Below are 144,179 nucleotides of genomic sequence, written 5' to 3'. Positions count from 1 at the left end.
TTCAATGGGCTTCACCAAAAAAGATTTTTCTGAATACCAAATCGGCTATCTTGATCCTGCTTTCCATTAAACACACTTGATTCAGCCTTTTGCCCACATCCCTACACCCAAACTAACATTAAAAGATAATATTCAGAAAAAAGTAAAATCTTGACTCTTATATAATATGAAATGAATACGTGGTAAAGAATACATTTTATTCATATGAGATGTTAGACAACAAGGCAATGTTTCAACCGAGGCAATTTAAAGACCTAATTTACTGTACTAAGGGATTCATGAATCAGGCAGATTCAATCCAGCAACCAAAAGGGTGTTCCCGAGGGGTTAGTCCTTAAGGGCCATATGTAAGCTTCCTGCCACATGAGAACAAAAGACCAGGAAAACTTGCTAGATACCAGGAATCAGACCATATAAGGAATGGAAACTGTCCTGAAGACACCTGATCACACACCTGCATTCCATCCTCATCCATCCTCATTCCATCCATATTCCAAGCCCATGGACTCAGCCCCCAGACCCACTGAGGACAACAGCTTCCCGCTAGTGACTGCAAATAAGGATGAAATTCCAGCTCCTTCATCGATCCAATGTCCCCCTGCCTCGAGATTCTGTGCAAAGGATATCCCGTCCCCCACCCCCTTTCCTTAAATGAATTTAATGCTTTATCCACTGTCTGAGATGGCTATTCAGCCTTCCCATGTACCACCATGTTAACCTTTCACAAGAGTTGTCCAAAATGTAAGGTTTTTATAGGAAGAAGAATGGGACAAAATAAAATATTTCCAGACCAAGACATATTTTGGGAAGAAGGGAATGTCAAGACCTTTTATCGTGCAGATTGCATCATCTTTCTATGGTGAGGTACCAGAATGGTTGATTAAAATTATATTTTGGGGATAGAAATAGCAATTAGCCTCAGGTATTAAATCTAGCTTTAGTATCATGGGCTTTAGCACCAGTGACACCATTTGGGCCTGTGGTTTTCTCTTAAACAGAGAGAACCAAGGATATATTATAACCGGTTCAGAGAAAGGCCAAAGCACACATTTCTAAGGAATAATGGAATGTTGCAATAGAGAATTCTAATATCATAATTTTGTGACCAAACATATGGAACCTTCTTCCATCTGGTCTCTGACCCTGCTCTAGTGATTAAACCATTTTGCAGTTTAAACTCTTACCCAGTCTACCTGAAGAACTGCATTCTTTGCATTGTCCATTTCCCTACAAAACTTGTTTTACTAGTTTATTTTGCAGACTCCAAGGGAAACTGAGGTATTGGCCCCTGCCTGCCTCCCTCTTCCCTCCTAACCATGTCTTATGACTTCAACTGTTGGCCACATCCAGTTGATGCCAAAATTTCTGTTCGGGCCTGAATTCCAACCTCTCAAAATCAAAAAATGGGTTTGTGGACAAATATGGTTGGCAGATGTAAAGTTTAGAGAGAGAAGCCAGTCCTGGAAAAGGTGCAGCCGGGGTTTCAAAAGCAGGCCAGTGTCCAGAGCTCCCATTCCATATTGCAGTTGGATGTAGTTCAGCATCCAAGCTAATTAAAGTCCATTCGTCTGTGTGTGCAGTCCCACATGGCCATAAGCCACATGGGCATAGGGGAGCACATCCCCCACCACAGAAACCAGGCACCCAGTGCATCAGAGAGAGGGAGAGCGAGAGAAAACAGCCTGCTTTTTTTGTGTAGGGATAGCTACATGCCTTGCTAGCTCCTGATTGGTCCTTTCAAAGAATTCTGCCTTAGTAACATCCTTGGGATTGGTTATACATCTCTCTGCCTTGTGATTAGTTCTCTCTGCAAGCTGCCTGTCTTAGTAACATCCCTACATTTTATTTTATTTTTTAAATCTTTATTGTTGAAAGTATTACATATGTCCTCTTTTCCCCCCATTGGCCCTCCTCCAGCCCACCTCTGCCCCAGGCCTTCATTTTAAAGCTCAAGGCTCCAGCACGTGCCCTTCTTTCCCCGCCCAGCTGGGTCTAGTTCTAGGTCATTCTGTCTGTCTCTGTGGTTTTTCTTGGAACAGGGCGCAGTCAGCAAGTTGTATTCTGCCTGCATCTGCAATGCTCCAGTTCACAGCCCCCATAATCCTGTCCCTCTCTACCTAGCCCTCTTCTATATCCTCACAGTGACTCTACCTGCTGACCAGGCATCAAACAAAACTACCCATTGTTCTCATCTCACAACCCCAGTTCCTGACCATTGAGTCAGCAGAACTCTCAAAATCCAGTTACTTCTACCAATGAATAATGAATAATGCAAGTTTATGGTCTTGTTTTCCCAGCAACTCCATCTCACAACTCTTGCCTTTACCAGTGGTTCTCAACCTTCTGGCCTTTTAAATACAGTTCCTCATGTTGTGGCCCAACCATAAAATTATTTTCATTGCTACTTCATAACTGTAATGTTGCTACTGTTATGAATCATAATGTAAATATCTGATATTCAGGATGGTCTTAGGCGACCCCTGTGAAAGGGTCGTTCGACCGCCAAAGGGGTTGCGACCCACAGGTTGAAAACCACTGCTTTAAACCCTTTCCATATCCTTCCTACCCTACAGTTAGTCTTTGGTTCATGCAAAAAGGCTTCTCATTCTCCAATTTGCAAATCATATTACAATAAAACTCTCAGGAGAGTCCTGTGGAACTTTCATTACAAAATGAATTGCAATGGAGACAAAACTGTGGTTTTTTCCATAACCCATTACGTCACTACCAAACTAGACAGAAAATGTCAATTAAATGCTACCAGGCAAGTCAGAATTTACTTATTAGTTACCTACATTTACAAAGAGTTGCAACATAGCTCAAACACAATGAACTGGACTAAAATCTGATAACCCAGAAGGTCAGGAAATCCAGTTGTCTACTGAAACACATTTTTTTTCTACACTAATCTTTTCACGGTTATTTAATGACTTCTACACTGAAAAATTTAATGTTATTTCTCAGTAATCATCTTGCTACCACTATTAAAAGTTTTGACATAACTAATGACTCACTCCTTTTAAAAAAATTCTTTGCTGTCTCCTATGCTGATTCCTTTTTATTATTTTAATAAACTCTTCTCTATACTCATTGCCTAGGTAATTTCATCTAGTTCCAAGGGTATAAATAGCAACTACCTCCTTAAAATTCCTAATATTACATCTTCAGTCCATCTCCTCCTGTGTACTCCTGACATACATTTAAAAAATTCACATCTGTCAATTTGCCATTTTATAACTTTGTTGTTCAAAACTGAATTTTGATTTCTTTCAATCTATCCCTTTTTACACACACACACACACACACACACACACACACACACACACACACCTTCTTGCAGTTCTATTATTCAACCCAAGTCTGTAGAGCAGTGATTTTCAACCTTTTCATCTCATGGCACACACAAACTAATTACTGAAATTCTGCAGGACACCAAAGAATACATTATATATTTTTTTGCTGATCTGACAAAAAATATAGGTATAATTTTGATTCATTCACACTGGATGGCTATTGTTGAGTTGGCTGTTGTCACTTTTTTATTTGACAATCTAAAGGAAAAGAGGTCAGTGCCCCTGACTAAATAGTCAGGTATTGCACGTTTCACAAATTCCACACACTAGTTCAAAATTGCTGCTATAGAGTCATCCAGAATATCTCCCATTGTCCCCTAGGTCCATTCCTCACCCTCCTATACTTTGATTAATGACAATGAAAGCTGACCTGTTCCATAAGACGAAAACTAAATCGAGGTTCTCCCTGTCCTTTGTCTTGCACTTGGTTCCAGTTAATGGGGAGCCTTTGCTGAAGATTGGAGGGAGGGAGAAGAGTGAAGTCAAAGTATTGATCCCCTTATCTATGTCCTTATGGGGTAGCTTTGAGCTGGATACTTTCCTTAAGGCTGGTCTTAATTCCACTGAACATGGGTTTTTGTTTTGATATACTAAACTTTCAGCTTCCAGATTTGAATACCTACATTTTCTCTTCATTCTTCGGGGCATTGTACTGTTCTGTGGGGTTCCTTATACCTTGCCCATGTCTTTCTAAATAATTCTTTTATTAAAAACTAGAGGCCCAGTGCACAAAAATTTGTGCACTCGGGGGGGGAGGGGGGTCCCTCAGCCCCGCTGTGCCCTCTAGCAGTCTGGGACCCTTCGGGGGATGACCACCTGCTGGCTTAGGCCCGCTCCCCAGGGGATTGGGCCTAAGCTGGCAGTCAGACATCCCTCTGGAAGCCCAGGAGCCCTCAGAGGATGTCCACTTGCCAGTGGGGAGCAGGCCTAAGCTGCAGTCGGACATCCTTAGTGCTGCCAAGGAGGTGGGAGAGGCTCCCACCACCACCGCTGTACTGGCAACCATCAGCCTGGCTTGTGGCTGAGCAGAGCTCCCCCCGTGGGAGCGCACTGACCACCAGCGGGCAGCTCCTGCATTGAGCATCTGCCCCCTGGTGGTCAGTGTGTGTCATAGTGTCCAGTCATTCCCAGTTGTTCTGCTGTTAGGGTCAATTTGCATATTACCCTTTTATTATATAGGAATGCCTGGCCAGCCTGGGTGAGGGGCTGATGGCTATTTGCAGGCTGGCCACAGCCTCTTCAGGGTAGGGGTCCCCCCTGGGGTGACTGGCCTGCCTGGGTGAGGGGCTGATGGCTGTTTGCAGGCTGGCCACAGCCCCTTCAGTATAGGGGTCCCCACTGGGGTGCCTGGCCAGCCTGGGTGAGAGGCTGAGGGCCATTTTCAGGATGGCTAAGCCCCCCCCGCGGGGAGCCTCACCCCATGAGGGTGTGGCCAGCCTGGGTGAGGGGCTGATGGCTGTTTGCAGGCTGGCCACGGCCCCCAGCCACCCAAGCTCCCAGTGGAGGCTGGCTGGAAGCAGATATCTGGGATTTATTTATCTTCTATAATTGAAACTTTGTTGCCATAAGCAGAGGCCACAGCTGGCTCAGGGAAGGCGGGAAGCTTGGCTTCCTCCGTCACCCAGGCAACCAAGCCACCTGCTTGCTCCAGCTCCGTGGCTGCTGGCCGCCATCTTGGTTGGGTTAATTTGCATATAGTCACTCTGATTGGCTGGTGGGCATGGCTTGGGGCATAGCGAATGTATGGTCAATTAGCATCTTTGTCTTTTATTAGTGTAGATACCTCTAATTATCTTAATTTAATGTGCCACATCTTTTCTGATGGGACAATGACTGATACAAGCTATCTGTTTCACATCCAGCAAATTCTTTTCTTCTATTTTCAAAATATATCAAGTGTTTAACCACTTCTCACTGGAAGTTCCCTGGTCTACCACCATTATTTCTCTTCTGGTTTTGCCCTAGAATTTGAAAAATTAGAAAAGTGTGCTAGAGAAAATGTATAATTATCTGTTGAAACACAATAGTTATTTTTTCCTACACTGATTTTGTCAAAGATTTTGGCTATTTTTTCTGATATGCTTCTGCTGTGTCTGGAAAAGTGCCTGGACAATAGTCACAATTAAACAGTAATGAAGTGAAATGAAAGAACAAATAAGGGAATTAATAAATGATACGGAAATTATGTTTTGAAACCCAGAGTGATAAAAAATCCTAATCCTACTTGAGTCTCAACCATTTTTCAACAGAAAGCAAAGGTATCCCCTAAATATAATTTCAAATATAGTCAATTATTTGTAAGCTGTGGATTGGCCTCAATGCCATTTTAAAAGTGAAACACAAACAAAATATGAGTTGTGCAATGATTTGCTAGGAAGCCAATAATGACAAAAAAAAAAAACAAAAAAAAAACTCAGCTGAATAAACAAGATGGATAGAAAAAGAAACCTCAAAAACACCATAATGGGTTCAGGCAATGTTTTCTTTAAGTGAAAGAGCATAATTATGCTATTGATATTATAATTAGTGTTGGTTTTTAATTAACAAAATTTTCTTGAATAAAATTGTGATTGTCAAGTGAATTTCTAAATTCTACAAATTTATATTGTACAGGCAATAAAACATAGGGATGCCTCATCATCATTTCACCAAACTGGATTACTTTATATGTACAATTTTCTACTTAGACTCCCCCTATTTTTTATTGTATTAGATTCTCTTAAAACTCAACTCTTAAATGAAGCAATCTCAGCTTCAGCCTACACATCTTTGATAACATTTAAGCACTCTTTTAGGTTCAATTCTACATTGATTTTTTTCTCATGATAGTAGCAGAGTGTAACCTGGCATTTTTCTGGAGATTCCCAGCATCAGTATCAGCTTAGAGAATCAAATTCAAATTTCCATATCCACCTAATTTAACAAAAAAAATAAAAATAAGATCTACCTAAACCAAATGGAAATAGGAGAAATGGTGAGTATCCCTTCCCAGTAGCTCCTGAAAAATCCTAAGATTAACTCTGACTGGACACCTTCTGAAAATCAATAGCTTTTCCTCTACCCTAATATAATAAATTTGAAACTAAAGTGTAAAGGACATATCTGTCTATAATAGAGATAAAACAATACAATTCTGAGAAAAAAATATAGCAAGATTAGTACAAGACATAAAAGCTAAGTTATGAAACCCAACTGAAGTGTATAAAGTGATTCTGGAATGTTATGAATCTCTAAGAATAGCCGAAAATTTGTGAACATTGAATAAGAACAATTAAGAAGGCTAAGTAGGAGACTTCCAAATAGATAACAAAAAAGTCACTGTAGTCAAAAGTGTATGATATTGGCACAGAACTAGATAAATCATTAGTTACATATGGTTGAGCACCCACAGAAAGATCATTACATGGGGGTGGAGGGGTAATCTAACTTAGTGAAAAAAAGTGGTTAGTTTAATAAAGTGTTGATATGATTGATTACCCATCCGGAAGCAAACAGAATTGGATCTCTATCATTTTTTTATAAGAAAAACTAGAGGCCCAGTGCATGAATTTGTGCATGGGTTGGTCCAGTTGGCTGGCCCTGATCAGGGCCAACCGGGCCAGGCCAGGCCATCTCGGGGGAGGGGCCTAAGGTGGTTGGCCGACCAACTGGTCCCGCCCCTGGTCGTACTCCAGGTCGAACTCTCAGTCGAACTAACTCCTAGTAGAGGGGACAATTTGCATATTACCCTTTGATTAGGTAGGATATTGGAAGAAAATGTAAGGGGCTATTAATAGAAATCCAGGGTGGGACTTTCCTAAGTATGACAGGAATTTCAAAAACCATAAAGGAAAAAACTATATTTGGCAGCTTAAAAATTACATATATTTGCATGGCAAAAGATACTATAAACAAAATGAAGTTATAAATTCAACTGTGTCTATAAATTAAGTGTAGAAAAGGTTCTATTTTTCTTAGAGACTAGTTATTAAAGGATCAGTGTATATAAAATCCACTTTTGGAGTTCATAACAGTTGAAAGAGGAATTTCAAACTTTCTCAATCAAAAATTGGAAGAATTTTACTATTAAAACTTAAGATTTTTTATTGCCAGTAATACCTTGCTAATATTACTCCAATTCTTTATTTTTAAATAAATAAATAAAGAAAGAAAGAAAGAAAGAACAGATAGTATTAGTTGAAAAATACATAGAGTGAAATAGAGCAAATGAAACAAAAAAGCAATGGAAAATAATAAGATTTCAAAGTGTTCTCCCCAGGATTTTCTTTTCTCCTCAGAAAGACAAAAGTTTGGAAGGGTCAAGAGACTTACACTTTTGACCAAGAAGGAATTCTAGAAATGTGATAATAGAGAGAACATCCTGTTTTTTAATCTCAGCTGTTGTAATGAAAAATTGAATTCTGAAAATTAAAAAAAATAACAGACACACACCACACAAGACAGATATAAATAACCACTTCTAGATCACCCCTAAACTATGAACAAAACATAGACATTGTAATAACTGGGATATATTTTGAAGGCAAAAATTGTTTTTATTAATTCTATAGCGTATCTTCCCAAGGAAATTAGAAAAAGATTATCTTGGCAAAAAGTGCTTTCTCAGGAGGCCATGGTAACTGTGAGGTAAGATCATTTGTAGCATTTGAGGGGCGGGAGCAGAGGGTTGGGAGATCATCCACTTTTGAAGGACTTCGGTGGACGAATACACTCGGTCTTGTCCTAGATTCATTTCATTAAGAGAGAATGAGCTAAGTAACATTGCCAAAACCAAGTTCACTTAAGGTAATAGGCCAGGGATGTTTCTGACCATCTGTCTCTTTAATGAGGGCATGTTTGCCATCACAGCGGCTAAAACAAAAATGCAGAAAATAACACAGAAAATACCAGCTGTTGAAAAGGATGTGAAAAAACAAGAGAACCCTTTTACGTTGCTTGTGAAACGATCAGTTGGTACAGCCATGCTGAAAAACCAGTTGGAAGGTCTAAAGTTAAACATGTGAATGTTTCATGACCCAGCAATTCCAATCTGACATTTACATGGCGAACAGAAAGATGGACATACATTCACCAAAAAATGGGCACTGGAATGTTCATAGCAGCCCAATGAGAATGGGTGAAATATAATTATGCACAATGTGGATTGATCTTGCAGATAGAATGTGGATAAATCTTACAAGCACAACCTGTTACAAAAGAAGTCAAGCACAAAAGTGCACATACTGTTTCATTCCCTTATTTAAAATTCAAAACAGGCAGACCAAACTATGGCATCGGAGGTCAGGAAAACAGTCATCTCTGGGGCACAGAGATTGGAGACTGAAAGTGGTCATGAAAAGATGGGCGGAGGGTGGGTTATGGGATGTTGATGGTGTTCAGTTTGTAAAAATTCGTCATTTTAAACTTCTGTTTTGTGCACTTTTCTGTATGTATATTTTAATAAAAAGTTCCCTGACAAACTTTTGTTTGTATGATAGAACAGAAAGCAGTGGGAAGGAGAAGTGAGCAAGTTAACTTTCTTTAAATGGAGTGAAGATTTATACAATTTTTTAACTAAAAAGCAAACAGCAGCTTTTCATATCTAAAGTAATTGGGCTCATATTTATCTTGCCCAATAGCCTGGGAAAAACACCACCTTTGATTCTTATTTCAAAACCAAAAGCCATTATTGCTCTTGTTCCAAAGAAGAGTTTTCATGTACTTGACTTCCTTTCCCAATTTGCTGCAATAAGTAGAGTAAAAATATTAACTAAAAAGAGATCATCTTGTAAAAGCACTTCACCGCCCAAAGCAACTTAAACTTTGGAAAAGCCTTTATACACAATACTGTTCCATTGCCCACAGAAGCCCGATGAAGTGGATTGCCAATAAATATTTTCAGTGGGAATGAGTCATCTGAGCACATGTTGAATGACTTCACATTCCAGACACTGAAGAAGCTAAGCAGGCACTGCTGAAACCTTCTATCCTCCGAGGGTGTCAAATTCTCTTCCCAAGGTGCTGAATTTCTAAACTGCTCTGCTCTCACCTCCTCTGAGATGGCAAAACCCCTTGGGAATTCTAGACCACTGAAAGTCAAAAGGTCAGGCATAACAGTAAGAGACCTGAAACCCAGTGAAGCCCACTGAGTATGGAATGCTAGAAAATAGTACAAAACAGGCCAAGCAGGCTCAGAAGAGTCAGAGAATAAAAACTCCTTAGCAGAGCAACCAGCTGTGCAAAGAGGTATTGGCAGAACTACACAAATATATACTTGCTCCAAAAAAAGCATTCAACCTGTTAAAGACGTTTCACAAACAGAGAAAATTGCATATTATGTACACACACACACACACACACACACACACACACACATCATTATTTGCCTCTACCTTTAAAGAGCTTCTAAAGTTAGAAGTCATATTTTAGTCATTTTTTTATGTTTGGCATCTAAAGTCCTGGCTTATAGTAGGCACCTTAAAACATTCATTAAAAATGGAATTAAGTATTATGGAGGTGTGTAGAGCTTCTTAACCAATCAATGAATAGTGCCAGACTTTTAACATTTTATACAGTTTTTTTCTCTTTCCTTGTTCTCAGTTGTCAGCTTTTGTTTTAATTTCAATAACTCAGAACTCACATACCTCATGTTTTAACTCAGTTTGTCTAGTTGAAGATTCACTTCTCTCTAGACCAAACCCCTGAATTTTATGATTCTTGCCATCCTTAAACTTTTCTTCATCTTTTATATGAGTTCACAGAAGAAGAAGGAATTTATAAGCTCAAATGAATGCAATGCTATAGTTAGAGCATAAACCTAAACTGAAATTTTTAAAAAATAATTTTTGGTCAGCATTCTATTTACATGTAACATACTTTTCATGTCAGCATATATATATATATATATATATATATATATATATATATATATATATATATATATATATATAAATTCTTTATTGTTAAAAGCATTACATATAGTATTACATATGTCTCCTTTTTCCCCCATTGACCTCTCCCCAGCCACCCCCAACCCCCCAGCACATGCCCTCACCCTCCCACCCCCCCCGCCCAGTGTCTGTGTCCATTGGTTATGCTTATATGCATGAATGCAAGTCCTTTGGTTGATCTCTTACCCTTCCCTCCCCCCCACACCTGCCTTCCCTGTGAAGTTTGACTGTTCCATTCTTCTCTGTCTCTGGATCTATTTTTGTTCATCAGTCTATGTTGTTCATTACATTCCACAAATGAGTAAGATCATGTGATATTTATCTTTCTCTGACTGGCTTATTTCACTTAGCATAATGCTCTCCAAGTCCATCCATGTTGTTTCAAATCATAAGAGTTCTTTCTTTTTACATCAGCGTAGTATTCCATCATGTAGAAGTACCACAGTTTTTTAATCCATTCATCTGCTGATGGGCACTTAGGCTGTTTCCAGATCTTAGCTATGTAAATTGTACTTCTATGAACATAGGGATGCATATATCCTTTCTGATTGGTGTTTCTGGTTTCTTGGGATATATTCCTAGAAGTGGGATCACCGGGTCAAATGGCAGTTCCATTTTTAAGTTTTTGAGGAAACGCCATACTGTTCTCCACAGTGGCTGCACGAGTCTGCATTCCCACCAGCAGTGCACAAGTGTTCCTTTTCTCCACATCCTCCGCAGCACTTGTTTGTTAATTTGTTGATGATAGCCATTCTGTCAGGTGTGAGATGGTACCTCATTGTCATTTTGATTTGCATTTCTCGGATGATTAGTGACTTTGGGCATGTTTTCATATGTCTCTTGGCTTTCTGTATGTCTACTTTTGAAAAGTATCTATTTGAACATAATCAATGAAAGCATACATGCATGATTCACAGAATAGCGAATTTTGTGTTTGTTATTCCCATGTATGTGTTTATTCTGTGACTATACATATGTATGTATATACATATATACTGGTATACACATATATATGTATATGCATATATCCACAGCAGTACTTTTCATTTATTAAAAATATTTATATAAATAATGTCTTCAGCACATGCACTCCTATGAGGCACTCTTTTTTTGCTGAACGTGATTTGGAGTTTTAGCCATGTAAATTCATGTTATACTAGTGTATTTGTTTATACTAGTGTAGAACATTCCATTATATGACTACAACATAATTACATTTATCTAGTATGTTGTTTATGAACATTCAGTTGTCTCCAATTTTTTAGTATCCCAAAAATAACACCACAAAAGCTATAGTGGACAATGTGTGCTTTCTTATGAATGTGCATCTTCAAGTTTAATAAAAATTTCCAAATGGTTTATTAAAAATTTCCAAATTTTATATTGGTTTTACCACTTACACTGCAAACAAGAGTGCATATTCTCATTTCTCCAAATACTCACCAGCGTTTGTATTGTCAGACTTTTAAAATGTTACCAGTTTCCTATGTGTGAAATGGTATTTTAGTTTGATTTAATACGTACGTTATTACTAAGGTGGGTAACATTTCATGTTTGTTGGCTCTTCATGTTTCTGCCTGTTCATAAACTTTGCCTGTTTTGAAGAGGGGAACTGCTGATTATCTTTTTCATATTGATTTGAATAAATTCTTTTTAATTCTGGATACTACTTTGTTTTCTGTTACAGGTTTTGCCAATATTCTTTCCTACTCCATGGCTTGTTTTTACTTTTGTTTATTGAGCCTTTTATTGAGCAGAAATTTTAAATTTCAATGCAGTAAAATGGATTAAGATTTTTCTTGTGAATTGTTATGTTCTGTATTTTGCTTAAAAATCTTTTCTTACTGTTCTAAACATTTTCTTCTAAACATTTCAATGTTTAGTTTTTCTCATTTAGGTATTTAATATATCTGAAATTGATTTCCTGAAGGGAACATATTTCAATTACTTCTTATAAAGGCAGCTGATTTCATAGATCCATCCTGCTGATTGATATATATCGCCTTTAGATTTCTGGTGCGGGCGGGGGGTGGGGAGGGGGGCAGACAAAGAGGCAAACTTCTAAACTCTTCATCCTTACTTCAACTAGGAGAACAATTTTACATGTTCAGATGCCATACAAATTTCCTTTGAATTAAGGAATATACTCTGAAGCCACTGCCATCATGGAAACTATACAAGCTCTGAATTGAGTTCGATAGAGATTTTCATCCTAGATTAAATTCTTTTCAGCAGAGTGATCTTGGCTATATTATTTATCTTTCTGAGCCTCCTTTTCTGTAAAAAGATATTCATCCCTAGTCCATGGTTTGTGTCAAAATTAATTATTTCAAAATGCGTACTACATTGCCTGACACACAGAAGATATTCAAAGACTTTATGGCTTTTGTCTTTGGCAGTGAAACAGCAGTACCTTGAGAGAACTGCAACAAATCAAGATGAATGCTTGTTTCTCTAATTTTAGCATAACACAGGGAAGATAAAGAAGGATAAATAGCCCAGATTTTGGAAAACAACAATGAATATCTGTTATATTATAAAATCAGGCTTTTCCCCCATTAGGTCCTAAGATTAGCCCTGAATGAAGTTAAAGTTTTTACTTTTGTCATCCTTGGTAAAGTTGAATCCTACGGTAGGAAGTGAAGATCCAGGAGTTATATCTGGGGCAAGGGTCAGAAGCTAAACCACATCTCTCTAGGACTGTGAGAAGGTTTCTTTGTTTTACTAGCCTCAGAGTTTGCAAACGTTGGAGTGAACAGTTCTAGTGGGGACTGGAACAGTGCTGTGGGTACAGGATGGAGGAACCGCACCTGTTCACAGGGAGTGGATGAGGTCCTGGGACAGTGTGGGCCAGGCAGGAAATGACAGGACATGATTTTCTGGTGTGTGTGTGTGTGTGTGTGTGTGTGTGTGTGTGTGTGTGTGTGTTCCTTTTCAATGTGCCTAAACCTTCAAGCAAGCCTTCTTCAAAATTACTACTCTCAGTTACACAATTGAAAAATAGGTAAATCCCTGAAACCCATCCTTGGGTGTAAACATTACAGGGTGAAAGCAGGGATCCCTTCTCTCCATCAGAGTGGCCAGAAGTGACAGCTGCCATTGGACAACAAATGTTCCTGGTGAGCCAATGACAAGGTCAGCTGCTGTGTGTGTTGGCAAGATGAAGAGGTCAAACTGGGAGAAGCAGTGACTTTTTGGGACACAATTGAGATGTTGCCCTTGGAAAGTTTGCTAAGTGCCTAGGGCCCACTCGAGCAGTGGTCCTGGGGAGAGAGTTAGGGGGCCAATTTCCAGCTGGAATCTGGTGCCATAAAAATGTTATTTAAGAAAAAAAAAAAGAATGAAGGGTTGATTTGAGACCTGGAGTTACAACTTAAAGAAGTATGAGAAGATGGGACAGATTTTCAGCCTGAGATGTAGGTAACAAGGTAAACGTCAAAATATAAGCAGAGATGCCACACATACTATCCATACTAGAAAATCTCAGTCACTTGCTTTTGCAAAGATTTTCCTGCCCTCCCACTAGATCCATTCGTTTAATCATGAGTTCATTTCCACATTTACTGGCCAAACATTTTTGGATTTTCTGCTATGTGCCTGACACAGTACTGGGGACTGGAGATACTGGGGAAGCCGAACAGACTTGGCCCTGCATATGTGGAGCTCACAGGGAGTAGGGACGTTCACATTAACATAATGAGTGAAACCAGGCACTGGGGCAGGGATGGAGGGTGTGGCCAAGAGTCCAACAAGGAGGACAGCCCTGGTAGTAAATTTAGAAATAAATGTCACAATAAAACCTGAGAAAGATAAAATTGTGTTTAGCAAAGGCATTTGGAAACATCAGCAGCTCAGAAATACTTTTATTAAGATCCGTTAATATGAGCGTGTTGGAACTCGATCATCTCACTTAGCTGGAAAATTCATTCATGTAACATGTTTCTGTCCATAAGGTTAGCAGATAAAGGCAACAGTGTTGTGTACATGTGTGGAGTTTTACTGTTGGTGGGGCCTGATCGTCATACTGAATTCAAGTAAATGGTAAACTGTCCTTTGTAAACAACATGATAAAGGGTGGAAGGAGACCTGTCAACTTCTATGATTTTTATTTATTTAGGTTTTCTCAGTGTTAAAAATATGTCATAGAGAATCAGTTGCCTGCATCCTGCATTTCATTCATATCTAAAGAGAAAGCCAATGGTGCATTCCCTCGCAGAGAATTTGTTTCTATAGCTTGTTAAGCCATGAAACAGCTCTTGTTCAGCTATTTCTAATTCACAGTATACACAGATTTTTTGTTTGTTTAAACTATGAATCTTAGATTTTCTGGGAAAGTGCGTGTGAATCCAAAAAATCATATTGTGTATCCACCCCTGTGGGGGCCTGGAATATCTGTAGATTTTATAGTCTAATTAATAATTATGTAGATAGTAAAATCCCCAAAGACCTCTTCTGCCTCTCAGAAATGGTTATGATTTCTTATTCTCTCATGTGGATTGATAGCACCCCTGCATCATAGGTTTAGCAGGAAAGAAGCTAGAGAATTGCAATGTGGGAACATATAAATGCTTTTATAAATTTTGGTGCATTTTTTCTTTTTTGAAGAGCCCCTCATTTGCATCATTCATCCAGTAATGTCTCTAGGCTGGTCTTGTCTGTCGGATGTAACCAAGAGCCCCAGGGAACTGTAGCTTGTACAAGGAGGACACTGAGCAATAAGTAGCCATATATACTTGTGTGTAGCAAGCTATCTAATTCCTATAACTCTGTTCAGTTTTTGGACTTCATATACAATGACTTTAAGGACTTAATTCATCTTGCTTTATCACTGGTGCACATATCCACATATTATCAACAGCTCTATAGTCACAATGCATTTTTGTGTCATTTCCAGCTGATAATTTAAAGTGTTTATGTTAATAGAAATTATTTTTTAAAATATATTTCTTTATTGATTTTAGAGAGGAAGAAAGAGGGAGAGACAGAAACATCAATGATGAGAGAGAATCATTGATCGGCTTCCTCCTGCACGACCCCCACTGGGGATCGAGCCCGCAACCCAGGCACGTGCCCCCAGCTGGAATCGAACCCAGGACCACTCAGTCTGCAGGCCGACGCTCTATCCACTGAGCCAAACTGGCTAGGGCAATAGAAATTATTTTGATATAATATTTTGGTACACTGCATTACTCCTGATTATATTTCATAAATTATCACTTCAGGATAAGCAAATACATATAATTAAAAATAATTTATCTTTATATATTAAATGACAAAAAAAGTCATTCCTACTTTGCTTTTACACTTTTCCTATTTTATTCTTGTCCATGTTTCTAAAAAGACGTATAAAGCAAACTTATGAATTGTACAAAAAGCCCAATAGTACACCATTTAATTATGCCTCAGCAGCATAGTAAAAGTGAAAATTAGCATTTTACAATACAGTGTGTTAAAATAAAAGTACTCGATCATATATGCTTGCTGTTAAAAAAAGAAGTTAGAAAAATACAATTCTTTAAAGAAAATAACCAGATAAACCGAAGATTCTTGTAGTGTTCTGGTCATCCCATTATTGTTCAGTAAACAGAAGATTTGACAGTTTCTTTCAGAAAAAAAGGCAAAATAGTTTCTATTTGACACACTGTCATGAGGACAATATAAATAATTTCAAAAGCTTTCACAAAAAAAGAGACAAACAACCCAATTTGTTTATTCCCAAGGACAATGCTGAGTTTATTTATATTTGAAAAGAAAGACTAAGTCCCGACTGTAATCCTCAATGTCTCTGAACTGTTTGACTTTGCTTCTATTGCAGCAATCCGGTCAGCAGGGTCATTATCGAGAGGCGATCCCGCCCTAACGGCCTCCCATTTAAATCAGACACCAGCCGGATTTCTAAGTCCTTTAGCATGCAAATCCCCTTACAGCTTTACTCTGGTTTTCACTGCTTCTGCTCCTTATATGCCTTCGCTCGTTAACATTTTCAATTAAAGAAGCACGCACATAAGCTGGTTACTACACTGAAAGGTATTTGTAAATAATTGCTATCTTTTCTTTCATGTTATTGTGGGTTGCATTGTGCCCCTCTCCCTGCCCAGAATTCATATGTTGAAATACCAACCCTCAGTACGTCACAATGAAATTGTATTTGAATGTAAGGTCTTTAAAGAGATAAGTTCAAATGAGGCCGTAGGAGGAGGCTCTAATATAGTATGACTGGTGTCCTTATAAGATAAAGGACAGACACAAGGGGTGTTTGCACACAGAGAAAGGCCATGTGAGGACATGATGAAAAGGTGGCCATCTACAAAAGAAGAGAGGCCTCGAGAGAAAGCAACCCTGCCAACACCTCTAGGACTGTGAGAAAATAAGTTTCTGTGTTGAAGCCACTCACACCGTGGTATTTTGTTATAGCAGCTCTAGCACACTAATGCACACATGTATTTAGTAGGTAGCAAAAAACACAAAAAAATGGATAGCATTATAAAAACATCAGTTTGCTCTGATGTTAAATTCTTAATCCAGAAAACATAAGAGCTGATATAAAAATGGATTTTGAATAAATGACTTCTTATGACCTTTTCTCCACCTCTCTAAAGCTAGCTCAGCTCGTCTAGCCAGCATGGCTCAGTGGTTGAGTGTCAACCTATGAACCAGGAGGTCATGGTTCCCCGTCAGGGCAAATGCCTGGGTTGTGGGCTCGATCCCAAGTGTGGGGCATGCAGGAGGCAGCCAATCAATGATTCTCTCTCATCATTGATATTTTCCTCTCTCTCTCTCTCTCTCTCTCTCCCTTCCTTTCTGAAATCAATAAAAATATATTTTAAAAAAATAAAATTAGCTCAGCTCATCTATCCCCACCACAAAATGTTCTCTGCTCTTCCAGGCCACCTTAGCTCCCCTTTCTGGACCCCTTCAGCACCTTTTCCCTAGACCACAGGGAAAATACATACGTAACATCAGAACCTTGTTCTTATTGTGAACCTTATATTTAAAACTAATGAAAACACACCTGTCTATTTGAAGCTGGTGTAAAGGAAGGAAGACAGGTCCTCCTAACCTCCTTGTCCAATCCGCCACTCATTTTTTCCTTCCTTTCTTGTTCACAGTGGCCCCTGGGACACCATCACATGAGACATAGGTTTAAAATTCCTGAGTGACATCACACTTTATTATTATCTTAAAATAACCTTAGGAGACTTGATCTCTCATATTAGAACTGAGGCTACACCACACTTTAAAAAAGACTTCCTATATTATGATGACAGAAAAAAGAACTGAACTAATAGCATAGCATTGGGTGCAACCTTTAAATTGCTTATTAAATGAATATGAATCACATAATATTTCTGACTTGCATCAGAAAGCCGCCACCAGTCTGAGAATCTAAGATGCACTATCAGCGGAGCGGGGCTCTGCTTGGAGCTGGTACGGTTTGGGCTTCATGGCCAAGCCATACGTGGGCATCAAGTCCAGCTCGGCCCTGGGGCATTTGTCCAGCTTGAGCTGTTGCAGAACCATGGTGATGAAAAGGAATACCTCATTCCGAGCAACGTCTTCCCCCAGACACTTCCGGATTCCCATTCCAAATATCAGGACCTTGTCCACAAGACTCTTATTCAGTTCCCTGTTTTCGTTTAGAAATCTCTCAGGACTAAATACATTAGGATTATCCCAGATAGTTCTGTATAAAATAGACAAAAGTTACATTTTATAAAGGAATTGTTTTATCATTTTGCCATTCTTGCCAACTTCCCCACAATAACTTTGTTTTGCTTAAAATGTTTTATTTATGTTTGGAATAGTGTAAATATTCATACATATGTACATATAGGTACATATATATAATTATAGAGGTGTATCATTATTATGAATTTGTGTATATATACTCTTTAAATTTATTGACAAGTTTAGTTACCTTAAAGAATTAATACAATTTTTCCTAGTTTATATTAATGAACTATAGAAATGATCCCTGAAAGTATAGTCTTTCCTAGTTTATATTAAAATGACTTCTGCTTCATTAAATAGTGAATAAAATACTTGGAAATTTATTTCAATTTTTTAATGAAGAATTCTACAAAATTCTCATACGAATATTCCAAAATTTGGGTATAAATAACAAGGAATAAATATTCAATCTCCTTTGTTTTAGGTGGTACCTCTCACTCTGGTACCAATAGGTTTAGGAAAAGGCCTTCGCCCATCATCACAGAGCAGCCAGGTCACCTGCCAGCAGCTCTGACTGAGGGTTGCCCACAGTCCCCAACTGCTGTGCATCTGGTGCTCTCTTCTCCCCCACTCTTGTCTCAGGCACCATATCTGCCTTGTCTATGACAACTCCTGCTAGTACGTTTCCTAACACACCCTCAGCCATACATCAGGGACCCACTTGACTTTACCAAGAACCGGGCCTTTTTGTGTATTGATGTCATTCTCTTTCTAGCAGAACATTTTTTTTTTCTGCACCAAAGGTCATAGCCCTGAAGACCTACAAGTCGTACTCAGTCCTCCAATAAATTTTGTCTGCTCTCGTAATCTTTCAAAAATAATTCATTGCTGCAGACATTTAAACATCAGAAGACTCCACGTGAAAATTTCCATTTCCAAGTTCTGTCTTATCGAACGAGCTGACAATGCTGGGACAAGGTCCTGCTTGTCTTCAGTTTACTGAGCGGAATGAGGGATAGCAGGTGACCGCTCCTCACGGCTCCAACAAGGGCGATTCTCTCATTGTTGGTGTTTTCCACTGCTCAGTAGGTGCCTAAGTTTGTGAGCTTTGTTTAAGCTAAATAGGAATAATTTCCCCATGATATCAGTCTTGAACCACATACTCATTTAGTTCAATAAGTGCCTCAATACAAACAGAATTTCTTTATAAGCACCTGTGTTAACACAGCTTGTTTGAACATTACTCAATATTCAATATAATCACAGGTTCCTAGGCTACTAGAACACTTCAGGCACTTGGGATAGTGCTAACTGAGAACAAATGCCATTAAGTTTACATTGACTATATTTTTCTTGTAGTGGGTTTTTAAATGCTTAATTTTTATTTAGCATGATCACTGGATGTGAACAGTGGAGGTGTCAACCTTTCTGACAATAGATTTTGCAGTGGGACAGCCTATGCAGTGAATGTGCTATTAGGTCTACATGATAATCACCTCTCTCCCAGATAGCCTGGAGCATGAGACATCAGTCAGAGGAAATCTTGGGTGAAGACAAAGAAGTTGTACCAAGTGCTCTGTATACCGCCCACTGAGTGCATAAGAATGCAGTCTCTACCAGTTTACTGGAGACAGTAAGCCCCAACCACATGGAGCATCCAATTTCCATTAATCAGGATATACACACTGAATGTGGGCCCTGCTTCTGCTACTTGCTGCACATGTGACGTTAGGCAATTCATTTCACTGGATTGAGTTTCTTCAGTTGTCAAATTGGGATCATGGTAGCACCATGCAGAGGGTTATTGTTGAGGTTCAGAGGAGGTACTTAAAGGTTTTGTGCCCAACACACACAGTAGGGTCTATAGATATTAGATGCCATCATCATCATTCCCATCACTGCTAACACCACTACCATCATCTTCTTTTAAAACAGGTGAGGTATCTTCATCCCTGTTCTCCCTTTTAAAGCTAATATGGATGAGACTCTAGCTATATTTTACTTGCAAATATTTATTGAGTGGCTACTATGTGCCAGGCATTGATCTAGGTGCTGAGGTAGAGGAAAACCAAACAAAAGAAGGAAAAATCCCTGCTTGGTCTTTCTAATTCTGTTCGGGGATTTCACGCTGCATTTCAAACATCAGCTAGCCATAACCTTGCAGAGGGTGAGCCCTTGAAGTCCTTGGCCCACACCTCCTCAAAAAGCCCACTTTTGAAATTGAATTTGCCCTGAATGAATTTGTATTAAGATATCATCCTTCCTGCCTGGCTGGCATGGCTCAGTGGTTGAGTGTCAACCTATGAACCAGGAGGACATGGTTCAATTCCTAGTCAGTGCACATGCCTGGGTTGCAGGCTCGATCCCCTGTGGGTGGCATGCAGAAGGCAGCCAATCAATGATTCTGTCTCATCATTGATGTATATATATCTCTCTCCTTCCTTCCTCTCTGAAATCAATAAAAATATATTTTAAAAAACACATATCACCCTTCCTATTACCAGTGAGAATAGAAAACTGAATTTCCTTGTAATTTATTTCAAGAGAAATAGAAGTAATGAACTTTGGCTAAGAATGTGTATCTTTTTCTGATTAATAAATAGCAAACAAACAGCCAAACAAATTTAACGCCCCCCCCCCAAAAAAAATAATTTTGGTGACTTACTCATCATGATTTACTTGATACATGTTAATAAAGGTGCACGTATTCTTGGGAATGAAATAGCCATTCAAAGTAGTGTCTGCTGTGGTACTGGGAAAGCAAAATACATCCTTATCATTACAGCACATCCTGTAGTTCAAATGACCCACCCCTAAACTGCTACCCACAATTAACAGACTATATTTATTGTCTTTTTAAAAACTATAATAATATGAAATCTTTATAAATCTTCATTCTTTCATCTTCCATCTTCCACCTATTGTCAAGTTAGTAATTTATTATTTTTCTTGTATTTGTGAAACATATTGAGCATTTAACATATTTAAGGCATTGCTATGAGCTAAAATCTCAGTGGAAAATTATCTCAGTATTTCTATGACAAAGTTGCGCATATGTAGACACATCAAATTATATCAGGAGCCCTGGTTAGTGTGGCTTAGTTGGTTGGGCATTGTCCTGTGCACCAAAAGGTTGCTGGTTCAATTCTCAGTCAGGGCACATGCCTGTTTTGTGGGCTTAATCCCCCAGTAGGGGACCTGTAGGAGGCAGCTGATGAATGATACACTCTTGCATGGATGTTTCTCTCTCTCCTTCTATCTTCCTCTCTCTCTAAAAAAAAATCAATTAAAAATTATAGCAGGGAATTGAAAGGAAATTACAAAACACTTTCTGCGTGTCCAATGTGATTTGACTTTTATTAATAAATAAAGAAAAAATCCAAGGAGCAATGGAATTGGAACTAGGAAATCTGAACTCTAAACACTGCTTACAGGGAACTACTGGGCAAATCTCATATCGACTATGATTTCATTTCCTAGCTGTGAAATGGTATTATTTGTGTTGGATGATCTGTAAGTTGTCTCTAGACAAATAATCTATTTTCTAGTCCCATACTCAGTTATGAAAACTGTATACTTTTGTCCTTTATACTTCTGTAATTACGCATGGATCATGGTATATTTCCATATGCCATTAAATCATGGTATGGTTCCATATGGCACTCACTTACTGCCTAGATGGCCCCAACACTCACTCCTGCCCCAGAGGAGCAGCAGTGACATTTCAATTTGACGAGTTTCGGAGGAGTACTAAACACATTTGGCTTAGCTACTTCTGGGCTCTCTCTTCTGATGAACCAACCTGTAGAAATGTACATTTCATCTATAATCAGTGACGGCCTGAGCTTGGAGAAGCAGACGTTGCATTTCCAGGGGAGACTGCTGTTGTCCACCCTTGCCAGAGACTGAGGGGCAAAGTATGTCTAATTCAGGTGAGAAGTATGAGCAAGCCTATTTGGTCCATCTCTAGGCTGAAGGCACTACCTCCTGCTGTGCCAAGAACCATAACTACATCAGCTTCCTGAGGTGAGAGACATCCCCACTCCCTCACTATTTAAGGATGGGAAAAGAAAAAGCATTAAGAATTGCATTTTACTTTTTAATTGTGTAGAATGGTAATAGTTCAAACTACCAGAACTTTGGTTGTCCACATTCCTATTTAATAAAGCTTATCTACTTAATCTATACTGGCATGCATTTGTGCACTAAAGAGCGTGGTATATCTGTAAACAGAAACTCTGTTTAATTTATCTGTGGCAACACTGGCCTCCTGAGTCAATTGGCCAGCAAAATTCTAAGCTACTAAAAGTGAGGCCACATCAGCAGGTGGCTAAGACGGCTCAGAGAAGAAGTTAAGTGAGTGTGTATGACACTTCATGTCCAAACATATATTATGTTTGTATTATCCATTGTTTGGAACTTCGATAGCCTTCTTTCCCCTTAAACAGTACATATAAGATGAAAAATAGCGACATCATAGTTTGGTTATGAAAACATTCGCAACATATGCTGTTTTTCTATGTACGAATTTCATTAGAGAATTTAAAAATAAAAAGAATTAAGATTTAAAATAATAGCAAAATAATACTAACATAATACGTATTTTAAAGGACCTAAAGTATTCTAAGGCCTTAGGGTCCTCATTCCCCCTCAACCTGCCATTGGTTGCTGCTTCAAAGGAGAATCGTTAGCTTACCAATGTGGAATAGTAAAAGGAATAAAGGAGGCATGTCTGAACACTTCATTTATGAAAGCTTCTGTGTAGGGTAACATTTTCCTGTCCTCAAATCTGGGTGGCTTTAGGCCAATGTTTCCATCTGAAAGAAGAGGTGGTTTTTATAAAAACTTAATAATAAAAATGACAATTGTAAGAATTATACTTTTCATCTGAAAATATGTTACCAATTTCTTCTTGAATTCTGGCTTGAATTTCTGGGTAGTGTATCAAATAAAGAAAGCTCCAGTACAGGCATGTTGATACAGTTTCAAACCCTGAAAAAGGAATGAGACAAAATGCCCTGAAGAAAATCATTAGCAAAATTTGTATCTTCAATTTGCTTCATATTTGAATATTATGAATCTAGGGAAAAGAATCTAAATATAACTGAAAATCAATAAACTCACAATAAAGTAATTATTATACATTAAAAGTTTTTTTCAGAATATAGGCTTAACCTCTCATCGATTAGTATATTCACTATCAGAACAGAAAACAATAAGTGCTGGTGAGAATGTAAAAAAATGGAATTCTCATGCACTATGGAAAGTAGTATGGAGGTTACTCAAAAATTAAAAAAAATTATCATATGATCCAGGAACCCCATTTCTAGGTATACAGAGTGAGATAACTATACAAAATGGCCTACATCAAAAGGTTGAAATACTCTAAACTGTAAGTAGTAGAACACACACAAAAATCTCAATTAGACCTTATTCACCTTACATACTGACAAATACTTTCACATACCAGCTCCAAAGATGTCATTCACAGTGCTTATGATTTCATCATCATTTAAGGTGGCTGTTTTGGTAGTGGCATATTTTTTATGGCATGTATTAATCAGAGCATCAGTAATGTCTCGCATATGGTCCTGAGGAGACAATTCTTAGTATGATTATTGATCCCTACCTACATTTCATATCACAGATGAATCTCATGTACCATGTTATGTAAAATGAACTCAATTCACTTAGGAATATAAAGACTATAGTACACCATTTCAAAACTTGCAATTTTGCTTGTCAATGGTAATGCTCAATTTTAAAAGTATGTAGAATTAAAAGAAAGTTATCAAACTCAATTTTCTTCTTAAAATTTCTTTCAATAAATAAAAAAAGTCCTTATGCTGGAAGCACAGTTACAAAAATTAAAGATTAACTTACTCTAGGGAAATTGCTAGGCAATGAATACAATATGAGGTTTCCAAGCCCATTCAAGAATTTTACTGTAATCGCCATGCAAGAAGAGATGAGGCTAAAGTAGGTTAGGGAATAGGAAGAAAATTTATGACTCTATAAATTCTTTTACTTACTGTATTTTTTCTAAGATTCTGATGGGTACCTTGAAACAGATTGTTTACTGCCTTTTCTTTTTCATTGGAAGGGTCTTAATTCCTTACATCTCTTCATTTGTTCAACTATCCACCTTTTCTTTTTAATTTTTTTTTTCATGATGCCATCATCTCAGCAAATTGGCCTCCAAGAGCTAGGATACTTTCTAGTACACACCTATTTCATGAGAGAAATTTACTCTTCTCTGGACCATCAAATTTAGCCAAAAAGATTGAGTGGCCTCACAAAGGTCCACTTCTGTCACCTCAAGAAATTTTCTATCTACATGTATTTGATCTCAAAGTTCATTTCCATATATTAAAAGGACTCAAATAGGAAAAGAGGGTAACTTGGAAGCTTCCAATACAATAGTCTTTGTAATTATTCAAAACACTCTCTGAAAAAAAATATGCTGATACTTTTAAGACCTCATAATTTCAGATGTAAAATGAAAGAGACAAAATCATTAGTTCATTTCTTCAAGGAACTCACCTCCATGCTCATCATTCATCAGCCAACTATAGATTCATAATTCAAGTATGTACCTTATCCACACACTAGGGAAATTTCTAAGATCTCAAAGAATTAAAAACTCTTCTTAAGGTCTCTACATGAGAACTAAATAATGCTGCCCTATAATCTCACTGAGTGGAACTCACATTTCCTAATAGTTTTGGTAAGGGTCATTATGGCAAAATTACAGTGAAAGAGCCAGGGAAGAATACATATAACTTTCTGGGTACTCAACACATCTCATCGTTATCTTTTGCTTCTCAACAAATCCCTCGTTCTGGCATGGATTTAAATTCTTACCTTATCATACGTAGTAAGATGATCTTGTACGTGTAGTGTAATAAACTCATTCAGGGCCCGATAAAACACTCGAGGAGCATTTATAATCCGCAGTGGAAGGTAGCGGAAACATGGTATGAAATCGGCGGGATTAGCTACACTGGAAGCCTTGAGTAAGTCATCGTTAGTTTTAACTATCCTAATAAACTCCTCATCACTATGGTCATACCTCTTGCCAAAGCAAAGGGCACAGACAACATTGGCCACTGCACATGTGATGGCATTTCTGGGATCAAAGCTACCCTTCTTTGAAGTCAACTCTGCAAAGACTTTCACCAGCTCAGAAACTTCCTCGATGACCTGCTCCTCAAGCAAGCAAGAGCAGGTGGAGGATTTTGCTTCTGCTTTAGAAAAAGTTCGTAAAGCACTGGACGCTATTTTCTTATGAAGCTTCCAACTCTCTCCATAATTGACTGAAAATGAAAAACTCTTCCCTTCTGCCAGAAAAGAAAACGTATGCATGTTAGGTCTGCCTGCAAAATGCTCTCCATCCTTCAGGAGCACGTGCTTCACCATTTCCATTCCATTCACCACCACGACGGGCACCACGCCAAGTTTGATGAGAAAGACGTCTCCATATTTCTTCCTCATCTCTGTGAACGTCAGGAAAGGATGGTCTCCGAGCTGAAGAAGATTTCCTATGAGGGGGAAGGACCACGGGCCAGGAGGAGATACCTGCCTTCTCCGCTTACTCATGAGGGCTCTCACAAAAACAAAAACTATCACCAAAATGATGAGAGAAGTAGTTACCTCTTCAGGAGTGATTGCCTTGTCCAATATCATTTTCAAAAATAAATACCCTAAAATAGAAACATATAAACCTTATTTTTGCCATGTCAAGCATAGACTAAGAGTCTTTCCCCCTTTGAACGTTTAAATGAAAAATACAGACTCTGTAGTTATTTGGAAACTATTCTTAAACAATGTACTAAGAGGGCAAAATCAAATGCTTATAAAATGCATTGTACCTTTATTCCAGTTCTATTATTTTTACAATTCTAAACACCAGACCAAATCTTTTCCTGTCAGTCATTGACATGATAGACAGGAGAAGAGGACAATTCGATGTAGAAAGCACCCTAGTTTTTGGGAAAGGGATTGAGGCTATAGAAGTTGATCTCATGCTCATTATTAGCTGATGATCTTCCTCCTGTCACTTAATCGAAGTTTGTCCCAGGCTTCTTATCAAAGTATCCCACCCATGCATTCTTTCCACCTACATTTATTGACCCTACTGCACGCCCCCCTCCACCAATGTCAGGCACTAAAAATACAAAATTTCACCAACTAATGAGGAAACTAGGTAAACAGAGATAAAATTACAAAGTAGAAAATGCTATAGAGTTGAGTACAGAGTTGTCATTGTTTGAGGATCAAATTAAATAATTATTAAAAATAAGTGCTTAGTGAGTTACAGCCATTTAGTAGATATCTACTGGGTTGTCTGCCGAGCCTGTCCTTGGACTTCCTAGCCCACTTGTAAGCATGGCCTGTTGGTGCTATCCTGCTCCAGAACTTGCCCATGTAGCCACTGGTGGTTGATCCAAGAATGGGCCACTGATCCAAAATGAACCTTCTTTGGGAATATGGAATTGGAACTGTGAAAAATCATCCTCTTTTTGGCAGCTATATCTACAAAATCTAAGTCTGAAGATATGATTTGGGGACCTTTAACCCACTAGGACAGTGGTCGGCAAACTCATTAGTCAACAGAGCCAAATATCGACCGTACAACGATTGAAATTTCTTTTGAGAGTCAAATTTTTTAAACTTAAACTATATAGGTAGGTAAATTGTTATTAACTTAACTAGGGTACTCCTAAGGCTTAGGAAGAGCCACACTCAAGGGGCCAAAGAGACACATGTGGCTCACGAGCCACAGTTTGCCGACCATTACACTAGGAGGACATGAGGAACTTTGGAAGCAGATCTTAAAAATAAATGGAGTAGAAAAGAAAAGAAATAATAGACTGAGGGAGGTCTCATGACCTTGCATGCATGACTTCTTGCACCTTCATGAGCTCTTGTTCTTGGACTGAATTCTTTCCTGTTTAAACTAGCTACCATCTGTTTCTATTCATCAAAGAGGGTCCTAACAAAAGAAAAAGTTTCATACACATGAGAATATATATGTTAACCATTGCATTTTATAGTAACTATAGAAGGAATAAAAAACTTTCCCTTAAAAGCATACATAACTGAACTGTTCACCTTTCTCAAATTATTGATGGGATAAATAGGCGATATACTCGTTGGACAATGTAAATGCCCGGTTCTCACTTGATTTTCTAGACAATTTAAATGAACATGCAAGCAAACTGTTTTTACCTGTCTCACCTGATTGCTTCACTTTTCCAAGTTCACAGATAAAATGTGGTTCCATTTTTAGTAATCAGTGCCACTCCACTACACCACCTGGATTGGCCCTGATTACTAAAAAATGAACTTTGGAGTTAAAAGTGAGAGATCAACTTCTTTTATGGCAAAAAGAACCTGAATACACATTTAAACTAAAAATAAAAAGGCAACAGAAACAAACCTGAATCTATAATCAATGCAGCAGCCACAGTTTGAAAAATTTCATTTTCTCTGTGCAGAACGGGAAGAATGGGGGCTTCATTGTGTTTCTGCTTTGCAGTGTGCTGATTTTGCAAAGCCTCTTCCATTAAAAATAACTGTGACCATGTATCACACACTTGCCATGTGCCAGACCCAGAACTCAGCATTAAATCTACATTGTCTTTCGAAACTCATACTTCTGTGAGAGTTATAAAGAAGCTTAGAGAGATAAAGTCATTCCCCCCATTTATTTCCCTTGTTTTTTGAGCTGAATAATGAATCATCAATTACCTCTGGCACTTGCTTTTTTACAAAATTTAATTTCTGTTGGGCATTCATCAAAATGCCAGTTTGCACATTGAGAACTATCAGTAGCATTTCCAAAGCAGACTGCTAAATAGGTGAGAAGTGGGTGTATCTGGAAGAATTCTGGATCCTCATAAAGATGACTAGGTTTCCTGCTTCACTCCTCCCCTGTTTAGCTGTGGGACTCCTGTTAAACTACATCTTCCTTTTCCTCATTTTCCTCATCTATAAAATGACTACTTTAGACTGGAAGAACTTGAAGGCCAACTGTAGGGAACCGGGGCAGAAGCACTAGTGTGAGTACAGGGTTAATTGCGCACCGATATTATGTTGCCAGAGTTGCCAGGCAGTTTACCATTCATCAACAAATGTAAACGACTGTGATCACCCTGAGTTCTTTTTCAGCCTGGGCTCTTCTAGCTTCTTTCATTAAACTCTCTTTGGCAGCTTACCAGGCCCAGAAGCATTGCCAACTTTCCCAGCAACTTTCTTGGAAAACTCTGAAGGCACATTCTGTTCCTGTTGTTTTGGGAGTGGATTAGGGCTGAGGACAGAGAGTAAAGGGTTCCCAAAGGGTGGGCTGCTACATCATCAAAGATTCAAAAGGAACTCTAGAATCACCCAGGTAAGAAAAGCATACATAGGTTGGGGGAGTTCGTACTGATTCTTAAACTTGGACACACACATTAGACTTCCTCCCTTTCCCTCCCCCCACCGCAACCCGACCCCAAAAGCTATTAAACTATTGCAGTGGCCATATCCAACCAATTAAATTCAATCTCTAGAGGTAGATGCATTTTTTAAAAGCTCCTTAATATGACTAAGAGGCATTCTAAGCAGAGGACATTTTTTTTTGGAGGAAAAACAACCTGCTATGACATCAACAAATCCATTTAGCCAAATTACAATGACGCTGGAAGGCTCACCTGTGCCAAGAGATCTTGCAGGTCAGTGTGAGGAATCTAGTGGAAGGATCTAATGACGGAGAAAGTTTTGGGAAAAGTTGATGGTATCCTGAGAAACAGAACAGTCTGGTTGCAGCAGCAGCAGCAGCAGCAGCAGCAGCAGCAGCAGCAGCAGCAGCAGCAGCCACAGGCCTCGGGAAAGGCTGGGAGAGAACATTCTGGGAGGAGAACAGGAGGAGAGGACCTTGGACCCATGTGGGGAGGAGTTTGGAACTGGATTAGGGCATTTGAGAGCTGGAGGGAGGGATAGAGCGGCCTCTGTAGCCAAAACTGGATCCAGGAAGCTGTAGGATTCTAGTCTGAGTGGGAGAGGGACACAATGGAGCAAGAGGTTCTGAAAAAGAGGATGAGATAGAAATTGATCTTGGAAAAAAGCAAGATCAATTGGGAAAGGGAGAATGGAAAAGCTGTCATTTTTAAATTGCTGGTGAGCAGCAGAGGTAAGGGCAAAAAATAGGCAGTAAAGAAGCAATGAGCAGGAAGGAAAAGACAGTGGTACAGAGGCATTGCTTTGCTTTGAGTTTCAGGAAACCAGGAAAATGCACTGCACTCTAGGCAAGGAATGGGAGGAGGAGAGAGCTGGACTTAAAAATCTAGGAAACTTAGGTTCCCTTTCTCAGGTGGATTTGGTAGATTTATCAGGAGTCTTCACCATCCGGATTTGTATTTACACAACTAGCACAGTCAACTTCTGAGTTTGATATTCATAACTTTGATTTAAGAATATAGTCTTACCTACCTCACAGCATTTTTTTTCATCTAAAGGCTAGTTTTTCTACCTGTTACTAGGAAAATGATCTGTGTCATGTCAAGATGTCTGCAACTGATTATATAACAAACACTTTTTTAAGCTTTGGAATCTTTGGTACATAAATATTTGAGGTTTCAAGGTCATCTTTTAATGGGAATATCCAAGAATGATCATTGTTAGTCAGAATGTGCTCACATAGGGAAGAAAGCAAGCCCCAAAGTGCAAGCTAAACCTAATGTATTTCCTCAATGATAAACCTTCAGGCCCTGAGCTATAGTGTCATATGCATAAAATATCTTGATTTCTAAATATTTAAACTCTAAAAATTCAGTGAGACTTGGGTTGCTCTATAGCAGCGGTTCTCAACCTGTGGGTCGTGACCCCTTTGGCGGTCAAACGACCCTTTCACAGGGGTCGCCTAAGACCATCCTGCATATCAGATATTTACATTACGATTCATAACAGTAGCAACATTACAGTTATGAAGTGGCAACGAAAATAATTTTATGGTTGGGTCACAACATGAGGAACTGTATTGAAAGGGCCAGAAGGTTGAGAACCACTGCTCTAAAGAGTCTTGAAACAATCAATGCATACCACATTAACAGAATGAAGAGATCAAAACCACACGATTATCTCAACTGACATAAGAAAGATTTGACAAAATCCAACACTTAAGATAAAAACACTCAAAAAACTAAGAATAGACAAGAACTACATCAACATAATGAAATCCATATGTGAAAAATCCATAACTAATATCACACTCAGTGATGGAAGACAAAACTTTTCCTCTAAGATCAGACACAGGACAATGATGCCCATTTGCATTCAACATAGCACTTTAAGTTCTAGCCAGAGCAACTAGACAAGAAAAAGAAATAAAGGGCACCCAAATTACAAAGGAAGAAAGTCATAGACAATATAATCTTATATTTAGAAAACTTAAACAATTGTTTCAAAAAAATTAGATCTAATCAATATATTCAGCAAAGGTGCAGAATACAAAATCAGTACACAAAAATTAGTTGGTTTCTATACATTAAAAATGAACAATCTGTAAAAGAAATTAAGAAAACAATTTAATCAAAACAATATCATCAAAAAGAGTACAATATTTAGGAATAAAATTAACCAAGAAAGTAAAAGGCTTATACACCGAAAACTAGAAAAAATTGCTGAAAGAAATTAAATAAAACACAAGTAAATGGAAAGACATTTATATTTTGATTCATGTTTATGAAACAAAATTTCTATGGCTTTTTTTGCAGAAAAAGAAAAAAAATCATCTAAAAATTCTTATGGAATTTCAAGGGGCTCTAAATAATCAGAACAATCTTGAAGAAAAACAAAGCTGTAGGGCTCACACTTTCTGATTTCAAAACTTACTACAAAACTATAGGAATCAAAGGTACGACACATAGACCAATAGAATAGAATAGATGGTCAAATGATCAAATGTTATTGGCGGTAAAAAATCATTTGACCATATATGTGACCATCAAAATTAAAATCTTTTGTACAACAAAGGTCACTGTCAACAGATAGTGATAAGGCAACCACAAAATGGGAGAAAATATTTGCACATCGTGTATCTGACAAGGGATAATGTCCAGAAGAGATAAAAAAAATTCCTATAACTGACCAGCAATAACCTAAGAAAAAAACACAGGCAAAGAACTTCAATAGGTATTTTCAAAACTATACAAGCAGCCAAAAACACATGAAAAATGCTTAGTATCACTAATATGTACATGCAGTGAAATATTACTTAATTTTAAAAAGGAAAGAAGTTATGACATGTATAGCAACATGAATAAATTTTGAGGACATTATGCTAAGTGAAATAAGCCAGTCACAGAAGGAAAATATTGTATAATTCCATTTATATTAAGTACCAAGAGTAGTCAAAGTCATAGAGACAAAAAGAATAGTAGTTTTTAGGGGTTTGGGAGGGAAAGAATGGAAAGTTACTGTTTAGTGCTTAATATCACTAAACTGTGTACTTAAAAATGATTAAAATTATTAAAATGATTAAAATTGTATATATATACACAATTTGTCACAACAAAAAAGGTATGACCAAAATTCTCAGGTGAAAAACTATAATTCTCAACATATTAGGCTTCTTTTTTCTGTTAGTAGTACCCAACTTATTTAGCATGCATTTCTCATTCTCCTGCCATGGTATATAAATTTTAAAAATGAACATGTGGTCAAAATTCTCTTTCAAACATTGCCTTGTGTTGATTTTTAAAAATGTTTTTAGTTTAATTCTTTATTCATGTATCACTTCTAACCACTTCAGAGATAAGTGAGCTGGGATTATCTTTTTACCCTTTATTTTAATATTGCAGTGTTTGAATACTTGAACTTTTCTTAAATAAATATAAAAGCCACTCTTTCTTTATAAAAAATAATTTCAAAGAGTACTTGACCCCCAGGAGTAATAGCGATGACTGTATTACTAGGTCTGGATTTGACTTGAGATTACAGTGAATCCACTTAGAGGACTGGAAACAAACTCAAGCATGTATCTAGTTCATCTGTTCTACGAAGGACCCATCCATTCCAGGAAGATGGCTCTTTGTTATTTTATTCACTTTTCTAAGACACTCAGTAGAGCCTATTCTATTTCTCAATAATACTATTCCTGGTTCCAACTGCCCATGCTTAACAACATGCTCTTTATAAAATTCATCCCCTCTTATGTTTCCTTCTTCGGAAATAATACAGTCTGTTCCTACAATGCATGCTTCTGTAAAAGAAATGTACTCATATCTGTTAGGGGACTTGTGTTATTTTAAGGAGGAAGTCGGGTTTATTCAGTCTGTGATTTCCCCTAGTATATGAATGTTTTGAAGTCAGCAGGAGCAAACTTTCTCTCAAAGAGCATCATTATCGATAGATGAAGAACTAGGTGGGGGTGGGGGAGGCTTACATTCTGAGATATTCTTCTTCGGCGGCTGGTTTAGTGGCTATGCTTCCGTACATTTAGCTATCTGGTGAAACTGAAAATGTCGATGGAAAATATCCAAAAATGTTTACTGTTGTGGTTTAAAAACTAAAAAGTGGTTGATTAAGAATTCTGTACCCCAGATCATTTTTTTTAATGAAACTGGTCTTTTTAAATATAAAGACCCTCCTTAAAGATCTCCCTGAGAAAAAATCCTGAGCTGAGAGTGAAAGGCAGCAAAGTGTGGATTGCCAATGGCGATGTAAGGTGTGGAGATTTTATTAGGGTTTTAATGATTTTTATTAGTGCTCTGGTTGAAAATAAGAATGCCTTTGAGTGGCCTGCTGCTAACCCTATTTTTCCAATAAGCCCTATTGCAGTCCCTTTGGCAGAAATCTAGGTATTTTTGGAAAAGATATATTTTGTTGTTGTAGAAACATCTAGTTCCTAACATTTTTTAGCATTATTTGCAGCTTCATACAAATGATCTCATGTAATCCTGAATATAAGTTGTTGTTGTTGTTTTCAGTTCAGTATAATTATGCCCATTTTTTAGAATATTTCACTGTGGTTCAGTGGTGTTTTTTGCAAGAATAAAATGGTGACATTTATCACCTTGGCTTTATTATTCTCTCTGTTTTTACAAGTAAGTTGCAGACATGATTGATGCCCCTTTATCTCTGGATATTTTGGAGTGTGTTTCTTAAAAACAAAGACAGTTTCTTACATAAATACAGTACAAGTAAAGCCAGGAAATCAACCATGATACAATAATATTGTCTTATTCAAATTACCCAATAATAGCAGAAGAAAAACACATTGCATGTAGTTGTCATGTTTTTATAAGCTCCCTCAGTCTAGAATTGTTACACAGCTTTCTTTTGTCTTTTGTGCTTTTAACACATTAGAAGAATACAGGCTTAAAGCAAAAGAGAGAGAGAGAGAGAGAGAGAGAGAGAGAGAGAGAGAGAGAGAGAGAGAGAGAAGAAAGAAAGAAAGAAAGAAAGAAAGAAAGAAAGAAAGAAAGAAAGAAAGAAAGAAAGAAAGAAAGAAGAAAGAATAAAGAAAGAAAGAAGAAAGAAGAAAGAAAGAAAGAAAGAAAGAAAGAAAGAAAGAAAGAAAGAAAGAAAGAAAGAAAGAAAAGAAAAAGAAAAATAGTAGTACAGACTGATTCTTTCTTCCGATGTCATTATAAGCATAAATTCATCTGACTTTTCCTCATGATTATGTTCAGATTATGCATTTCTTCCAGAAAGTTCCAATGATAGTTTGTTTCTCTAAGTACACAGCTTATTAATATTGGGGCCAGCATTTAAACCTGAGCAAAGACTCAAAGCCTACGTTCTCAACCTCCATTCATAACATCATGAATAATTATGGAATTTCTCATACAATAGCTTTAACAGAAGTCCATGACTTTCATAATTATCACTGAAGATTTACTCTAGCCTCTGCTCCATAACATGTAAGAGCAGGGAAATTAAATGGTATCATAATATAGGCCTATTTATAGGAAGCACATGTTCATTTTCTATTATGTGGGAAATGCGATCCAAACATCTGGATTAATAGAAAACTTTATCAAAGTCTATTTTGTGTGTCTTGGACTATCAGTTTTATGCTTCTTTACCTTACTTACTTTTTGGTGCCTGTCTTGTTTTCTTGCCCTAAAATTTTGTTACATAATATGAAAGTGTCAGTTTGAGTCTCCAGTATTTCAATTTACATTGGTATATTTCTAAATAACATAATTTAAACACTATAATCAAACTCCATTGCATCCGAGAAATTCAATTCCTAAAAATTTAGTACAAAGATGGTGATTTCTATGTGATATGCTTCTCTTCTAATTATTTCAAAATTCAACTAATTATCAAAATAGATTGAAAAAATAGTTGCATGAATCAACATTAATAAATAAACCTCCATATTTTCAAGACACTACAAATCTTGGGTTAATTTTTCTAAGGTCGCTATTATAATGTAAATTGAAACTTAAATTAATGATTAAATAATACTGTGATTTATCACTGATTTTTTTTTTTTTTTTGGTCATTGGTATCTTAAAATAAGCTTTACAAATTGAAACCTAAATTTATCCTGGATATCCTTTATTTAAGAATTTCAGTTTTCATACACTTTCACAATCACACTGATAAAAGTAAAAAATCCCTGAAATGAGCATGCAAAAGAATAAATACATAGTAAAATTATTTAAATCTACTAACTTAATAGTGTAGAATTGTACCATATCTCAGATATCACCATTTACTTTCAACACTGAAGTCCTGGAAAATCTGTGGCTCGTTGAGAAGAATTAAGGACTACTTGATTTAGCATTTTCAAAGATGTGGATTTAGCTTATTAGTAGGTCACAATCCGTGAAACTTGTGCTTAAATGTGTGTGAAGACATCTAAGTGTGTGTCTCTTTTGTGGACTGTGTAGAAATGGAAAATAATTTATTTAACTATGGCACAGTCAAATAAAGCTTAAAATCCACTGATTTAATCAGTATTCAATTTCAACTTATCCTATTTTCTACTAATGTGATGTATTTTGTTCTTCATTAATTTTCTTTTCTCCTGCCCATGCTAGATGTTTCTAGGGCCTTTTTCACAATCTCTACCAGTAATGTACGCAGATAAACTCTTTACCTAGGAATAGTACCTCCCCTTTACCCTCAGCTTTCTCATAAAAATTAAAGCATTTACAGCAACATGCCAGGGTGTCCTTTATTTCAGCTATTAGCATTTTTCTTCCTTCCGTTGGTAACTATTTTAAGTCTTTTCCCACCTGATGAAATTTGCCTGAACAATATGTCAATTTGTCTAATTTGTTCATCATTATGTACTGAGTGCCTAATCCATAATATAGCTCTGTAAGTATTTGTTAAATAAGTAAACATATATTACAAACCTACTAAGAAGAGTGACTCTGTCTTTCACTAGAGGCCCAGTGCATGAAATTCGTGCATGGGTAGGGCCCTAGCGGCTGCTGGCCAGGGCCTCCCTTCCCCTTACTGCTGGCCGGGGGGGCCTCCCTTTGCACCTGCCTTGGCCTGGCACCGCCCGCTCACCTGCTCCACCATCCCACCGTGGTCCCGCTCGTCGGGGCCCATCGGGGCGGGCAGCGCCTCCACTGCTGCCCGCTGCCAGCACCACGTTGCCACCGATCGTCATGCTCTGCGCTGCCCTCTGGTGGTCATCGCACATCTAACTCCTGGTTGGTCGAACTCCCGCTCATAGGGACAATTTGCATATTAGCCTTTTATTATATAGGATTATAAAATGGACCTCCTGTAACATCTCTCAAGAAAATTGTTTAACACATTGTATGCGGGAAACATATTTATACATTTTACGTATTTATACATTCTACCAGTGTAGTAGAGTGCGGGACACGTATTAATATGTTTTTTATAGACCAGCGGTAGAATGCGGGTAACATATAAATACGTATACTAAAGTTATCGTAATTTTACTGAACGTTGCCATTTGCGCAAAAAATTAGCAAAAATGGCCCGCGCCACCTGTTAGCGCGCGATAAAAACTACCCACAAACAATGTGTTAATCTGATTCTCAAATGGCTAAACCATCCTCCCCTGAGACTGTACAACAAGCATGTCAAACTCAAAGGTTAGCAGGGGCCAAAATAAACAAGGTTTAAGTTCATGTGGCCGCAAAAAACAAAGGTTTCAATTTTCATAGAAATGTAAGTTTATTTCAATAGAGACATGCTGAATACCAAGGGCTGAAATAAATGACTAATCGTTAACATAAAATAATACACTTAAATAAAAATTAATATTTTTTCTTAAACATTAACTTACCAGACACTGAATAACTGCACAAATTAATAAGCGTAATGCAATAAAAAAAACAACTATTTTTCTTGTTCTCCAAAAGCAAAATATTTCCTGTTGCACACACCAAACAAGTCAGTACAAGACTAATGATGTGTCCATTGGCTGCTAAAATATTCGTTGCTAGTATTAGCGGAGAGAAATGGTGCGCCTGCGCGTAAGGTGCGTAAGGGAAATGGATGCAACATGATTATAGTAATCAGTCATTAACGAACATTGCAGTTCATTATTAATAATTATGTATGACAGGATATTGTAAAAATTAAGTTACAAATTTTTAATTAAAAATTTTCTTACATACCGTTACATTGGCTGGGCTACAAAAATATTCATTGTGGCCCACGTGCGGATCCTCAGGCCCTAAGTTTGACATGCTTGCTGTACAATTAAGGGAGATAGAGGAATTTCTTCTTGAATGAGATTACAATAGGGCTGATACAAATTAAATTCAGCCAGCAAAATGTTTTGGTCGGCTTCACATATTTTAATCAATGTCCTATATTTTTTGGCATTAGAAATTCTCACAGAAAACCTCACTTGTCTTGAAAGATCAATAGATTTAGCAACACCAGAACCATAGTTGGCGGGACCTGGGGTGACTGATTCACTTGGACATGTAAATCTTTTCTTTTTGTTTGTCTCCCTTACCAGATTGTGAGTTCCCCAGAATACTCATATCATAGTGTTTTTGTTTGTTTGTTGGTCAGGACTCAATAGATACATGTGAGAAGAGTACATAAATTATAAATGGGCCGTCCTAACTGGTTTGGCTCAGTGGCTTGAGCGTCCGCCTGCTGAGTAAAGGGTCCCAGGTTTGATTCTGGTCAAGGACATGTACCTTGGTTGCGGACACATCCCCAGTAGGGGGTGTTCAGGAGGCAGCTGATCAATGTTTCTCTCTCATCGATGTTTCTAACTCTCTATTCTTCTCCCTTCCTCTCTCTAAAAATCAATAAAATATATATATTTTTAAAAAGAATAACATAATGTAAAAAAAATTATAAACGGGCCACATCTCTTAAGGTTATTTGTGATGATGGTTTAAGTAACTATAAGGGTCGGTCCTTTGTTCTCTTCCCCACTGTAGCTAGAGTTTGTCCCACAGGAATCTTATCTAAGCTCATGTGTCAGCTATCATCTCCACAATAAAGCTAAACTTGCAAGCCTGGCCTGTCTCCTGGATTTTAATCAGAAATATCTAACTGTCCCTCAACAACTCAGTCTGTGTCAAGAGCTTGCTCTGTTATCTAGCCAAAACATACTTTTCAACTGACTACCCCGTATTTTTAATGCTACCATTATCCTTCCATGCATATAACCTTGAAGCCTCAGCAATTTTAGATACCTCTTTCTCCCTCGCCAGCCACATCCAGTGAGTTATTAAGTCTAGTTTATTCATTCTTCAAAATATTAAATGTCTCCATTTTTTCTTCTCCTGCTTCTATTCAAGGTCAAGTTTTATCATCGGTATAAACACTTTAATTGCTCTCCTTGCCTCAAGCCTTTCAATATAAACTTATTTATAATGTCAACAAATACCTACCAAGTGCTCACCGGTCTTAGAAGTTAGGGAGTACAGCAGTGAACAAAAGTGACAAAGTCCCTACTCGCATGAAATTTGCATCCAGGGAAGGAGACAGCAAATAAACACACACATGCACACACAGTCCTATACTGTCAGAGAATAATCAATTACATGAAAAAAGAGTAAAAGAATATGAAATGGTGAATTAGGTGAATATTTTAATGTAATTTTTTAGTATTTATATTTACATACAATTAAAGAAAACTCATTGCTTATAGTTTCCCAAATTAAACTTCCGGAAACATTTCACATTATGGCTTTTCTCTATTCAAACACATTACATAATTATTCATCTACAAAACAAGTGGAGTATGGTCCAAAGTAGTTAGCCCAGAGTTGCTTAATCTGACCCCAAGTGTTCTTTCTTGCCTTTAGTTTATAAACACAAAACTCCAGAACTATGGTTAACTTTCTGGCCTCATGCTTTTCTACTTTATTGGCCTAATAGGTTCTACATCTCTCTGAAGCACCCGACCTTTCAGATCCCAGCACAAAAACCCTTCTCCTTTCTCCCTGCTCTAGAATCTACCACCTTGTAATTGTTTCCTTGTGGTCATTTTTTATCTTCCTAGGTGGAGGGCACACTTCTGAAAGACAACTGTTCTATATTACTTTGCACTCTTTTTAGTACCTTACCAAGTGGTTGGCATAGAAACATACTTGGGAAATAAGGGTTGATCAACCAATTTCCTGGGTTGATTACAGTCAGCCTCTGGGGCTTTATCTGGGCACATGCCAACATCACTGGTTCTGTTATCTTGGTGACATTAAGCCTATACCTGAGACAGAATCATTACTTGAGTGGTCCATTTGAATATGTCCTTCATTTCCCCTTGAAAGCAGTATGCCATTGTAATCCAAATAGATCTTCATATCATTTTGAGTTTAGGATGAAATGCTTTTTGTTTTATCGGGTTAGGTTTCCACACTTGACACAAGGGGGAGCAGCAGCTCTTTTCAAGGAACCAGATTGACCACATTTTCACTCTTACAGTTGCCACCCCAATATTTTGCTCTCCCCCATATTTGTTCCCATAAAGTTTTATTTTTTGTTTTGTTCTTTTGCATGTATTTTTACAACTAAGGGAAGATTCCTTCTACACCTTAAAAAAGAAAATTTTATTTTAGTTTCCTTCATTCTATTCCTTCAGTCACTATAGTTTAATTTCTACACAGATTTCTAATGCCCTATTTTTATTTATGTTTTAAATATATTTTTATTGATTTCAGAGAGGAAGGGAGAGGGAGAGAGAGATAAAAAACAACAATGATGAGAGAGAATCATTGATTGACTTCTTCTGCATACCCCACCCTGAGGATGGAGACCACAACCCAGGCATGTGCCCTGACAGGGAATTGAACCATGACCTACTGGTTCATAGGTCAACACTCAACCATTAAACCACGCTGGCAGGGTCCTAACTCCTTTTTAAAGAAGTGGATAGCTAATGTGGCCCCAGACTCTTGGAAAATGCTTTTTGTTGGAAATAACAATTTAAGGGCAAGCCAGAAAATATCTTTCAATTGATATCTGACATGGACAGCAGGTACCATACATTTTTGTCCATCAGGTTATCTAGAGTATTGAGTGAAGATAGATATTTAATAGCTGCCAAATATGAAAAGTTTTTAACTAAGACTGACTCTGTTCCAATCCTGTACACATATAGAAGTGTATGTACGTATGTATACATATAAAATAGAGCTAGCAGGAATATTGGAAATCATCTGGACCAAAATCTTTCAGTTTACAGATAAGGGCATCAAATCCCAGAGAGGTCAAATGATAAGATTGCTTCAAGGGCTCATCAGGTCCAACTCTATTTCCATGAAGTTCTGTCATCTCTCTTGTGGTCATAATGTAATACCTGTAGCTAAAATAGTTTCTTTTTCACAAGTCTGACATTATTATGCTAAAGATCATTAAAACAATATTGCTTTAGGTTCTGAATACTATGAAACACCTTATGTCCACACATAGTACTGTTACCTTGCAGTTGTTAAAATTATTCAAATAGATTTATCTGTGCTGAATTGGAGGCTCAGATTAAGCAAGGAAAGAAAGTTACATAACAGTCATAACAACAACAACAACAACAACAACAACAATACATAATATAATTTATATAAAGAAAACCACATGTGTAAATTCATGGGTAAAGTTCTGTAAGTGTATATAGTTGAAATTGTTAACCATGATATTATGAAAAGAGAGGGGAAAAAGAGCAGGTAAAATGTTTTCCAACAAGGAAAATACTTTATTCTGCAATTTTTCTATAATATTTGAGTTTTTGCAACAAACGTGCATAATTTTTGAATTGATGAACACTTAAAAGGCAAAACTTTAAATTATAAAAGGGAACATGGCATTAACGATGAGAAAAAATATTATCTTTATGAAAGGTCTTTGAACTTAATTATAAAAAAAGAAACAAAGACATCCATTATTTTCCCACTGAAAATATAGTCTGTTAGTGATTAACCAGCATAATAATAAGAGCTCAAAATTCAGTCCTAATGCTAGTTCTGTATTAAATTATGGCTGACAAACAATGGACTTATTTGATACGAATTATTAAAAAATTTTCATGAGCTACTTCCTACATCAATCAACTACTCACCACAGTGAGTGTCTTGAAGAGATAAAGACATCTAGGATTTAATGCTGCTCAAAGTTCAGGCTCAAGAGATTTTTACCCTCCACTAATACTTGGCCCATGAAAATGGCCAAACTCTGGGAAGCTACTTCTAAGCAGCCTTCTATCAACTTCTTACTAGTGTCTCTTTATGTTCACTAATCCCTTGTCAGCTTTGCTTATTAAAATGTAATTATATTAGTGAATTTCATTTATTTAAATTCAGCTTCCTAGTTCCTTCTTCCCTAAAATTAGAACATAAAGCTTGGGGTGGTGCAAACACAATACAATATACAGATGATGTATTATAGAATTGCACCCCTGAAACCTATAATTTTTTTAAAAATATGTTTTTATTGATTTCAAAGAGAGGAAGGGAGAGAGAAATAGAAACATCATTGAGAGACAATCATCAGTTGGCTGCCTCCTGCATGCCCCCCACTGGTACAGAGCCCAAAACCCAGGCATGTCCCCAAACTGGAAATCAAACTGTGACTTCATGGTTCATGGGTCGTCACTCAACCACGGGGCCAGACTGGCCAGGTGAAACCTATCAATTTTATTAACCATTACATTCAATTTAAAAAAAAATTAAAGAACATAAATAAATTTTTAACTCTTTACAGGTTTTTTGTCCTTTATATGATTTTGATATTTTTCTTAAAGAGGAATATTTATTCAAACCCTTCCTGAACTCCTCACATTGCCATAAAGGAACTTTCTGACTTAGAACAATGTTAGAAAAACACTCCAAGTCCCTCTCTGCTTGGCCATATCTCTCTTGGATAAAGGAGTAGCTAGTCTCATTGGTGAACTTTGTGAGAATCTGGTGTTCCTCAGTGTCAGGTTTCCCTACTGGATGAGATGACTGATGCTGAATTCCTTGTCCATGAATGGCCCTGCCCCTTGTCTATTGTTCTTTTCCTCTTGGCATGGTTTGCCCCAAATGGAACATGCTTTCCTCCTCCAGCTCTCTTGTGTCCGTATGGTAGCGACCCGTCCGGGGTGACTGCCATTCTCTAGCTTCCTCCACCTTAGATTGGGGGGATCAAATCCCAGTGAGATGAAGCCCTACAGTGTACGCAAATCCCGTATTTTCAGAATAATCTTGACTCTGGACTTGGATCCTCATTTATCTCCTTGGGTTATGTATAAATCATAGGGAGGCTGTGCATGTAATTAGCATTCTTCTTTGCGCTCCAGCATTGTACATCTAAATTGTCTAATGTGTATCTTCTCTTGGGCATCTCAAAGTGAACTTAAAATTGACATGCCCTTGCCCTGACCAGTTTGGCTCAGTGGATAGAGCGTCGGCCTGCGGACTGAAAGGTCCCAGGTTCTATTCCGGTCAAGGGCATGTACTTTGGTTGCAGGCACATCCCCAGTAGGGAGTGTGCAGGAGGCAGCTGGTCGATGTTTCTCTCTCATCTCATCGATGTTTCGAACTCTCTATCCCTCTCCCTTCCTCTCTGTAAAAAAATCAATAAAATATATTTTTTTAAAAAATTGACACACCCAAACTTAACTCATATTCTTGGGTAAAAATCATCAAAACACTAGTCCTGCCTGGCCGGCCGGCATGACTCAGTGGTTGAGTGTCCACCTATGAACCAGGAGGTCATGGTTTGATTCCTGGTCAGGGCACATGTGTGGCTTGTGGGATCAATGCCCCCAGTGTGGGGCATGCTGGAAGCAGCCATTCAGTGATTCTCTCTCATCATTGATGTTTCTATCTCTCTCTCCCTCTCCCTTCCTCTCTGAAATCAATAAAAATATTTTTAAAAAACAAAAACAAACACTAGTCCTCTTTTGAGCACCCTCTGCCTCAGCAAATGACATGACCTTCTCTCTTATTTCATGTATCCAGCCCATTACACTTCTCTCCATCTTCACCACCACCACCCTCGTCTGCTATTGTCTCATAGTTCTACCCGCATGTTCTTGAGACTCTGTTCAATGCGCTCACCATGTTCTAATCACAAGGCATGTTTTCCATGCCACCGATGGCATTCTATTCTCTTTCAACAAAGACAAAACTCCTAGCATTGCCTGTCAAAGTGCTCAGCCAACTTTTTTCTTCTAAGAGGATAGATAATAAATATTTAGGCTCTGTGGGCCATACAGGCTCTGTTGCAGCTTTTCAACACTGTTGTTGTAATGAAAAAGCAGCCATAGACAACGTGTAAACAAATATGCGGCTGTTTTCCAATAAAACTTCATACTGATTATACTGATAATATTCTTTCCCACGATAGGGCATTCACACTATCTTTCTCCATGCCTGGCTATTTACCTGGTTAGCTCTTAATCTGTCTTCAGATCTTGGCTCGAAGCCACTTACTCAAGGAAGTCCTCTGTGGCCTTCCACCTTAGCATAGTCTCTCATAGCCTTACACAGCCTTCCTCCAGAGCACCAGTAACTGTGACAATACTTATCTTGCAATGATTTGAGTAAAACTGGTTTCCTCCACCTCTTAACCACTAAACTGTAGTAGGGCAAGAGCAGTATCTTTCTTTGTTTATAGTGCCCAGCATATAGCTGGCACTCAGTATATTGTTGTTGACTAACTGAATAAGTGAATGAGTGCCTAGGTGAATTATTCCCCTCCCGCCACGCCCCCCTGCTCTCTCCCCCCCTCCCCCCGCACCCACTTCCAACATCACATTGTGACCTGTGTCTGTTTTTTCAAGTTCTCTCTTCATAAATTGTTTCTAGTGCTGTTTCTCTCTGCCTTTTCCCATATCAATCTGCCTTTTCTGTGCATTTGGAAGAATTCCTATCGCTGCTAGCTTACCTCTCTGTCCTTTGCACATGTCTGTCTTTTCTGGTAAGTGTTTTTCTAGCTTTCCTTTGGCTCCCAAATGCTCATGTCACAGATTGGTCAAATCTCTCCAGCTAAAAAGCCTCCTGGAACACACCAATGCTTTCATTGACATGTTGCGTTGAGGGAGACCCTGCATTCTGGGAAACGAGTAGAAGGGTGTGAAAAAGGACTTACAAGATTTGAACATATGGTTGGCAATCTGAAAGGGTTCCAAGAAGCAGGGCTTTTGCTCTGGATTGGTTGCTACTGTCAGGAAGTGAGGCTAATTCATTGATTGGGCACGTGAATAATTATTTTCTAGGAGGTGGCGAAGAATGGGGTACAGCTAAACTTGTAATTGGTAAAAAGGCAGTGGTTACTCCTATGAGCCAGATTAAGGTGATATTTGCGTGTGTGTTTAATTGCTTGGACAACAGTCTTGTTTATCTGTTAAGACATAATTACAGAATATTATTCTTTTGCCTTGATCCAAAAAAGTCGCAGGACCTTGTCTGGCTTTGTCATTGTTTGAAATTGTTTATATTTGGTAGGAGGAGACAGAGGATACAGTGGCCCAGCTGAGAGTGGCAGGCCAGTTCCTAGCAGCACCAAGCCAGTTCTTGGCTTTCAGAAGCTGCTGTTCCTTTTCTCAGAGAGTTTTCCCAGAGAAGGGGTGCACATGAAGGGTGTCCACACACACAAAGGCTCTCTGTGCCCAGTTCTGTGTCTGGTAGTCTGTGTCCAGGCAGGCCAACCTTGGCCAGCATGTAATAGAATTTCAAGAGTGAATACTTGTATTTATCTTTTTTTTTTTCATTTTGTCCTAGTTGAAAAGTCACATTAACTTATGAAGTCAGATAAATAAAATTCCTCACTTATTGAAAAATGCATGGCATTCTTTGGCCTGTGCTCACCATTATAATCACAGATAAGAATTGGAAAGCACAACAGCCTTCAATAATGTCCCTCAAATACACCCTCTAAAAAAACATCTCTTGGGGAATTTTGCCAAAATTCTCTATATGTTATCAACTGAGAAGACAAACAACTAAATGTTGGAGAAGAGCCAATCCACCAGCGTTGATTATTGGCTGTAGCCATTGCCCCTGAGTATGACATGTGAAATGGATTTATGAGAAGAAGCCAATTGTAATGTACAGCCTGGGGGCTTTGATAAGGAAGTGTCTGTATCCTGTAGGCAGAGTTTGAGGTTTCAGGTTAATTCAAGACCGTTTGGTGATACAGCGTTGCCTTTATGGAGCATAAAGACCCGACTCACCCCAATTGCTTTGGGATCAGTGAAGCACAAGTTATGGAGGTTTTGGAAGTCTCTGTTCTGTACCTATTTCTGGAAGAAGAGTTTTTATTCGGAGGCTATGCAAAGGCAGCGATTGGTCACTAGGCCAAAGCTGACCAGAGTGAAATGCTAAACCATTGATTGGACATACAGCTTCTTGGTTGGGGCAAATGGTGTTGAACTTGAAATAATTTGGTAAATTTCAAGTATCACACATATATAATTAATATGTATTAATAGCATTATTATTTATAATTTGATCATATAAAGTAACCTACAGGTATGTAAGTATAGAATTTGTGTAATTATCTGCAAGAGAGAATATTGGAAATGTCATATTGAGGGGGAAATGCTCAGAAATAAAGAAATAAAAGAATTTAAAATGAGACCTAAGAAATATCCCACATTCTGAGCCTTCACACCACTTTTAATTATTTTACCGAGCAGGTTGCTTATCCCACTCCCCAAAATATTTACTACTTTTCTTTAGTTCTGTCACTTTCTTTTTCTTCACAAACATACTGACCTTGAATTTGGCAAAGGACATTAGAATCAGTGGGGAGGACTACTTGAGTCACCTACAACAAGCAAATCTGCAGCTAGTAACATTTGACCTCACTTGGTGAGGACCCCTTGTATGTGTGGTTAATGCTTCTACTGTGCCGTAGATTCTCTACTTCTCTATCTTCCTGGGGGATCTTTTTTTTAAACTCCCTCCCTATCTCTCTCTCTCTCTCTCTCTCTCTCTCTCTCTCTCTCTCTCTCTCTCTCACACACACACACACACACACACACACATCTTCAACATTCTCCTGTCTCTATTAGCTCTTTTATTTCAGCATACAACCTAATCAAGCCTTTCCTATGAAAAAGAAATGCTTTCCAAGATCTCAATTTCTTACTAGCTATTCTCTATTTAGGCAATGAGAAGTAGGGGTATCTTGTTTCCCCAACAAATTGATTTCTTGAAAGAGTCACCTAAGCTCACTGTCTCTCCCACCTAAATGCTCATTTACTCATCAGCCCCCTGGAATTTTCCATCTCTTCCCATTCTACCAGTCCAAGTCTGATATACAAATTGCATAGCCAATTTCTCCAAAACACCAGTGTGGCTTAACAGAATGATAATTTTTATCTCTCTTGGTTTCTATTTGTCAGAAAGCTGGTCAGGGCACAATGGGGACAGCTTGTCTCTGCTCCACAATGTCTGGAACACTCAAAGCCTGGGGACTGAAGTCACCTGCAGGTGTGTTCATGCACATTTCCAGAGGGTGATGATGGCTGACACTGAGATTTGGCGGGGTCTCTCAACTGAAACACTCTATGTGGCTTCTCCATATCACCCGGGCTTCTTCCCTACATGGGGACTGTATTCCAAAGGGAACCATCCTGAGAGAGCGCCAACTGGAAGTTTTTATGACCTGGACTTGGAAGTCCCAAAGCATCACTTCTGTCATATTCCATTGGTTGGGCAGTCACAGGGCCCCTCTCAGACTCACCTGTATCACTCTGCTTCCTGTTGACTGTATAAAGTGTCTCCCTCAAAGAAATAGTATTGACAAAAGCTTATTATTTTTTAAAAAATCACAATATTTCCTTAAACATCAAATGTCTCTTAAGAAACAGTTCGGATAGTAAAATATAAATTAATTAAACACCCTAATATTGGGTTTCCTTTTTGAAAATATGTACAAGACCAGAAAAATGAAGACCTGAATTTAATAATTCTTTTGAAGGAGCATGGCAGATTTGTATACTCCATTCCATTCTAGCCCAGCCTGCCACTCTGAAGAACATTGCTGCTTATACTCCATCAGAGAATTAGCTTGATTAGACTCAAACTGGGAACTCTGTCTTGCCTGTGTTGGGCAGCAGGTAGGCTCTCACTTCAGTTACCTTTTGGTTCATTCCATATAAGCATAGTTCAGAAATCAGCCAAAGACTCGGGCAGAGTTTATACACAGAATTGGGTGATTTCTTCTCTGGCTGTTTTTGTCATTTCCTTCTCACTCTCCAGCCACTCTGGCTGTCTCCCATTGTCCCTCTAGGAAACAGATGGATGTTTCATTCTCACATCGATGTTTTTCTCTCTCTCTCTCACTATCCCTTCCTCTCTCTCTCTCTCTCTAAAAAAAAAAAATCATTTAAAAAAAAGCATATACTTAGGTGAGGATTAAAAAAAACCCAAATTAGTTTCTTTTCCAAATAATTAAAAATATATAGTATTTTATATACATTGTATACACTGTATATAAAAATATTGCTTAGAAGTATATGGTAATCATAGAGTATGAAAGAAAGGGGATATAAAAAAAACTGCCATAAGGAACAAGGAAGGACATTTTATTGTGATAAAAACATTTAGTAAGAGTTAAAAAGGGGAAGGAAATTAACCATTGAATGCTAAGAATGCAGAGGATGTTTTCCCTCTTCTTAAGTGTTTCTTGTGTTTTCATATTTTCCAAAATCACTTAGTATTACTTTTAAATCATTTAAAAGTGTTATAAAATTCTACCAAAAAATAAGGGAAATAATTATTGGAGAGCAGTAACAATTTAAAACAGTAAACATATGACCTGAAAACCATAATAATCCTTATGATTTTAAGATGAGTAGTTAGTTTAGCATTAAATAGCAGTAGTCAGTTCAGCAACTCAATAAAATAAATAATAAGCCCATAGTTCCTCCATTGAAATGTTTCTATAAAATTCAAAAACATTCCAAATTATATCTCGAATTCTTACTAGCTATTTTTTAGGTGACGGTATCTCCAGTGATAGTATTATTTCTATAATTTGCCATAACAATAACAACAGTAACAGGCTATCAAACCTATGTAGTTAATGAAGTCACCCACATTTATTATAACTAACCCAAATAACATATCAACATAAGAAGTTACAGATATTTGAATAAGAAAGAATAATTAAAATGAGAGGGAACTGCTTTCTCAAACCCTAAAACCCCAAAGTATTTTCCACTTTAACTAAACTTAACTAAAAATGTTTGTTAGGTAGCAGAGATTCCCTCCAGGGTCTAAATCCAACCACAGTTTTCCAGGCCAACAATTATCACGTTCTGCATCTTCACTCAAGAACAGCTAGAAAAGGTGCATGCATTTTGGAGAAAAAAATAAATCAGTGCGTAGATGTGAGTTTCATTACCCATGCTTGACTTCTCATTCTTGCCAGTCTTATGTCAGAGAAGAGGATGTTCTTCCGGGTCATTTTTCTCAATCAGGAAATCAAGGGTTAAATTTCTTGAGCTCATAGTGGGGGGAAACGCCAGCTAACAATTTTGAATCATTTCCTTAAAATCCCAGAGCTTCCAGTTGGCCAGACTCATTACACAGAAAATAGCAAGTCCTTATCTTCAACAAAACTCCATTCCAAAGCAGTAGTTTGGGGGGAAAGCAAGCAAACAAACAAACAAAATGACAGGTGGCACTGATGTTGGGCAAACAAGAAAGAGATCATCTGAGTTTAAATGGTACATTTCCAGGAGCAAGAACACAGGCAAGCTGTCTCATCCTCTTCCTGCTCTTCTGTCTGATACCACGTTGTGGATGAGACTCCTGCTTCCCAGTCAGTAGACTCCAGCCACGGGCTTCTGTCCTCTGAGTAAGGGTATGGGCTCCTAGCCTCTGCATATCGAGGCAATTCTCTCATTTCATAGTGACCTTCATAGGAGGAAACAGGGTACATGTTAGCTCTGTGACTGTATCTGATCTGGGCACCAGTGAGTTGAGGTATAAGGGTTTGCATTGTGAAGGAAAGACAAAACAGCTCGAAGACAATTTTATCCTTACTGGAGACTTTTTTGGGCTCCCTGCAATGTCCTCCTGAAATAGCTGGTGCTGACTCACTTCCTTGTGGGGGCACATTTATTGTAGCCAAAATTTTATGCCACTTGATTGAGAGATCTTAGATTAGCAACGTTGCTTGGCAACACACCACCACCTCTCCCCAAGACTTTTTCACTTTGACTTACCTACATTTAAAATTTAAACTTTCAGAAAGAGCACAGATGGTTTTAAGATTTAACATTTAATATTTGCAAAGAAAAAAACACCCACTCAATTCCAATTTATTCTTCTAGCACAAAACATTCTAAGTTTTTTTTGTGCTAAGCAGTTCCATTTATATCTATGTAAAATATCCTTGCCATTTCATTCTGTCTCCATCCCAGCTGTTCTCAACACTACCCACACTAAAAAAATCTCTCCCTAGATCAGTGGTTCTCAACCTTCCTAATGCCGTGACTTTTTAATACAGTTCCTCATGTTGTGGTGACCCCCAACCATAAAATTATTTTTGTTGCTACTTCATAACTGTAATGTTGCTACTGTTATGAATCGTAATGTAAATATCTGATATGCAGGATGGTCTTAGGTGACCCCTGTGAAAAGGGTCGTTCGACCGCCAAAGGGGTCGCAACCCACAGGTTGAGAACCACTGCCCTAGATGCATTTTTGAATGTGCAGTAATCCAAGTAAGCCTCAGCCTAACACCATAACCCCACTGACCAAAGAGAGAGAGAGAGGAAGAAAGAAAACCACAGGGAGGGAGGGACGAAGGGAAGGAGGAAAGAGCAGGAAGGGTGTTGCATCTGACCTACCATTCAAGAAATTGCTTTACTCTATGTGACAAACCCTATTTTCAGGGACTTATATACAGACACAGTATCATTAAGATTCAAACACAAGTAATGGGAACACTTCTCCAAAGTACAGCGTATCAACACATTCTTGTAAAGAATTTAGAAGAAAGATAATTATCACAGTACTAAATACAAGTTATTTAAAACATCCAAAACGAGGAAACGATTTCTAATGTATTACTGCATGTGATAGAGATACACTGATATCCCATGTGGACAATTGATGTTGTGAAGTATTTAAAGACGAGTAAAGATGCTAACAGTATATTATATTGCTAAGTGTAAAAGTAGGTTTTAAAAATTGCATGTAGAGCATGGTCCCCTTTTTTACAAATATAAAGGTGTGTGTGTGTGTGTGTGTGTGTGTGTAATAAAGGTGATAGGGGTACCAACATTTTTCTTTAAATGGTCAGATTATGGGTGATTTTTATTTTATTCTTTTTCTAAAATTTTTTCATGTAATTAATACATATTAGTTTTATTATAAAGAAAATAAGCCAATTCAAGTTGCTTTTATACATGTTGTTCTGTAGACTAAATTGATTATCAGTTTCATACTGTGCTGATTACTAGCCTACTGCAGATTCATCTCCAAACCCATCCTCCTATACTTGATTTGAGGTGCTGAGGTTGCAAATACTCTGTTGTTGTTTTTTTCCAGCTGGATTACCATTAGATTCTACCAATAGGGGCACTACAAGAGACTGACAGGCAAAAACAGGGGCAAGGATCATGCTCTTTCTATATGTTTGGTTCTGTGGGTGTCATCATCCCAGCCATGGCTGTCATGCTGAGGGCAACCACAATTTGTTTCACTCGCTAGCTGCTTTCAGCACTCCCTTTGTAGTACCAGCATGAAGCAGGCAGTGTCCTCTCCCAGCTACTACCCCCATTTACAGAGTTGCCCTTCAAATGGCCAAGTTTGAGTGGGGACCAGAGCAAGGGAAGGCTCTGCAGCAAGTCCAGGCTGCAGGGCAAGGTGTTCCTCCACTTGCAGACCCACAGCTGCAGGGCCTAAGAGCCTCAGTGTCTCTGACAGCGCATGGTGTCTCCACAGGCTCCAATAGGAAGGTCACAGCGCAGACCTCCGGGGTGTGGGAGCAAACCTATGTTCTCCGTGGGGAAATTAATGTCAGTTGTCCACACGGCACTTGAGTAGTTTCTAAACTGTGAGAGCACAGGCAGGAGCACACTGACTGGATTCTCAGAGCATGCATTAATACTTTCATGTGCAAAAATAAAAGTCCATAAAAACTATAGCAACCATGAAAAGGTAGGTTTCTGAGGATTCAGCTCCTTCAGAAACAAAAATTCAGATAAGATCACTAAAGAAATCCGGTCACCTGAGGACAAATGGCCCACTTCAGACTGGATATCCTGTATATGAGATGTATTAGGGGGTGACTCTATTACAATGTAGACTTCATGTTTATCTCCAGGTAAAACTAACAAAATTTGAGGAGTAATTAACATCACCCAGAGATGGATACCATGACTTCCTGGAGATGGACACACTATTGGGACTCTGTGTCTCCCTTTTTCCAGAGAGAGGGGAGAGCAAAGAACTATTACAGATGTGCATCATCTTCTAGACAAGAGCACACCTTTGCTTTATGGGAATTCAAAAATATATACAGATGTGTATAGATGCAGAGGAGTCAAAGGGTAGACTATACGAGTTTATTAAGTTCAAAAATATATACAAAACCTGGCCAGGTAACTCAGTTGGTTAGAGCACCTTTTTGATATGCCAAGGTTGGGGTTCAATCCACAGTCAGGGCACTACAAGAATCAACAAATGAATGCATAAATAAGTAGAACAACAAATTGATGTGGGTTTTTTTCTTTCTCAAATTAATAATAATAAAAAGGAGGAGGAGGACGTGGAGGAGGAGGAGGAGGAGGAGGAGGAGGAGGAGGAGGAGGAGGAGGAGGAGGAGGAGGAGGAGGAGAAGGTAGTCTAAATATAATCAACCCAATCACTTAAAACAATTCAGTTGTGTTTCTGTTTGGCATCTAAATCTTTAAAATAAATAGTACAGTGGGGCCTTGACTCACGAGTGTCCTGACTAACGAGTTTTTCGAGATACGAGCCGTCTCTCGGCCGATTTTTTGCTTTGAGTTGCGAGCTAAAATTCGGGTTACAAGCCAGCTCAGATACCCCACCGCTAGTTGGCACAGCAAACGTCACAGTGAATGCCACAACATCAGCCCAGCATCACGTGTCTCACTCGTTCACTTTTTGATTTGACATACGAGTAATTTGAGTTACGAGCTCCGTCACGGAACGAATTAAACTCGTAAGTCAAGGCCCCACTGTATTTTCAAGATAAACAGTCTTTGTGTGTGATGTCCGCAATAGGAAAATCCGTAGAGAGACCGAAAATAGAGTAGTGATTACAAGGGACTAGGGGAGAGGGAATAGGAAGTGACCGCTAATGAATACAGGTTTTTCTTTTTGGAGTGATGAAAGTCTTCTAATATTAGATAGTGATGATAGTGGCACAACTCTGATTCTACCGAAAACCACTGAATCACACACTTTAAAAGGATGGATTTTAAGGTTTGCAAATTTCCTCTCAAATAATCTATTTCAAAAATTGTAATTAAAACCAAATAATGAAACAAGGATATGAATATCTTCATTAATTTCTGCTACAGGAAAATGGTTATTTTATCTTTGTCAATCAACCTAAAATAAATCCAGAGAACGACTTTATGTATTTTGTGACTAAATCACTATTCTGTGTGTGCGTGTGTGTGTGTGTGTGTGTGTGCATTTCCCTAAAAAGGCTCTCTCACTTAAATGGAGCACTTTAATTTTTCATGTATTGCTATCTGTTGATCTTTGAGACTTTAAAAAGTATTTGTGATTATGGAATAAAATAAGAGAGAGGGAGTTTGAATTGCCAATACTATGAGCATGATGCCCAACTTATGTATATGAATTTAACAATGAGAACTTGTTACTTTCTAACTCTCATAGAGCTGAAAATATGTGATCAATTAAATATTCATTGCCAGTGATTAGCCATTAGAGAATCTACCTTTTCATATATTTTATACTTTTATGACTAGTTTCAATATGTAAAAATTAAGAGGTGTGTAGTCTGTTTTTAAAAAATTAATTTCTACCATTCTAAAACTATAGTGCCAAAACAAACAGCGTGATATGTGTGGGGTATTAATTCTATTCATCTTTTTATTCATTAAATATCTTTAATTAAGAGCCTATGATGCACCAAGCATTGTGTGAGGTACTGGAAATTCCAGGATGAACATTTTCCTAGATCTTTGATTCAGTTGGAGTACTGGCCACTTAAACAAAGAACTGTGATAAAATGTGATAAAATGGCCACATTAAGAGGACATAAAAAGGCATAAAAACCTTTCAGCTCATTTATAATTTCCCATTTTCATTACCCATTAATATAATAAAGTACAATGATATATTTAAATGCTTTGATATGTTTGTATGCCTTTATTCACCAAATAAAATGTATTTTAAGCCTGTTTTTTATCTTAATAAAAGGTAGCTTATAAAATGGCAAGATTACAATGAATTGCCCGCTAATTTATAAATATCAGTGTTTTAAAATGGAAAAATAAAGTATAAAATCTATGTATACTTAATATGATCAAAGAATCAGATATATTTAATAATATACTCATCATAAATGTCAAGTTACATTATTGTCCTATTGAAAAATCTTTTTAAAAATGTTCTGTGGATTTTTTTCCCTTTTTCCTCACTCTTCTTTCTTTCTTTCTTTGGGGTCAGAATTATATTGTTAGAGCAAATAAGGTTTTAATTTTTTAAAAAATATAGTATCAACAATAACAAAAAGGGGAAGAAAGAAAGTCAGAAACACAACATTAGGAAAATGCATATTTAACCGAATCTGGGAGATCAAGCCAGACAGCACTTGGTAAATACTCTTTGGAGACAGTAAGGCTCAAAGGTTGTGTTTGCTGTTGTGCTTGAAGTTTGCTTTGCATGGGATCTAAGACACCAGATGACCAGTAATCTCACTTGCCCTTTCTTTTTCTACTCTCTGTGGGCTCTGTATACAGCTCCTTTCCCCTGCAACCCTGTCTGCCCCTGCCCATCGCCCAGCTCACTTGTTCTTCTAAAGATGTCTGGGATGGTTAGGATTCAGCAGGTCACACCTTAGCCTGTCAGGACCTGGCGCCTCTAATGCCCAGCATTCGTTCATCGCTTCATTTCCCCTCTAAAGGGTCTAGTGACAAGTCTGCCCTGTTAGACACATGTCTCCATGAGCCCAAGGCAGCCATCAGTTTCCCATTTGGTTACCTGTCATAGCTCCTTAAGGTCTAGGAGTCTGACACTCATGGTTCTCAACCTCAGCAAGGGCCTCGACAAGGAGGGTGAGGTGTAAGATAGACAACATCACTCCAGGGCTTTTAGATTTAATCTGCACAAGGTCAGCATTTACAGAGGTCTGGTCAGGCACAGATTCATGACAAATATCTTAACGATTTGTTTAGTTTAATTTTAACTCACTAATCATTTCTTAAAGCTTTGCAAACTGAGGGAAACTGTACGTGCTACTTAAGTTTTAAAAATTTAACTTATCACACACACACATTATTAGTTTTGATCTTCACAGCAACCTTGCAAAATCAATGAGTAAATATTTCTTTCATTCCATTGCATTCCCTTCATTTATTTAACTTTTTTTTGGATCTACCCTGTAACTAGCACTGCTCTTTTAGTGGCTGCAGAAACTAATAAAATATTGTCCTTATTCTCCGTGGGCTACCTAGGTTATGGGAGAGGCATAAAATTAGGCAGATACTGCATAGAGTAAATGCAATGACAGAGATAAACAAAGGTGAGTATATCCAATAAGGTGAGCTCAGAGGGTATATGCAAGGGCTGGATGTTCAAAGGAGGGGATGCCTGAGTTGAAGCACAAAGAAGCAAGAATCTGTCAGGAAAACAAAAACACTGACATATTTGCCTTTTTTATATTTTCATAAAATACTATGAGGTTCTCAGATTACTGTCCCTCCTCCGACATTTCATTCCAGATTTAATAGAAACAAGGCAAAGTCAATTAGCAAGTAATGGGCAGAAATAGGACAAAGCAAACTCATTCTGTCTGACTCATAATTAGTGCTGTTTTCATGAAGCAACATTATTTCCTTAGAAGGAGCTAATTTTGTTTCCAAGAAAATATTGATAATGGAGAGCTGAATTATAGATGAGACATATTTGATCTAATGATTAGCTGAAGAACAAAAATACGTTTACGAATTTTGTCTGAAATACTCCAATTTCCTAATTCCTCCCAAATAAGCAGACAAAAATTCCCATTTATATATAAACTAGGCTTATTATGTGGTAAATATTTTGTGACTTATGTGAAGCACAGGCTACCATTCAAACTTTGCTAAATAATACTAGAGTTCAATTTACAGTTAAATTCCATATTGAAGAAGTTGGGTATGTTTTTTATTTTATTTTTCAGGAATCATCAGAGAACTTAAAAACATACTCCTACACAAAGAGAATGTTTGAAAATCATTTTATTGAATAACTAGAGGAGGTGAAATGGGTAAAAGTACAGGAGTTCACTTCTCTTGTAAGCTTTCCTGGAAAAACAACTGAGGAACATTAAAAAAGATCACTTAGAAAAATTTCACAATGGAAAACCACAAGACTAGCAAGGCCAGCTCTGCCAAGACTTGCTGTGTGACTCTGAATACTTCACTTTACAAAGGTGAGCCCTTCTGTTTTCTTTTGTATGATGGAGATAATGGTCACTATTGTATTCCAATTTACAAGGTTTCAGTGGATTAATTAAATGATATATGGGAAATAATTTTGAAACAAAAACACTATGCATAAGGTACTAAAGACAAGAATGCTTATATTTATTCTAACAAATTAAATACAGGGTGGGGCAAAAGTAGGTTTAGAGTTGTTCAAATGGAAAATAATGCAATAATTAATAAATAAGAATAAACTCTGTCTCATATACTCACAACTATAAACCTATTTTTGTTGTTGTTGTTAATCCTCACCCACGGATATTTTTTGAACAACACTGGCCAGGGCTATAGATTCACCGTGTATTTGTTGTGTATTAATAAAGAAGAATGTTGTATTAGCAGATATTCAAGGGAAAATCATCTTAGTAAAAGCCTGAATCTTCTGATGAGTAGATTGTGACAATTCCTGTTATGCTATTTACAATTTATTTTAAATACATCAGCATAGATAGTGTGCTATGTGGGTAGATAAGTTAACTATAATCTACATGCAAGAATGGATTATTAGCATTATTTTAATTAGGGTAAATAGATGGCATTTGAAAGACCCTAATCGGTATTGTATGACTTCCAATAACAATGACTTCTTTTTTTTTTATTGCTTAAAGTATTACAAAGGGTATTACATATGTGTCCATTTTATCCCCCTGCCCTAGACAGTCCCCTAGCCTCCCCTATTCCCCAGTGTCTTATGTCCATTGGTTATGCTTATATGCATGCATACAAGTCCTTTGGTTGATCTCTTACCCCCCTCCCTCCTGCCCCCCAGCCTTCCCCGGCCTTCCCGCTGCAGTTTGACAATCTGTTTGAGGCAGCTCTGCCTCTGTATCTATTATTGTTCAAAAGTTTATAATGGTCTCTATTGTCCATGAATGAGTGAGATCATGTGGTATTTTTCCTTTATTGACTGGCTTATTTCACTTAGCATAATGCTCTCCAGTTCCATCCATGACATTGCAAATAGTAAGAGTTCCTTCCTTTTTAGAGCAGCATAGTATTCCATCGTGTAGATGTACCACAGTTTTCTAATCCATTCATCTACTGATGGGCACTTAGGCTGTTTCCAGATCTTAGCTATGGTGAATTGTGCTGCTATGAACATAGGGGTGCATATATCCTTTCTGATTGGTGTTTCTGGTTTCTTGGGATATATTCCTAGAAGTGGGATCACAGGGTCAAATGGGAGTTCCATTTTCAGTTTTTTAAGGAAACTCCATACTGTCTTCCATAGTGGCTGCACCAGTCTGCATTCCCACCAGCAGTGCACAAGTGTTCCTTTTTCTCCACGTCCTCTCCAGCACTTGTCATTTGTTGATTTGTTGATGATAGCCAGTCTGACAGGTGTGAGATGGTACCTCATTGCTGTTTTGATTTGCATCTCTCGGATGATTAGTGACTTTGAGCATGTTTTCATATGTCTCTTGGCTTTCTGAATGTCCTCTTTTGAAAGGTGTCTATTTAGGTCCTTTGCCCATTTTTTGATTGGATTGTTTATCTTCCTTTTGTTAAGTTGTATGAGTTCCCTATAAATTTTGGAGATTAGGCCCTTATCAGATATGACATTGGCAAATATGTTTTCCCACACAGTGGGTTTTCTCGTTATTTTGTTGATGGTTTCTTTTGCTGTGCAGAAGCTTTTTATTTTGATGTAGTCCCATTTGTTCATTTTTTCTTTCGTTTCAAGTGCCCTAGGAGCTGTATCAGTGAAGAAATTGCTTCGGCATATGTCTGAGATTTTGTTGCCTTTGGATTCTTCTAGAATTTTTATGGTTTCCTGTCGTACATTTAAGTCCTTTCTCCATTTTGAGTTTATTTTTGTGTATGGTGTAAGTTGGTGGTCTAGTTTCATTTTCTTGCATATATCTGTCCAATTTTCCCAACACCATTTATTGAAGAGACTATCTTGGCTCCATTGTATGTTCTTGCCTCCTTTGTCAAATATTAAATGAGCATATTGGTTCGGGCCGATTTCTGGGCTCTCTATTCTATTCCATTGATCTATATGCCTATTCTTGTGCCAGTACCAGGCAGTTTTGAGAACAGTGGCTTTGTAATACAACTTGATATCTGGTATTGAGATCCCACCTACTTTGTTCTTTTTCAGGATTGCTGCAGCTATTCGGGGTCTTTTTTTATTCCAGATGAATTTCTGGAGAGTTCGTTCTAGATCTCTGAAGTATGCCGTTGGTATTTTAATGGGAAGTGCGTTGAATTTATAGATTGCTTTGGGTAGTATGGACATTTTAATGATGTTGATTCTACCAATCCATGAACACAGTATGTTCTTCCATCTGTTTATGTCTTCCTCTATATCTTTTTTCAACATCCTGTAGTTTTCTGAGTAGAGGTCTTTTACCTCTTTAGTTAAGTTTATTCCTAGGTAGCTTAATTTTTTTGGTGCAATGGTAAAATTGATGCAGAAAAAACAATGACTTCTAATATTGCCATCTCCATCTGTGATAGAACAGAAGAAATGTTTGACATACATTTTCCCATTGTAAAGATGATATGAGAACCTGGTGAGCCTGCCCTGCCCCCACCCATGTCCTTCAAAGGAGTGCCCTAGTCCTAGGACTCCTGTTCTTGCCCATAGCCCCTGGGCAACATAGAGGACTCACCTAATTTCAACAGAATCCTCAGAACTGTTGTCACAGGGGCCTCCAGAAGGATAGAGAGCTAGAATTTAACCAGACTTAAGGAACAGGTTGTCTGAATGTTTTTGTACCTTCTTGGTAATCAATCTGTTTATGCTGGCCTGTATCTGCGGCTGGCTTTTGATGTCACATACCTCTTGGTGTGTTGGAGAAGAGACCTAGAGCTCACTGCTACTTCTGTGGGCAAAGGAGAGAGGAAGGCAGGGATTAGAAACCAACCAAAAAGAGCCTAATAATCATGAAGGGGCAAATTGAACTAAGACACTACACCAAAACTCTCTTTTTTAGTATTGTTTGGGATATCAATCCAAATTTTTCTTAAAAATGTAGCAAACATCTACTATAAACTGCAGACTTTTTGAGGAAATCATTGCTTGATGAGCCACAGTATGAGTTCCCAATCAAAAGACTTCAAAGACTTTATTTCTTGAAAACATTGCTTCCTTTGAGGAACTAATGTGATTCCATCTTTTTTAATAATGCGAGTCATGCAGCCCACCTTATCTCCCTTTTCACTTTGGTTTGCAGAAAACTCTAAGCATAATATTTGATTAAATGTACCCTGGTCTGACCCATACAGCCTTCATTTTAGTTTTCTTTTTCTTTTCTTTTAAATATATTTTTATTGATTTCAGAGAAGAAGGGAGAGGGAGAGAGAGATAGAAATATCAATGATGAGAGAGAACCATTGATCGGCTGCCTCCTGCATGCCCCCTACTGGGGATCAAGCCCGCAAGCTGTGCATGTGCCCTTGACCAGAATGAACCCGGGACCTTTCAGTCCACAGGCCTATGCTTTATCCACTAAGCTTAGGGCTAGTTTTCTTCCTTTACAGTGGGGCCTTGACTTACGAGTATCCCGACTAATGAGTTTTTCGAGATATGAGCCGTCTCTCGGTCGATTTTTTGCTTTGAGTTGCGAGTTAAAATTCGGGTTACGAGCCAGCTTCAGATACCCGACCGCTAGGTGGCGCAATGAACGTCACAGTGAATGCCACAACACCAGCACCACGTGTCTCACTCGTTCCTTTTTTGATTTGACATACGAGTAATTTGAGTTACGAGCTCCGTCATGGAACTAATTAAACTTGTAAGTCAAGGCCCCACTGTATATGGTTTTGACTTTTAAATTTTAATCAGATTGCTCTGTATTTTAATTTTGTATTGATATTTAGAGAAAGGAAGGGAGAGGGAGAGAGAAACATTGATGTGAGAGAGACACATCCACTGGCTGCCCCCCCTCCAGAACCTCCCATCCCCTCCACTCACCCCGACTGGGACTCAAACCCGCCCCTTCTAGTGTATGAGATGACTTTCCAATCGAGTTATAGCAGCCAGGTTGCTCTATATTTTATTTTATTTATTTATTTATTTATTTTGCTATCTTAAATCCTTTATATAACAAAGATTAGCATTACAAACTCATACTAATGAATCATTTTATCACACTATGATTTCAAACAATGTGACTGCTAGAGGAGAATCTGCAACACTAAAAAAGATCACCTTTATCTACAGACTATTTTCTTTTTTAAAATTATTTATTGTTGAAAGTATCACATATTTCTCCTTTTCCCCCCATTTACCTCTATCAGCCTGCTCCCACCTCCCAGCACAGGCCCTCACCCCCTGTTGTCTGTGTCCATTGGTTATGCTTGCATACAAGTCTTTTGGTTGATCTCTTAACACCTTCTTCCCATCCTTTCCTGTCTTCCCTCTGAGGTTTGAAGATCAGTCTCTCTGAAGCCTATTTTCATAGTAAACAACTGAGAATGCAGAGAAATTAGTGAACATTAGGAACAACACTTTTGAAAAAGTAAAACATTTAGTATAAAAGTAACATTTTAATGAGATGTAAATTATGGAAAAATAGAAAGTTTGCACCTTTTCAATAAGGAATTTCATTAATAAACATCTATAATAAATGGTTTTCTCAAACAATATAATTAATATTAAAGTTCTCATTATATGTTTTTCAAAGTGGCTCTAATAATATGTTGTAACACTAAACTTTCAAAAATATGCCAAGCAAGTTTTTAAATCGATGAATGTTTAAATCAACAAAGTAATTTTCTATTTCCACCATTTCCACCCTTCCTATCCCCAAACTAATGATAAACACAGAATCAGGCACAAGAAAGAACTTAATGCCATTTTGAAATGTGGTCTCTTATCCTTTAGGTGCTGCAATCCTTCCTTGCAGACAGTGAGGAGCATGCTTTCAAATTGGTTAAAGCCATTGACTGGTCACTGCTAACTTCTAACATCTGTAGTGAGCGGCCCAATTTGTTCCTTTAACATCTATTTCCTTGTCCCCAACATCGTTGAGGTTTAAAATTAGGATTAATGTTTAAATCTTCATGTTGTAGTACTTATCATCTCTCTCATGAGTCTAATTTGAGTTAATTAGAATCTGTAGTTAGTTCTGAATCTTTGTTATAGGAGAACAATTACAAAGAGGGGCGCAGATGCAATTATGTTGTTTTATTGTCTGGAGGAGACAGAAAGTCAGTGGGGCTCCCCTTACTAAGTTAATATCAACCTGACTTCAAAATGTCCCGATGATACAAGTAGCAACGGCAGTCATCGCGCGTTCCAAATTCCACCCCTCTTTCCTTTGCCCTACCCTCTACAACCCAATTAATTCAAAGGTGATGGAAGAAGAGAAACGTGCTACATGTCAAAATGACAATGTCCATTACATGACTTACAGACTGAGTAGTGTGTGTGATAGTTCTGGGAGAATTCATGATGTTACTTTTAAAATAAATTCCCTTTTTGTCATGTTTTATTAAAGTTGCCCTCAAATCAATGTAGATAGAATGCGTGCCTGAGTAATTTCATTTGATGACCACAATGATTTGATAAACATGAGAAGAAATAAATATAAAATGTATGGATCCATTACCTCCAATTCCTTCATAACCTGGAAGCTGTGGCGTGGTTTGGTATTCCAAAAGGAAACTTTGTTTTTGAGTATAGGTAGTGATGCCAACTTTTGTTATGAAGGTAAAACGTTGCATTCTTCAAATCTTTGTGGTTTATTATGCTAAGTGAAATAAGTCAGTCAGAGAAAGACAAAGAGCATATGATTTCACTTATATGTGGAATCTAAAGAACAAAGTAAACAAACAAAATCAAAACAGACTCATAGACACAGGACAAACTGACTGGTTGCCAGAGGGGAGAGGGTGGGAGAACTGGGTGAAAAAGGTAAGGGTTTAAGAAGTACAAATTGGTAGTTACAAAATAGTTACAGGGATATAAAGTACAAAATAGGAAATATAGTCAATAATATTGTAATAACTAAGTATGGTGCCAGGTGGGTCCTTGAAATATTGGGGGGACACCTTGTAAAGTATACGATTATATAAACACTATGCTATACAACTGAAACTAATATAAAATAGTATTGAATGTAAACTGTAATTGAAAAATAAAATTTTAAGTGATTTTTTTTATCTATGTGATGTAGACCTGGCCTTAATTTCAATGAACAAATATGCTATCTATAAAATCATCTAAAGAGAGGCATCGTCTTTCTTATAATTAAATATACATACCACTTACTGTATTCAGGGGAACTTTAAGCCAATTCAATGGTTAAAATTAGTAACAGTTAAGAATATAATCAATCGAGTGATTCATTACTGTTTAACAAATAGAATTTTTTTAAAAAACAACAACATCAATACAAACAATACTCAATATGTAAAAAGATCTTAGAACTCACTCCTTAGGAAAATTCTAGTTGAAAATCACTAGGAGCCATTAAAACATGAATAAATGTAAAACAAATGAAAAACAGATTTTAAGGTACCAAGATCAGGTGGTAAGAAACAAAATAAATGTCAGCTACTTAAGAAATCTACATTGAATAAGAAATGACTAATACTCTTCCAAAAGGGATATTAAGGAATTACCTTAAAGATATTCTCCTTAGAGCCCTCTAGCTTTATAAAAGCATTAGCTAAGTTGTTTTTTTCCTATGTTTAAATAAAATATATAGCATGAAAACAGTGTTTATCAGTAACTAAGAATTGATTTTAATTGACTGCAATGTAAAGTTGTTTCGCAAAGGTGTTCTAATTTACAGGAATATTTTCAAGGGAGAACTCTTTTTCATAGGTTTACTGAAATAAGTTGTATAGGACTAACAATTATAATAAATAAATTAAATTTTGGTGGGAGTAAACTACATTGCCATTAAGGTTTGGCTCTTTTGAAACATATAAATTGAATAATAAAACATGATTGAATATTTTTTTATTCTGGTTGAATTTTAGAAATCAAAAATTGGTTGAATTATTTTTTCACATTACAATCTGTTCTTAGCCTATAAGTGTTCTATATAATTTTAGTTGCAGTGTTTATGTCTGTGAGGCTGCCTCCCAAGTTACCAGGCTATAATTTTGCAAGGGGAAAAATGTGGTAATTCTGTGTTCTATACCAATCCAATGAGGAAATTCAATTTCATTCTTTTTGGGGCTGTAAAAGGAGGACAATGCCTGCTTTACTTATCTCCTAGCATTACTATGAAAATACTGATAGAATATATGTGAAAGTTGGGAGAATAATAAAACCTTTGGCAAGTGTCAGATGATAGCAGTATTCTTCCTGCCCATCACTTAGGAAGATCAATTCACTCTACCTATATAATTTGAGCAGGAAACAATTTTCTGAGAATGCACTTTATAATATTGCAATATTTTATTTTGATACAAACATACAGAGCTAGCCTGCTCATGCTGTCTTTGTGCCACTTAGAAAGGAGCCGCATTCTCCAGACAAATGCAGGCCATTCCCAGGGCCAAGGCTAGGTGAGTGGAGTACACACTGAGTCTTTTATTTAGGAGCCCTTGTGTTGTCAGCAAGCTTTATAACTGTACACTGTGAGCCAGCAATATCCTTTAATTTTAAAACTCAGATTTTCATTAAAAAATTTAACCTAATATGGCCTGTGAACACTTCCTAACATTGGAAATGGCCTTACAAGTAACAGGAAACTTACACCTTCTGTGGTTAGATTGGTGGTGGTTATACAAAATAGATTTGCTCAAAATATACATGTAGTAATAATTGACCATAGGCTCCATAAACTGCAAAAATTAAGTTTTAATTGCTATTTACTATGTAGATCAGTGCTGTTCCATTGAAAACCTAATGTGAGCTATGTATGTAATTTTAATTTTTTCTAATAGTCATATTAAAGCTATTACAGCAGGTGAACTTTTAAAATTCCAGAAATGTAATTTATTAAACCAGTATATCCAAAACATTATTAATTCAACATGCAAACAACATAAAAATCATTACTTTTCTATTTTTTCTTTATTTTTTATACTGTCTTTGAAATCCAGTGTGTATCCTACACTTCAAACAAATCTCAATTCAGAGATTTTAATTTTCATCAGAAATACTTCATCTGTATTTGATTTCATAAAATTTATCATTGAGAAAGTTGTTCCCAGTATGTTTAACATCTTTTAAGACTAAAATTTAAAAACCAATTCTTCAGTCACGCTGGCCATATTTTAAGTGCTTGGTGGCCACATGTAATCAGTGGCTAGTGTGTTGGGCAGCATGGTTATATTTAATAGCTACTATAAAATTTGTAAGTATTTATTATACATCAAATATGCTTTTGGATATTTTAAAGGTATGGCACCTGAATATTTAACCAACTTTAGAAAATAATATTCAAATAAAGAAGTAAATTATTAATCAAATTTTTAAAAGGTAATATTTTTACAAAATACAAAGGTCTATAAAAAAGATTTTATAGAGTACTGCATGTCTACTTTGTTAGAATGTTCATTTCCTCTACTTGTTTATTAACTTTGTTGATTGTAATTTTTTCATAAAATGATTTTTATATCTGCAATAGGCACATTTATACATTTTTGTTTAAAAATGAAAAACTCAAATTTAATTGCCTCTACTAAAAATAAAAAGTATCTTCATCTATGTTTCTTCTAACTTGATTAGAAGGTGTATATTTTTACTTTCAAGGAAGGAAGGGGAAAACTCAGTTCATTTCATTGTGAATAAGAGTGTCCTTTCAATATAGAGGAAGGATTTGGAGAAAACCAGCTTTATATTATTTTTTTAAAGTTGCAACTTGGAATATAAAATTATGAACAAAATTCTAAATATTCACATTCAACGATGTATTTTCCTAGTCCCTGGAATGATCCAAGAATTGCAAAGGTCTATAAAGCATTACAAAAAAACCAGCACAATTTTTACTGCAAGTTTATTGCACTATTATTTTATGTTCCTCAGAACTCTTCTGAAGAACGTGCATTTTTTGGAGATAAGCTTTATTATCTTGATGTGGCGGGGTGGGATGGAACAAACTTGTTCTAGGTTCACAAATTGTTCTCCCTCCCATTGAAAATTACAGAGTGCTCATGTAATTTTCTTCAGAGAAAGCAGATGCCTTGTTACATTCCTGCTCCTGAGGTCCTTTGAATAGAGAAGCATTGTAATATTTATTTCAGCAGTGTAATTCATGCCTCTATAAATATGCGGAACTATCTAGTAACTCCGTGAAGAGGCAATGAATTGCAGCAACAAAGGAGTGTTCTATTCAGAGAATGATGTGCCAATAAGAAAAGCATGCAGCCTCCTCTCTTTAAAAGAAAATAGCTTTTACAAGACAAATCCCATGACAGGAAGTTCATTAATGCACCTGACAACGTTTTACTGGCATTTTATTGCATGTAATTCTGCTTGTTATAAGTCGTACATCAGTTAGGGTATATAAAAACCTTCTGCTTCACATATTTTTATTTTAATGGCAATAGTTATAATGGGATTTGGGTTTCAGAATATAAAAAGGAAGCTCCATCCTTATTTTCTTCCCAAGTTTATGAGCTAACTAAATCTTTTGCGTTTAGGTGTTCCTACCAGAAAATGTTTTTCATCGATGTATGATTCCACAGTTAACCATATAAATGTGAGTATTCATTCAGATGTATCACAAAGAACATGTCTATTCATGTTTAAATTTAAAAATATTCTAAAGCATAATAATTCTTCATAACTCTTTATTTAAAAAATATATCCAACCTTGTTTTTTTCTGAACATGAAGCTATTGAGAGTTTTCACTATGTATGTGAGGAAACGTCTTCATATTCGTACCAACAGGATAACTGCAGATCAGCTTTGCCTCTTTACAACTGTGTGTAATATTGGAATTTGTAGCCCCCGAATACAGTGCAGGGAAGGGCAAAGATGGGCAGCTAGAGAATATATTGGACATTTCTGGTACATTCTTCACCTTTCTGTAGATTCTGGGTTTTTTTGCCTGCCAATCCTAGGCTCATCTCTTTGTTGATGGAATAATGAAAGTAAGAATATAGGAGCTGGATCCAAAGATGCGCGTCTTCCTCCTCCCTTTCCTGCTTCCCTTCCTGTGAAGGCACACGACTCCCACAGTGTCATCTAAAGGCCATAATACACTCTGCCATGATGCATTCCACTGTGACCCCTCTGCTTCCCTCCTCAGTAAAGAGAAGCAGATTGGGAGGTGTGTGCATTGTATGGGTTCTCCAAGCCTGTCCCATACCAGAAGCATTAATACCTGGGAACTTGGTAGGAAATGCAAATTTTGGGGGCCTGTCCTGACCTATTAAATTAGAAACTCTAGGATTTGGGAGCAGCAATTTGTGCCTAATAAATCCTGCAGGTGATCCTGTAGTGAAAGGCAACACAGAATTGCTCAAAGTCATATAGTCAGAGGTAGAACCAGCCTTAAAAGCATGTGCCCACCTAACTCCCAGCTCAGACCCACTTGCCCAAGACTCGACATATCTGTGCACATCAGCTTCCACTTGCATCTGTATTTAAGTCTATTTGAATAATTATTGAAACAGAACTTCTCCAAGACTTACTGAAATTGAAAACATAATTAGCACGGATTTTCATATTTTAATAAAAAATAAATTATAATGAGTACTGAATATTTTTATTAACTGTTTTTGTTTTAAAATAATTTTCTACTTTTTAATTACAGTTGGAATACAATATTATATTAGTTTCAGGTATACAACATATTGATTAGACATTTATATAACTTACAAAGTGATCACCCTGTTTATTAACTATTATTAGACGTGGAGATCATATTGGAAATAATGACTTTCTGATTAGACTCAATTGTTTCTGTTTCTAACAACATGCTCTTACAAATGGGAAAACCTGAATCTCTAAAAGTACAGTTAACCTTCGATCAACACAGGTTTGAACTGCAGGTCCACTTAATGCACGGATTTTTTCCCAATAAATATGCACTGTATGCATCATTCCGTACCATTTTTTAAAAGGGACTTGAGGATCTTTAGATTTTTGTATTTGTGGGTGTCCTGGAACCAATCTCTCATGGACACTGAGGGAGGGATATTGAACATTTTAGGAAAGGAAAATGTTACATGAGAATTTCTTAACCCCCATGTTGCTCAAGGGTCAACTGTACTCAACAAATCTTTGTTAAGTCTGCTTAGTGCTTCTATTTGAGAAGTAAAAAGTCTCTTGTAGAACAATGTTGATGTACGAAACCACTTGACGTACTAATACCTTTCTTCTCTTCATCTTGGTATCAGAAGATGTATTTAGAGCACCAGTAAAATGGTAATGAGCTCTCTTGACATATTTAAGGCATGCTAATGTTCTAATACTGTTTTGTTTTATGAACCTATAAGCTTGTAAACATATAAATGAACTATGGGAACCACCATAATTATTTTACTATTTTCACCAAGATTTACTCTGAGTCCCTCTACTCATAAATAGCTTCTTTCCCAATTCACTTGTGCTAATATCTATGTATTTACATTTTATATATTTTAAAATGTTAATATTGTGGCTCATTGTATCCTTCAACATATTTAGAGATCTAACAAACTGCATAATTTGGGCAAAATAGGAATTATCATCCCTCTCAAAGTTAATATTTCACAAATTATCACAGTACAATAGTTTGGCATGAGTATAAAGTTTTCAAAGGGGGTTGGCGTTGAAACCATTTGATTATAACATACAGTTTTAAGTACGCCGTATGCTAATGTATTTCTAAAATCACAGACTGTGGAAAGAAGACAAGTTATTAAGGGTGATTATGCTGACCAGTCTTGATTTCCCTGTACCTCTGGTATCCCACTGTTTCTAGGGAAATCTTGGGTTAAGTACAATGACATGATCTCCACTCGGGGACCAGCTCTGCCATACATAATCCAGGTAAAACACATTTGTATGAGGCAGCCAAGTATATGGCTTAGTACACCGATAATGGGATTCCTTTTGGTCTGTAAATTGATCAGCACAGCCAGAGGGATTATGTAAATTATCAAGGATATGAAATGTAATGCAGAGGGTGTAACTCTAGCCCAGGCTGCAAAGCAAGAGACAGCATGTACCTGGCAGCACACTGGACTGAAGCGAGGTGTCTAAAAATGGAAGCAGATACTTTTTATAGACATGTTCTAAGGGGACCTATGCTACATAGTTATGTTAAACAATCTCCTTACACTCCCAATGCTACTGTGGGAGATTCTAAATCATTCTGGAATTTGCTGTCCACAGCTCTCTTAGAACAGACTTTAGGCTTCTGAATTTAGTGTGCTCTGTCTTCATAACATTAAAAAACAAACAAACCTGTTATGTACCTAGTACATAAATGGATTTTTTTGTATCACCCCTGAAGGTCATGATAAATGTTTATTCATGTAATTAATAATTCTTTATTGAATACATCTACTTTAGGCCATGTGCTATACTAGTTTCTGGCAATATAAGGCTAGCAAGACACAGTCCCATTATAACTGAGTGGATGTGACAAATTCATGGACACCCTAATGTGGTTGGAAGACATTAAGTGCTGTGAGAGCCCAAATAGTCTTAAGGAGTCTGGGGAAGTTTCTTAGAATAAAGTTATAGTAAGACTAAGACCTGAGATAGTAATTAACTGAGTGAAGAGAAAGGGGAAAGACAAGAAAGGGAGAGAGAGAGAGAGAGAGAGAGAGAGAGAGAGAGAGAGGAAGGAAGGAAGGAAGGAAGGAAGGAAGGAAGGAAGGAAGGAAGGAAGGAAGGAAGGAAGGAAGGAAGGGAGGGAGGAAGGAAGGAAGGGAGGAAGGGAGGAAGGAAAGGAGGGAGAACTTTATAGTTAGAGCATTTTAATATTCTAATTTTTAAAAGCAAGAGAGCAAGTTATGTTCAGGGAAATAAAGTAATATGATGAAGCTCAATGTTTGGGACAGGGAAGTGGTAGGTGAGGCTGGGAAGTAAACACAGTCTACACCATGGAGCACGTCTAACACCCCATGCTGAGGACCTTGAAGTTCAGAATCCAGCAGGCAAAGGAGAGCCATCGGCCAGGTTTTAGCAGTGCAGCGACGCCAGATTTGTGCTTCGGAAAGGTTTGCCTGGCTCTTTGGAGAAAGGACTAGAAGGCCCAACACTGACAAAACACTTCAGAATGACCAACCTTGAGATAGCCCTGTCTGTCTGTATTTATTTCTAGTTCCTTTCTAGTGAAGAAATATTTTGAGTGTTCATTCATTCAACTGTGATGGGGATTTTTTCATCAAATAATTACCATAGAAACACAACTTAGAGAACTCTCTCATAATTATATGGCAGCAAATTACTAAAGTCTTAAGGTCTAATCCCTGCCTTCAAAACAAACCAATGTCTTCAAAGTTGAGAACATTTACCTAATCACCATTTCTCTAGTATGTTGCAATCTTTGAGTGACGTATTCCAGTATTTTATTGCCATTATAAATTATTCCACGTCAGCGTGCCTGGAACATCGTAGATGCTCAATAAGTATCTGATAACTTGTTAATTGAAATAATCTCCTCTTGCATCATGTATGGGTATAGAAAAACAATAGAATTCTTTTTCTAACAATTTTTTGTACATTACTTATCTTTAACTTTGTCTTAAGGCTAAAATAGCTTTGCTTTGGAAACTCAGTCATATCAATACTACGCTATCTCCAAGTATTCAATAGGAGTTGGGATGGGGGAGCACAGTGGAGGATTCCAGAGAGAAAGTCTTTTAAAGAATAACTTTTATCTTCACTATGAACTTTAGCATCAAACTAAGTTAACCCCAATCATTATATAATGGCAGAGCACTTTGGACAGGGTCAATCCCAATGGAGGAGAAAGCACTTCAACATTGAGTGACCAGTCCTTGTTCTCACCTTGCTCCTGGAGGGGCTGCATATGGGACCCTCGGCTCCCAAGTCAGGGCTCTCGTCACTCAATCCAGCATCTCAATTTTATGTTAAGTTTTTCCAAAATTGAGTGATTAATAGGTATTGAGCCACTGAATCAAAAACAGTCAGTGGCAAGAAATATCTTTAAATGTTGATCACCTGTCAGACATTAATCCCTATGAGGGATATTTTAGTTTATGAGCCTGCGTTTTGCTTCTCACTGCCAGCAAATAGCTAACATTTCACAAATGCATGTGAATTCTATGCATGATTTATATTTCCTAGTAGGTACATATATTCAAATTAACCCTTTTAAAAAAAGTTTTGAGGATAATTATTTGTGTTTGTTTGTTTTGCTGCTTAAAGCTTTATTGCTTCATTTGGTTCAATGCATGGGAGAGGGCTTCAGGGTGCTTAAAGGAATGGCTAGTAGTTCAGGTAAAAGCCAGACCCAGGGGGATACATAGGGGCCCCTCAAAGGCCTCTGGGCTCCACAGGCTCCTAGTCCGCTTGAGGGGGAGCCTTTCAAGAGATACCCGCCCCGCCCAGCCTGGGGGCGCCAGCCTGCAGAGGTGAGTCAGGTGTCGCCCATCCTCTTGATGAGTTTCCCCTCCTCACCCCGGAAGTGGCTCTCCAGGAAGCCACAGAGCTGAGGGTCTGCGCGGATAGAACCAGGGCCTGCGGCTCCAAAAGGGCCTGGTTCAGTTCCTCTCCAAGGCCAGGGCGGCTTCCATGGCCCTGAGTTCTGCCCACTCACCTTGGGGAGGCTTCAGCAGGTCCTGGGAGAGAATGCGGCCACCGCGCTTTCTGCACCTTTAAGAGAAGCTCAGCGCCCTCGCGCTTCTTCTCCACCAACTCGCCCTCCAGAGCCGCCTCTTCACGGGGAAATAGAAGCCCAGAGAGAGGTAGGTGTCAGGCCCGCAGGTGCAGGATGGCCAGGCGGTTGACTGCAGCCTCCACCTGGGTGGAATAATTGTCGAATTTGGGAGCTTATGGTTGTTCGGCAATAAGGAGTTAAGGTAGAAAACACACTGGTGTGTTGGCTGGTCTTGGAGTTGGTTCTGAAGGTGGTGACTGGATGAGACGCAGGAGAGTGGTCGGAGGCTGGAAGAAGGGATGGCCCGGGCTCTGTTTAGTCCAAACACTGTTGAAGTAAGAGACAGATCCGGGACCGCCAAGGGCACTCGATAATTCTTAAATAATCATTGACTAGCTTTCACAGACCGGTAACTCTTATGATATATTAACTCAAGTTGCTTAGTCAGTCATTTCCTGACCCAGAAAAGACATCTAAATTAGGGATGAATTATATATTCTCTCAAAGCTTTTTTCCTTCAGTAGGTTGACTTGGTTCAGAACAGGCTCAGAGAATATAATTTATGGTTCACAGACTCCAAAATCATAGGGAAAAAGATTTCCCAATGGATCTTAGAATATCATACAGGAGCCTGAGGCAAAGATATACCATTAAGTAGAAGGCTATATCCTCCACTACATCGCTAAGAAGTGCATCAGCGTAAAGAACTGCAAAGGGCTTGTGATTCTGAACTTGGGAGAGAATTATAATGAGAATTCGCTTCATGAATGCTTTTGTGGTTAGACGCTGGACCCAATGGGTCATGTTCCAACCATGACCATGAAAGTCAGATTTGGAAAGATACCCAGAAAGAGCACCCTGCTGATGACAGCCCTGTCATTCCTCCCCAAAAACGTGTTCTTTGTCTGTCATGCTGCTTCTCTTTCAAGATTCTACTATTAGGATGTCTATCCCTGTGACAATTATTTCTCAGGGATAATTACTTTTGGCAACTTTCCTTTTAAGAAAATACTTGAAAGGAATAATATGTAATTATTCCTTGAAATATAATCATACAAAGTATGATTATAATGTATGATGTGATATGTTTAATATCATATTTAATGTAGTATGTATCTTACACATAAGCATAATTGAAAATTTTTTTCAAATAACATTGACCCTTACTATATATATTTATGTATTATATTCTAATATATTATATTCTACTGCATTTTAATGTTTAAAATGCTGGCCTCAACACACTAAATTGATAGCATTATGTTTTAGTTTGACAGTTAATCTGATTATTTGATGTATCATTTGAAAAATATTATTTTAAGCCATAGTAAAAATATTTTTTTTCAAAAAGTCATGTTAAAATAATTTATAAGCCTGATTAATGATTTTTGTGCTTTATAAGTACCAGAAAGCTGTAGAACAGTTTTAAGAAAAGAAACAGAGTAATCCTTTGGTATTTTATTTTGTACTCAATTAACATTTTAATTAAGGGCAAAAACAATAATTACACACATGCCATTTTAATTAATTTCTCACCTATGAATAGCTAGATGGAAATTATTCTTAAATCTGATTTTAAAAAATTTTCCGTACAAAAACTTCAAATTATCCATGATTAGAAATTTTCCCCACCTTCTCTTCTAGCTTTATTAAAATATTATTGACTACTATAGTGTGTAAGTTTAACATGAATAAAAGACTCTCCATTATTCATGAACATCTCCCTAAATGTATTTTAGCTATCAGCAAGTAATGCTGGCAACAGCTGAAACAGGTTTACAAAATACTAAGGGACATAAGATAAAGATCTGAGCCGTAACATAGAACAGAAGTAGGGTTATTCAAAGCACACTTTCCCCCAAGCTCCAGCACACACAATAACTCTCTCTGTGAGTAGCAAGCTTCGGTGGGAGATCAAAGAACTAACACTTGAGACCATATCAAGAAATCTAGTCATTAAGGAGCCAAAAATGTAGATCAGAATCTTCTTTCAGATCAGTTTAGGATAGGGAGCAGAAGAAAATGGGCAAAATATCTTCCCAATGAAGTAAAGAAGAAAAAGTAAAAGAAAAGAAAGTAGTAATCAAAGTGAACCCTTAAAATATGGCCACTCAAATTTTGTACCTATTCTGGATACATGTAGACCGTCTCGTCTCCCAACAGAATGCTGATTATTTGTCCCACATTCCTGAAAATTATAAAACTGCTATCGAAAATTTAAAGTGTTAACTGAGAAACAACGAAGGCCTGAAAACTGCTCATTAATCCTCATAATTATCACTGCAGGGGGACTTGGTTCAATGGCAAACTATTCTTGGGTTCCCACTTGGCCCAAGTAATGGTATTCAGTATTTTTATAGAGTTTGTAATACCTAATGAATTTATTTTTACTACTCCTTTACCTTGCAAAATAATATAGTAAAACAAAATGAACTCTAAGGCACTTTCCAGCCTTAACACCTTACACATTCAAACCTTTTGAAAGGATACACTTACTTGGTTAATTTATATATTTATATGAAAAAATATATATATAAAAGAAAGATTTTGTCAGTAGAGAACACAGTAAAACTGTGGCATTTCTGACAGATGGGACTACAAGGTAGGTCTTGCGGAGCTCTGAATGCTACCACCATCTTGATGAATAATTTCATATGTTACATAAAAGCCCCAAGTGGCATTTGACTCCATGTAAATTTGTTGACAAAAAAACATGCCTTTCATCTGGGGCAAATGCAGCTTTCCCTTGATTTAATCTACTTTGTTAGGGTTTGTCTTTTAATTTTTTTGCACGGTGAGTCAGCATTATCTGGTGCTGGTCAGGAATATAAACTAATTTTCTCACTTGCTGTTATATAACAAGCATGGCATTCTCATAACCTTGCACCTCACTGTAACCCCAAAGGTCCTTATATATATGGCCTTTTGCAATAGGGCATACACCTGTGTTTACAGCTGAGGTTGTGTTTATATCTGGTTACTGTGGTGGTACCCACAAGAGCATTTTTGTGGTAGGTGTTGCTGCTTGCACCAAAACTCTAATTCAGGCTTGAATTATAGACATCAGAACCTAGTCAACATAAGCGCTTTCTATGTGAATACATTGTTTTGTAAGTGAATAGTATCTCCTAGAATTCTCTGACTCTGTGCCCTGTTCTGTAAGGGTATAGTGGCTTCTAGAATTCTCTGACTCTGCCTTTTCCTCAGTGGAAATAATCTGACTTGGGTAAGGACTTGCGGGGGGGCGGGGGGGCGGGCAGGGGGTAGTTTGAAAAAGAGGACACACAGTAAAAAGTTTCTGGATATACTTAGTCATAATACTTTAAGTTTTGATAACATGGTCATTTTCTGTTTTCTAATAATCATTTTGTGTATATTTACAAGATGGAAACATTATGAAAGAGATTAGAATTTTATTTCAAACATATTCTTTTATGAGCATATAATGCCCTAGTTTATCTAAAATGTATCAGTCCTAAACCAGCCTTTCACCAGTAAGTAGCTAGAAATATAGAGTATTGGCTGAGAGCCAGGGGATCTACGTCCCTGAAGGAAATACTTTTAATACACTGCATTATTCAGGCCTATAATCTCTTGAATTGTTATATAACATTTCACTCCACTATTTGAAAATGCTTCCAAACCACACAATGTCTTCAACTTTCAAACCACAGAATGTCTTCAGCATTGCAAATAAGTTACTGTGCCAACATATTTCTGCCACCCTGTCGAGCCACATTATTAGATGAGTTCCCTTAATGCACATTATTTTTAAGGCTCTGGATTCACTTGGTTGGGAACATTATACTTTTAATAACCGTTTAACACAAAAACCCGGGATCTTATTTCATACCTGCATTCAGGTGATCAACATGAGTTTGGTCATTTGCTGTGAGCTACAGGGCAAGGTGTAGTGCAGAAAGTAAAGACAATTAAGAAATGGTTTCAATCCTCAAGCTGCACAAAGTCTAGGATAGGAAACAGACACATAATGACAAGTATGAAACAAGCTGATTAAGAGTAGAAGCAAGACCAGTGCTACGTGCTATAGCAATAGAGGGGTTAGCAACGGACTGGTGGGTCCTAGAAAGACTTGAAAAGGTGAAATTGAAACTGAGAATCGAAGGCAACGTTTAAGCTGTTCAGAGAAAAGGGATTAAGACTTTCATGGCAGAGAATACAACAGTATAATAAAAACTTAAAAGAGTAAAGTATGTAAGACTATCAATGATGATTTCTATGGCAATGATGTTTTCCAACCTGAACTATACTGGGAAGTGGTTGGAGATGACAGGGAAGGGAGGATGAGTCCTTAGCCTGCTAGACGTATTGTCAAACTAGAGGGTTGAACTTCATTCCATGAGGAAATAGAAGTCATTGAAGGCTTTTTTTCTTTTTACTTTTTAGCAGGAAACTACATACATGATTATAAGTTTACTTTTAAAAGATCATTCTAATTGCCATATTAAGTGAAATGCTGTTTTCTGTTGGCTACACCACTCTTTGTTTTGAATACTGCCCCTTCCTTGTAATTCTGGAGAGCCTAGCAAACAAGGATCTCTACCTCCCCACCATGCGGTAGGGCCCTGGTCGAAGAATAGACCCTGCCAGGGAGAGAGCTTACCAAGGGCATTGTGGGTGGGTGACATGTGTGCTAGGAGAGAAGAGCATCATGCTTTTGTTTTTCCTCTGGGATTTCTGGCTAAAAGCCTCACATACATACACCTGTGACCTTGGCCATCTTTGTCACTATGTGGATAGAACCTGTCCCAAGAAGGGCAATGGTGTTAAAGGCAGAGCTGAGAGATGGTGAGAGACATAATCCTGCTGGCATTATTTAAATCCATATATCTAGCTATGTTTGAAGCCAACTCTCTTCTTCGGTTCTTTGATTCAGTAAAATCATTTTGTTTGTTTTATTAGCATAGTTTGAATTGAGTTTCTGTGTTTGTAGTTGAAATGTTCCCACAAATATAGGGAGTAAAAGCCATTATAGTGGAAGTAGAGAGATACACTAAGGGAAATTGCAATTATCTAGATGAGTGATAATAAGGGCCTGAGCTAAGTACAACTAAGGAAGAGAGGATATATCCAAATGTATGAATCCTGAATGAACAAGTGACTTACTAGACATGTGAGAGAGGAAGTGGAGAAAGAGAATTAAGAGTGAAAAATGTTATCTATAAAACAATGCCCTAGCTGGTTTGGCTCACTGGATAGAGCGTCGGCCTGGGGACTGAGGAGTCCCGGGTTTGATTCCGGTCAAGGGCATGTAACATGGTTGTGGTCACATCCCGAGTAGGGGGTGTGCAGGAGGCAGCTGATCGATGTTTCTCGCTCATCGATGTTTCTAACTCTCCCTCTCCCTGTAAAATATCAATAAAGTATATATATATATAAAAAAAAACCACTCTCCACCACAATATCTAGGCTAGTGAAAGGGTGCACTCTTTTAAAAAAATGAATGAATGAATGAATGAATGAATGAAGCAGGATATGTTTTAGCTCTCCTTGGGGCTCCATCCAAGAAAATCTTTATGGTTTATTGCACCCTGGTGAATAGCCAATGTAAAGAAACAGGCTGCGTGTGCATCTCCTCTCTGCTAGTCTAGGAGTCGGGTTCCAAACTTGGTGTAATTACCTAACGTAGCACTTGGTGTTCCTTCATCTAAAAGCTGAGCGCTGTCAGATGTGACATGCAGCTAAGCCGAGTGCCCACACAAGGATGAGAATGGCTTACTGTGCTCTGCTTCTGTGCCTACCACTGCTTTGAATGGGATAGAAACTTAAACCATCATCTTTGAAGCTGGTCTTTGCGGGTTGCTCCAAACAGAGCAGTAATTCAATCTCCAATTCCCAGAGGTATAAGTGATAGTGGCTTCAGAGAGACGATGCCACAACTGTGCCAGAATGCAGCTAAAAAAGGACACCACTGCCTCTATTCAAGAGTCCAAGATTAATCTTGTGATTTTTTTCCCAATATAATGAAAAAAAAGCTAAGCAGGAGTTTAAAATAGATGTCGGTTCTTAAAAAGAAGTCAAGTTATGCAGCATCTAGTATAAATCCATAACCTATAAAGACCCCACTGAAATCTGCATATAAAATACCAAAGCTTCAGTATGGAGAGAATAAGCAGGAGAACCACTCATGAAGAGACATCACAATAAGCAGACTCAGGAAAACCTTAGCTTTGTGGGTAATTTAATCAATGTTTATTAAAACTAAGCCAAAGTATTACTTGATTATTAAAAACTGGAGACAGGAAATGAAAATGTTACAGTGAAATCATCACTTTGGAATTGAGTATGGCAATATTAATTTATGATTTTTATTTTTTCCTTTTTTCCATTATAGAAATTGAAAACCATAAAACATCCTCACTCTTACTCAGTATTCTTGCTCCGAGGGTTATGTCCTGTGGCTGTTATTCAGCAAAAGAAAAAGTCTGTGCAGACAATGTTCATTATAGCATTCTCTGTAATATCAACTGTACTGGGGGGAAATTTGACCAATAATAGGGAATGCATAAATGAAAATGCTGCAAAACTATATATAGGCATAAACATTACAGTTATAAAATAGTGTGGAAATATGGAAAATAAAATAACTTTTAAAATAGAGAAGCAGTATAAAAATCACATATATCATGTGAACAAACGTATACATTTGGACAAAGAGTTGACTCAAAGAAAGCAGAAACAAAGTAATGCATGTATTGAACCTTAATTTATGAATGATATTAAAAGGACAAAAGAATACCTATTCAAAAAATAATGCTGAATGACACATAGATAAAAATCAATTCCACGTAGATAAAAAAACTTTAACGTTGGAAGTAAAACTGTCAAACTTTCAGAAGATATCCTAGGAGAACACTTTTTTGGCTTTAGGACAAAGAATAACTCCTTAAACAGCACATTAAAAGCATTTACCATAAAAAGAAAAGTGGTACAATTGGCCTCATGAAAATAAGAAACTTCTGTTCACCAAAGACAACCTAAAAAGAGGAAAAATACAAGCCACTCATTGGGAGAGATATTTGTAACACATATAGCTGACAAAGGACTAGTATACAGACTACAACAAGCATTGAAAATTGAGAAAAAGTCATGAATATACACTTTGTAAATGAAGAAATATAACAACCCATTAAACAAATGAAAAGATTCTGAAACTCATTAATAATCAAGCATTAATACTAATTTTAAATTAAAACTACACTGAGTTATTTCATACTAAGGTTGCTATATGTAGCTGCATGAATCGGCTCCATGAAGCGACATTGTTATGGACTTTTGGGCGCCCCCTTCCCAAAGCTGTATGCATTGGCCCTGTTTCACCACCACCAAACTGGCAGAAATTCAAAAGTCTGCCATATTGGCAAAAATGTGAAACCATGAGGCACCGCTTACTAAAGTGTAAATTAGTTCAACCACTTGGAGAACATGTGGTAATTATCTAGGATTATTAATAGCAGGTTTAGAAGAAAATGAGTAAGAATGTTGACTGGCGATGAACACAAAAATGAGCAGATATTCAAAATAAAAATGTGAAATTGCACTAGTCAGCATAAAATTTCCAGATGTACTTAGAAGCCTGACAACAAAAGTAAAGAAAGCAGATCAAGACAGGATATAAAAACTGTCAGGATGGATGGGATTAAATTTCAGGAGGGTGCAAGTAAAAGTGTAGTGGAAATAATTAGCCATGGTATCTGTGTTAGTACAATGATGAAGACATAGGCCAGCAAACTACAACCTGTGTACCAAATCCCACCCACTACCCATTTTTGTAAATAAAGTTTTATTGAAACACAGTCACATCCATTCATTTATGTATAGTTTATGGTTGCTTTTGCTCTACAACAGTGAAGATGAGCAGTTGTGACAGAGACCATATGGCTGCTCAGCCTAAAATATTTACACTCTCACCCTTACAGAAAGTTTGCTGACCTTTGAATCAAGACATTTGGAAAAGTTAAAAAAAAATTAGAGTGCTTGGTAAAATTTTAAAAATATATATTTTATGGCATAATTAAAATATTCGTGATTACTCTCATGAAGAGAAATTACAAAATTTATGGATATTAAGTTGGAGCTAAACTAAAAGATAACAAGGTCCAGAGCATGTTCATGCCAGCAGGCTGCCAAACTGACAAGTTGTGACTAAATATAGCAGATTCTGATATCTAATAAGCTGAGTGGAAAATCTGGAACAGGAGACCAAATGGTTCATGTGAAATGACAAATTCCTATGCCATCTCAATATAGATATCATTAATCCAATTTACTAGTAAAAGAACAAAAAATAAATGGTGAGAGGTTGAGTTTTGCTACTAGAGTCTCTGGGTATGCTTTTATGACTCTACAGTTATGGCAAATAATCTAAAACAGTATCCATTCACAGACCTGATATATTTGTCAGGGTAGACTTAACTACTGTAAATGATTTCCAGTAATCCAGCAGCCTAAAGATCAAAGCAGTCCATGTCTCTCTCCCATAAAGGTCTCTATGAGTTCACCTTAGGTTTTCAGGGAGGCCTTCTCCTTGAGGTCCTTCTGAGACCAGATTCCTTCTAAGTCATTACCATGACATGCCTTAGGCACTGTCACTGTTTGTATGAACAGAACTGAATTTCCACCTCATCTAGCTTAATGCTGGTGGGAAAGGGAAAGAGAACATGGAGCGGGTATCCTTGATGTCTGAATTCCTGTACCAAGACGTGGCACAAGTAACTTCTGGAATTGTTTGTGTCAGCCTCAATTCTATTATTATGGAAGATAAGGATAATGGATTTCAGTAGACATGTAGCAGTCTATCACAAGGAGTAATAGTGTTTTATCTAGCAGAAAAAATGCCAGCCCAATCCTTTCTAAACAGAGATGTAAAGGATGATTCCAAATGTGGAAATGAGAGGATAACTAAAATGATTATTTGTTTGAAAGAAAGGTTCATACATATTTTACATACTTTGCAGGGTTTCCTACCTTTAAAATGAATTATGAGAACTATACAGATATCATCTCTCCCTTTTGCTAGAGGATAAGTAGAGGAAATGTAATGTTTTTTCAGTCACTGAAGTCTCTGTATATTTAGTCATTTGGATTATGAGAACAAAGTTGGCAGGATGACAATGTGGACACAGAAAAAAAAAAAAACTCAACCTAAGATAACAAAAACTAAGAATATTGGCCATGTGACTCTTGCCTCTCAAGGAAAATAAAGTTTCATGGGAAGTACCCTTGTATACTAACCAAAGAGCAACATCAAGCCTCTTGTTTTATTAACTAGGTTGACCACAGTTTCATGAATGAAAACTATGGTGCTAAAGACTTTCTAAATTCTTTGGACCAGGTGTGCTGGCTTGGAATCCCAGTCCTTAGCTATAATATGAATATTTTATCTGTGCCAACCCAAGTTGAACCATCACTCAGAAAATCTGGAAGCAATAAATGATTTATAATTTTATAAAACTTATAATAGAATCATCCATAATTATATTTGTGAAAAGTATACCTTCTAAATTGCATTTGGTACAAAGCTGAGTAGAAAAAAAAGGCATTTTTTCCCCAATTAGAAGTTGCTGGAAGGATTAACGGGTATATATGGGATTTGGATTAAGAGAGATATCAAGATAAAATTAACACCTTTCTGTTAGGAGTGGCAAGTCAAAGGGGGTAGAGACAAAACTGATTGGGAATAGTGGTTTAGGAAGACAGTAGGACTTTAAGGATATTATTAACCTCACCAAACGTCAGTTTTCTCATCTTACAATGGTAAAAAGAGGCTTTCAGTTTAGATTTATAATGCACAGAGTAGAATCAGGTTCATTAAACCTATAAATGTCAGTTGGTGTTTTTGTTCATGTAATTTTTGAAAGTTTGATTTGAATAATGAACAGGATTCCAATAGAGGAAAAGGCTGGAGTGTAGAATTCCAGGCAGGTGGAATGGTATCACCAGTGACTGGCTATCCAATGGTATGAATCCAGAATGCCAAAGGATTCAGTGTGGATTTACTAAGCGAAATGCCTCTCGTAAGCCAGATGCCTCAAAGGGGCTCTGAAGTACCAAGATTTTTCATCCTTGATCTTATATTTACAAAGAATAATTTTATTTATCCTATTTTATGTATTTCCTATTTTATACTTTTGAGAACGAACTCCACCAGTCTCTATATTTTTGCACTGGGGTGAAAGGATTTGTCTATGCACATATCAATGACAACCCATATAGACAGGCATATAAAAACATTTCTATAGTATCAGTCCTCACTCAAATGATAGTTGAAATAAAAATAGATGCATATAATGTTAATTTCCATTAGAGTGCTATACTTGGGTTAAGTGGTGAAGAATGAATAATTAAATTCTAAGGAACAGAGTGGAATCTCTGAACATGGTGTTGCTTAAAAACCAAAGAAACTATTTTTTTGCATTAGTTGTGTGCTTTTATTTTGCAGTTTGAGGATTAAATTGAAAACCTAACTTCATATTTAGAAGAAGAAAAAATGTCCTCATGGAAAATCAACTAGTTAATGCACAATAAACTTTCCAAAGCCCTTCTAGGACTTTTAACTATTAAAGTCCATTTTCTTCAAAAAGCAATTAGAATTGCCTACAGATAAGGTAATAAGATTATACAGGGTGTGGCCAAAGTAGGTTTACAGTTGTGAGTAAGCAAAGCACAGAGTTTATTCTTGTGTTATTGTTTGTTAATTATTTATTACTTTCCATACAACAACTGTAAACCTACTTTGGCCCCACCATGGAATTCATGACAGGAATGTGAGGGAAATAAATGTGCCATTGCTTTTTCGAGTAGAAAAGTTATATTCTGGGAAAACCATCTCCCAACAGTTTAGAGCAGTGGTTCTCAACCTTCCTAATGCCGCGACCCTTTAATACAGTTCCTCATGTTGTGGTGACCCCAACCATAAAATTATTTTCGTTGCTACTTCATAACTGTAATTCTACTACTGTTATGAATTATAATGTAAATATCTGATATGCAGGATGTATTTTCATTGTTACAAATTGAACATAATTAAAGCATAGTGATTAATCACAAAAACAATATGTAATTATATGTGTGTTTTCCGATGATCTTAGGCAACCCCTGTGAAAGGGTCGTTCGGCCCCCAAAGGGGGCGCGACCCACAGGTTGAGAACCGCTGGTTTAGAGGGAGGTTTTGAAATCTGGGTCCAGGCTTACCATGATACTACTTACTGCCTGAGGGAAACTATTTCCTATGTTCACACACCATTTGTTTTTAAATGTTTAAACTCCACATTCTAAATCGCTATTCCTTGCTTTAAAACTATAGCAGATTGACTTCAGAGAGAAAGGAATTCCTGATTCTCAGGATGTTGTACAAATCCTTTCCCAAACTAATCTGGGTGACTTACAAAAGGTTTTGGATTAATACCTACCTCTGTTCTATTCTTTGAAAGATGGGAAGTGTGAGAGAAATTGCCCTTTATCTTTCAGAAAATAATCAGAAACAACAGGAAAAATATATAAAAGTTACCCTCTTACAATATTCTTGAAGTGTTATCCAATACATGCTAATTATTATTTATGTTGTCACAATATCTAAGAAATGAGACTGAAACAATAGACTGAAATGAGACTGTAGCAAAATATTTTAAATGGCATGAAACTCACATTTCCCCTGGATAACCATTCTTGGATCAGTTAGAAAGCAATAAAAACTACGTTTCTCAGGCTTTTCGTATCTATGGTGTTGCAAAGCGTACAGCTCTTATCAAAGAATTATTATTTTGGGTAGTACTTGGGTTATCACATGTGGACAAGGAGGGATTCTATTTACTTCCCTTTATATTTTTGAGTAATTTATTAAGGTGAAATTTGCATAGCATAAAATTTACTATAAAGTGAACAGGTCAGTGGCATTTAGTCCATTCATAATATGGGGCAGCCATCACCCTATCTAATTTCAACACATTTCCATCATTCCAAAGTAAAACTCCTTACCCATTAGTCAGTTTCTTTCCATTGCTGCTCTCCCCAGGCACTGGCAACCAACCACCAATCTGCTTTATGCATCATCTGCTTCCCCTTGCTCCACCCATTCCTTTTAGTAAGGGTTCTTACCTGGGCTTTTGCTCTCCATAGACATCTGAGAGCACCTCACGGCAGCTATTTTCAACAGAAGAAAGCTGATACTAGAGCCAAGGCCACAGTCTCTTTTTTGGTGATCACTAAGCTGCCAGTGGCAACCCTCTTGGGCATTGCTGTGGGCCCTATATCTCTGCTGCCATGGCTAGTAGGGTGGAGTCCAAAAATGCCATTGATAATGTATTTTCTATGTACACTAATGCCTCTAACCCACTTTGGGGAGAATATATCTCTCTTCCCCTTTACATTTATCTATATCATGAGAGTAGCAGAGATAAATCGAGTACTCCTAGAATATCTACATGCCTATGGAAGAATGACTTTTCATTAATTAATGACTTTCTCATTAATCAATTTCAGCCTACTGTCTCTATCATTTTAATGAGACACAGTACCATGTCTGGGAGAGGGAGTAATGAATAGGGAGCAAATCTCAATAGTAAAGGCAGATTTAAACCTCATCACTGACAACCAAAGCAGTATTATATACCCAAGTTAACTTGTCTGTTATAGCTTTACTTAGAGCAGTGATGGCGAACCTTTTGAGCTCGGCGTGTCAGCATTTTGAAAAACCCTAACTCTGGTGCCATGTCACATATAGAAATTTTTTGATATTTGCAACCATAGTAAAACAGAAATTTATATTTTGATATTTATTTTATATATTTAAATGCCATTTAACAAAGAAAAATCAACCAAAAAAATGAGTTTGCGTGTCACCTCTCACACGCATGAAATAGGTTCACCATCACTGACTGAGAGCATTATTCCCAGGTATATCTTAGTCCCTCCTTTAAAAATACTCCTGAGGGGCCAAATATGATCAGTCCTCCAGACACATCCGAAAATACCTATATACTATTGGATTTTAGCTTGAATTTAGGCTCAACCTGGGATTCTACATTCAAGTACAAAACTCAATATTTGAGCAATAACAAATTGATATGATTTTGTAACCTTAACATAAATTGACCAAGATTTTCTCTAAAAGGGAAAAGCTGAAATAGCTTCAAAGCAAGAAAAATATTTCTACACACATACACCTCTATGCATATAAGTAATAATTAATTTCAAAATTACTATAAAAGGGTAAAAATATTTTCTGATATAGATTTCCATTTATAAGAAAAAGCTTCTCAAAAGTATGTGCAAACTAAAAATGAACAAACCATAAATATCTAGCAGTCTTATGAACCATCTAGATTTTGAAAAAACGTGACTGTGCTTTTTTGTTGGAAAAATACTTCCATTTCACTCATGATAGCAGGCTAGATCATGTGGAAATCCTCCTTCTAAAAACACAACTGAAAATACAAGATACAAGTATAATAAGTAGTTATCAAATGCATACTTGGCCCAGCAAGAAAGCAAGAGAAATCTCCAGAAGCCAAAAGAACAAAGAATAAACTAAAAAGTGAGAGGTAAACAAACTATCTCTGCCCTTGAGAATTTGCAGCCTTGATAGCCAAAGCTTTTAATAGCCAAAGAAGGGGAGCAGTCAAGGTTGCATGTAGGAGTAGGAACTGAGATTCCCACGTTTGGAATGGCTTACACTCACTGAAGAACGTAATAGAAAAAATTGCCCTCTGAGTCACTGGATGGCGAGGCAACAGCATGGTCATAGCTCCTTAGTTTAGGCTGTATCAAAAAAAAAATTTTTTTCTTTCTTGAGATTTCATAAACACAGGCTTATACTCTTTGTCTGTGTTCCATCACTGAGACTTGAAACTGTAGTCCTTCTCAAATGCGAATGAAAAGAAAATCAGAAAGATAAGTAGAGGAGCAGATATCATTTCCTCTCTTAAATGAAGTTCTGATAAAGTAGTGAATTGAGAACATTCACAAAAACATCTCAATGTGATTTTCCTTTCCAATATGGAGATTTTTATAAAAAATAAATAATTCTTCTGTTTCATAACACATTCTTGGAAGTATTGTTGATACAGATGAGTCTTTTAAGACATTCTAATTTTTGAGATTGCGGCTGTCTATTGTGAAATGCAGCCTCAATGAACTTCTATGTGTTTTGACCAAGTAATACTATTTGGGTTGACAAAACACTTTGAGGTTTTATGGTCCAGGAAAATTTTAAGCTTTCTTTTTGTTATTTATACATAAAGATATAATATATCTGTGATTCTGTTGGATTATTTAGTTGAATAATGATTTGAGACTATTAATCTTATTTAAAAATCAGCACTAAATATCAAAAGACAATTTTTAAAAGAAAGTTCTAAAAAGCAAAGTCATTGAAATGAAAAACTCAATGAATGTTTAAACAGCAGATTTAAAATAGCTGAATTGAGAATAAGTAGAGTACAAATTTGAAGAAATCATCTAGGATGCAACACGAGAGAAGTCAAGATGTGGGAATTATAAAACAGAAGTTCAAGAATTCAGAAGTTAGAATGAGAAGATATTCCATGTCTACTAGAAATAAAGGCCGAGAAACATCCAAAACTAATGAGGTCATATCAATGTGAGAAACATCATTGATCAGTTACCTCCTATACATGCCCCAACTGGGGATTAAAACACACACAAAACCATGCAGAGAAGGGAAGGGTAGTCTTGAGGAAAGCCTCTTTTATCCCAGAATACCGTGGTCCAGAGTGGTTCTGGAGGACCTGGAGATCCCAGGAGCCTAGCAATAGCAAATGCGCTTGCTCTTTGGAAGAACATAACATTATCATAGGTCTCCAGTATTTTCTACAAACAATTTTTAAAATCCGTGGACACAGTCAAAGGAGGAATTAGTAAATTAGGATAGAAGAAACTTTTCATAATGAAACCTAGACTGACAAAATCATGAAAAATAGAGAAAAAGGAGCAATGGGAGGAAGGAACACAAGTACACATGTAGGTTATTTTCAAAGTATTTCATTTTGCATAGTGGTTTACTAGTGCTTACTACATTATTATACATAATTACAGAAAATGCCTTCCCCAAAAATGATGCATCTGAAATTCTAAAGGAATAACATCCAGGTCACAGCAAAAAAACAAACACAGGAAAACAAAAACAACTAGAAGGCACCCTGTCTGGAATTTTGAGATGATTTAATGAAGGGACTTTTTACAGAAGTGTTGGCAAGCCACAAAGGGTACTGAAGAGCCCAGAGCCTGCCTAGGTGAGGAGCAGTTACCACTCCCGAAAGCCTGAAGGGTCCAGGGAGCACCTGAGTTGTAGGAGCCAATACTGCAGTGAGAAACACTCAACAGGGCCTGCAGTCATCGAGGAAAGATGCAGCTGCCAAAACCCTGCCAGAATGCTATTTAGACATGAAAGAAGCCAGGGAGGAAGTATGCTGGCCTTTCTCTCTCTCACACTTCAATTTCCTATCAGCACCTTTCTTATTGGTTGAACCAAACCAGAAGCCTGAGAGCAAGAGAGCCCACGTCATGAGGCAAAGAAATGAAATGGATCTGGGGTGGTGAGCCGAATATGCAGTAATATTAACATGCACACAAACATGTAAGTAAACATCTACCAACAGTGACAATTCGGGGGAATGTAAATCGAGTTTAAAGTGCTAAGGTATTTGGATCAGCTGAGAAAAAGCATAAAAGTACTAATTTTAGACTTCCGTAAGTGAAAAAAAAAAGAAAAACCCATATAATTTCTAGAATAACCATTTAAAAAAAAGACAACATATAATTCCCAAGCTGATAGAGAAAATAAAGAATTCATTTTTAAAATAATTAAAATTAATTTACACAACATACAGTTAAAATTTAGTTTAATTTTAGAATCTTAATTAATCTAAAATTAATTTTAAAAGGCAAGAAAAGAAAAAAATGAACCAATATAACAAATGAAGTATTTAATATGATGGTAGAATTTTTATACATAAATTGACCAATACATTATATGACATGTCAATAAAGTAAATAATCCACTTAAAAGACAAAATTTGTTAGACTGAATAAATAAATAAAATCCAACTATGAGCCATTTAAAGACACACCACATGAAATACATAGAGATTGAAAATAAGAAGATGGAAGAAGATATATTATGTGAATCCAACCCAAAGAAGCTACTGGAGGTATAATTTATTAGACGAAAGACACTTTAAGGCAACAAACATATAAACAGGGACAATTTATAACAATAAAAGCCCAATTCACTAGGAAAATATAGCAGAGCTAAATTTGTAAGCACATAAAAATATAGCCACATTAATGTAGACTACAACTATTTGTGAGTTGTTTATTGACCACCAATAGAGAAATTTAAATATACATATCAAAATAACTCATGAGTCAGGGAAAAATATCACAATGAAAATTAGAAAGTATTTTGAATTGAATATAAGTGAAAATATTCTATCCAAACTTGTAGATGATGCTAAAGACTAGCTTGGAGGGAAAGAACTTTAAATGAAGGAAGATAGATCGAAAATCAAATGATCTACGTATCAAGAAGTTAGAAAAAGGGCAGAAGAACAAACTTAAAACAGAATGAAGAAAACACTAAGATTCTAAAAATACAAACTGAGGGACTGGGTTGTTAATTAAGTGAAAACCAGCTGAACTAAATAACAAAAATAGGTTGGGTCTGTGATGTAGTGCAGTAGTCCTGAGGATTTGCAGATCTAATATCTTTCCAAATGGTGTGGACATAGCTCCAACTTGGAGCACCTCTACTACTCAGCATTGGTTGGTTATACCATGAGGAAATGGAGAGAGAATTACCTGAGTAGTTTTTTTTTTTTTTTAATGTATTTTATTGATTTTTTACAGAGAGGAAGGAAGAGGGATAGAGAGTTAGAAACATCAATAAGTGAGAAACATCGATCAGCTGCCTCCTGCACACCCCCTACTAGGGTTGTGCCCGCAACCAAGGTACATGCCCTTGACTGGAATAGAACCTGGGACCCTTCAGTCCACAGGCTGACGCTCTATCTACTGAGCCAACACAGCCAGGGAAAATTAAGTAGTTTTATTTTTTAAAAAATATATTTTATTGATTTTTTACAGAGAGGAAGGGAGAGGGATAGAGAGTCAGAAATATTGATGAGAGAGAAACATCGATCAGCCGCCTCCAGCATACCCCCTACTGGGGATGTGCCCGCAAACAAGGTACATGCCCTTGACCGGAATCGAACCTGGGACCCTTGAGTCCGCAGGTCAATGCTCTATCCACTGAGCCAAACTGGTCAGGGCCTGACTAGTTTTAAATGCATATCAATACCTGGGCTCAAATGACTCCTTATTGAATCAAAATCTGTTTTGTTTTTAACTCCCTATGTGATTTCAATAGGCACGCAAGGCTAAAACCATTCTTCAGACCTTCTCATATTTAATAAGTAAAAATCTGGAATTTTATGTAAATATTTCTAATTTTTATAACACTGCATGGTGAACATGAAATAAATATGTGTTTGCAAATACAAGTTTGCAAGCCCAGCTACATGACTAAGTGGGCCATTTAGCTTAGGTACACAAGCAGCTGAAATGTAAAGCCGGGGCCAGGAAGATAAATTCGGATTGTGGTTATAGGTCCGGGTATGTACGTGTAACTTTAAAATATGGGAGCAAATCCAAGCAAGCAAATGCAAACCAAGGGTGATATTGTCCAAATAAAATAATTATTTTAAAAATGAATAGCTTTTACAAATGTCATTACCTTTTGCAGTTAACTTTTGCAACTGAATAAATATCCATTTATATAGCAACTGAAACTGGAAGATTTTCAAGATGTCAAGTATCTGAGGAGTTTTATCCCAAGGCGCTGGTCAAAGTCTTTCCTTGACCTGAACATGGTTGTTTAGATATTAACAATAAACTTGAGGAACATGCAGAATGAATGATATGTGGTCAGGGACAGCATGTATTTGTTGACGTCTCTGAACTTGTGGTTTTGTTGATTAGTGTATTCGGTTCTTATGGCTCTTGTAGCAAATTACCACAAACGTAATGGTTTAAAAGCACATATTGATTTCTTTAGATTTCTTTTTTTAAATTATTTTTTCAGTGACAGTTTACCTTCAATATTACTTTGTATTATTTTCAGGTGTGTAGCATAGTGGCTAGGCAATCATATACTTTACAGAGTGTTCCCCTACCAGGCACCACACATTGTTATCTCATATTATTGACTAGATGTTGTGTGCTGTACTTTTCATCCCCATGACTGTTTTGTAACTACCAATCTGTACAGAGGTGTGAAGTCAGTTTCACTGGCTAGTATCAAAGGGGTAGGCAGGGCCTGCTCTCTGCAGAGAGTCTAGGAGATAATCCATGTCCTTGTATTTCCCAGCTTCTAGAGCTGCATTTTTTTGTATCCCCTGGCTCCTGGCCTTGTCCTCCATGGTCAAAACTAGGGCCTTCAGGGGTCATATTTTCTTCTACTTCTGTAGTCAAATCTCCTTTCCTTCCCTCTAATGAGGATGCTTACAACTGCTTTGAGGGCCCACCCTGGTAATGTAGGGTAATCTCTCATCAAAAACTCCTTAATTTAATCACAGCTGCTAACTTTCCTTTGCTATACTAGGTAACGTTCATAGGCTCCAGGGATCTTTGGGGGCCATTATTCAGCCTGAGGAAATTATGTAAAATACTAGAGGCCCGGTGCATGGATTCGCACACTGGTGGGGTCCCTCGGCCTGGCCTGTGGGGATCCGGCCAAAACCAGCTCTCCGACATCCCCCGAGGGGTCCTGGATTGTGAGAGGGCAGTTCTCAGATGACGCACCCCGGAATCGGGCTCCCTCCTCTCTGGTTCCAGGCGCGTTACCCAAGAACTGCAGCTGCCAAGTCATTACAGCTTGGCAGCTCCTGTGTTGAGCTTCTTTCCCCCAGTGGTCAGTGCTTGTCATAGCTACTGGTCGGCCGGTCAAATAGTCAGCTGTTCAACGGTCGTTTAGGCATATATAGAGAGAGGGGACAGAAGCATTTTGACCATGGATAAATTCAGGGTGCCAAAAATGACACTGAAGTCAAAATTCAGCTATTTCACTTTCCAAATGCTAAAGCTGAGGTCAAAGCCAAATTGCAGATTTTGGAACACAATTTATTAGGATGCCTCCACACAGTTTTATAAGCTGCTTAAAAAAAAAAATAACTCACAATATATCACAAAAGCTTACCAGGTCCAGGTCCTTAAGTATTTGTTCCCTTCTCTTTTTTTCTAAATCATGATTTATCAATCATTTGGTATTTTTCTATTTTGTAAATAACATTATATTAAAGATAATTTACACATATTTTATTGTTTCTTTAAAATTAATTTCTAGAAGTAGAATACCTGGATTAAGGGTTTGAACATTTTTTTATATTTTGATATAATTTGCCAAGTGCTATTAAGCTCTGACCAACACTGTAGGATAAGGGCCATTTCTCTACAATTAAATATGTACTGTGGTTGGGATGAAAAAGTGCCCCTTTACTCATAAAAATGCTAACTCATTGCGACTTATTTTGCACTTACTATTTATGTTTACTGGGTTGGGGAGTACTCTTTGTGAAACTTTCTTTACCTTCACCCATGACTTAACTCATTTACCAGATTAACTTGTATCTCTGAATTTTCTTTGTAAAAATAGATCATTTAGGGTGAGGAAGAAGGGGATAGTGATGGGGAGGATACACAAAATGGGTTTGGGGTGCTGATATTTTTCTATTCTTTGACCAAAGTGATGGTTATTTTCTTTTGTTCATTTTATAACTATTTATTGAGATGTAAATAGTATTCCAAATATGGTATATCTGACTTTTAAAAGTTTTTTTAAAAAAATAGTAAACAGCAAACAACAAAAAAAAACATTAGTTCTACTGATAGTTATGTCTATGGTTCAGCTTAGGGCAGTTTCCTCTGCTTACCAACAGTCAAATATCTTTGCTTCAAACCTTGGTCATTTACATAAACCTAGTACTTCACTGACATGGTATAATTAAATGTTATTTAAATTGTAGATTTATTAGGAGAAACGGAGAGTTATTTCTATAAAAACAACTGAGTACTATGCAAACATTCAATCTCATCAAGTTGCTATGTAATGTGTGCATACAATTGTTAAAATATATGGGAAATATCATAAAGATTTCAAAGTAGTCTACATTCAGACTACCTCAAAGATTCCTTTAGTGTCTTCAATTTCTCTCTCCACTTTGAGGAAAGAAACACACTGTGAACACTATTTATGCAAGGTTATCTCAACCTCCTGCAACAGACCCAGTTCCAAGAAATGGCTTTGGTCCATAAAGTTTAGCAAAATGTATTTAAACTAAAATTACTTACCTTATAGAGGTTTTTTTTTAAAATATATTTTATTGATTTTTTACAGAGAGGAAGGGAGAGAGATAGAGAGTCAGAAACATCGATGAGAGAGAAACATCGATCAGCTGCCTCCTGTACATCTCCCACTGGGGATATGCCCGCAACCCAGGTAGATGCCCTTGACCGGAATCGAACCTGGGACCTTTCAGTCCGCAGGCCGACGCTCTATCCACTGAGCCAAACCAGTTTCGGCCTTATAGAGGTTTTAATCTACTCTTTCTTTTGATGACTAATTAGTGTCCTGATTGTACCAAATAAGAGGGGCATTTGCCATATCTAAATAATGAATACAAAGAGAAAACAATGATAGGATATGTGAAAAGCAGAAGAATCAGAGGTGAGAAAATATTGCTAATTGGATAAGAATGGCAGATGAGCAGAAATTAGCCCACAGTCACATGTTCACATAGTCAGACACTGCCTTTCTCCTTCGTTTGTAACACCAGCTTGCCAACCGAGCATATAATCTCTCACCACTCACAAGGCCCACATTTTCCAAATTATTAAAACCTAAATAGGCATATGAACAATGTGGTGTCTGATAAAAACTCCAGTGATTAAAAGCAAAGAGTTAACCAACCGGCAGACTCACACAGCCATGCTTAAGGCAACACTGAAGGCTCAGTGATATCCAGGAGGGGGGATATCACTGAGCAAAAGAAGTTTAGTTCCAACAAATTGACCCTGAATTTTGAAAATGGAACATGTGAAAAGATGCTATTTTTATTTCACCATCCAATTATGTTTGTTAACAAATCTGAGTGGTTTTTATTGCAGTTACTCATATGGGTGGGAGCAGGTTAGGCTCCATTATCCTTTCAGCGACTCAGATATGAGTGGAGTTCTGGAGAGATTCATTGTAAAATGAGACAGTAGTTTTAGCAATGCTTGAAGCCATGGTCTATACACATCTTTGTATAATGACAGTTTTCACAAAGAGCTGGAAGAAATCATATTCAAGAAAAGAATAAACTATGCTTCTACTTCCTAAGAAGGAAAGGAAGAGAAAACATCTTTTGTCTGTTACCCCCAAGTACAGTTCCAGCTCATCCTCCCCTGCATGATATTTTGTAATCAAAATACACAACTCTAGGTCTAGTCTTGAGGTGTGCCTCTTTGGCCCCTGTGCTCTCACCAAAGCCATTTTCCTTCCGTAAGAGAGGGAAGTGGTCTGATAAAGACTTTTATCCGTGCAACCATTCCCAGGAATATTATATTCTTTCAAGACGAGTTCTAGGGGCAGGGCAAAGCTTACCTCAAAATTAGAGATCTCAGGCCCTGTGGTTTTCTGGGCAGGAAAGATCTGCCCTTCAAGTAAGATTAAGGTTAAAGAGTTCCTGATACTCTAATCACAATGCATTCCCCACAAAAAGATACTTGGTAAATATTTGTTGAAATTAAATGGGCAGGTGTTGTAACCTGTTCCCAAAGCTGCACCTTTTACCTGCCTTCAGTAGTGTCTGGTATAAAAGGACCTGTTCTTATGTAATTCTTCAATAAAATATGATCAAGGATGAGTGTATGAGTAGTGAGATGACATGCCAAGTGTGTTATAAAGCTTTGAGCTTTCACTGCCTGGACATCAAATAAACCAGTGTTTGAATCCACAAACAACTGTTAGACTGAGAGCAGAAGAAAGCAGCAAAACACAGCTGTCTGGGCATGGCTGGAGCACCAATCCGCAAGTTATGTAACAGCTGTTGTGTAATTGTGCATTTAACTCAAAACACATTTTTAAAAGAGAAAACAATTCAATTTTCCAAAAAGGAAGAAGAAAGAAATTGAGAGCAAGAGAGGGAGAAAGAGAAAAAATGTTGAAATGACACAGAAGGTTCTATTTGGTCTTCAAGCATGAGGCACAGGAGGCAAGAGCCCTGGGGACAGTTGCCTTAAGATCTAGGGGGCTGGACCATGCAGCAGGTCTGGCCTGCCTCCCTTTTTTGTAAATAAAATCGTATTGAAAAAATCTACAGCCATTAATGTATCTATTGCCTATAGTCTCTTTCATGCAGACTCTAAGTAAGTTACAACAGAAACTATCTCGCCTAGGAAGCTAAATATATTATCTGTCCCTTCCCAGAAAAAGTTTTCTGGCTCCTGTCTTAAATGAATAAAAGGCCAAGTTTAAGTGCCTGTGAGGGTGACTCTTCCCTTTGAGAATCAAAACAGCCAATTCTCTGGGAAATGAAATTCTTGTCTTGTACTTACTACGTCTGTGATCATAAGCAAACAAGTTACCCTCTGTCTGTCTGTAAAATGGAAAACCAAGTAAGGATGGAAAGAGCAAGCAAGGCTGCAGCACCTGGTTAAGAGTAACTAGTCAATGAGCCTATGTTTCCCTACCAAAATCCCATATTTGGGGGAGCTGGCAATTTTCACTGGAGAAAACAAAACAAAAAAAAACACCCCTGAATTCTTAGTAATCAGAATTGAGAGCATCCAAAGTTTTCTGTCTCTTCCTACTGTAAACAATTAAGTATTGTACTTAAAACGGGGGTAGTACAGTTAAAAAAATGTGTCCCTTTTTTTAATGTTTCCAGTTTGAACTATTAATTTTAAGAACTTGAGTTATGTGAAAGTCCTGTTTATGTTTACTCCTTGTACAATTGCCTGGATCAATGATTGATAAATATAGTCAACTTCCAGAATCAGAGGTTACTTTCATTTTCAGTGAGTTTTTACAGACCATATGGCTGCTGTGGTGACCTTGTATGACAGACAGCACACTCTGAGTTCCCTAAAAATCCTGCAGATTTTTCTGTTCCCATATGTAAAATGAAGATAATTTAGAGCTTCTGAAATGACAGTAGGTCTACTTCCCCAGCAGTTAAAATTCACTTGATTGGTATAATTGTTTTTAAAGCTGACTTGGGATAGGGTCTACATAGAGGGCCTTTCTTCCCCAAACAGCACCCTTTCTCCCTGACAACATTGACCTGAAGACACCTGGCCAGGGTCCTCTCCTCACCAGCTTGTGCTGAGAGCAAGTGCCGGTTTAGACTCTCAATCCTCAAATCCTCTGATTCCAAGTCTGTCAGAGAACGGAAAGTTTCACAGGAGCATAAAGAGCATGAGAAGCCAAAAAAATAATAACTGGCCTTAGTGGCCAGAACAGCTGCGCTGAGAACTCTTCCCACAGGTTTGGACTTTGTAAATTAATTCATCTGCAAATAGTGCCCGTCTCCAGATGCGGCTGCAGGGCTGGAGCGCTGGTTTCTTAAGGATTTAACTTTAAAAAGTCAAGGGCTTCCTGCACTAGGTGTTACAAATAAGTAGTGTCATTTTCTTTTTGCTCCGGGTTTGTTCATCCAATCATATCCCAGTATGCAAATAAACCTTAGCCTGTGCAGATAAAAAGGAACAAATAAAGCCAAGTGCTCTATCAGAACTAAATCGCTGAGCCTGTCACCTGTATTTCAGGAGCTGAACCAGAAATGTCGTCCTCAGGCATGCCAGACTTACCTGCCCCACTCACCAATTTGAAGTTTCAATATACGAAGGTCAGTACAATTTATGTTTGCTGCTTTGCCTCGGGTTTCTAGAAACCACATTTGTTTAAAGCATAAAAGGTCAATTTAAGTAACTTGTGTAAAGAGGCCCTTGGCAAATACAAAAATGAAAGGCTTGCAAAATGCAGTTCTGAGTTCAGTGTCTTGATCAACTATTGAATTCCAAATCACATCGGGCCACTTTTCATATATGTATTTCTTAAAAGTATTTTTAAGGAAAGGCATTCTCTTCTGCATGAAAGGTTCTTGTGTTGGGATACAGTGGACTTTACTAAGCAGTTCTATTAACTTCAGACTAGCCCAGCATGTATAAGAGAACATATAGTTGCTAGAGAAACTGAAAGGAGACAAACAGTGGGAAATGATTTATAAAAACAAAACAAAAAAGAGAAACGGCCTGCTGAAGTAACATGATCTGTCTATATGGTTAATGAGTGTCAAAATCGAAGGACCTTAAATCTGAGTACTGAATAAATTTAATAAAAGCTCCTCTTTCAAAAACTTCAAATGGACTTGCATTATTCAACATATTTGGGGAAAGAAGGCATTCTTATTTATTTCTTCAGCAAAGTGTGTTGCCATCGGAGCAGATGTGTACTTGTTAGCTGATAGATACAGAGAGAAACAAGGGCAGGAGTCTGATCCAAACTTAAAAATCCACAGCTAGGGAGAATAAGGAAATGGATCTTGTTTGAGTCAGTCAAGAAACTTAGCCTGTTTCACAGTCAGATGCCAGCTCTCCTGTCAGAGCCTAGAACTCCCAAACAAATAAAAGAAATAGAAAAACAATGCCAGTCTAAGCAAAATTCTTTAGCTTTATGTTGTGATGGAGAAAGTAAGGGAAGAAAGGAAGTATTTCAACTCAAGCAGAGCCATTTTTGCTTTCTGAATCAGTCAATGAAAAAAAAAAAAACCACCCAAGAGCATTATAATTTAATGATAAAGTAAAAGCCTCACTATTATTTACATGTTTTATTTCCTTACTTGTAACCATGGATGATTTTGTGAATCCTAAGGTCATTTTCATCTGTACACGTACAAAAAATGAGGAAGTGGCTCCGCTGACTGGCTCTTTTCCTTAGGAACAAGTCTGCAGAGATCAGATTGTGCCTTTAACACGATTGACCAACAGCTATAAAGTGTATTAATGCATTATTTTCACAAGGTTTTATTAAAAGGAGAAACTTTTTTTTCATTTAATTTTATTCCAAATGGGAGCATTAAAATGTGGTGAGTCTATACCCTCCAACAATTTACACTTGGCAAAAGTATGCCCAAAAGATGACAAGACTTGAGACTTGAGCCTTCCCACATTTCTTACTCCAACTTGGTTCATTCACAAGAAATTTCAATCCAAGGCACACTGAAAAAAAAATGGGTTTCATAAAGATCAGAATCACTGGCAATGTTTTAATGTTACAAAGAGTCTATTTTTATTACTATGCTGATTAGGGGAGATATTTGGTAGTCTGAATGTCTCATTTTTAAAAATTGAGCTTTGCAGAAGTTTGTAGCCTCCTTGTACATCTCAAGGAAACTTTAATCTAAAATACTCTTCCTACTAAATGAAGCTTCAGTTAGTAGTTATTAATTAAGCATGTAAGAAACAGTATTAGACGAACGAGATGGTCATGAAAATCTAACATACAAACACAGATCTAGTAATTCTTTAACACAGAGCAGTTTTTAAGATGGAAATCTGCTCTCTTCAAAGTCATTGCACAAGAACACCCCTTTAGGGAACATGACTGACCTAAGTGTTCAAAAGAAGGCAAGATTCAACGAGCAGGATTTGCTCTTGCATCTAAAAACTTTTCTGGGTAAAAATACCCAATGCAAGTCAGTGAATTTTGATTGCTCACACATCTTCTCAATAAATCTGTTCTGCTCAGATAGCATTTTATTGTCTGATTTATTGGTTACAGCATTTTCACACTTGGGAGGACACCAGTTATGTATGTAATTAAATCTAAATGGGTGAGCTTTTTCAAATGCCTTTGCATTTTCTTTTTACTGTGCCCCACCAAAGAATTGTATTGGATTTGCACTTGCAAGAGGAGTTGAAAAAATGAAGGTTATTAACTAAGTTTCCTGGTTACAAACCAAGTAAACAAGGATTTTATAGTGTCTGAGAAAGTACCTTCTGTGGCCAGCCCCGAACCTCTGAATTATTTTTCTCTTCCTATGTTAATGCCCTTCTTTATTATCACTAGAAGTATATTGGTCTCTGGGGCAAGGTGGAGGGAATAGACAAGCAGGGTTGGATAGCAAAAAAATTATTACAAATATGGTAGAAGTAGAACAACATACTCTCAAGCTTGAGGCTGCTTTTCCCTAAACAAAAGAAGTCATTGTTGCATATCTTTTTTATGACTTATTCTCTAGTACAGTCTGATTAGCTTTTTGATGGGGTGGATAAAACAGAGATCAGAGTTAAGAATAACTTTCTAAAATGATACAAAGGTTTTTTGGAATTTAAAACCTCAATAACATCATTATAAATCCACATAAACTCGAATCCCATCTCTATCCTCATTTATCCCCTTTCCAACTCTAAATGAATCATACGTCTGCCAACTCACCCGTTTTATTGAGCCTTTAAATGAAGACCTTCTTTGAAAGTTATGTGATCACTGGGCAAACTATATTACCTCTCTCTGCCTCGGTTTCTTTTTGTGTAAAATGGGAATAATAAAGGTACCACTTTCCTAAGGTGGATGAAAGCATTAAATGAGTTTAATGCACATAAACCACTTGAAATAGTACCTGGCACATGGAAAGTGACTGATTAATATTAGCTACCCTCGTCCTATTTATTTTTCTGACTTTTTTTCAGTTCTCTAGAATTTCTTTTTACTCTGCCTTTCCTAGAGCTGTTTCTCCTTTTCTTCTAGTCTTTTTGTCACCCTTTCTTACACAGTCATGCCCCACCTCCCTTAATTCTCACAGCCACTTTCCAAGGCAGTCATTATTTTTGTTTGCTTTTTATTTGGAAGCAGTTGAACAAATAGCTGTATGGCTGCAAGGATCACATTGGAGCAAAGTTCCAAGGATTTATCCAGGATTTCAGGAATCAAAACTAAACGTTGACTGCTAATAGCCTGAGCCCTCACACCAAGTGACTTCCCTAAGATCAGCGTCACTGCTTTGGGGCATGGAGCTGTTGGAATCCTGTCCTGTTCACTTGTTCATCCCCAACTACTGAAGGGGACATGACCATGAGTCTCTCCAGTTGCTGCTCAGCTGTTCCCAGGAGGAAGAAATAAATGTTTTCTTTCCCAAAATATGCTAAATAATTGCTCTCAGTCCACCAAGAGCAAGAAATAAATGTTTTCTTTCCCAAAATAATCTAAAGTCCATTTGAAGTTTTTGAAACTGGAGCTTTCATCCAAAAGATATGTTTTTAATAGAGAAAAGTTATGAATCATTGAATATTATGAAGCTAGGCTCCATTATGTCCTTATAAATTCTTACAACAAAGAAATTCAGGCACATACATGTTTAAATACCCCTTCCTCTTCACCATTTCTTCCATTTTCCCTTTTCTTTATTTAACGTCATTGAATGACTGCTTTGTGTGAAGTCTTATGGTACAAGAAGACTAATTCTTGCCTCATGGAGCTTATATTCTTGGAGGGTGTGTGGTATGGTATGCGGAAGAAAATAAGTGAATAATTTAATCACAAATTATAAATGTTAGAAAGAAGAAAATAAGAAGCTGAGAGAATGTGAGAGGAAGAGCTTCTTTTCGATGAGGTTTTAGAGGTCTGTTAAAGGAAAGCACAGTTAAGGTGAACCTGAGACATGCAGAGGATAAGGTGGCTCTGGAGGGTGGGGGCAAACAAAGATCTAGAGCTAACAGCACAGGCAAAGATCCCGTGAAGAAGAGCTTGGTCTGTTCAAAAGGCGAATGTGGTGGAGTAAAGTGAGGAAAGGAGAGAATGGGTGAGAGGGGACAGAGGCTGTGGCCAGATTGCCTGGTGGATTTTATTTAAGGGAAACCACTGGGGAGTGCTTAAAACAGGACAGGGCTTATGTTCAAGACAAAGCTGATTGTGCAGTGGCCCTGTCCTCATTTGGGAGCTCCTTTTAACTCGCATCTGACTGAAGCAATATTTTTTGTTTGCTTTTTATTTGGAAGCAGTTGAACAAATAGCTGTATGGCTGCAAGGTGTAGTGGCTTAACAAGATAAACTCAGCTTCGATTTCCAGGTCTTCCACTTATTTACGATATGACGCTGGCCAGGCTTCTAATCTCTCTGAGTTTCGGTTGGCCTGTCTGTAAATTGGGAATAATAATGACTGCCTTGGAAAGTGGCTGTGAGAATTAAGGAAGGTAATTTGTAGAAAGTGCCCAGCACTTATTATCTACTTAGTCTTAACCCTCCTCTTTCCAAGATAATTCCTAGAATTCTAAAGTTATTCCATTCCCAATATAAGTGGAATGAATACTTGAATTTCTAGGCACAGTTCAAAGCGGCTTTTATCTATTGATGTCGTTTGAGGTTCATAATTGAGCACTGGAACGGAGCTAGAGAAGATGTTACTAGTCTCCCATGTTAAAGCTTAGGTACCAGAGCTCAGAGAGCTTAAGTGGTTTGCTAAAGGTCATATAGCTCTTAAGTGGCAAAGACAGAATAAGATGAATTCTGAATCTTCTCATTTAAGATTCAATACGTTCCCACATGATTTTGTTTTATTTCCTCTGAGCACTAAAAACAGTATTGTATCTCACTGGATTGTCTCTAACAAGTGCCTTCTTTACTCTGATTGTGAGAACTGAAATTTGGATGATAAGGGAGAGGAATGACTTGAGTGGTACACCCCCAAACGGGTGGACCAATAGAGAGAAGTTACTCTAGAGTAGTACTTCTTGTATTTGAATGTGCCAGTGAATCACTTAGGGATCTTGTTGAAATGCAGATTGATTCTGTAGGCCTGAGCTGAGATACATATGAGATTCTGTATTTCTAACAGACTTCCAGGCTTTACTGTTGCTACTCAAGCTAGGTCTGTTGACCAGCAACAACAGTCTAAAAGTTTTGGGTGAACTTTATAACTTTATCTACAGTGACCACCATTCTAGTTCCTTACGGACCTGACTCCCTGTTTCAGACAGAGAGTCACTCACACTCAGGTTAGAATTACTTTCCTTCCCTTTCAAAAAGTGTCTGAGTCCAACAAGAATTAGATTATGGCCCTAACCGGTTTGGCTCAGTGGATAGAGTGTCGGCCTGAGGACTGAAAAGTCCCAGGTTCGATTCCGGTCAAGGGCATGTACCGTGGTTGCGAGCACATCCCCAGGAAGGGGTGTGCAGGAGGCAGCTGATCGATGTTTCTCTCTCATCGTTGTTTCTGACTCTCTGCCCCTCTCCCTTTATCTCTGTAAAAAATCAATAAAATAAAAAAAAGAATCAGATTATGGCCACAGCCCAGTGGTGGAACTTACCATTAATTTTGCTCCCGGGAGATAAACATTCATGAGTGCGATATGTTAGCTCATCTCTGAGGATGGCAAATTGTTTTTTCTTTATTGGTTATATTTTGTTGTCTGGCACCTACCTGGCTTCAAGAAATCTAACAAAAATACTAAAGTAAGTCATACATACCTTAAGAGAGGGTATTATCCCCATTTCATAAGGACTCTCAGTACTACAGGTGTTCACAAGGTTCTTTTAAATTGGACTTTGCCTAATGAATTTGTTGTTACCTACTTGCTGGAATGAGAGGGTTGAGTGAGAAAAACCCTTAAAGAGAATAAGTAGCAATGCATTTGAAGAGCAACCCAAAGTTAAGGAAATGCCCTGAAGTGGCATGGGTAATCCACGGGCTGATATAACACACACAGGCATGAAGAAATCTCGTGAGAATACAGGTATTGATAAAATGATGACACAGTTGTTTCTAAATAGCAATTGTCTGGCTTGGGTGATGCTGGTGTTGGTTTGGGTTTTCATGATGCTATTATAATTGCAGCCAGATACATTACACATGTACCAGATGTCAGTGGCAACAGACAGAGCTAAGTTCAAAAGAACATGAGTAATAATTGCTTTATAATTAAATATTTTATTAAAATCCACTACTAATAAGCAAATTAGAAAAGAGCATGTGTGTGTGCATGTGCATATTTAAAGCTCCCACAAATAGAGGCATTGATTACATAGACTGAATTTTGCTATTTTAATTTTTTATATTACATATCTACCTGGTACCTTTATTGTAATGTTGGACTTGCTAAAGGAAATTTGTTTGCTGAGAATCTGCACAATTATCACAGATCTTGAAACTTTGCCTGAACAAAGTACTTCCCACCCTAAGTCCCATTATCTTACTATTTGCAATACTCTCCCAATACTTTCTTAAAAGTCAAAGAAATATAAATAACAAACAACTAAATTAGGCTCTACATTTTGCATTTTCCTTAGCAGGAAGAAGGCTTATATGTAAGTATTATACTATTGGGTCTTGATATTGCTAACTATTAAATATGTATAGAACTTGCTGGTGCTTCTCTATTTTACCTCTTTAATACAGAGAACATATGATGTACAGAAATTGTTGATAGGGATTTTTGTCATTTGTGGGACATGGTGAAGATGTGGTTCAAAACAGAAATGCTTTTCTATTCCCCAGCATTGAAAAGGCTGAAGAGGTTTTTAAAACAAGAAAGTAAGAGTGTACACTTATGTCACTGAAGTCAGACTATAATATAAAACAGAAATCAAAGGAAATTTGTATTTCTCCTACTTCTGTTTTGGTCACTTTCTTGTTTTGTTTTCATTCCTTTTACTGCAGTTAAATATTTTCCTCCCATCTGTTATTTCCTCCTTAATTTCCTTTTAGATTTTTTTTTTTTACTCTGAGTCTCAACATTTTGCTTTGCTGCCTTAGGGTTTGGATTGAAAGTAGTTGCCAGAAATCTAGCTTTGAAGCTTTGATTCTTTTAAATATTTAACGTCCCCACCTGACTTTTGTTCAGTCTCCAATTATTCAACCTGCATCTCATTCTTTCTACCCCTCTTCCAAAGTTTTGTGTTTTGTTATTTTTGGGGGTAAAGGGGAAGGGATTTGGTGCCTAAACTGAGAAAAGGTTTACACATTTACAAAACCCATCGCTCTCTGTACATTTACAACAACTCCACACGCTGAGACTGGGGCTCTCAGGTTTGGATATTTTCACAGGTGACATAAAAAGGGGAATCGCATCACCTCTCTCACCCTTGAGAAATACTTTGGGTATTTAATATGTGATCTGTGAAATCTCTCTGCCACCAAGAAAGCACTGACTTCCCTTATAATATCTAGAGCCACTGGCTTGGTTCCAGCCCCTGGAGATGATGTGACTTGCAGGGCTAGGTGGGAAAAGTGAAGGGGTTAAGCAAAAAATAAAAAAAATAAAAATCATAGACCCAGATAAAAGCATGGTGATTATCAGAGGGAAAGGGGATAGAGGGAGGTAGGAGAGGGTAAAAGGGAGATAAATGGTGACAGAAGGGGACTTGACCTGGGTGGTGAACATACAGTACAATATACAGATGATGTATTATAGAATTGAATGCCTAAAGCCTATATGATTTTATTAATCAATGTCACCCCAATAAATTCAATGCAAAGAAACAGAGATACTATGAATATAGGGCATCCTGAATATCTGTTGGAGGGAGTCAGGGGCTCTCTCATCCTAAAGCTAACATGTTCCAAAATCTTTTCTCAACCTGTAAGGCTAATGAGTTTTGTTTTGCTTATTAGTCAAATTTAGTTTGATCTAAGGCAGAAATACTTTGAAGAAAGGACTTATTAATTTAGAATTGTAGCTTTATATCAAACACATTAAGACAGTAATTTTTTACTTGGAAAATATTTTTTAAAGTATGATTTGGACACTAAAATACATTCAGAAAACAGCCACTTTTGAAAATCTAATGTCATATGATACATCCCCTAAAATATGACATATAAAAAATGTAAGAGTAAAATCAATTTTTAAGTTGCCTCAACATTGTCATTGATTCTTTCCCCATATAAGAAGCACTTGAAGTACAAATGCATAGACACAATTTCCAATCAATATTGTGAACTTTCAGTTGAGGTTTAATATATATCTATATACATTATTCACATATATCCTGATTCCAAAATTCATAATTAGAACATATAATGGTTAAATAGGACCCAAGAATTTTTTTTTTCTTTTTCTTTTTACAGCCTGATTCCATCTCCTCTGAACTTACTAAAGGCAAATAACAAATAGAAAATGAACAAAGGGAGGGAAATGAGAGTGCAGTTCAACAGGCCTAAATAGGTGTCATAATCATTGTAATAAATATTTGTTAACCTACATTTTTCCATATACAGTACTTTTCCTTTATCCATGGTTTTGTTTTTTGCAATTTCAGTTATCCTCTGTCAACCACATCCAAAAATATTCAATGGAAAATTCCAGAAATAAACAATTTATAAGTTTTAAATTTCATGCCATTCTGAGTCCTTCTCTGTCCCACCCCAATCCCAAACCATCCCTTTGTCCAGCATCTCCACACTGTAGACACTCCCCACCCATTAGTACATGCTCACCCACCTGTTAGTCACTTCGGGGCCCCACTGGGTTATCAGATCGACTGTTACAGTGTCACAGTGTTTGTATTCAAGTAACCCTTATTCTACTTAATAACACCACATTCACATATGTTTTATTCCAGTGTGTTCGTATAATTATTCTATTAGTTGTTGTTGCTGATCTCTTACTATGGTTAACATAAATAAAACTTTATCATGGGTATGTATGTATGTATAGAAAAGAACATAGTGTATATATAGGGCTTGGTACTCTCCACAGTTTTAAGCTTCCTCTGGGGGTCTTGGAAATTATCCCTGGCAGGTAAGTGGGACTACTGTAACTATTTTATAAAACCACAGGAAGGAGGATTATTAAAAAAACATTTGGTCTCACAGTTAGATGGAAGCAAATGTCAAATGTAAAGCCAATAAAATTGCACACACCCCCCCCAAATCATTAAGGTAGACCGACCCTACCAATTAATTCTCCACAGCTCAGAGGAAGGAAAAGAATGATGCAATTCTTGATCTTTATAGCAACCAGATCATGCCGTTATTTGTGCTGAGTTCTGTTGTTATGCTGAAAGGCCTCTGTTTGGGGGAGAATGTATACAACTCATAATTTTCAGACTATAGCGCTATGTCACGGTACTCTAAAGCCTCATGTCCCCAAGCCTGGAATGTTAAAATGATTTCAACTAATATCAGGACTCTGCTTGCTCTACTTTAAATCCACCTGGGGACATTAAAATCAGGTTTCCTAAAAACACTTATTTGATCCTGTCACTCCTTTATTATAGCCAGAATAGAGTCCAAATTCTCCCTTTGGAGAGCAAGATCCACCACAAACTGGCCTCATTTTCACTGTCAGAACTTATCTCCGACTTGTTTCCACTGGAGCTCTCGGTCCCAGGCTAATCTCCTCACTGTTACAAATATCTCAGCACATCCCCTCCCTCTGCTCATTGTTTTTCTTTTTCCACCAATCCAATCCTACCCCTCAAGGATGCATTCTTCTAGCCCACGTCCCTCTCTGCCCAGAGTTCCGCTCTGCAATTTATTAACTAAAAAGCACTGCTTTGGTGATTTTATTGCACAACCTTCAATTCTTTACCAGCTGATCTTGATATAAATGCACTCTCTTCATAAATCATGAGCCTCCTCATGTCTCACTCATCTCTCATTTTCCCCTTGTACCTTCCAAATAATGAGACAGGTGTTTACTCAGTACTTGATAAACACTTTTCTGGAGGAAAAAAAAAAGTGACCATTTGGATTATGTGAATATAAACACAAATTCAAACAAAAGTTGAGCTCACAGCGTCCTCCTATATGAAAGGTTAAAACTGAATAATGCAGAGCAGTTGCTGGTAATTTGGGGTCATCGTTGGTCTCATTAGCTGCCTGAGGCTGCTAGATAAACTTGTGTCCTTATTTTAGGTTAATTCTCATTTATAAAACATTCACTGACTTTCATTTGAACTGGGTTTTTCAGACATAGCTTAGATACAACAGTAAAATAAGCTATAATACATCAAGAGATGTATTATTGAGAACTTGAAACTTCAAATTATCACAGACCTAGGGGGACTCAAGTATGAGCTGCAAAGTTTCATCTGAAAACCAAAATCTGGAAATATCTTTTTTTAAAGAGAGAGTGCATTTTTTATATTTTATTGATTTCAGAGAGGAAGGGAGAGGAAGAGAGAGATAGAAACATCAATGATGAGAGAGAATCATTGATCGGCTGTCTCCTGCATGCCCCCTACTGGGGATAGAGCCACAACCCAGGCATGTGCTTTGACCAAGAATCCAACCATGATTCTCAACCACTGTACAACACTGGCCAGGCTGAAGATATATATATATATATATATATACATACATACATATATACACATATACATACACACACACACACACACACACACACATATATATATTTTAAATTGGTTTCAGAGAGGGAGTGAGACGGAGAGAGAGAGAAACATCAGTGATGAGAGAGAATCATTGATTGGCTGCCTCCTGCACGCCCCCTACTGGGGATTGAGGCCATAAGCCTGGCATGTGTCTTAACCGGAATCAAACTCAAGACCCTTCAGTCCACAGGCTGGCGCTCTATCTACTGAGACAAACTGGCTAGGGCTGGAGATATCTTTTTAAAGAAAGGTACAGAGAATTTATTCAGGTAACAATTTGCAAACTGGGAAACATAGCCCTTGGTATGAACCAAGAAAATGTTCCAAAATGGAGGGGATAGGACAGGGTTTATAAAGGCAAAAGTTGCAAGGAGCTGATGATCAAAGAGATGGGTTGCTGGGGGAAAAGATCATAAACTTCCATCATGTGCTTTTTGATTGGTGGGGGCAACTGGACTTTCAGTGACTCAGTGATCTAGCAAGTGAAGTTGTGAGGTGAGAACAATGGGTAATATATGATTAACCATTTATCAAGTCCTAGTTTTGGCCCAGGCCTATAGACAAGAGCTCTCTTTGATCACACAATTACAGTACAAGGAGTATTATTTAACAACGAAGCAAGGACTACAATTTATCAAACAGTACAATCAGTAGAGGCATGGGGTGTTGGAGGGAGCCCTGGGGTTGGCGGTTGGGATCTGACTTCAGGCAGTTTCAGAGCCCAAAAAGGCCAAGTTATACTCTGCAAGTAGCTTAAGAGCTCAAGCTGCAAAAAAAATATCTAAATTTGGTCACAAGAGATGATATTAAAGTTTTTATAAGTATTCACACCACAGGACCAACAAAATATAATTAATTCTATATCTCGTTTTTATTTGTTTTTTTCATGAAATTATACAGTAGAAGGATGGAATTCTGGGTATGTCTCTGACAGGGTGAGACTTGTGCTCTTAGTTTAAAAGCTATAAAGTCTAAAGAGGTCATACTATCTTTAGGGTAGAAGTAAGGGAAAATTAAAAATTTAGAAATGAATTTGATGCAAATTTTGCAGACTGGCTAAAAAATCTAGGCAAGTACCATGATGTCTTTAGTTTTTTTGTTTGGAATTAGATGAGCTGATATGTAGATTCTAACTTTAACACAAAGCAGAACATAATAAGTAATTTAATAGGATACTAAGACACTATGTTAGAGGGGAAAAAAGAGGTTAAATCCAAGTGGAACTAGTAAAATCTTCATGAGTTGATGACATTTTTAGGACAAGTTGAGGTATGAGTACAAGAGAAGAGTAAAACTCCACCTGAGAAACAGCATGCATAAAAGGTGTGTGGAGCCTAAGGGCATGGTACTTGAGACAGCAAAAGGAGGCTGAAACAAAGGTAAACTGAGGAAATAATAGGACAAAGGGTTGGAAAAGTGAGGTCATAAGCCACCTTATTATCATGCTAAGGAATTTGTAAACAAGAACCACCTAAATGTTCTGAGGAGGGGACAAAATCTGAACTAGGCTGATTTCAGAAGATTATGATAACTGGGTGAAAATTAAATTAAATTTTAGTTAGAAGTTGGAGGGGGGCGGTAGGGAGAACAAAGTAAGTAAGTTTCTTTATGATAGTATAGAACAAAGTCATCCAAAAGGATGATTACGAATTGTGCTTCTCATTAACAGGAGAGGGAAAGTATATATATGAGAGAGAGAGAGAGAGAGAGAGAGAGAGAGAGAGAGAGAGAGAGAGAGAGAGAGAGATATGAATGTACTTGAGCACATTTTAGAGCTTAATTTGAGTTAAGAGCAGCATAAAGCTAGAGATGACTGTGAGCTGAATTTGGGACACTTTGATTAAGGTCTTTCCCAGCCATCCCTTGGGGAAAAAATACAAAGGTAAGGGCTAGAGATGCATAAAAGAAAATACTCTTTAAGAGTAATTACAGGATTCTATAAAATGTGTGTTTGATAGCTAGAATGCTGATTCATTCTAAAAGACGTTGGGCAAGTCAGTATTTTAATCTCAATTTATTTTGCTTCAAGTTGAAATAAGATGCCAGTGTCTTTTATTCTTCATGAAGGACAATAGGAATTTCATGGTCCTCATCTGTATTCCATATCCCTACCAGAGAAACAAGAATTTTCTTGATACATCTATCTTTCCTGTACCTCCAGATAGGTGTCTTTGCACATCTAGTCTGTTCATCTGAACTGCTTTTCATCCCCATCCCCTTTATGTATTCGTGCTTACATCATTTTCTTGTCAATTCCAGGGCTAGCACTACAGTTCTTTTGAATGCCTCCAAATACATAGATTGATGCTGTTTTGTCATATGAATAATTATATTGATGTCAACAGGCAAATAAGGCTTCTCCTCCCCCTTGTTTATTTATTTTAAATGGGTGCACAAATATCATAGTACAGAATATTATAGGTCTCGGTAATGTGTAGTTATTGGCTTCTAGGTTCTTTAATTCAGTTTTAAATTGTTTATTCAAGAGTACGGAGGTTAAGCCCAGCTGGTGTGGCTCAGTGGTTGAACATCGACCTATGGACCAGGAGGTCATGGTTGGATTCTGGTCAGGGCCCATGCCTGGTTGTGGGCTCAATCCTCTCAGTGGGGCCCATACAGGAGGCAGCTGATCAGTGATTCTCTGTCATCATTGATATTTGTCTCTCTCCCTCTCCCTTCTCTGAAATCAATAAAAAATATATTTAATTTTAAAAAATCAAATTTGCTGAATATTTAAATGCCTGTTTGTCTATTTTCTCTTCCTCTCTACAGATCTTCATAAACAATGAATGGCATAATTCAGTGAGTGGCAAGAAATTTCCTGTCTTTAATCCTGCAACGGAGGAGAAACTCTGTGAGGTAGAAGAAGGAGATCAGGTGAGTTTCCTAAAACTAGTTTCATTGTATGCCAAATTTTTTGCATGTTTTCATGAGCCACAAGCACCATTTCAAGTTCAAGTAGACATGTCATGAAAATATGGTTTCTGGGGCCAGTCTCTGGGAAGGTACTCTTTTTACTCATGTTTACAAATGATGATGTAATAGCAGAATATAAAGGTTGAATAAATTACTCAAGGGGACATTGTTCATAAATGATGAAATCAGCATTCACATGTTGTCCTTTGATCCCAGAACTTGTGACTGGCAAGGCTACTGCCTTACCTTGTAATTATTACAAATAATTACACAGGGTAAATTAAATAGCCTGGGGAGTGCAGAGAGTAAAAGCCTTCAGATTTTTTTTTTAGCTGAACACGTACCTTAAAAAGTGTTTGAGTTCACAGTCTAATTTGAAATGATTTTCTGAGATTTATTTTGTATATTGTAAAAAAAAAAAAATCAAAATGAAGAAGAAGAAGAAAAAAGAAAGAAATGATTTTCTGGTCTTGCATTGTCCAGATGTGGTCAAGATTTAAATCTCTGTCATGTGAGCTATAAAACGGTAAAAAAATGTTTTGTTGCTGCATGAAAATACCACTGGGAGATGTAGTCAGCAAAACCCCAGGATAATAGCATTCATGACATGTCCCATTCTATCACTGTAGCAGTCACATGTTCCTGTGGAGTCTTCATTCTGTCATTTCCTTCTTCCCAATCAATGAGATCACTAATTTCATGGTATTCAATCTTGCAGGCCTATTCCAAGGTAGCGATAGACCTGAGGGGCTCCTCTGGGTTTAGGGAGGGCCCTGGACTCAGGTTGCAGTATTAGCAGTACAAGTTAAGACCCATGCCTTTAGGGGCAAGAGTGCAGAGTTTAGTCAGAGGGGTCAACAGCTTAAGAAGTAGAAGCAGAATAGAATGGAGACACATGTCAACTGCTTTCAGAGTTCACTTTCTCTATATGCTGGAGTTATCCATGCATAAATTCTTCAAGGGCTTTTTCCTGTCTCGGAGGTGGGGTGGGAGGGAAAACAAACGCTTGTTTCTGGCCTCCATCCCAGCCCCCCCCACCGCACCCCCCTTAACCTAAGAGTTTCAGCTTCATCATGTTCAGTACCATCCCCCGAACATGTGCTGTTCACTGCCACTGTGCCGCAGCACAGTGCAGTCCTCAGGACCCAGTTTAAATCATCTTCTGTAGTAAGAAGTCCCACTTTTACATTTACCTTGTTTGAACTTCTGTTCCTTTTTGGGTAAAATGGGGAGATTGCTGTCCTGAGAATTGGTATTTCTGACCATTTCTCAGGTGATGCCGATGTTGCTGGCTGGGGTCAAGGTGGGGGAATACACTTTAAGAACCTGATCTAAGGTATTAACACCTTGTATCTCTTCTCAAGTGTTCGCATTTAGTAAGGTGCATGGACATTGACAGGTAAGAAAATTGATGATTGGAAACTGCTGTGATAATCACTTTGCCCCTCTAAGAAATGTTATAAGACCAAACTCAGGCACCGGCATTACGATGACTCCTGGTGACATATTCTAGTAGACCCATAAGTCTGTGTCCTGTGAACCATTCCCAGAAATCAGAAAAAAAAAATTATTCTTCACATTCAACGAAGAAGCATAGTTTCTATCAGAGACTTCCAGAGATGTGCACAGAACTCCATTACCTCAAATGTCGCCTCGTGGTTTGAGTGGCTCTGTCAACACTCGGGAGGTGATAAAAGTAAGAAAGGTCTAGCTAGGTAAGGGCACAGTGGAGCCCTTGACAGCTGTCTACTCTTTCTCTCTAGAGCAGCCATTCTCAACCCGTGGGTCGTGACCCCTTTGGCGGTCAAACGACCCTTTCACCAGGGGTCGCCTAAGACCATCCTGCATATCAGATATTTACATTACGATTCATAACAGTAGCAACATTACAGTTATGAAGTAGCAACGAAAGTAATTTTATGGTTGGGTCACAACATGAGGAACTGTATTTAAAGGGCCAGAAGGTTGAGAACCACTGCTCTAGAGGTACAAATGCCACTCGAGGGACACGGTAGAGCTGTTTGCAGGTTGCAAGTAACAAAAGAAAAAGAATCTCGATGCTTTAGCTCTAGGGCCTGGACATTTTGCTTTGCTACGTACTGGCTTTCAGGTTTCGTTTCACCAGTAAAACAAACCTGAGCCTGGAGTGCCAGTGGAAATCTCATCAGGCGATCTGAGGTCTTCTTGGCATTGTTGGTGGAATTTACTCTCTTCCTCAAGTGCAGTGAGGGGAACTGATGATCATACCTGAAGCTTCAGAAATATTTGTCATTTATTTGCTTTGCATTTATTGACGACTACTCCTACTCATAGGAGAGCAGAAAATCTGTGCAAGTGTAGATCAAGGGCACTCATTCGCCTCCAGCAAAGCTTCACATCAGGCCATGGTGCTGATCATGTTGGCTGGATACTTGACACGCAAGTGAAATTGTTTATGATATAAAATGCTCATGGTTGGCCACTGTTTGCTTAACATCCAGCACGCTTGTCATCGCATTCTCTTTTAGAATGAACTACTAATATTTCTTTTTAAGTAATTATTCCTGTTTTCACAATTTTGGTGATAAAAAAAAATGTATAGTAACTCCTAACATTCATTGCTTAGCCAAAGGTAGAAATCTGCTAAATTACGTAGAGTAAACCTAACATACTGGAACTGACTTTTCAGATAATGAGCCAAGAGGGTTTAAGGATTTAATTGATGAGTAGAAGGGAATTAACAATGGGCTACATACTGCCTTTCAATGGCATTATAAAGAAAGGAGGAGGGGCAAGAACAAACGGAGGTTACACAGCAAAGCACAGATGTGGGTGGGAACTGTTTTCTTTTCCCTTCAGTGGCTCTTTTAGGCTACACTGACTAATACTGAAAACCGCTTTTAATACTAAAGCGTGACGTGACAAATAATTGCTGGGGATAAAAGTAAATGTCCATTAAAGTAAGTGCGATGACAGGTGTAAAAGTGAAACTGATCGGGTAGCTATTTTCTCCAAATCTGAATGAGTTCAGCATAGAAATGCACAGCCTGCGAGTGTCATCCTTCTGTAACTATGTTGACAAGGCACTTGCTATTTCATCATCATTTGCGTTATGTTCACACATTGAGCTTTGGCCCCTTCCCTCTAAAAAGGAACATTTTAAACCCTGTGCAGTAAAAATGGTAGCAAATTTGACTTTCATGTACCAAATTGTGTTCGGCTTAATTAAAAAATTATGACCTTGAAAAATGTTAGCCCTAGAATAAAAATCCAAGAAATGCTAGTCCTGGCCTTTAAAAAATGAATACTTTTATATCTAATAGTTTCATTTAATGTAAAAGTTTTGTTATATAATTAAATCAATTAAAATATGATTTATTATTTACATGTCAATATAAGCAAATTATTTATATAAGGAGCATCTTTATAAAAATCAATGTAACACAGTAAGTTAAAATAAATAACAAATTATTAAATATTTATTAACTGCTGATTTTAGGCATGGAACAGTAAGGAATGTGTTATAGCTTATACTAGAGACAGAAATATATATATTCACTGCAAAAAGAGATTATTATCAGCATAGTCTTGCACAGCTATAAAACTGGATTTAGGAGTCAGAGATAGGATCACATTTTGTAGAATGGATTTCATGCTGTGTTTCCTGTCTTGTAAAACAGGGTCTATGATGCTTAACTATAGCAGTATTAGCTTTAGTGCCTAGAGCTCAGTAGACTCTTAACCAGTTAACTGCCACGTGTCCCAAACGGAAATCTTCCCCATTTCTTCCATATGCACTGGGGTATGTATGAATTTAGGTACCATAATTTTCTTTACAAACCCAGAGATGTCACTAACAAGTCTGATTTTAAAATTGGGCGACCAAAGTTGATAGCAGGGTTTGCGGCTATAGACTCGCGTGGTGTGTGGGGAAGGTCCGCTTGCCTGTGTAGACGCTTATGGCGTACAACGGGTTAACTATCAAGCGGGATTAGTCTGGCCAGGGTTTAGGTAGGTTGTGATATTTCAGCTGGGTCTTAAAGAATATATGGGACTTTGAAGGTAAAGGGGGTATGCTGGTAGAATGTTCTAGGCAAGAATTGCAAAAGCAAAGGTGAAGCGTTGGGCCAGATAAAGTAGAAAAAAATGTAAACGGAGGTTTGAGTAAGTGAGGTGGGGCCCAAAATATTGGGCCTTGAACATCAGAAAGAGGAGTTTGGCCTTAGGATTATAGGCAAAAGAAGGGCCGTTGCAAATGTATGAAAAGGAAGGTGATAAGATAAAAATATTTGCAGAAGATTAGCCAGGTAGAAACAGGCAAGGCCATATGGGGAGAGAAGAGAATGAATGGATTTGTAAAGGCTAGCAACAATATGAGAGAATAATGGCCTAAAATAATACAGAACGGTGAAAGCTGAAAGGAAGGATTAAAATATATTACAACTGCTGAGAGTTCTTTTAAGGTTGTTTTGACTGCTACAACTACAGTAGCAATTGCTCCCATTTAATGAACTGTTAACATAATGTGTGTTACATAGAAAATGTGATTCAAGTGTTACCTTATTTAATCTTCAAAACAACTCTGTGAGGTAACATCCCCATTTCAAAGATAAGAAAACTAAAGCTTAGTAAAGTCACATCACAATACATTTCACTTCAGCATATTTTTTACATTTTGCAATATATTGCAGTGCTTGCTCTGTTGTATATTTCTCCCAGTCTGTTGGAATTTTCAAAACAGCAATCTCTTTACATCAGCATTTTATCATTAGCAGCCTGATGATAAGAATGCTACAGAATAGAGAATTTAGCAGATCTTTATATGGTTGGATGGATGGAGGGATGGATGGATGATGGATGGATGACTCAAAGCTTACATAGCTAATATGTGAGGAACCAGTGTTCACACGTATGGGTTATTTTGTTTCAAACCTACATGTTACTTTACTACCATTACTTTATTTCTGTTCCTACAAGATAAAATATAAGATGTGAGAAAAGTAGAGCATGATTCAAAGGACATGACCAAAAGAACATCCTTATTTATAGCATCATTTTCCAGGGATGTATTTTCCTTATGGCAGAGTTACTTGTCTTAAAGCAAGATTTTTCCATGTCCCTCTGAGAGGCCAGAATGTCTACCAGAAACCATATTTGGCTAAGGCTGATGGCAGGACACTGAGCAGAAGGGTCTAAATGAAAGCTGTGTCACAGAGACCTGTTTAAACATGTCACAGCATATATTTTATAAGCTGTGGTGTCCACATATCATGCTGGCAATTTCAGGTTCTTGTGGTTTCCTTTTTCATTTTTTCAACAGTGCCCTCCAAATATAACTTGGAAAAGGTTAGAGTCTATGGCATAAAACAATGTCCAGATATAAGCAATCACTGTGATGAACTGAATACCTAAAATAGGACGGTATATATGTTTCTCAGGAAGGGAAAGTAGTAATGCATATATTTTATTATAAATACTCATCATTCTCTCAGGTTAGACCCTGAGATATACAACTGTATGATGTAGAATAGTGAAAGAATGTTTGCTTGTACTCTGTAAATATCATCTTAATCAGACCAGATTACACTTCTAAAATTTCCCTCTCACCCCAAATCATCTTAGTGTGGTGATAAATACTGCAAAAATTGTTTATTTTTATTTTAATTTGCAAGCGTATAAGTTTAGGCTTCTTAATTGAATATAGCCTAAAGCAGGAGATATTAATTTGAAGTCCATGCCTCTCAAGGGGGTAATGCCATCTTTGAATGAGGTTTAATTTAATTGTGGGAAACTTTAAAAAATGTGGAAATAGGGCCCTGGCCAGGTTTCTCAGTTGGTTAGGGCATCATCCCTATAACATGAAGGTTGTGGGTTCGATTCCCAGTCAGTACACATACAACAATCAACCAATGAATGCAAAAATAAGTGAAACAGCAAATTGATTATTTCTCTCTATATATAAAATTAATAAATAATTTTTAATGTAGAATAATTTCCCCCTCAGATTCTCAAAAAATTATGTCTCTTGCAGAAAGATGCAACCTGTTGGCCAGAAACATAGCTATGATTGTGGAGCTTATGTAGCTCCATGTAGTGGCCAGCCCTATATACAAAAAAACAAACAAAAAACAATCTATGTTTTTAAGGTGTTTACAACTGGTTTGATGGAGAAAAGGAAAAAAAAAAGAAACACATGAAGTGGTAATGGCAGAGGTGGAGACTTTGTAGTTTGTATATTCTGGTAGAAGCTCAGAAGAGGTATGAACTGGAACCTGTAGGGAATGGAGTGGCTGTGGAAAAGTGTGTAACGAGGTGGACTAGGAAGGAACAGGAATATTAAACCCAGGTCAGAAAATACGAATGAGAGTGAAGGCAATGTGGGTGAAGGCGAGGAGGCTAGGTTGGATGTGGCATTACTTATTTGCTTGAAGTAATGCAATTGTTTTGTTTTGTTTTGTTTTGTTTTCAAAAAGAAAGGAAGAAAGAAAGAGGGAGGGTGGAGAGAGAGGAAGAGAAAGAGAAAGAAAAGAAATTAACTATTTACATACTTAGGGATTCAAAAGGATCTTTTTGTACCCAGTTGAGAAATGAGAGTGGGAAATGAGCAGTTGTCACATACGACCCTCTCTATGCCATCTTCACTACCTGTATACCTGTATGCCTTTTCTCTGCTGCACAAAAGGAATGAGCAATATGTTTATAAAGCTTCCTCTTCAACTGCAAAATAAAGTTCGTATTCACCCTTCAATACAGGGTTGGGGAATGTCTGGCCTGGGGGCTTATAAGGCCCTCAAAATCATTTGGTCTGGCCCTGCCAAGGCATTAGCGGTAAGTTAATTAAATGTTGGACCAAATATAGCAGGATAATTTTTAAGTTGATAATTTTGTATGGCCTGCAAATGATGTTATAAATATGCAAATGGCCCTTGGCAGAAAAAAGGTTCCCCACCCCTGGTTTAATAGGTTCTTCTTGAGAGAACACACAGACCGTAGAGTCCCAGAGATTAAAGGGGATAATCACCATTTTAGATCTTGAACTTTTCCTGGAGCTCTGGGCAACCAAGCCACCAAAGCACTGTGAGACCTTGTGAAGAGCAAAGGCTCTACAGTCAGGCAGTCTCCATGTAAAACTCAGTTTGGCCACTTTTAGCGATGTACCTTTGGCAACTCTCTCTCTTTGCTTCAGTTTCTTCATCTGTAAAATGGGGAACATAATTGTTTCATAAAAATTATTGAGAATGAAATGAGTTAATTTGCGTGAGGTAATTAGAACCTTCCTTGACATAGGGCAAGTACTCAAATGATAGCAACTCTTAAAATATTATAATATTTATGCCCTACAAAATCAAGCATGAACTATATGTGGGGAACTCATCATTCTAAAGATCAGGCAGCAGGTATAATTCCAATGTACAGAAGTTGATACAATGTGATAGACTTTGAGCTGATGAAAACACTCTGGGGCTGCTTGTGAGGCACCTTAGTCTGTTTTATAGCGTTACTAGAGGCCCAGTGCATGGATTCATGCATCAATGGGGTTCTCAGCCTGGCACCTTCTTGCAGTCTGCGACCCCTCAGGGGATGTCAGACTGCCGGTTTCGGCCTGATCCCAGCAGGCCAGGCAAAGGGGCCACACTAGTGCACGAATCTGTGCACTGAGCTTCTAGTATGCATATAAGATCTTTGGTTAATCTCTTCCCACCCTCCCCACTTCCTTCTGAGATTCATCAGTCTGTTCCATGTTTCCATGCCTGTGTGTTGAGCGTCTTCCACCTGGTGGAAGCATCAAAGCTACCAGTCGAACAGTTGAACAGTCGCTTAGGCTTTTATATATATAGACTAGAGGCCCAGTGCACAAAAATTTGTGCACTCGAGGGGGGGGGGTCCCTCAGCCCAGCCTGTGCCCTCTTGCAGTCTTGGACCCCTCGGGGGATGATCACCTGCTGGCTTAGGTCCGCTCTCCAGGGGATTGGGCCTAAGCTGGCAATCAGACATCCCTCTGGCAGCCCGGGAGCCCTCGGGGGATGTCTACTTGCCAGCGGGGAGCAGGCCTAAGCTGCAGTCGGACATCCTTAGCGCTGCTGAGGAGGCGGGAGAGGCTCCCACTACCACCGCTGTACTGGCAGCCATCAGCCTGGCTGTGGCTGAGCAGAGCTCCCCCTGTGGGAGCACACTGAATACCAGGGGGAAGCTCCTGCATTGAGCGTCTGCCCCCTGGTGGTCAGTGTGTGTCATAGTGACCAATCATTCTCAGTTGTTCTGCTGTTAGGGTCAATTTGCATATTACCCTTTTATTATATAGGATAGAGGCCTGGTGCATGGGTGGGGACTGGCTGGTTTGCCCTGAAAGGTGTCCTGGATCAGGGTGGGGGTCCCGCTGGGGTGCCTGGCCAGCCTGGGTGAGGGGCTGATGGGTGTTTGCAGCTGGTCACAGCCCCTTCAGGGTGGGGGTCCCCACTGGGGTGCCTGGCCAGCCTGGGTGAGGGGCTGATGGCTTTTTGCAGGCTGGTCAAACCCCCCCAGTGGGGACCCTCACCCCATGGAGGTTTGGCCAGCCTGGGTGAGGGGCTGATGGCTGTTTTCAGGCTGGCCACACCCCCTTTAGGGTGGGGGGTCCCTACTGGGGTGCCTAGCCAGTCTGGATGAGGGGCTGAGGACCGTTTTCAGGCTGGCCAAGCCTGCCGGCAATGGAAGTTCCCAGCCTCTCCTTTTTTTCTTTTTTCTTTTTTATTCTGGGATTTATTTACCTTCTGTAATTGAAACTTTGTAGACTTGAGAGAAGCTCAGAGCCGGCCAGGGCGGGCGGGAGGGAAGCTTGGCTTCCTCCATCGCCAGGGGCAACCCAAGCCTCCTGCTTGCTCCAGCTCCGTCCCTGCTGGCTGCCATCTTGGTTGGGTTAATTTGCATATAGCCGCTCTGATTGGCTGGTGGGCGTGGCTTAAGGCATAGTGAAGGTACAGTCAATTTGCATCTTTATCTTTTATTAGTGTAGATTGCCACCAGATTTGCTAATATGTTTAACCTGCTGAATTGAATGGCCTTTGACTTGCAGGAGGATGTTAACAAAGCAGTGAAGGCTGCACGACAGGCTTTTCAGATTGGCTCGCCCTGGCGTACTATGGATGCTTCGGACAGAGGACGGCTACTGTACAAATTGGCAGATTTAATTGAAAGAGATCGTCTGCTGCTGGCTGTGAGTACTCACCAAACCAGGCAGCTAGTGAGACCTCTAGAAAGCATTCATTGTTTGGATTGCAAGTTGTTTTGATTTTGGTGATCACTACACGCTCTCTACAAAGAAATCAAAGAGACTTTATCTACCAGCTCTCATATAGGAACATTACCATTGAGTTTGTTTTTAGATGGAAATCTGTACTCCGGTTCTGGATGATGTTAACTTCTACTCCAAGAGTAGATTCTACAGTCTAAACTTTGGCAAACTCCAAGTTAAACCAAATTAAATAAATTTCTTTCCTTCACTCTGGAATTTCTGAGTGATTAACAAGGTACCATGTAGTGTGGATATCCTGGATAAATATACTGGATTTCTCTAACCTATTTGACCACTGTCCTCTTTGAGTAGAAAATCTTATAGAGTTTTTTAAAGGTGCCTAAAATATTTCTAAATCTTATTTTTCCTTAATCTAGCCCTCCAAGACACTTAATAAATGACTCCTTTTTCCCTTCCTGAAATGAATGTGCTTACAATGGTATTGATTAAATTATGTGTTTTATACAGGTGAAAAGGTGAGGAATAAAGAAAAAATCCAATTATTCATGTGTTTATAAAAATTATGATTTTATGTATACTACCTTTTAAAAAACATTTTAACAGTTAGATGAGTAAGCACATAAAATGGATGGGGGAGATTACTTCCTTATTTTCTTCTCAATTGGGTGTTTCAGTGAAGCCAATTTAATGCAAACCAGTATAAGATCAGGTTCCAGAGTAAATATTTATTACTTTTAGACCACTAACTGACAGTAACAAAGAGGCCTACATTTGTTTAAAAAGTCAACATTAGCAATTATAGTTCCTCAAAACACCATTTATTACTCAAAGATTCAAAAGATATATAATTATGCAATTAGAAGTTATATAGAATAAAACTGCATTAATCAAAATGTCCTGTAGGAGGAAAGAATTTGCCAAAATTGGCTTCTCTTATTTATCTGATATGTGGATTATAGAGAGTTGACTGTTTTCCTCATCATAAGATCCTCAGTGGAAAAATAGAATAGGCATACAAAAGTCATGTGTAATTAAATTTTGAGATGGTGTGAAATATAAGGCAGAGACAGATTATATATGAAGAAACGCTTTAATAGCTTATCACATGTACTTTCCTGCCCCAGAGAACATTAAATTCCAAAGGAAGGGAGGAAAAGAGGAGAGAGGTCATCTGATAATGCTAGGACACTAGACTAGAAAATGTTGAACTTTGCAGTCTGACCATTAAAACAGTAATTAGGAGCCCGGCCAGTGTGGTTCAGTGGTTGAATGTTGACCCATGAACCAGGAGGTCAGGGTTCAATTCTTAGTCAGGGCACATGCCCAGGTTGTGAGTTTGATCCCCAAGGCGGGGCATGCAGGAGGCAGTCGATCGATGATTCTCTCTCATCATTGATGTTTCTACCTTTCTTTTCCTCTCCCTTTCTCTCTCTGAAAATCAACAAAAACATTTAAAAAAACACACATACACAATAATTATGATAATAGTGGCAAAACTGGGAGTTTCACAATTAAAAATTCTGCTGAAGAAACTCATAGATGAAAGATCCAGGTGCCTGTTAACTTTGTGTGAAGTGATTGCTTCTATCCAGATGGAATTCAAAAATTAAAAATAATTATTGCAGCATTATTAATAGCCACTGACACAAAAATGCCAGCCGCATTTGTATTATACAAGTGAAATCTTGTTGGAACCCTGAACTGTCTAAGGAGACTGGTTGTGCGTGTATCAAATTGTGATCACTTCCTAGCAAGTTGGTAAGTTGGAGGACATTCGGAATGGGACAGAAGGAGCAGGAGGGTTTAGAAACCAGAATCTTATTAACCTTTCTATCTAGATCTTTATATCTAGATCTTGCTATGTGGCCTTAAGCAAATCAAAGCAAGTCATCTTAACTCCATTTCCAGTCTCCTTTTTAAGGAGGTTAAACAAGATGACTGCTATTTCCAGAATTTACTAGCGCATCATTATTCAAAATATTAACTATATGTTTTCAATCTGAAAATTTATGGAAGTCTAGATTTGAGGTTTGATCTTTTTTATTTTTTTCCAGACAATGGAGGCAATGAATGGTGGAAAACTATTTTCCAGTGCATATCTGATGGATTTAGGAGGCTGCATAAAGACATTACGCTATTGTGCAGGGTGGGCTGACAAGATCCAGGGCCGAACAATACCTATTGGTAAGTAGCTCTGAGGAGATTTCTGTAGAGCTGAATAATTCCAAACACCCCCTTTAAAGATGTCAACCAAATAAGGCAAATTTATTGTCTTCCCGACTTTGAGACAATGCAGTTCTGAACCTGGAAGTTCGGCTACAATTCATCATTTGGCTTTTAAAATTGTTTCAGCATAATCCGTGCAGAAGATAACACTACAGATGTTGTAGAAAATATTAAAGTGAGACAATTATTATGCTTGAATTACTGACTTAAGGCAATTTTCTTTCTAAGGGCCCAAACTTTTCAGAGGGTCACTGTAATTATTTATGCAGGTTTTATTCCTAGAGGCACTTATACCCTTTCTAAATTGTAATTATTTAAGCCACTTTGCATATCATGTGTGAGTCACTTTATGATCGTCTGTGCCTGGTCTCACTTAGTTTAGCTACGTCAGATTACTTAAACCAGTTCACACATAGGACTGTTTTTATAGCCTGATTTAAGAATTTGTATGAGTGAATATTTTGTGTGTTAGTATTTTAGTAGAGTATGCACATGATGGGATAGGAATATTTAAAAAGCATCATTTTGGAAGACATTATGGATAGAATTTGATTCATATAAACTTACTGACTATAGAAATACAGCGCCCTCCAGGACTGGCCCTGATGGGCATTTCCAATGTAATTAGAGCATCCAGCAGGTTAGAAGTGAGAGCCAGGAAGTGAAAAGGGGAGAGCGAGAGCCTGGTGATACCAAGAAATGTGGCTATTTTAGAAACTCTTACTTAACCCTTTGACAAAATGGGAGGAGTCCGTTAAAGTTACCAGTAGATTTTGATAAGGAGCCTTCCTGCTATGAGAGCCAGGGAGTTTTTGTGGGAACTAGGCCAGAGAACGCACAGCACAATGTAACCTCAGGACAACCACATCAAACTCAGAGGCAGATGAAGAAGTCAAGTCCAGGTTGAAAAGAAATGTACTTTGCACATTTTTTTTTCATGGATTAAGAGAGTTTGCTTTTATTCTTTGGTAGGCAAAACCAAAACAAAACATTTTAGAACATGCCAGTATGAAAGATTTATTGCTCTTAAGATTTTTTTTTTTTTAAATTCTGCTACTTTTCAATTTTACTATTGTTTAAATTATATTATTTAAAAATTGTTCCATCATTACTGGTAGAACTTAAAGCTTCCAGAAACAGAACTTTAATAGTTCTTTTCTTAGTCACACGCCTTTTACTTCCTTTCTCATGAAAGAAAGGAAACTAGGAGAATAAGAATGCTTTAGAAAACAGCCCTCCTGTATGGTGAGAGAGAGAATGAAATATCTTTCAGATCTATTCCAATTTTGCATTTTGGCTTTGGCCTAGTTCAGTTTTATGGTTTCTCTCATCTCAAATTGCTATGTAAGACTCAAATGTGGAATCTAATGTACAAAATAAACTGCTGGAAAAATAGATCCAGAGACATTGAAGCATAGAACAGACTATGAAACCTCAGGGAAGGCAGGGGTGGGAAGAGATCAAAGAACTTGTATGTATGTATGCATAACCCATGGACACAGATAATAGGGGGGTGAAGGCCTGGGGCAGACAGTGGAGGTGGGCTAGAAGGGGTCAATGGGGCGTGTAATGCTTTCAGTAATAAAGATTTAATTTTAAAAATTGCTATTTGAAAGCTCAAATTTTTATCTTGCAAATAGTTGGAGATATCTTGTTTTATTATTGCTGTCTGTACCTTCCTCCCACATCAGCCCCAAATTACCATTTCATGGATGTTAGTCACATTATATATAAACTAGAGGTGCGGTGCACAAAAATTTGTGCACTCGGGGGGGAGGGAAGGTCCCTCAGCCCAGCCTGTGCCCTCTCGCAGTCTGGGACCCCTTGGGGGATGACCACCTGCTGGCTTAGGCCCGCTACCCGGGGGATTGGGCCTAAGATGGCAATCAGACATCCCTCTGGCAGCCCGGCAGCCCTCAGGGGATGTCCACTTGCCAGCAGGGAGCAGGCCTAAACTGCAGTCGGACATCCTTAGCACTGCTGAGGAGGCAGGAGAGGCTCCCACCACCACCGCTGTACTGGCAGCCATCAGCCTGGCTTGTGGCTGAGCAGAGCTCCTCCCATGTGAGAGTGTCCTGACCACTAGAGGGCAGCTCCTGCATTGAGCATCTGCCCCCTGGTGGTCAGTGTGGGTCATAATGACCAGTCATTCCCAGTCCTTCTGCTGTTAGGGTCAGTTTGCATATTACCCTTTTATTATATAGGATAGAGGCCTGGTGCATGGGTGGGAGCCGGCTGGTTTGCCCTGAAGGGTGTCCTGGATCAGGGTGGGGGTCCCATTTGGGTGCCTGGCCAGCCTGGATGAGGGGATGATGGCTGTTTGCAGCTAGTCACACCCTCTTCAGGTTGGGGGTCCCCACTGGGGTGCCTGGCCAGTCTGAGTGAGGGGCTGAGGGCCGTTTTCAGGCTGGCGGGTGACTGAAGCTCCCAACCTCTCCTTTTTTTCTTTTCTTTTTTTCTATTTTATTGATTTTTTACAGAGAGGAAGGGAGAGGGATAGAGAGTCAGAAACATCGATGAGAGAGAAACATCGACCAGCTGCCTCCTGCACAGCCCCCACTGGGGATGTGCCTGCAACCAAGGTACATGCCCTTGACCAGAATCAAACCTGGGACCTTTCAGTCTACAAGCCAACACTCTATCCACTGAGCCAAACTGGTTACAGCTCTTTTTCTTTTTCTTTTTTTATTCTGGGATTTATTTACCTTCTATGGCTGTCACTGGAACTGAGACCCAGCTTTAGCTCTGAGGCTCGGCTCCAGCTCTGAGCCCTTGGCTGCTGAAAGCAGGTATCTGGGTTTGTTTGGGTTCTATAATCAAAACTCTGTTGCAGCTCCAGCTCTGAGGCCCAGCTGGATGAAAGCAGGTTTCTGGGGTTTGTTTAGCTTCTATAATTGCAACAATGTTTCTTAGAGTGCAGCTCAGAGGCCGACAGTGGCAGGTAGGGAACCTTGGCTTCCTCCATCACTGAAGCAAGCAAGCCTCCTATTCGCTTCCGCTGCCTGGCTGCCAGCTGCCATCTTGGTTGGCAGTTAATGTGCATATCGCCCTGATTAGCCAATGGGAAGTGTGTCAGAGGTACGGTTAATTACCATGTTTGTCTATTATTTGATAGGATGATAATGTGTTTTATTTTCTAGATGGAGACTTTTTTACTTATACAAGACATGAGCCTATTGGTGTGTGTGGCCAAATCATTCCTGTAAGTCAGTCTCCTATTTAATTTTCAATCTTAAAAAGAAAATGAGTTCTAATTGTATTTCATTTGGTAATGAGGCTTTCTCCAGCACAAATGGATGCTTAGATGTTTGCCAAATGTGTGACAAATGTAGTAACTGTTGAACTTGTGTCCCCCTGTGACTGAATTCCTTGGAAATGAATTACATAATCCAGAAATCTGTCTATATCCTGCATATCTCTTGAGAGTGTTTCAATATTACAGCATCAACAAATCTTGACCTTTTACTCAATGGTTTGTTTTTAAAATGCTGTATTATATACTCTTTTTGAGACTTTGTTTTTAAAAAGCAGAATTATATACTCTTTTCAAATCCTGAGTGAATTTTTTAAGTTAAAATGGAAGAAACTGTTGGAGCACTGTATGGAATATAGCCTCACTTTACATTAGAAGCTTTGATACTTCAAATTCCAGATAGAGAAGGTAGTGTTTTAAAGCAGAATTATGAAGATTTTCTTTTAAGCCCCACAAATAGGAAACTATCTAATTAGATTGCATTTTAACTCTCATATTTTAAAAAGGCCAAATAAAGGATGGTAAAATGTCCCAAAGTTCCTAGAGGAGGAAGTAGCAATGACTTATCTTCTGCTTCAATGAGATTGAAATGTATACGTATCAACAGTGAATGAAATTTCTTCTTAGTTCAAAAATTCCAATAAAATCCATAACACAACACAATCTCAAATACAAATAATAGCTAATATTTACTGCCCGCCTGTGATGAACCAAGTGTGTTAAGTACTTGGCCCACTTTCTTCATGAATCTCCAGGACAGCTTTCTGAGATAGAGAAGACTTGCATCAACATGTACAGGTGATGAACTCATGCTGAGAGAGCATGCAACTCGTCTGAATTCACATGGCTGATTGGTGGTTGAGCTAAGATGTGAACCACGCTCTCAGCCTTCAGACCCTAGACTTATTTGCCTTGAACAAGATATTTGTCTTAGAAATAAATGCTACTAATTAATGTTATTGGGTAAATAGTTATTATAGATTATCTGCATACAGAGAGTGGAATAATCACATTTTGAAACACTTACATATAACTTATAGTATGTTTAATAGTAATGCTTGATTTCCAAACCATGCAGTGGTTTTTGTTTTTTTCTTGGTAGAAAAAGCTCAGGATAACAGCACTTGATATTTTGTGGCCCCCTCTTGCTCCTCTTCTGTGTCCAGTTTTTTCCCCACCTTCTTAGCATTTATGAGTTGCTTTTAGCAAATAATTTACTTAGAATACTCCTGATTAAACAAACCTACTACAATAATTATTTAACATCTACAGGAAGTGTATAATGTAGAAGTCAGATTAGTGACTGTGACTTTCAGCAATTCAAAGGCTCTATTGTTTCCTATTGCCTTCTAGTGGAATTTCCCGTTGGTTATGTTCATTTGGAAAATAGGGCCTGCCCTCAGCTGCGGAAACACAGTGGTTGTCAAACCGGCAGAGCAAACTCCTCTCACTGCTCTTCACGTGGCATCTTTAATAAAAGAGGTAAGTTTCCTAAATCAAAATATGCACAAGACTCAGGAGTCCTGCCTTGCAATAGGAAGACCTCATTTGCTGCTACTGTAAACTGCATTGCTTGCCAATGGCTCCTGTCCAGTGCAGACACATTTAGCATGGCAGCCGGCTGGCAGCTCCGCGGGCAGTCAACCAAAATGAACTCTGCCCAAAGGGAGCCAGGGAGCCAGACTCAGAGGCTTCATGTGAAATAGTTGCCTCATGATCACTTTTTTGTTTGTTATCCCAACTCTCGTGAATGAAAAATTTATATTAAAATTGGTACAATTTTCATTAAAATGTTGAAATGTATGTTGGTTTATAACTGCCATTAATGGTCTGGAGTTTCTGCAAATTGTCTAAATAGTTCATCCGAAGGTTGGAGGCCTCTGTGCCAATATGCTTGCTTGTCATGTTGAGCCACATTATTTTTAAACACATCTACTCACAAGGGGATCTGTTGACATCCTCTTTTCTATTGTGGCTTCCTCTAAATGTACCTTCTTGGTCACTAGAAACATAAATTTAGGAATACTGAACCCATATTTTAAAAAGACTCTTCACTTCAAATTTTAAAAAGTGAAAAGAGAAAGCAGATGGAGGGTTGAGGAACTGGGTGAAAAAAAGGTGAAGGGATTAAGAAATACAGATTAGTAATTGAAAAAACAGTCTCAGGGATGTACAGCACAGCATAGGGAATATAGTCAATAATATTGCAATAACTGTATGGTGCTGTGGGTACTTGAAATATGGGGGGGATCACTTTGTAATGTATATGATTACCTAACCATTATGCTGTACACTTGAAACTAATCAAAAATAATATTGAATGTAAACTGTAATTGAAAAATAAAATTGAAAACGAGGCATTGTGATATAAATAACATGAAATTTTAATGTGCACATGTCGGTTGCAACACTGTTTTCTACCTGGTAATTATTTAACTAGGAATAAAATCAATCTGTGAACCTTAATCATGAATGGACGATAGTTCTTATCTAACATTGTACTGATCACATAATGCCAATGGGAATTTGTAACCAGGTTGTTATGCCCTGAACAATCAACAGGTAGAAACTAAAATGTGGGATCCCTTTAGCCGCTTATTTTTGCTTTCCTTCTATGTGAGTAATTTACCAGACACTTCTATACAGATTACCCTTTTGTATTGCTATTATGCAATTGGAGACAGCCATCACTGGAGCAATGATCTATAAAAGTCAAGCATGGACTTACCCTGAGAAGAAATGTTCCCTCAACAATGCAACCGGCCCTTGAGGTTACTTTAGTGGGCTAACAAATGAAATAATAATAGTGATGATAATAGCGAAACCACTTAAGTGAATCTTGTTTGCTATGGAAGCTCATAAAGTTAACACAGAGTGGCCGCTTCGATCCCATGTTCTCATTTCTGTCATAACTGTTTCACTTTGCATCTTTTAGGCAGGCTTTCCTCCTGGAGTTGTGAATATTGTCCCTGGTTATGGGCCGACTGCAGGGGCTGCCATTTCTTCTCACATGGACGTAGACAAAGTGGCCTTCACTGGATCTACGGAGGTAACATCATTTCCTTAGGCCAGTCGTTAAGAAGGTCTGCATCTCCAGCTGTCAGAAGTGTGTTTTATGTAACTGTTTTTAAGCCGACATTTCCTTAAAACAAAAGTTCCTTTTTAATGATTTGTTCCTTATTCTAACCTTCAAGCATGTTTATAGAATATAAGCAGATGTGGTTGAGATGAAACAAAATACCTAGTACCAACTCAGAAGGAGTGAAGTGAGCTGCTTTCAGTGTTCTCATTCCTTTCCCTGATGAGAAATATGACCAGTTGTTAGACCTTGGCATTTGGTTAGGTCCAGTTTATGATAGAAAATATAAATTAGGCTACAGTGATTTGTATGGATAAATGTAATTTTACCCTGTAGACTATAAACCTTAAACAGCAGAGCCTCACCCTTAGCTCCTTATTTGGGGCTCTGTCTTCTATGGACATTCTGAAAGGCCAGCAGCTCAGCTTCCCTGGATGTTGTTGCTGGCCCAGCCTAACTTTTCTGCCTCTCTGGCTCCAGGTGGGCCTTCTAGAAGGTTAATGAACAAGGGCCCAAACCAGATTAAAGTAAAATGCTAAATAAGCCTGCCTTCATGAGAGCAGCGTAAGCCTCCTCTTTTGTAACGCTCCATTTCAGGTTGGCAAAATGATCAAAGAAGCTGCAGGGAAAAGCAATCTGAAGAGGGTGACCCTGGAGCTCGGTGGAAAGAGCCCTTGCATTGTGTTTGCTGACGCAGACAGTGAGTAGAAGCACTTGTTAACTTTTCCCTCTCCATCCTTCCTGGTGTCTGGTAATGTCATCCAGTGAACTTGACGTTTACAGAGGGGTTTGCTTCTAACGTCAAAGTGCAAGGCCTTAATCAGAGTCCAGAATTACTCTTCAGAAATCTCTTAACTTGTCCTAATGTGATAACTCTAGGTAAGTCTAACAGAGACACTCTTTCTTGCTGGTTTGGGATAGATTACTATTCTCCCAGCTGAACTCTGGATGAATGAATGGTTTTACACTTAGGAGCCACAACATATTTTTTAAATTCCGTACCTTTAAATATTAACATCACATTAAGAAGAGAGAGAGACCCTCAGACATATGGGACTAAGGCCAACAACCACATTTATTCAGATTCTACTATTTGTTGCCGTCATTTCAGAAGCAGAAAGGATTAGAAAGGTTAATTTGTCACCTGGCTGATAAGAGGTGGAATATATTGAATCAATATCTGACTACATGACTCATGATATTTCTGTAACACCCTATTGCCTTTGAGAAATGTGTATAAAAATATATCATCTTTAGAAAAGATCTCTTTTTTTAACATGAGTGTCTTCTTTGCAGTGGACAATGCCGTTGAATTTGCACACCGTGGGTTATTCTACCACCAGGGCCAATGTTGTATAGCTGCATCCCGGCTTTTTGTGGAAGAATCAATTTATGATGAGTTTGTTCGAAGGAGTGTTGAGCGAGCTAAAAAGTATGTTCTTGGAAATCCTCTGACCCCAGGAGTCAGTCAAGGCCCTCAGGTGAGTATGAAGGAATAGCCTTTTCAGGGGACACTATAAAGTGTCCTCTTTAAGCCTAGTTTTTATTGAATAGCATTACTTCCCAGATATGTGGTATCTTCCTAGGTGACAATATTATAACAGTGTGATTTAAAAGACAATTAATCTAACTCCCAACAATTTTTACATCTAAGAGTTTAACAGTCATGTTGGGAATTAAAGATGTGAGGGAAAATTAACAAATTATATAAATTTCTTGTTTTCTTCAATCTTCATGCTTCTTGATTTCTATATACAGTTTCCTGTCCACTTGGAAGTTCTTAAACAATGGTATCACTTAGCTCTTCCTCAGAATCAATCCTTTGTCTCAGCTTCCATCCCACAGGGAGAGGCACGCAGCACATTCCTAAATTCTCTCCAATGCTTTCAGTTGCTCTAATGGTGACACGTGTCCTGAAAGGTCTTGAGTTCCTGGGTTTGTAGCAAACTTCTCATCTTAGTTAAAAACCGATCATTCCTCTAGGGTCCCCTTTTTCTTCTGTCTTCCTAGAACCATCACCAATAAGAGTGTCTCTTTAACTCTTTCTCTTATCCAAAGGTGACCCTTCTCTCTTCCTTGCCCAGTTCTTTGTTATGGAAGCTCCTGGAACTTTGGTTCTAAACTTACTCCTACCCTTTGGGATTTTGATCTAGAGCAGAGAATTTCGCCCCCCTCCCCACCAAAGAGACAACTGGTATTGTTTGAGATATTTCCAATTGTCACAACTAGGGGCAAGGAGTGGTTCTACTGTCATCTAGTGGGTAGAAGCCAGAGATGTTACTTAACACCTTACAATGCACAGGAGAGCCCCACATCAAAGATTTTTCTGGCCCAAATGTCAATAGGGCCACTGTTGAGAAATCCTGCTCTAGAGACTACACATTAAGCTCAGAGGCTCTATTCTTTCACAATATTCATATATACTGTTCCACACTTGATTTGGGGGGGGGGGGGACACTATTATTGACTTATTCACTAAGCCAAAGATAAATCTGACTAACCACAAGTTATCAGCAAAACCCTGGGATAGGTACCTGGCAATGCCAAAAGAAACAGGTTATGCTACCCGACTTCATAAAGTTTAGAGTTGAGATACGTTAAAAGGTTGTCTTGTAGTTTCCTGCTCATGCAAGATATCCTAGTAGGAAAATCTTAGGAGTTAGGCAATGCCAAACATTCAGACATAAAAGCTCGAAAATAGCTGGCAAATAAGGTAATAAGTGGCTGAGTGTTATCCCTTTATGCTTTGTATTTATTTTGGAGTCACATTTTGCTATAACGTAGTGCTGGTTGTCTGACCACATTGTCCGTAACGAGACATTAAATATAAATTCCTGTAATTTTAGAAGTTAGTGACCATGTAAGTTTTCTAACAAATAATTCTTTAGCTTCTATATGCCAGTGCATAAGCAGGGATTGCATTGTCACCAAAGATACATCATGAGATTAAAAAAATAATTTTTGGAGGTATAGTCAGATTAATGAATTGGAATAGGCCAGAGAAGTTTGTAGGAAGTGCATGGATCTTTGACTATTGACAGAATATCTACAATTATTAAATCAATACTACAGCTTCATTTATCTGATGGAAATGAAGAAACATTTTGTTTTTGGAATATTCCATTAAATATTGTGCACTGAGGAGCATTGAGCAACATTGTACGGAATGTTGTGCCAATCTTAGAAAATGGTTTCCACTTTCCAAATAGCATTTAATCTAATTGGCTATGGTTGCTGAGTTGTGTGCAGTTAGAACTTTATAAAACCTTTTATTGGGCCTTGGAATATGGGGGAGATTTCAGAGTCAGAGAATAAAATAAAGAACAACATTTTTTTTTAAGTAGTGAGAAAAGACAAGTTAGCCTGGTAACTCACCTTAACCCCTCGATCTCTGAAGATTTCCCTTTAAAACCTCAGCCACACCTGAGACAAAACAGTGTTCACCAGTGGTTTGGCGTCCAGGAGTCACCTAATCCCTCAATGTCCCAACATAGGAATTGAGGCAACAGGTGGCACCATTCTGGTGCGTGGAGGGGAGGTGTGTGCTCTTGGTGTTCCCAGACAAAACTCTGCACTCATTTTTCTGCTTATAAAAATATTATTTAACAAACCATTATTAAAGTTCTGTAGTTTTTGTTGCATGTTTAGATGTGGCCCATTTAATGAAGTGGGATGGCAACAATCAGAATAGGCCAGAAATTAAAACCAGACCTACTATTTACCCCGGGGGACCTGAACCGGGAAGGATGGCCAGGCTGTGGTCAGCATGGACCCAGCCGTGAGGGATGACCAGAAATGAGGAGAACCAGACAGCGGTCCAGGAGTCTTCCTAATGTCCTGTAGCATCTTCTTTCCAACTACTATATCTAATTCAACCCAGTACCAAAGTTCTTTTTTCTTACTAACACTCTTTCTATTTCAGTTAGGACTCTAGTTTCCAGTGTGTTTCATTATTAACAGGCGTGAATAAATGAGTCATGTGTTTGCAGTGCCACTAGGCTTTTCTTATACAACTGTAAAAAAAAAAAAAATTACTAAATACAAATCTCTATCTTCAAGATACATGGAAATGTCATCAAAAAAGGTTTCAAAAGTCATATGAAAATAAAATATACCCAAAGAATGAATCTGAGCCTCTGTCCGCTGTGTTATTTGACTTAACAATAGCATTCTGAAGCCCTCCGTAACAGGCCTCGCAATTATTTTCTCTACACGTTGTTAAATTTCTTTTCCTTTTCATGTGGTATTTTTCAAATAGATTGATAAGGAACAATATGAAAAAATACTTGGCCTCATCGAGAGCGGGAAGAAGGAAGGGGCCACGCTGGAATGTGGTGGAGGCCCCTGGGGGAACAAAGGCTACTTCATCCAGCCCACGGTTTTCTCTAATGTCGCCGATGAGATGCGCATTGCCAAGGAGGAGGTAAATGGCCTCACTCTGCTCTGTTCCCACTGTACACAGTGTCCCTTGAAAATTCTCTCTTTGAACATCTTTCTCAGTAAATGTTACTTTTTATTTCTGTTATTGATAAAGGTTTAAAGTTGTGATCAAGACTAAAAATAGTAAGGAACGTATTGGGCAGGCCAACAATATCCAGCCAAATACAGATCAGAATGCTTAACAATTTCTAGATGCTTCCTTCACAGGCTTAAAGTAATAGAAAAGAAAATTGTCTCTTTAATATTGCTTTTTCTCCTTTGGAAAGAAAATATTTGAAAATAATGGGAAAGGATAAAATTATATGCAGTTTTTCTTTACTTAAGCTTTTTATTTTGAGATAACTGTAGATTTAGTTGCTGTAGTAAGGAGGAATACAGAAAAATCCATCTACTCTTTATCCAGTTTCCTTCAATGGTAACATCTTGCAGGACTATAGTATCACAGCAAGTATGTTGACATTGAAACAATTAAGACACAGAACCACATTTCATCACCACATGACACCTTCATGCTTCCATTTAATAGCCTAATCCATGTCCCTTCTACCCATCCTTGGCTTTCCCTTCACCACAAATCTACTCCCTATTTCTATAATTTTTTCATCATAAGAATGTTAAACTAGTGAAATCATACTTCATGTAACCTTTCGGGATTCACTTTTTTTCACTCAACACAATTCTCTCTATATAGATTCATCTAGGTGTTGCATGTAAGAATAGTTTTTCCTTTTTATTGCTGAGTAGTATTCCATAATATGATGTACCACAGTTTGTTTAACCGCTCACTCATTGAAGAACTTTTGGGTTGTTTCCAGTTTGGGAAACATTGCTATAAACATTGGTGTATAGGTTTTTGTGTGAACATAAGTCTTCATTTGTCTGGTATAAATGCCCAGGAGTACAATAGCTGAGTCATATGTTAAATGCAGTTTAAGAAACTTCCCAACTGTTTTCTAGAGTGGCTGAGAGATTTCACATTCCCATTAGCCATATATGAGTGGCCCAGTTTCTCTGTATTTTTTTCATATTCTGTTCATTCAACAAATGTTTATTTCAAGTTTATGAAATGACACAGAATCTAAGTGGGTTATTTTCTTTCCCAAAATGTCATCAAATTAGGGGGAAAGTGCAGAACCATTTCCAATCTGCAAACAGGAAATAAATAGGAGAAAAAACACAAAAAAACAAATGCATATGGATAATCAAACAAATTCTTTTTTCTACATCAGTTCAGCCCTTCACTGAATTATAACTTGCATTTGCTGATTTCAAATATTTGTCTTATTAGGTCATTCTTGCTTATCTTGGTTAACAGCAGATAGAATTAGAAAAAAAACTTCAAGCATGTATTGTGTTCCTACAATATTCATGGTAGAACAGCTTGTGTGTTACTTCAAAGTAGGAGCCTGGCCAGGCCGTGGTGGCTCAGTGGTTGAGCGTTGACCTATGATCCAGGAGGTCACAGTTTAATTCCCAGTTAGGACATATGCCCGGTTGTGGGCTAGATCCCTAATCCTTAGGAGGCAGACAATCAATGATTCTCATTATTGATGTTTCTACCTTTCCCTCTCCCTTCCTCTCTGAAATCTATATATATAAAAGTAGGAGCCTGGGGCCAAATGCTGTGTTCAATTAAAATGAAGTGATATATTAATACATCTATTACAGTAGATGGTTCACAGGCCAATATACTTAGATTTATAACCTTCAGATTTATACTCAGCCTCTACTGAATGGTAGCTTCCCCCTCCTACACTTAGAGCAATGATGAACATCAGAAAACTATCCTTTCTGATTTTTGTCTTCTCTAATTGCCATTTCCCAGAAAATTCTGGTAACACTCAAAGGAGCCCTCTTTACTTCTAATATATGTGTTATGGAACAATAATATAGGAGTTTACTTTTTAAGAGAAACCCCAGTTGTTTTTCTCCTACCAGGAGGTAAGATACAGAATGAGTTGAGTTTGGGCTGCACTAACTAGCGTTCAGCAAAAGTGAAAGTGCTCAGGCTTGAATGAGCAAATTGTGAATTTGTTTCCTGTGCTGTGATTATAATCATTGTCAATGAATTCATGCTTTGGTTAGTACGGCATGAATAAGGATTTAAGCTCTGGCAGTAATGAATCATTCTATTTGGTATGTGAGTTGAGTAAGATTTGGCTGAAGTGTAGAATCTGAACAAAAATTCATGTTGTTTCACCTAACTTGATTGATTATGAAAATGTCTAAGACCAATATAATAGTTGATATTTCAATTGATGGTAAACTGATATTTAAAACATTATTATCAATCATTGCCTATTCATGTATCCAGTAGAACAAACATTGCTTTCTTGGTTTGCTGTTTATGTAGCTACTTGGAAGAGGAAAACTAGGGAGAAAATTTAAAACGTTCCTAAATAGAAAAGCAACTCTGTAGTTAGTGATTTCATGCATAATCATTAAGTTCTTGAAAGAGTAATTCCAATTCTAGAAAATGAATTATGCCTTATTTGTATCCCATCTTGTTCCAAAGAGAACGTAACATGTTTTAACCTAGCATTCCAGCAGTTACCATTTTGATCCTTACACATGAGATGAGAAGCAAAATCTTAATTTAGGATGATTTATAAGGCAGAAAATTATATTATCTAAAATATTTAGTTTTAACCTATTACTTTGATTTATTTCATTCATTTCTTGTGGTGTAGATATTTGGACCAGTGCAGCAAATCATGAAGTTTAAATCTTTAGATGATGTGATCAAGAGAGCAAACAATACTTTCTATGGCTTATCAGCAGGAATCTTTACCAAAGACCTTGATAAAGCCATAACAGTCTCCTCTGCTCTGCAGGCCGGAACAGTGTGGTAAGTCAGACCTATAAATACTGGCTTTTCAATGATAAGTACATGAATAGGTTACTTTATCCTTTTCATTTGGAATCGCATGGCCTGCTGGAAAACAGTTGTTACCAAAAACAAAACACACTCACACACCCTCTACGATTTTGGAAGGATATTTTCTTTAACTCCTCCCAGCCTCCTGAAATTGCCTGCCCTGCCGGGAGCCGGTCCATCCTTGCTGTTTCAAGGGACCTGGCATATTTGGCATACGGTTCTTAATATGTTTGCTCACCTTCTTGGCGCTGTGTTTTAACCAAAGTCACCTCTCCGAGAAAGGTTGAATCCCCAGGTAGGGATTTTCCCCTGAAGTTAGGGAGGGAATAAAACCCCTCAACTAAGTGCCAGGTGGGTAATTAATCCCTTTAACTACGAACAATCATGCTTAAACTACATAATCTTTTCTCCCTGGAATGGAGATAAGAAACACCCTAACCTTTGTAATAGAGATTGATAGGATTGAATCAACTGGTATAAATACAGTTGTAACAAGACAGAAACACTCAGAACTCAGAACACAGAACTAAGGACACAGGGCTTGGAAGACAGGACCAAGAGAGACAGAGCCTAGGCACAGAACCTACACAGAACGTTCTCTAGAGACAGAAGAACTTCGCTGGCGAGAGCATGCCGGAGGATCCTGGACAGGGACTGGCCTCGGAGCCTAGAGACAGAGCCTAGCGGGAGAACATGGCAAGGGATCCTGGACTGAACCTGACTACAGAGATTGGCAGGAGAACCTGACTGGAACCTGGACACTGAACCTGACTGGAGAGCCTGGACAGAACCTGGCTGGAGAACCTAGCGAGGGAACATGGCTACAGAACCTCGCTGGAGATCCGAAGCAGAACCTCTCTGGAGATCGAGACCAGAACTTGGCTAGAGATCCTGGCTAGGCTGCTGATCAACTGAACGCTGTCTCCGTGCCCTTCCTTCTTCGCCGACTCCGTCCACACCTCTGGGGACCCCTGGACCCGCTGGGGCTGGACCCCGGCATATGGCGCCCGAACAGGGACCCCTAGGTAAGCGCCCTGCACTCGGGACGGATCGGACTCCACCGTAGGAAGAGGGTGGATAGTCTTCGCCGACTCCGTCCACACCTTTGGGAACCCCTGGAACAGGATTCCCTTAGGTAAGCCCCCCCCATTGAGAACCCCACACTCGGGACGGATAGGACTCCACCGTAGTTAAAGGGTGGATAGTCTTCGCCGACTCCGTCCACACCTTTGGGAACCCCTGGAAAAGGATTCCCCTAGGTAAGCCCCCCCCCCCATTGAAAACCCCCACACTCGGGACGGATAGGACTCCACCAGGGTGCTACAGACCCCCCTATAGAGGATAAATAGGGTAAGAAGGTGGATAGTACAGAACTTAGATTGAGAAGATGTGCCATACTGAGTCTAAAGAAAAAAGACTCTGTATTGATCTTTAGATTAAGAAGATGTGCCATACTGAGTCTAAAGAAAAAAAGACTCCATATTGATCTTTTAACACATATGCTTGCTAGCAGAGGAGTTAAGGTTACTCCCAGTCAGATGGAACATTTTATACAAGAAATATGTCCATGCTTTTCTGAGGAAGGAAAGGTGCCAGAAAGGTAAATGTAGAGGCATGGGAGAAGGTAGGCCCAAGGAGCCTTATCCTTAACCCCACTGCAGCCTTTCCACCCCGGGAAAGTGCAGGATTGGCAAGCTCTCCCTGGAGTGATAGATCAGGACTCAGGTAATAGCAGAAAGCGCCAATCCTACTCTTAAAATGGATACAAGAGAGCGTTTCAGGTTTTTCTTTTTAATGCTTGCTTTTAAAAAATAAAAAAGGGGGAATTTGCCGGGAGCCGGTCCATCCTTGCTGTTTCAAGGGACCTGGCATATTTGGCATACGGTTCTTAATATGTTTGCTCACCTTCTTGGCGCTGTGTTTTAACCAAAGTCACCTCTCCGAGAAAGGTTGAATCCCCAGGTAGGGATTTTCCCCTGAAGTTAGGGAGGGAATAAAACCCCTCAACTAAGTGCCAGGTGGGTAATTAATCCCTTTAACTACGAACAATCATGCTTAAACTACATAATCTTTTCTCCCTGGAATGGAGATAAGAAACACCCTAACCTTTGTAATAGAGATTGATAGGATTGAATCAACTGGTATAAATACAGTTGTAACAAGACAGAAACACTCAGAACTCAGAACACAGAACTAAGGACACAGGGCTTGGAAGACAGGACCAAGAGAGACAGAGCCTAGGCACAGAACCTACACAGAACGTTCTCTAGAGACAGAAGAACTTCGCTGGCGAGAGCATGCCGGAGGATCCTGGACAGGGACTGGCCTCGGAGCCTAGAGACAGAGCCTAGCGGGAGAACATGGCAAGGGATCCTGGACTGAACCTGACTACAGAGATTGGCAGGAGAACCTGACTGGAACCTGGACACTGAACCTGACTGGAGAGCCTGGACAGAACCTGGCTGGAGAACCTAGCGAGGGAACATGGCTACAGAACCTCGCTGGAGATCCGAAGCAGAACCTCTCTGGAGATCGAGACCAGAACTTGGCTAGAGATCCTGGCTAGGCTGCTGATCAACTGAACGCTGTCTCCGTGCCCTTCCTTCTTCGCCGACTCCGTCCACACCTCTGGGGACCCCTGGACCCGCTGGGGCTGGACCCCGGCACTGCCCCAAGTATGGATGCTAGGCACTGCACTGCTTTCTTTATATTCATTATCTTGTTTCACATTACAGCTGCTTACATATGTTAAATTTACCAGTGGAAAAAACGAAAACTTACCAAGATCACACAATGAATGACAGCTGAAACTCAGACCTATTTCAAACTCTACAGCAGTGGTTCTCTACCTTGGCTGTACATTAGAGTCGCCTGAGGAGCATTCAACATACATACAGTGATTTGTGGTGAGGAGAGTGTGCATTAAACCTACTGATTATATCACTCTCTGTGACTGAGTCTGGGCAAAGCTCTTTTATTTAAGGAGTACTTTTCAAAGATTTCATGATTCTCATGTGTAACCAGGATAGAGGACCACTGCTCAAAAGCCTGATTCTTTCTATAATGCAGTGCTGTCTTTCAGAGACTCTTAATAAAATTAAATCATCAGTATGGCTGGTGACTAATGTAGAATTATCCCATGATACATTTATTAACTTACATACAATAGCAATGATGAATTTTATTATCTCCATTTACTAAAGACTTCCTATGTATCAAGCACCATATAAAGTACAATTCTATACAACATCTTACACCTTGAAACAACCCTGTTAAATATAACCATGCCCTTTTTACAGAGGGGAAAGCATGCTTAGAGAAGCTAGATACTTTCCCACTGTTCCTCAGGTTCTGAGGGCCAAAACCAGAGTGTGTGGGCAGAGCACCTCCCATTATAACAAGAAGGAATCTTAAAAAGAGAATCAATTGGCAAGGCTGATCACTTTGAACTTACATTTTCTCTAACTCAGTATTCTCTGTTTACTAGCACTAACATAGTTTCATTTCCAGTGCTTTTAAAAAAAGACAAGGTTTTAGGTTTTTGACTTTTGGAATCACACAATTATGACATCATTTCACCCAGTGGCGTGGGAATCCCCAGTCAGAAATTTCTTTACTATTAAGACAGAGGCGACTAGATTCTTATTATTGTATATCTTAAAACACAATGATGTTCTGACATTGTCCCAGAAATAGTCACTGCATGGTGTTTTCCAGATAATTACTGAATTCCAGAGTTTTGGGGATTTTACTCATAATTTCAAATTAATGATTCAATTTTTCAGTTGAAAGAATCATTAAACAAAGCTGAGACAAGTTGTCTTTTGAAAGTGTAAGTTTATTTAAAGAACTATATTCCAGGAAGAGAGGCTGGATAAGAACTCTGTGGTCCACCGAAAATATGGAACTCTGGAAAATGGATAGCAAATGCTGTAACTGAGAAAATGTCTAAGTATTATCTCAGGATCAATTAATAACCAAACTCTCCCAAGCATAATATAATTTATCTAGAAGTCACACTATTGTTTACCTATCATAATGGTATAAAGAGAGGAAAAGTGTTTTAAAAGAACGTTGTTCCTCCTTTAAATAATATTGTTTTCCTCTTATGTTTAATGAGAGTCATGTTGATAATTAAATTTTACTGTTCACTTTGACTGCCAGGAAATTCAAAGCTAAACAATTTGTTCATGTCCTGCATAACTACATTCCCCCTTTTCTTGATCTTTTATCGTAATTTTTTCTTTAGTTCTAATCACTCATGTTTTTGTAATTATATTTGTTCAGAAATATGGCAAGGAGTAAACAGTTAATAATGAAATCCAACTCCTGCCAAAGCCTCAGTTTAAGCAGTTATTGAACCAATTAATGAAAAAAGTGAACTGAGTAACATGATACATATTGTCATTGCAAAAGAAAATTGACTCTAGCCTGTTAAGCACATAACTCACGAGAATTATAAGCTAATTGTCAGCAGTAACCCAGCCAACAAACTCCAGTCTCTAGCAAGCCTTTGTCCTATGGCATACAAGCTATTCTAATTCAAACTACAACTTCTGAGGAACATATGTCCTACCCAAATGGCTATCCACATGCTGAGTTGTACCCTTATACTTGTGTCTAGGTTGTATATATGCATATACCAGCGATTTTCAACCAGTGTGCCACAGGAATTTTTAAAACATGCAATACCTAACTATTTAGTCTGAGGCACTTACCTCTTTCCCCTTAGATTGTAAAAATAAATAAAAAATGACAACAGCCAACACAACCACCATCCAGTGTGAGCAAATTATACCTGTGTGTTTTGGTGTGCCATAGAATTTTAATAATTTATGTATGCCATGAGATGAAAATTGCTGATTTATACTTATTGCAATGAATATGTTGTATTGAAATTAATGAAATTCTTAAAGAACTCGCTGAATTTCTAAAATTCCAGATCTAGGGGTTATTGCATTGGTTCGTTATGATCTATAATATACGTTTTCCTTTCTTTCCAGGGTGAATTGCTATAGCATGGTGTCTGCCCAGTGTCCCTTTGGTGGGTTCAAGATGTCTGGAAACGGACGAGAACTGTAAGAAGAGCCTTCTATTAAGATAAATACTTATCTTGATAAAGATAGTTGTCACTCTCAGGGAATTAATCCATAGTCACTACTTAAATTTAAACTGGCCTCTGTTCTTTCCTCTGTTCGTACTGCCAAATGGCTTTTTAAATGCTGGGTTTACCCAGTAAGTACAAAAAGGTAATGGCAGAAGGGAAATAGAACTTAGGTCCCCTATAAATAGTAGGAGTTTACTAACTTTGGTTATTGAAAACATTCCCAGAAAGAAGCTAGAAACTACAAATTGGTGATTGTAAGAAGTGTGCAAAAATAAGAACACTATAATTATTTGAAAATACCTCTGAAGTAGATTAGGTGCCTTTACCTAAAAAAATTTTCAGCCCAGCCGGTGTGGCCCAGTGGTTGAATGTCAACCCATGCACCAAGAGGTCACAGGTTCGATTCCTGGTCAGGGCACGTGCCTGGGTTGCAGGCTCAATCCCCAGTAGGGGGCCTGCAAGAGGCAGCAGACCAATGTTTCTATCTCTCCCTCACGTTTCTTCCCCTTCTAAAAATATGTTTTTTAAATTTTTTTTCAATATTGAACTTAATGTGGACTCCAAAATTTTAAATTACCTGGATGAGTTTTTCTTGGTACTAAAATCTAAACTGAAAAGGAAATCTGAATAAAGATTTTGTTCTTTTCTTAATCCTCACCTGAGGAGTAAGGATATTTTACCCATTGGATTTTTTTTTTTTTTTATAAAGAGAGTGGGAGGGAGAGAAAGGAGAAACATGGATGTGAGAGAGACATATTGGTTGGTTGCCTCCCACACTCACCCTGTGTAGGGCCAGGAATTGAACTTGCAACCCAGGTGCATGCCCTTGGACAGAAATCGAACCAGTGACCCTACAGTGCACAGGCTGGTGCTCTAACCACTTAGCAACACGGGCAAAGGAAAACATGTTTTGAGAATATATATAAAAATGCATTTAGAAACCTTCAATGGCTTTTTAAACAATATATAGACTTTTTAAATGTACACATAGAAAATAATGGCAATATGTTTGCTTAATTTTGTTCAAGCAATTTAACCACTTCTTAAAACTTTTTTATATTTAGCAATAAATTTTAAAAGTCTTCAAGATAAAAGACATATCATATACAAACCTTATGGAATCAGATATAGTAAAGCTGCCCATTTTATAAATAAGAAGTAAAAGTGAGTCTCAGTTTCTAAAGGTCATGAATGCATGTACTTTGTCATTTAAATAAGTCAACAAAATTACAAATAACCAACTATCTTTGGAGAGCTGGTGAAAGAAGGAAATGATAAAATTATTCACCTTCTTCTCAATATACATTAATTAAGTACTTGTATGTATATAAGAACCAGGGAGCCCCAGAAACATGATACCATGTCCCATCCTTCATGTAATTGTGGTGGCAGGAGGCATGTGTAACAAGATATATAGTGCAAAATAGCCTACATATGCTATAAAATGAATTGTATTAGATTGGGAGTCCATACCTCAGGGAGGTAAAGCAGTGAAGTGCAGAGCACAGTATTATTGAAGGACAGAACATTGGGGCACCACCAGAGTATAACATTTCTGGCATCTAACACAACTTTAATCTGTCCAAGGACAGAATTTGTGGTGGGATAGGAGTGGGAGAAGAAAATAGGTCTGTGAGCTCCTTTACATGTTTAAGATTCTGTGGTTGTAACTAGTAGAAATTTAGTAGATAAAAATTAATGGTAGTTGATAGAATAAGAAATCTCAGAAAAGATAGCACTTGATCTAGGGGATGAAACAAGTGTAGAAACTCAGTAGGTGGAGAAAAGGCAGTTCTGAACAGAATGTTACATGTGGCATGTTGAGGGGCTAGTGTTGGCTGGCTGGTGGGGATTTATGGAGTTGGGAAGAATGAGTCCAGAGCTAAATAGAATATGAATTAAGAAGTTTTGAATTCAAGAGAATTTGATTCCATCTTATTAGTGGGGCAGTGAAAAGCTGTGGACATGTTTAGAATGTTGTTGAGGAGGTAGAGAGTGGCAAAAGGTCAACCCTTAAAAAAGTGCATGGCATAGTACAGGAAACATAATTATAGATAAACCAACTTACATTTGAATTCCAACTCCACTGTTTGCTAGCCTTGAAGCCTGCTCCAAGTTGTACAACTTTTGAGCCTCTGTTTTCTCCTGTTTAATATGGAGATGTTAACATTCCTGTTAAGATGAGTGTGAGAGTAAAATGACCCACTGCCCTACTGCATGTTCATGCCCTAGCATTGATACTCTCACAAAGTGGGGGCTCAGCAAATGGAGCCTGCCTTCCCTACCTCTTTTTCTTTATAATATCCATTATTAGCGAGTCTCTTGGAAAAACTAATTACTTTGTACAAAAAGCTATAGCAAAGGTTAGATTATTCTGAAGGACATGTCAATTTTGTTTACTACAATTTGTTCAAGCCATAAGGAAATTGGTAAAGGGATGAAAAAACAGGAACCAACCCTCAGTAATTTCCTGAAAATCTGGAATGTTGGCATAGATAATTTTCTTCTTTAAAATACAAAGGAAAAAGTTTTATGGTAAATACTACTTCAAAAATTCTAGCTGAGGATGCTGCCATTAATGTCCACCTGAAACCAAATTTGGCAACCTTAATAAACAAGCCATTTTCTACAAGCTGATCAAAGAGAATTATTGAAGCGATCACTTCAAACAACTCCCAAGAGTTCAATTATAATTTATCCTCAACGATTGAAAGGCAGAATTCATCAGTTGGGAACAGAGTCCTCACAGACCTAAAACTAGTGGTATGTAGACCCCCATGTGGCAGTGATGCTGAGTGCCTGAACCTCCATTGGACTCTAGATCATGGTGCTGGCACTGGAATTCATTAAGTGACAGAAATTCCCCTCTTTGTGTAATTGCACGCATTGTTACTTAGGTTAACCTAAATTGAGAGTTAACTGCCATTCAAATTTGATTGGCTCTCAGCACCTCACAAGAGATGTCTTTCCTCCTGTCCCTTTTGGAAAGGGGAGCATGAGAATTTTATAAACTACTGAGCTTATAGAGAGAGCTCACATGAATTTTGTTTTGCTTGATGATATTTGCTACGTCAGCTCAGCAAACATTTCCTCCTTACTTGATTAGTATCTGGCTCATTTCTGGGTCTAGAGACTGAAAAACAGATGCAGCTTGGGACTAGAGCAGTGGTTCTCAACCTTGGCTGCACATTAGAATCACCTGGGAATCTTGTTAAAATCCTGATTTCTGGGCCTCATTAGTAACAAAAAAACAGAATTTCCGGAGGATGAGGCCCAGAAATCAGGATTTTAACAAGATTCCCAGGTAATTCTAAAGTGCAGCCAAGGTGGAGAAACATGGGTATCACCTGAAAGTCTATTGGAAATGCGGAGTCTCAGGCCTCTCTCCAGACCTACTGGAACAGACCAGCATTCAGTCAGGTCCCAGGTTATTGGTATATTGAAGCTTTCAGAAGCACAGAACTAGTCACCCACTGATGAGTAAGATTAAGTAAAGAGGTGTTTTTGTGTTATGTCATAGACATATATATGCATAGATATATTAAGGAGCAGGAGTTACTTCAGCCTGAGTACAACAATAACCACAATACTATCCTGACAGTTTCGAGTGTCCTGTAACCCAAAATACAATGGAAAGTCTATTGGCAAAAATCACGGATTAATTTCTCTAACTTTGTGCGATAAAATACTATCCTTTAATGGGTTTCAGACAACTGAGGCTAAACCCTTTAATTACTTTGAAGAGCATGCTCACTGAAGCTTTTAGAAGGCATTTTCTGAAGCTTAATGGCCCAAGAAAATAATCAGTGTAAGAGGATTAGGTTACCCAGGAGAAAAAGATGCCTTCTACATACCTGCCTACATCACTAGAAGGGAGGGGTAGAAAAGGATCAAGATCTTTTTCCTCTGTACGACTACATGTGCATTATGATATGATTTTAAGAGTACTTGTAAGTGCATGTAATTTAATGCTCTGATCAAAACAATACAGAGAATAACTTAGCCTAATCTTTTTAGTCATCTATTTAACAAAGGACGAATCATAGTTTTGAAAACTGGTAGAAGGTCTTGATAAACCTGATAACATACCAGGCTCCAAATGATTGACTCAGGTTAATTCCTGATCATTTGGGTTGTATTTAAGAAAAAAAAAAAAAAAAAAAAAAACATGGGAGGGGCTAGATGACTAGGAAAATCCAGCAACCACAAGAAGTCCAAAAGGTCTGAATTTAGACCAATGAACCCTCTCCCTTGCATAAAAACAAAATAGATAAACAAAAAAAGAAAAACCTCTAACAATAGGTCAGATATTTTTTTATTTTGACCTTTTAAGAATTAAGAGATATTATTAAAACTACAGCCAGAAAATACTTTGTTTCAAGCCCTCTCTAATAGAGCATGTTAGAATGAAGATGGAATCGTGGTCATTATTAACCCCCTCATCTGGGCCAATCACATGAATTTACTAATCTTTCTGTACTATTCAAATGGATTATACAGGGTGAGGCAAAAGTAGGTTTACAGTTGTGCGTACATGAAACAGTTTAGTATTTAGTATTTTCCATACGAACAACTGTAAACCCACTTCTGTCCCACCACCCTGTATATTACTATATCTCCTCTTGTGCTGTGTCTTAATTTATTTTAACCTAACCTAGAATTGGTGTGTGGGTGTGTGGTGAGCTCTTTTATGGTTAAGTAGAACAATGTCAAAAATTGACAGTTTCTGTGAAAATCAACTGAGTATGCATGCTCATTAAAAATGCAAAAAAAAATTGTTTGAAAGTTTCTCCTCAAGGAGATTTATGTAAGAGCAGATATCTTATGGTTGGCTAGCTGCTATTTGAAATGCTTCTGTACACAGAAAATATCTTCCATTGTTCCCAGCCAGATAAGCAGGAACCAAATCATGGACCGTTGCATTTTGTAGTGCTGTGCTAAATTCTCTGGGTTTCCCCCCCACTCTCTCTAGGGGAGAATACGGTCTCCATGAGTACACAGAGGTTAAGACAGTCACAATGAAAATTTCTCAGAAGAACTCATAAAGAAACTACATGGAAAGACAGAAGAATCCTCAATGGCGAAGCATCTCATGCTGTCACTAATATATTATGGTGGGTTTTAAATACAAAAATGTTTTCTTGACTTTTTTTTTAAAAAAATATAAACTGATCATATTAGCATTGATACTACACATAGAATACTTACGTGTAGCTTATCCTGAATCATTTGCCTTCTGGTATGTGACCTCCAAGTCCTATCTGTAATAAAAAGGATGGATGGATTTACATGAAAGATCTCTCTAGCGCCATAATAGTCATGTGCTTTTCTTTGTAGCTACTTGTCCAGGATAATCATTGTATAGAAGAGGACCAGTTGTCACTTAGCTTCTTCCCATTAACAGCCCCTTGAAGTACTTAACATGCCTGTTAACTGTAGGGTAGGTGTACTCTGTTCCAAGTAGTTGTGAAGTCCTTAGATTTTGTTGAAATGTTTCCAACAATGTCATGTCTTCTTCTCAAATGAAGTAATCCCTGAAATACTTAGCTGTAATCTAATCACAGAGCTTAATAAAAACAACCTTGCATGATTCTGGTTAAGTTTGAATTTTTTTTAAGTTGAAGTCTTGATTATGGTGAATTATTCTCCCTGTCGCCCTAAATCAGTGTTAATTTGAGCGTAAAGATGCATTTAAAAATAAAAGTCTAGCCTACTTAATCTCAAATGGATAAAGAAACATTTTCCAGAGGAACTGTTGAAATTAATAGCAAACATTTGCGATAGATTGTCTCCATCCTTCAGCAAGCATTTATTGAGTTCCTACAAAGTTATGGGATTAAAACACATAGAATTCTATGTTAGGTGTTATAGAAAACATGTGAATAGTGGATGGTCCATGATCTCAATTTAGTGGAGAACAAAAATACTATCAAAAAGGAAGGAAAGAAGGAAGGGAGAAAAGGAAGGTGGATGAGGGTGTAACAGGAAGGGAGAGGAGGGAGGGAGAAAGGGAAAGGAAAGAAAGAAATGAATGGAGCTTATAATGGAAATGAGAATTCTAAGAACCATAACAGTGCTGTAATGTGCCAAAGGGGTAGCCATGACCTCTAACTTCAGGAATTGAGTCTGGCCTCATGAAAAAAATTTGACTGGATATGAACCTTAATTGATGATTGATTTGTAGTGAAAAAGGGGGAAAGAGGTCCCAAAACATAGTCTCTCAAGACAGGTTCCATAGGAAAAAGTTTTTGAAAAATTCTATAAACGTAATATCCCCTCTAACAGTTTCAAATTGAACACTGTCATATTCCAGGTTCTGAAAAGCCTTTAAAAACTAATACATTTTCACCCAAATTTATTTAACCAGAGAACTTGCCTTTACCCTACCCTCATTTAATACCAATTAACAATAAGAAACCCATGCTGGAAGATGCTGTTCTATGCAACAAGTGTTCTGTGTGTTCTGAGGAGATATCTGGGGACCAAGGGGGAGCAGCTGAAATAACATCCTCTGTATAAAACTGGACCATACTTACATATTTATTCTCTCATATAAAGAGCTTCTGCATATGCTCCCATGTAAGAAACAAAATCAGTTAATTTTTGGTATATTACTGTGCATATTCTAAAATATTCTTGGTTCAACAGCTTAAAACTCAAGCCTAGTAATCTTTAGGATAACATTACATAAATAATTAAGTTTATCATTTTAACAGTAATAGGTACTTCAGGGACACTATTATTAGGACATTATAATAGCTGCCTCAGTAGAGTGCACCAATGTGTAAATGAATAAAATTCATGAGCTTCCAGTCCTAAAACAATTTCAACTTCGAGTACAAAATTTCTCAAAATTGTGTGGACCTGTAAGATTGGCCATCTTGACTATTTTGTAAATTTGGGGGCATAATTACCATTTTGAAA

General features: G+C 38.0%; 2 protein-coding genes across 2 annotated transcripts; one reads left to right on the top strand and one right to left on the bottom strand.

The window, feature by feature from the left end:
* Nucleotides 1-15,089: 15,089 nt before the first annotated feature.
* On the bottom strand, nucleotides 15,090-28,816 carry LOC132211997 (cytochrome P450 1A4-like). Its single transcript, XM_059656912.1, has 7 exons — nucleotides 28,648-28,816; nucleotides 24,818-25,656; nucleotides 23,421-23,544; nucleotides 22,856-22,945; nucleotides 22,650-22,770; nucleotides 20,619-20,705; nucleotides 15,090-17,966 (listed from the first exon to the last, which is right to left on the bottom strand). The coding sequence occupies exons 2-7, from the start codon at nucleotides 25,637-25,639 to the stop codon at nucleotides 17,669-17,671; spliced, it is 1,542 nt and encodes a 513-aa protein (XP_059512895.1). The 5' UTR covers nucleotides 25,640-25,656; nucleotides 28,648-28,816; the 3' UTR covers nucleotides 15,090-17,668.
* A 64,686-nt stretch (nucleotides 28,817-93,502) lies between these two features.
* Nucleotides 93,503-142,845, top strand: ALDH1A1 (aldehyde dehydrogenase 1 family member A1). Its single transcript, XM_059656910.1, has 13 exons — nucleotides 93,503-93,658; nucleotides 106,918-107,022; nucleotides 116,093-116,233; nucleotides 118,327-118,456; nucleotides 121,639-121,700; nucleotides 123,105-123,233; nucleotides 124,687-124,800; nucleotides 125,428-125,530; nucleotides 126,127-126,311; nucleotides 129,089-129,253; nucleotides 131,961-132,118; nucleotides 137,152-137,226; nucleotides 142,228-142,845. The coding sequence occupies exons 1-13, from the start codon at nucleotides 93,593-93,595 to the stop codon at nucleotides 142,298-142,300; spliced, it is 1,506 nt and encodes a 501-aa protein (XP_059512893.1). The 5' UTR covers nucleotides 93,503-93,592; the 3' UTR covers nucleotides 142,301-142,845.
* The last annotated feature ends 1,334 nt before the right edge of the window (nucleotides 142,846-144,179 follow it).

The sequence above is a fragment of the Myotis daubentonii genome, chromosome 11 (genome assembly GCF_963259705.1).
Source record: "Myotis daubentonii chromosome 11, mMyoDau2.1, whole genome shotgun sequence".
Taxonomy (NCBI): Eukaryota; Metazoa; Chordata; class Mammalia; order Chiroptera; family Vespertilionidae; genus Myotis; species Myotis daubentonii.
The sequence above is the reverse complement of the archived record's forward strand: the minus strand, read 5'-3'. Positions and strand labels throughout refer to the sequence as shown.

Bases quoted from the DNA above. Each gene is read 5' to 3' on its own strand.
- LOC132211997 (XM_059656912.1), bottom strand. From the start codon at position 25,639: ATGATATTGGACAAGGCAATCACTCCTGAAGAGGTAACTACTTCTCTC. The intron at 23,545-24,817 runs GTAAGAATTTAA...TTGTCTCCTCAG, and splicing joins ATCTTACTACGTATGATAAG to GACCATATGCGAGACATTAC. The intron at 20,706-22,649 runs GTAAGCTAACGA...TTGCTTTCCCAG, and splicing joins CCTTTTACTATTCCACATTG to TACCACAGCAGACACTACTT.
- ALDH1A1 (XM_059656910.1), top strand. From the start codon at position 93,593: ATGTCGTCCTCAGGCATGCCAGACTTACCTGCCCCACTCACCAATTTG. The intron at 116,234-118,326 runs GTGAGTACTCAC...ATTTTTTTCCAG, and splicing joins GAGATCGTCTGCTGCTGGCT to ACAATGGAGGCAATGAATGG. The intron at 137,227-142,227 runs GTAAGAAGAGCC...CACTCTCTCTAG, and splicing joins TCTGGAAACGGACGAGAACT to GGGAGAATACGGTCTCCATG.